Here is a 144179-nt window from a genome sequence, read left to right as displayed (position 1 = left end):
GATAATACACAGTAGCAGCAGCATATGTGGTGTGTGTGTATGTGTGTGTGAGTTGCGTCAATATACATGTTATGTGTTTGTGGGCGTACGTAGGGAGTGTGTGTGTGTGTGTGTGTGTATGTTTTGGTTACAGTAATATGTTTCAGCCATGGAATCATTGTACCATCACTAAGTACGTTTGCCATGAACATCCACATGGAAATGACATGGGTTATTTTTCTGTTCAAATGTAACGAAATGTTCATGCTGTCCGAGTATGTGTGTGTATTTGAACCATTCATTTTCATGAACACTGGAGGGTCATTAAGGGAGCGAAATCAAAATAGAACTGTCTCTTAAAGTTGATATTAAAACAACTCCGTAGAAGTGTATTTCAGGATGTTATAATATTCCTACAGTCCAAATGTGATAAAATACCGATGTTTTTGGTCAGCCTTGCTTTTTTTTTCTGCATGTTTCTTTGTTTTTGAAAAGTGCATCCTAATTGGAGCCGTTTGTATTCTTTTCTTGCAGTTTTACTTCTTCTCTCTGTACTATCTTTGGAGCTCGTTCATTTCCTACCCTTATTTTTGTATTTTATTTGTAATTTTTATTTAGGTCAATCTTCAGACTTTTGGATTTTCTACATCAATATCATTTTTTTGTAGGCAGCAATATGAGATGTCATCGAACGGAGTATGTGCAATGTTGAATAAAGAAAAATATAATATATGAAATAAAAACTACTTGCGAGAGTGACTTGTTAGGGGATTGCAACAACATGATCTATGAATGGTGTTCATATGTCACCTCGTAATTTACTGGTTATGCCCTTATGCAAGAAGCACCTGTTGGACATGTTTTGCAGGGTTCAAGATGTAGAATTTTACAGTAATAGGACCCATGTTGGCACCAAATGTTCTACATTGACAGCAACATTGAGGAGCACTTCATCATCGAGAGCATTGCTTGACCAGTACAACAATATTACAAATCCCAAAGACGCATATGGCAGTTACAATAAATAAGGACTTTATGAATTCAATTTGGAATAAGATGTTCCCATAAAAAAATGTTTATTGTTGCCGTAGGCATTCTGTGACTCATCACAGTTTTTCCAAATTTGGAAACGGAGCGTCACCCAGGGTCTTTTAGAATGTTCCAAGCTTTCTTACATCTGTCACCCAGTTGCCTCGAAGGCTTCCCAATAACCAGACATATTCTGTATAAACTTCTCTTGACAATTTTCTTTTACTCTGAACTCATCATTTGAAAGACCTTGTACACCCATTGCTAAAATGTGTTAGTCCACAACAATGTCCTCCAAAAAAATCTAAAGAGCTGCATGGATTTCTCGAGACTATAACCAGTGTAGCCTCGTTGCGAAACAGGCTTCCCGAAAACAGTAAACCTGGGGAAGTTCCATGGCAGCAATGAGCTAAAGAGGGGTGAAACTATGCCAAACCAATCAAATGCCTTGCTTGGGCTGAGCTCCGAAGGTGCACACCAGAATAGTCCAGTGAGGACTAAAGATGTCTACTAAACAAGCAATGGTGTCAAAACACTTTACAATGTTTGCAGCACGCTGGTTTTCACAGCATTTCTCTTCTATTTTGAGATGAGCCAAAGCTGCAGCAAGAAGGGAGAAATGATCTACAATGCTGACCATATCAATATATATATCAATTATGTTTCTGGAGTGATATTTGGCTGTGTAGGCTAGCATGAGGGATAGGAAGTAGCTAGCCACAATGAAGTTCATTTTGGGAAAAGTCAGCTAACCTTGTAAGCTACCTAGGTATAACTAGCTACCGTTAGCTACTAGCTAGTTCAATTTCTCTCACGTGTAGAAAACCATTACATTTTTTTTAAACAGCATGTTACTGACCTAAAATGTTATCTGTGAACCCAGTATCTAGCTTATCCAGGGTCTGTGATAGGACTACATAGAGCAACCGTGTACTGTCTATCTCCCTCAAAACTCAACTCTGCAACCTGGAAGCCAGTTCCACTGCTTTTTCCTTTGTTCCCCTGCAATCAGGGACTGATTTAGACCTGGGACACCAGGTGGGTGCAATTAATTATCAAGTGGAACAGAAAACCAGCAGACTCTGGACCTTGTAGGGTACGAGTTGAATGCCCCTGGCCTATCTACTATGGGAACAACGGCAACCCTTTTGCAACCAAAATTGTTAACATTTATAAAATTAAATGAAACCTCATATGTTACCTGTAATGACAATCTCCTGTAGCCAAATTGTAATCTCTTTATTTTCATACTGTACCTAAATTACAAGGGTTGGATTTGTACAAAAAAATTGTATATGTCAGCACTTACAAGGCATGTGCAAAATCTGGTATATGGTTTGCCTCATATACAGTGTCTGCTGGTGTCATTTTAAATTGAGAACATATAGCTCAACATGTAAAGTTTAGCTATTCTCTGTTTCAGATGACAGGTCCCCATGAGGCCAGTAACGCCACCATACTGTAGGCCTATGGCTGCATTGGCGATGCATGCCATATGATAAGCTGCTAAATGGAATCAAATCAAAATCAAATCAAATTGTATTTGTCACATGCACCGAATACAACCTGACAGTGAAAGAAAAATAAGTGTTAAGTAAAAAATAGAAGAAAGATTAATAAAAGTAACAAATAATTACACAGCAGCAGTAAAACAACAATAGCGAGGCTATATACAGGGGGTACCGGTACAGAGTCAATGTGCGGGGGCAACAGTTAGTTGAGGTAATTGAGGTAATATGTCGATGTAGGTAGAGTTAAAGTGACTATGCATAGATAATAAACAGAGAGTAGCAGCAGTGTAAAAGAGGGGTCTGGGTAGCCCTTTGATTAGCTGTTCAGGAGTCTTATGGCTTGGGGGTAGAAGCTGTTAAGAAGCCTTTTGAACCTAGAATTGGCGCTCCGGTACCACTTGCCGTGCGGTAGCAGACAGAACAGTCTATGACTAGGGTGGCTGGAGTCTTTGACAATTTTTAGGGCCTTCCTCTGATACCGCCTGGTATAGAGATACTGGATGGCAGGAAGCTTGGCCCCAGTGATGTACTGTGATGTGATGCACGGCAAGCGGTACCGGAGCGCCAAGTCTAGGTCCAAGAGGCTTCTTAACAGCTTCTACCCCCAAGCCATAAGACTTCTGAACATCTAATCAAATGGCTACCCAGACTATTTGCATTGCCCCCCCCCCACACGCTGCTGCTACTCTCAAAATTCTCTCCACCAACAAGAGGGGTGTGAACAGTTTATGTCATGAACAGTGCTTGTGCCCATTAAAATAGACATGGCGTGGGATGTTCCCCAATGCTGGAAGAGGTGCCCCGAGAGAAAACGTTTTGGAACCCCTGGTATAAACAACAATAGATCATTGAGTAGTAACAAGTAGGCTATTATTGCTAAAGCATAATTTCAGGTGAACAAAAAAATGTGGCCAACCTTGCTCCACTGATCCCTGATCTACTGGGTGTTCTGACCCAGCAATAGCACACTTGATTATCAACTCATTAGGTTTGATAAGTTTAATCAGGTGTGTTATTGCTGGGCTGAAACATAATCTTACACACCAGCAGACCTTCAGCAGGATTGGCCTGCTCCAATTGTAATAGGTTTATACCTTGTGTGTGATGTTTAACTGTATTTTTGTATACAACATGCGCTTACATAGGTAGGCATACACACATATAACCCATGGCATATACACTCAGTGGCCAGTTTATTAGTTACACCCATCTAGTTTCGGGACCCATGCTGCTTACGCCAAATCCTGACTCTGCCATAGACATGACGCAACAGTAACCGGGATTTGTGATGTTCTCAATTGTTCAATGTTGGTCATCGTGTACCCACTGGAGCCGCTTCTTATTTTTAGCTGATTGGAGTGGAACCCGCTGTGGTCGTCTGCTGCAATAGTCCATCCGTGACAAGGACCGACGAGTTGTGCCTTCCGAGATGCTGTTCTGCACACCACTGTTGTGCTGCACCATTATTTTCCTGTTTGTGGCCCGCCTGTTAGCTTTCACGATTCTTGCCATTCTTCTTCGACCTCTCTCATCAACGAGCAGTTTTCGCCGTCAGGACTGCCACTGACGGGATGTTTCTTGTTTGTCACACTATTCTCGGTAAACCCTAGACACCGTCGTGCTTGAAAAGCCCAGGAGGCTGGCCATTTCTGAGATACTGCGACTGGTGCGCCTTGCACCGACGATCATAACACTCAAAGTCGCTTAGGTCACTCGCTTTGCCCATTATAACATTCAATCGAACAGTAACTGAATGCCTGTCTGCCTGCTCTATATAGCAAATAAACTGGCCTCTGAGTGTAGGTAGGCCTACCTATGTTAGCGAATGTTGTATACAGAAATATGGTGGTGTGCACAGTTTCTTTGTGAGAAGGTGTTAAAGTTCACAGTTAGCCATTGTTATGTACTTAATTCCCTTAGCTAAACATTGTGTAAAGTTAGTTAGCTAGCTAGCAGCTCAGTTGTGTTAGCCTTCAAAGTGGCCTACTACCAGCACTGTAATAGATCATTTTTTTCAAAGTTTTCAAAATGTTTTTACTTACTTGAATAGAGTTTCCCACCGACTCTGTTTATTTGGATCCTAACAAAAACAAAATTATAATCTTCAAGATTTTTCAAGTGACCATGTGGACAAATGGAATTGTCACCAGAGCGGTTTAGAACGTGTTGTGACGTTTGACTTTACCAGCATGATCCACTTTCAGTTTTAAGCCACAATTAATATTTAAGAAATATAAATTGCAGACTGTCGGCCATACTTGATAACTTGAAAACGAGCACTTGAAACTAGCAACTCTCTACAAAGTGTGTCCTACCCGGATGGAAAACAGTGATACACATAACACACAGCACCGCTTCTATTGGGCATGTGAGTGGAGGGTTCTTGAAATGCAACATCCAATCAAAATCTTGTCGATGGGAGCCAGCGGACAATTCAAATCGTTTTTGTGATACAAAATTCTCCAGACCTCCAAGGGAGGCGTGACAAGGATGTGCTTTTGGAAGTACGGCAACGCGAGACTATAACCAGTGTCATCTCTGAAACTCACATCTAAATATGAATCGTGTTGTTCAAAATCGTCAACCACTTCAGCAAGTAAGCTATCAACTGTTGCTGGTTGGAATGAATGTGAACTGTCCCTTTTGGTTACATCATGATTCATTTATTATAAAAGCAGAATGTTAATGTCATGGAACATTTGACGCCAACATGGAGGCAGTGGTTCGCTGGCTCTGAGTCTCTCCCTCAGTTACTGTTCAGTTAGATAAAATGATCCAGCATGTTTTTTAATGACTGGCACCTTTTGTCTCTCACTCAGCACTAGAGACTGAGGATCACGATAGCGTTTTCTTCCAAAAGGGTCTTTAGGTTGTTGTTTTTGAAACCTGATGCTCGAGTCGTTCATGTTTGGCGCTGTTTAAATATTTTAAATGGGTCCGTCGTGCTGCAATTACTTGACTCTTGGACAAGCGCCAGCCGCTTCAGTCAAGCCCTCGACAAAGGCATTGCGCTGTACCTGCTCTCTGTGCTTGTCACAATTAGCTCCACAGGGACACGTCCACAGCAGCAGCCACTGTTCGCAGCAGCCAAACCACGAGCTTGACCACAGGGACATTTTACCCAGCTGTTTTTAGACAAATACCACTGAAGCCGTAAATCGTACAAATAGCTAAAGTATTTGAAAATGTTGAAGGAAACATGAAATAAGTGATACGTACATATTGCTTCGTAATGTTTTTTAAAGGGGACACAACATTTGAAATGCACCAAAAGCAAGGGTAACAAAACAATTATTTTGTTACCCTTGCTTCAGGTGTATTTGAAATGTCCTCTCCCCTTTAAGAAAAGGAATGAGGTAATAATGCACTTGTCTTTGTGTGGGACAGTGTTCTCTCTCAAAGGTCAATGTGTGACACTGGGGCCAGACCACGGGGGCGTAAATTAGACCTGTGTGGAGTTATATATAGCCGGGCGCCCATCACAGCTGTCCTCTGAAACTGGGTGAACCTGTAGAGGGGGATACAAAAGGTTCTGGTTATATACACTTGCTGCGCACACAAACACATGTCGACGCACGCACGCACACGCACACACACACACCAAGACCGCATATAGAGTAATGTTTGACGTCGGTTCCATAGCTTTTGTTCGCGCCTGCCACCGTCTTCCAGGAATAGGCTCCATCACTCAAAGGCGTAACACAAGACTTGACAGGGAACAATATCCCTGCACATGGTAGGCCCAGCTCTACGTTCCCATGCCAGCAAATGTGGTGTTCCTCTTTTCTGCCGCCTTCCACTCGGAGCACTGGAAACATAATGCCTCTGTATAGTACCGGCCCCTGAAATGGGACACCCCAAATCCCCAATGGTACCTGTCTAACTACTAAACACACCACTGTTCCTTCCTATCCCTCCCTCTTACGAGCTATCTTACCATTTGCAATAGTGGTGTTTACAATAGGACTGCAGGTTGTCAAATATATGGAGATGACTTACGCATATGTCCTACCAAATCACCACTCATGTCAACAGGTGACAAAGAACATGTCATGTTGATGGATAAGATGTTCTTATACTTTTTGAAAACGATAATAGTCAAAGACAACTGTGATATGACTCAAGCACCAACCTTCCTCAAGGGTGTGTTTACAAAGAATTGCAGACAGTGTGACTGGCCCTGACCTTGGATGTCGAGCAATAACATTTTTCTTGCTCTGTCAACTCATCAAATATTGCTCGCGTAAGTAAATATAAAACTGTTAAGGTGAGCACATTGAAGGCCTTCATCGGAATAATGTAAACAATAGGTTTTGAGATGCAGTAGTGTTTGCTGAGGTGTTTTTTCTGAAAAGACTAAATGTTCGTGCACTATCTTTGTTGACACGACTGTTAACCCTGCACGTGTCTAATTCTGAGAACGGGAAGCATTTCCCCGTGTTTACATACTCTACTGTGAATACTGAAATGCAAACTTGAGTGTGATAAAAAAAAGTGTCACAAAATGTAATAGAAGACTTGAATCTGAGTGGGGGGGATCGATAAAAATACAAATAGGCTCTTTCAGTGCCTACACTCATTGTTCAGTTGTCAACTGGCCGTCATCTGACAAAACAAATAAAATCTTAATGTACGCAGAAATTGCTATATGCTGGGACTGCCTAACTTGGAAAAGGTGGCACCCTAGATGACAGAAAATAATGTGCTCCCACCTTGAGACACTAAAATCATGCATTTGCAGGGTAGTCAAATAAACAAGTATGTTATAATTACATTGTACAGTAAGTATACATTGTTAACTGCTTACAAATTGTGATCCTTCATATAAAGTTGGAACAATCTGGTACTATGTGATGAACAGGCAGACAGATTAAGCCCATTCGTGTACAATATATCATCATCTGTGGTTGAACCCCTGACACTGAACTCATAACATCTGCAATCAACTCACAACAGTACATTCATCATGGCACCTCGGTGTGGTTGGGATTAGGTGGTAACAGGTCAACTGCCAAAGGAAGGTCAAGGTCCAGTGAGGAGGTTTTGGACTATTGCGTTGATATGCCAGCCAGAGCTTTGGAGCATGTTATTATGTCTTTACTGTTCCGTAATCCCAACAGATCCAAGATAACCACAAGGTTTGGGAGAATTCTATTCTTGAATGGATTAAAAACATGTTTTGTTAGGTCATGTGAGGAGTGCTTATGATGAGGTGGCTTTCCTCCTTTATTAACTCCCTGTCTACCGTTGCAAAAGAAAAGAGAGGGAGAGAAACAAGGATGTGGGACGAAATCATTTTCTTCAAAAATTGCTGCTTGAATAAACTTCGCTTGACTATATACCAGTCTTTAAAAAAAAAAGCAAATCATTAAAGATCTATGTTAAAGACAATAATATTCAATACACACATCATGATACATTACACTGCAATGGCAATTCAACTAGGTCATCTGTGGTCACCTTGTCATTCTAACGTGCTGAGCTAGAAATATGTTTAGCAGTTACCTACAGAATGAGTCTGTGTATGATCTGGTGCAGTCGATCCAAATGTTTAGCCATTCATGTGTGCACTTTGAGATGACTATGTAATATTCTGGGCTCATCACAGCCTATCAATGAAATGGCTGCAAATAAGACATCAGTTTGATAGTAGGCGTTATGTAACACGTGATGTTTTGCTCCAATTGTCTGCAGGAGCTCTGTCTGAGCTCATTCCCTTGTCTCTAGAGGACGCTGCCAAGAGTGAAACGGTTTGTGCGTAGAGAGAGTGCGCTGTGTTGCTCTGGCAGCGAAAATGCATTTGGGTGACGTGTGAAGGGAAAATTGTGTTTGTTGTCATGGTAACTGCCAGTATGGTTTGTCTGGAGCAAAAAAACATACCCTGGCAAGGGGCTAGTCTGATTCCAGGACTGATTCAGAGGAGAGCTCTCCTCCATTTTGAAAGAGACGTTTATCTTGTTGAAAAGGCTAAACGTTCTGTTGTGCACAGAATTTGAAGAACCAAAGGCTAAGACCCGGTTCAATCAAAACCTGCCACTGGATTTCCAGGTAAAGTGCATACCCAGCAAACAGGGGATGTCCTGAGGACATGCGGTGACGTTCCCATTAGGTCCCTTAAAGGTTTCGGGGGACCTTAGTCTAGTACCCTGTAAGTTCCCAGGACGTCAATAAGGACCATGTCAAGACATTTTTAGTTAATTTTTAATTGTCCTTTAATCGTCCTTAGGACATTGCGTGATGCTCCTAAGGGAATGTTCTCTGGGGGACCTTGTCTAGTTCATTGTAAGATCCGACATCCTAAGGACTAGCAAAATGAACGTCCTGAGAATGTCCTGATTCCAGCACTCTGGGGGATGTTCTCTGGGGGACCTTTGTTTAGTTCCCTGTAAGTTCCCTGGATATCACTGAGGACATTGTCAGGCCCTTTTTAGGACGTTCGTTTTACTAGTCCTTAGGACGTCGCATGATGGTCCCAAGGGAACGTTTTCTGGGGGACCTCTCTCGAGTTCCATTCCTGGGGACGTCGCTGAGGACCATGTCAGGACCTTTTTAGAATGTTCTCAGGGGGTTAATTTGACTAGTCCTTAAGGCGTTGTGTGATGGTCACAAAGGAACGTTCTCTGGGGGACCTTTTTCTTGTTCCCGGTTTGTTCTCGGGACGTTCCCCGGGACAAACCGGGAACGAGACAAAACCTCCAGGGGACGATGACACAATGTCCCTAGAACGCCCTAAAAACATCCTCATAATGTCCTTGAGACAAACCGGGCACAAGACAAAACCTCAAGGGGACCAGGACACAACGTCCCAAGAATGTCCTAAAAACATCCTCGGGGACGTCCTGGGGACCAACCGGGAACTAGCCAAAACATCCACGGGTTCATGACACAATAATGACTTTTGGTGACCATTTCAGGACTTCCTAACTACTCATTACTGTTAGCAGGGCAAGAATAAAAATCATTCTGTGTAGCAAGTTGTCACTGTCTATGGCAGGGTTCCCCAACTGACGGCCCACATGTGATTTTGTTTGGCCCCCCAAGTTTTCTGACATAAAAGACTGTAAAAAAACACCAGCAAATCAGCTCCAAGTGATTTTAATTTTAGAAATTTGTTCCAAAGAATTTCCATGTGTAATAGAGAGATTCTATATATGTGATTGTATACAAATGTAACCAAGGTTTGAAAGGATTAGGTTTTAGTCAAATGTTATATTTGTTTGGGCTTCTTGCGATCAATTTGTAGTCTACAAATTATTTGTAATTATGTTCTGGCCCCCTTGACCATCCGCTCAAGAAAAAAAAATCAGCCCGCGGCTGAATGTAGTTGATGATCCCTGGTCTATGGTGACAAATTACGCTTTTAAACTGCCGTAAATGGTAAAGAACTACATGTTTTGAATGATGGGAATACAGTATGTGCCCTTGAATTTACGTCAGAGCATATCAACTCACCATTCTAGTGGTATGCTCTTTGGTTTGCACAATGTACTAAGCCTTTTGAAGGTGTCTCTCAGTCCATGGCATGAGCCCGACAAAAGAGAAGTATCTTGATATTGATCACCTGCTTAATACCCTTTACAGGGGAACAGGACAGTAAAAAAAAAATCACCAGGTAAGTCATTCTAAATAGATACAGTATCTGTGGAAAATGAACACGGAAAAGCAACATATGGTACAACATTATTCACAAACATATAGCAATAAATATATGTCCTTACTGTAGATAACTTGGGAATTGTAATTGGCAATCTGTCAAAAAGAGAGAGTTGAATGGCCGTTTGAGTGGCACACTGACTGAACACCTGAAAGAATGATAACGGTCTCTTCGCTAGTCTTGGCTAAGCTGAGGTAGTTGTGTGCTGTCACTGCTTGTTTGAGATACATGACCTTAACACATTTCAGTCTGACATCTCCCAGACTTCACTGGCGAGGAGAGGAGGAAAGAAAGAGAGGAGAGGGCTTCCTGTAGAAATAGAGCACTTCTCCAGTCACACAAACTAGAGAAATATAAATGCATACGACAATGACCCCGTGCACACACACACGCACACACAGAGTCATGCAGCATGTGCAGATGTAACGTTCACCTCATTCACTCATAGTCGACTGTAAACTGCTGCACAGCTGTAACATGATTGAAGTCTGCTTTGATTGTTTGCACGAGTGTGAACCGAAAGCCATAAATATTCCTCCTCCAAGAACCTGCACTAAAATTAGCATGACCTTTTTAAATCTTGTTTTTCTCACAGACCAAAATAGAAACTAAATGGCTCGAAGGGAAACAAAAGGCATCCTCCGGTTCTGAGCAAAAATCACACATACAGGCTGCGCCGGGAGCTCAGGCTTTACATAAAATGAGAGTTGATACATTTAGTTTGGGCTTACGTAACCACGCACAGATTGAAACATACTCAGGAAGCAGAAAAAACACTTGAAACGTATTTAATTTCTCAGAGTTGCTCGGCTAATGAATTTGCAGTAAAGCTGCAGACATAACATACGGCGATGACAGCGAGGCGCTTGACAGGGATCTGGCATTTGGGAGCAGCTAAGCTGATAGACTCATGCAGTTATGGTAATGTTGCCTTCGACGTTGTTGGCCTCGTCAGCGTCTGTTCTGAAAGCTCCCAAATCCGGGGAGAAGGTGCCTAACTAAACCGGTACGTACGCACATGTGATAGGCCCAGGTGCGCAGACGCAGATCCTAACTTTTACCATAGTAAGTTACTGGACAAAAATCTGATGAAGCGCCAGTTTCAGAGGACAGATTTTTTTTCTTGATCTTTACATCCAGAGGCTAAATAGGCTCCAAATCACTGATGCATGATGGGAAAAAGACGTGCATTCAAGACAACATTAACACGGGGGTCCCAGAAACTGTCTTCAGCAACTCAGTCAGTTGTTCATCCCAAAAACGATATCCAAACTTCGTCTTAACCTTTAACAGATGATTTATACAGACATAGACATTCTATTTGTGTAGACCCCTCTTTCAGGGCAGGTAGGGCAGAGCCACCTGTTTAAAAAAAAATAAAAGTTGGCCTGCTTTGCATGTAATTCTGACATTAATTTGTGTCACATTTTTGCAAACAATGTATTGAAAGAAATCCTTGAGTTAATGAAGCAGCATACAAACTTGGTCTCTTTAGCCCCCCGCACGACTCTGATTCAGAGGGGTTGGGTTAAATGCGGAAGACACATTTCAGTTGAATGTATTAAGTTATGCAATTGACTAGTTATGACCTTTTCGTTTCCCTTTCTTTCTTGAGTAAGGCAGCTCCAAAATGCAGCTGTTTCAAACTATCTCAGTGCTTTCTATGGTGGAGGGGCAGCCAGCGAAAGCCCAGAGGGTAGGCGTTGTTAATCATCTCTGGTTGCGCTGTGACTGGCTTATGGTTCTGTCGCTCATGGGGACACTACTGTACATCACCGCAGGATCTAAGGGAGAGCTAGGCACTTCAAGACCCCCTATGGTGCTGCCATAGATTTACAGTAGAAGTGCCCGTCCAAGAAAGCTCAAGATCATTGGCCACAGATAAAATGACGTCCAATCACGTTATATCTCCTAGTAGCTTTGATTGGACTGATCATGTCAACATCATACTTCTAAATTTTAGCTAGCACACTAGCTAGCTAGATAAGCAGTCATCGTGAATTATGTCAACAATCTACTAGGAAATCCTTTTCAATCCCTGTAATATGAAGAGAAAATAAAGATAAAATGTCTCGGTGCACATCGACCATTGGACATAAACATTACATAACAAGTTGTAAATTTCAAATTCAACAATGAGTGGTTTGGAAGGAACAAAGCAATTACAATTTTGCTTCCACTGCCTGCTATTCGGTGGAGAGGGTGGGTGGTCCAAGTGGGTTTAAGGATTTAAAACGTGTCAGAAAGGGTCTCAAAACATGAGAATTGTGCATCACATGTAGACAACGCAGTTAAACTGGGATTACTGGGGAAATCAAACGTTGTAGCTCAGCTATACATATAGACGAGCCATGACTTTCACAACCAACGAATGGATGAGAACAGGTACGTGTTTGCCAGAATTATAGTATGCATTAAATTGTGTGCCAATTGTGAGACAGCACTGCGGGGCAATGACGAGTCAGCAGACCCCTGCCCAGGCATTTGCTGGTGTACCATGCGTGAAGGTGATTACAGGCTACAAAGGCATTATGATGACCTACCCATTTTTAAGGGTACATCAAACATGATCCAAAACGAACACCCTTAAAATGATAAAAACCTTCACACGCAACACAATAGGCCAGAAAAACACAGACACAGTAACTGAGAAGTTTGCCCACGAGAAAGACTGCCGCGCCACCTTCCTGTTCGAGTGGGCACAGCACGACAACGGTGAGTCCAGAAGTATGTCTTGTATGCTGCTGCAGTAGTGATGTAATATGCCAGGGAGACACATATGTATAGTGTAGCTAAGAAAGTAACACTAAGTGTACAGTAAATTCAGAAAGTATTCAGACCGCTTGACTTTTTCCATATTTTGTTACGTTACAGCCTTACTTTGAAATGGATAAAATAGTTTTTTCCCCTCATAAATCTACACACAATACCCCACAATGACAAAGCAAAAGCAGTTTTTATGTTGTTGTTGCAAATTAATTTAAAAAACACTGAAATATCACATGTACATAAGTATTCCAATCCTTTACACGGTACTTTGTTGAAGCACCTTTGGCAGCGATTACAACCTCTGTAATCATTGGAACACAGGAGTGATGGTTGCTGATAATGGGCCTCTGTACGCCTACGTAGATATTCCATTAAAAAAATCTGCCGTTTCCAGCTACAATAGTCATTTTCAACATTAACAATGTCTACACTGTATTTCTGATCAATTTGATGGTATTTTAATGGACCAAAAATGAGCTTTAATTTAAAAAACAAGGACAGTTCTAAGTGACCCCAAACTTTTGAACAGTGGTGTAAATGTTAAATATATAAGAACAAACATTATGAATTTACTGAACATAAATGTAATAATGTTTGTGTAAGGTTCAAAACAAGTAAAAACGTGTTATTATTGAAGGGGAATGCGGTTCTTATCGTCTTACACAAATCCACAAGGAGTCAGTACAAACCATATTTAAGCAAGTCAGCCATTTCAGCTATGATTTTTAAAAAGGCAGTAGATCAGGCTAAAAGAACCGTTTCACTGCCCCACGAGTCTCCGCTGATTGCCAGGTGGAGTTTGTTACGGTTTTCTTCGAGTGAAGTAGAGTCGGACCAAAATACAGCGTGGTATTTTTGATACATGTTTAATGAAGACGAAAAACGAACGATACAAAACAACACACAAACGTAACGTGACAACCTATACAGCCTATCTGTGACAACAAACACAGAGACAGGAACAATCACCCACGAAACACTCAAAGAATATGGCTGCCTAAATATGGTTCCCAATCAGAGACAACGAGAATCACCTGCCTCTGATTGAGAACCGCCTCAGGCAACCATAGACTTTGCTAGAACACCCCACTAAGCCACAATCCCAAAACCTACGAAAAACACCCATTCATAAACACAACACAAAATAAACCCATGTCACACCCTGGCCTGACCAAATAAATATAGAAAACACAAAATACTAAGACCAGGGCGTGACAGAGTTGTGGTAAGGATTCACTCCACGGTGCTGAAAGGAAAGCACCGCTGTCGGGACAGCTTTATGTAGGCCCTAACAGTTTGTGGACACCGTTTGTCACCGTTATAGTGCATGTAATGTATTGTTAGTGTTGTGTTGTGTAGTGGCTTCGCTGGCATGCATCTACAAAACAATTGGTTGAGTTTGCCCCTCCACTACATACAGTGGGGCAAAAAAGTATTTAGTCAGCCACCAATTGTGCAAGTTCTTCCACTTAAAAAGATGTTTTGCAAATTATGGTGGAAAATAAGTATTTGGTCAATAACAAAAGTTTATCTCAATACTTTGTTATACACCCTTTGTTGGCAATGACAGAGGTCAAATGTTTTCTGTAAGTCTTCACAAGGTTTTCCCACACTGTTGCTGGTATTTTGGCCCGTTCCTCCATGCAGATCTTCTCTAGAGCAGTGATGTTTTGGGGCTGTTGCTGGGCAACACGGACTTTCAACTCCCTCCAAAGATTTTCTATGGGGTTGAGATCTGGAGACTGGCTAGGCCACTCCAGGACCTTGAAATGCTTCTTACGAAACCACTCCTTCGTTGCTCGGGCGGTGTGTTTGGGATCATTATCATGCTGAAAGACCCAGCCAAGTTTCATCTTCAATGCCCTTGCTGATGGAAGGAGGTTTTCACTCAAAATCTCACGATACATGGCCCCATTCATTCTTTCCTTTACACGGATCAGTCGTCCTGGTCCCTTTGCAGAAAAAATGATGTTTCCACCCCCATGCTTCACAGTAGGTATGGTGTTCTTTGGATGCATCTCAGCATTCTTTGTCCTCCAAACACGACGAGTTGAGTTTTTACAAAAAAGTTATATTTTGGTTTCATCTGATCATATGACATTCTCCCAATCTTCTTCTGGATCATCCAAATGCTTTCTAGCAAACTTCAGACGGGCCTGGACATGTACTGGCTTAAGCAGGGGGACACGTCTGGCACTGCAGGATTTGAGTCCCTGGCGGCGTAGTGTGTTACTGATGGTAGGCTTTGTTACTTTGGTCCCAGCTCTCTGAAGGTCATTCACTAGGTCCCCCCGTGTGGTTCTGGGATTTTTGCTCACCGTTCTTGTGATCATTTTGACCCCACGGGGATAGATCTTGCGTGGAGCCCCAGATCGAGGGAGATCATCAGTGGTCTTGTATGTCTTCCATTTCCTAATAATTGCTCCCACAGTTGATTTCTTCAAACCAAGCTGCTTACCTATTGCAGATTCAGTCTTCCCAGCCTGGTGCAGGTCTACAATGTTGTTTCTGGTGTCCTTTGACAGCTCTTTGGTCTTGGCCATAGTGGAGTTGAGTGTGACTGTTTGAGGTTGTGGACAGGTGTATTTTATTCTGATAACAAGTTCAAACCGGTGCCATTAATACAGGTAACGAGTGGAGGACAGAGGAGCCTCTTAAAGAAGAAGTTACAGGTCTGTGAGAGCCAGAAATCTTGCTTGTTTGTAGGTGACCAAATACTTATTTTCCACCATATTTTGCAAATAAATTCATTTAAAATCCTACAATGTGATTTTCTATTTTTTTTTCTCTCATTTTGTCTGTCATAGTTGAAGTGTACCTATGATGAAAATTACAGGCCTCTCTCATCTTTTTAAGTGGGAGAACTTGCACAATTGGTGGCTGACTAAATACTTTTTTGCCCCACTGTACATGCTAAAATCTCCACCGCATATTTTATCAAAGGAAGAATGAAGACAATGTCAATGGAAGAGAGGACAGTTGCTTTGTGTATGGGCTTGCTGGAAAAAGACCCAAAGGGGAAAAACAGAATGGCCACAAAGTAAATGTCAGCCTTCCTCATTATCACCCAGGATCCAATAAACATATTCAAATGACCGCTGGCTCGCATGTCACCTTGCTGTTCTACTGATCCTCCCTACCATCACCAACTTGAGTAAGAAACATGCTGTAGGTTCTTCCAATGTTCCCCTGGCAAAATGACCACCCATCCAAATCTGGACCGGGGAAGGGGGAGGAGGAAGGCATACAGCCAGCAGAAGTCAAATGAGTTGTGGATTATACAGAGCTACTCGTGAGGCCAGAATTTAACAGAAATAGAAACAAAGATTGCTTGCTTTTGTATGAGTCTCTTGATAGATATTTCTGTTACAAATGGAAAGTGATCTGAGTGTGTGTGTGTTTGTGCTAACCCACTATATTGAGTACTGAGCGGTGATACCGAGAGGCTGTGGCTTGAAGTCTTGGCAAGACTTAACGAGACTCATGTGAGGTTTGGCGTTATGCAGCAGATGGCGAGTCGTCTCATACCCAGTGGCCCAGCCCCGGGCCTCTGCCAGGAAACGGAGGAGCAGAGGCTTCCTTAACGATTCTCTCAGAGATGCCAACTGCTCCACTGTGGCCGCAGCAACTTGGGATTCATCAGACACTTAAAGCTACGAACCAATGTCTGACCAGTCAGCCAGCGTTAAAGAATGGGAGTTGTAACTGGGGCAATGCATAGGCATTTGAACATATGGACTTCCATAGCCAAGGGCCTTATCATCGCCTATGGTTCAGCAATTCTATAGCCCTGTAGGAAAATATTAGAGAATGGAGATAAGATACAAGCGAGAGTGAATCAACCAAACATGATGTCTTATTTTGCAGTCACTTGTACGCGGTTCAACATATGCCATATGTTATCATACCTTCCTGCACATTTGACTTACTTAATTTCTTAGAATTTCCCCAAGTTTGAAGCTTGTAGAATGCTACTGTGAGTCATTAAAGCGCATCTAAAACACTTCTCTTTGCACGTAATATCTCAAAACAAAAACAGCTTGAACTGGTATTCCAGGCTTTCCCACATGCAAGAACATGCTACAATGTTGGGTTAAATTGAGCAAAAAGAAAGATATAAACCGAAAAATTCAAAAGATTCCACTGAACATTCACGTTCCTGTCATTAAATTTACTTCCATCCTGTTGGCCAAGACAATTTTAATAGTAGGAGGATGGAGGATGAAATAAAACCTTTTGGCAACAACAAAGTCAAAATGGTGTCAAAAAACAATGTCACTTTAGAATGTCCACTGCTTCTATGAATGTCCGCCAAATCAAATGACACTCAGACCAAAATGATGACACCCCCTATGTCCTAACTCACCTTTAAGTTTTTCCAACATGGTCCACTCGACTCAAATATTAGTACAGCACAGCACTGCAGCCTGTGTCTTTGCCACTCCAAGTGGTATGATGCCTTTTCAAGGACACAGTATGTCAAATTCATTCAGACAGATGGAAAAGTTTTCCCAAAAGTCACACTTTCATAATGAGTTTCTAATGACATGTGATGGGGAAATGTCTTTCCTTGGGGAAATGTCTTTCCTTTCTGTTTTTCACAACGTTTGGGTACATAAGCCTCATCACCTCTGGCTTCAGCAGATGCTGCTTCCAACTGCCATTAAATGGGCCTGTCGCATACTGTTTGTGATTCATGTTGAAATAGTCAAATGCAAGGTAACACTTTATATTAACTGCCATGTGTGTAATGCAATATTAATTCGCAACTACTGTCCCGATATAGTAAACTTGCTACCTATTTCAGTTTATGTTGAACACATTTCTACCTGGAAATGAATACATGTATTTGTGACAAATGTGTTAAATTATAGCCATGGTATAAAAGGGACAATCAACAAGGGGCTATGCATTCTATGAAAAATAATGAACGACGTGGAAGGTGTGTTCCACTAGGCGCTAGCGGAGTGGAACCCTACCTTCCACGAAGTTGTATTATTTTCCAGAGAACGCATAGAGCCCCAAATTGATTGTCCCTTTTATACCATGGCTATAATTTAACACATTTGTCACAAATACATGTATTCATTTCCAGGTAGAAATGTGTTCAACATAAAACTGAAATAGGTAGCAAGTTTACTATATCGCGACAGTAGTTGCCTTGGTAACCAAACAAACAGACTCGCTAGTTTAGCTAACCAAACCATCAGTCCTAGCTTGCTATTAAAAAAAAGATGAAATTCAACAATTCGTTTCGACTTTCAAAAGCAGCTGAAGTAAGAATGAACTATATTATTGAATTCCACCGTGCTGATATACTTTGAGTTATAGGGAATTATGCAACGGGTGGGTTTAATCCTGGATGCTGATGGGTTAAAACCTCCTTCCAGCCAGTGTCTATTCTACAAGTTACCACCAGCTAAAGCTCTGACGTTGAAATACCTACACTGCTCAAAAAAATATAGGGAACACTAAAATAACACATCCTAGATCTGAATTAATGAAGTATTCTTATTAAATACTTTTTTCTTTACATAGTTGAATGTGCTGACAACAAAATCACAAAAATTATCAATGGAAATCAATTATCAACCATTGGAGGTCTGGATATGGAGTCACACTCAAAATTAAAGTGGAAAACCACACTACAGGCTGATCCAACTTTGATGTAATGTCCTTAAAACAAGTCAAAATGAGGCTCAGTAGTGTGTGTGGCCTCCGCGTGCCTGTATGACCTCCCTACAACGCCTGGGCATGCTCCTGATGAGGTGGTGGATGGTCTCCTGAGGGATCTCCTCCCAGACCTGGACTAAAGCATCCTCACTGCAGCCCGGATGCAGCCAGAATAACAGCAAAGTAGCTGCATTTGCATTTGTTTAAGCTGTTTTGGATACATACATAACAATGAGCTAACGAGGAACGATTTCGCCTGGCATAGGAAATGTGCTCACTCGGAGGAGCTAGCCAACAACACAGCTAGCACAATTATTTCAAATTGAAGCTGGAAAGACTGCAAACTAGCTGCACTTCGTTTCACAATTGACATTTCTTTGTATATACCATAAAAATGATACCAGCTGAGAAACGCTACCTGTCCGTCTCGTCCCAACTCCCGACACGTTCATTACTACGGCACAGCTGGAGATCGGATTTGAATATTGAAATAATGTTGCAAATGTCAGAGACAGACAGCAAGGTTTATACAAATCCCTGCTGTTGAAAACTAAATGGTAGTCTAAAAGAAATGTGAGATAATGTCTACATTATTTTTATAGTGGAGATTAAGTTTATAAATTGCTTGGCTGTGCTGATGAGACAGTGGATTGCGCAATCAGATGGAACAGAGTAAATAGGCATTTTAACCTCATAGATTTAGCCGGTGGTAACTTGTGGAATAGACACTGACTGGAGTGTGGTTTTAACCAATCAGCATACAGGATTAGACCCACCCGTAGTAAAAGCACAGATAGAACAATGAGACAGATAATACACCGGATGTATAATGTGAAGCAGCCGCTTGGCGTTTCTACTCACCACTTAATATGGTGGTGAGAGGAAGTCCAGTGGCTGGAAGTGGAAGAAGATGGAACGAGATGATTTTGGCCAACATTCTGCAAATGTTCTCATCGATGAAACGTTTGATCTCAATAAAGTTTTCTGTTCCCCAAACTAGAATCTGTTACAAACATAGTTTTCTAAGTTTTGAATAATTTACCCTTGCCAAAGTTTCCAAAAATTGCACTGTTTAGAAGGAGTACAGGGGCAAAGTGGGTTACTGCACACTCGCACTTCAGAGTAGGTGTTCCCTAATGGAAAAATGCAAATACATGCTAGAATGCGCCAATAGGATCTTACTAGCTTGTGCTTGGCTCTGCCCCTAGCCTTTCTTGTTCTGCCCATTATGACTAATTTGTTCCTATTGGAAACGACAGGGTGTGGTCTATATTGGGTTAGTTAGAAACATATTTGGTACAAGTAAAGGATAAACAACATTCTTTGGAAAATAATGAACAACGTGGAAGCTGTGTGTTCTTTTGTATGGAAGTGTTAGGCCTATGCAAAAACAAAGCAAGGAGAAGCTTTTAGTGCTCTCATTTCATTTTTATGTGAAGTCACTCATACTCTTTATTGTCAAGATATTGAAAGCCAAAGCCATTTGTGCTTTTATGCACCCCTACAGTTCTTCCATATTTCTTTCAACATATGCTACTTTCCCTCGATGCAAATGCATGCAAATATTCATGAAGACATACAGGCAATGAGGAAGCCGAAGTTCTGAGAGTTTCATGTTTATAAATGATCTGCGGCAAACTGAATAACTCATTCAAAAGGAATAGAAGAGACTTGGTAGACAATGTGAAGTGGAGAATACTATAAGCCTAAGGATGAACATAACACTCATCAAATGACAAGTAAAAGTAGTACCTAAAAACCTGGCCTCAATAGCCAGTCGGTCACACATATAAAACACACTTGAAACGTCAATGGGGATTAAACAATTTGATCTGTGAGACTTCTGATGAAGTCAGAATGGGGGTTTCTTAGGGGGGTCCAAGAAAGTAATCTGGTCATTCCCCCTAGTGGTCCATAAAAAAACATATGCTGAGTTCAGTTCAGGTAAGGGATCTGGGTACTCTGTTCCCTCAACAAATAACTGCTATTGGACACTGTAACCTACTACATTAACTTCTGTGTTGATTCTATCACCAAAACGAAGGATGTTAGAATTTTACACAACGACAAAACATGGGTTAACAAAAAACCTAAAACACTGTCCTAATATCAAGAGAATAACCTTTGCCCAGGGAGGCACAGGGAAAGTGAAATAAATTAACGAGGACATCAGATGCAATGTGATTCACAAGTGGGACATGTTTTACACAATTGTTCCAAATCAAATCAAAGTTTATTTGTCACGTGCACCAAATACAACAGGTGTAGTAGACCTTACAGTGAAATGCTTACTTACTTACTAACCATTGGTGCGAGAAAAAAAAGGTGTGTGTGTGTGTATGTGTAGGTAAGTAAAGAAATAAAACAACAGTAAAAAGACATTTGAAAAGAGAGTAGCAAGGCTATATACAGACACCTGTTAGTCAGGCTTATTGAGGTAGTACGTACATGTAGATATCGTTAAAGTGACTATGCATATATGATGAACAGAGAGTAGCAGAAGCGTAAAAAGAGGGGTTGGCGGGTGGTGGGACACAATGCAGATATCCCGGTTAGCCAATGTGTGGGAACACTGGTTGGTCGGGCCAATATAGGTAGTATGTACATGAATGTATACTTAAAGTGACTATGCATATAGGATTAACAGAGATTAGCAGCAGCGTTATAGAGGGGTTTGGGGGGGCACACAATGCAAATAGTCCGGGTAACCATTTGGTTACCTGTTCAGGAGTCTTATGGCTTAGGGGTAAAAACTGTTGAGAAGCCTTTTTGTTCTAGACATGGAACTCCGGTACCGCTTGCCATGCAGTAGTAGAGAGAACAGTCTATGACTGGGGTGGCTGGGGCCTTTGACAATTTTTAGGGCCTTCCTCTGACACCGCCTGGTGTAGAGGTCCTGGATGGCAGGCAGCTGTGCCCCAGTGATGTACTGGGCCGTACGCACTACCCTCTGAAGTGCCTTGCGGTCGGAGGCCGAGCAATTGCCGTACCAGGCAGTGATGCAACCGTTCAGGATGCTCTTGATGTTGCAGGATCCTTAGCTTGGTGATGAGCTTTGAGGGTACTATGGTGTTGAACGCTGAGCTGTAGTCAATGAACAGTATTCTCACATAGGTGTTCCTTTTGTCCAGGTGGGAAAGGGCAGTGTGGAGTGCAATAGAGATTGCATCATCTGTGGATCTGTTTGGGCGGTATGCAAATTGGAGTGGGTCTAGGGTTTCTGGGATAATGGTGTTGATGTGAGCCATTGCAAGCCTTTCAAAGAACTTCATGGCTACGGACGTGAGTGCTATGGGTCTGTAGTCATTTAGGCAGGTTGCCTTTGTGTTCTTGGGCACAGGGACTATGGTGGTCTGCTTGAAGCATGTTGGTATTACAGACTCAATCAGGGACATGTTGAAAATGTCAGTGAAGACACCTCCCAGTTGGTCAGCACATGCCCGGAGCACACGTCCTGGTAATCCGTCTGGCCCCGCAGCCTTGTGTATGTTGACTTGTTTAAAGGTTTTACTCACATCGGCTATGGAGAGCGTGATCACACAGTCGTCCGGAACAGCTAATGCTCTCTTGCATGCCTTAGTGTTGCTGCCTCGAAGAGAGCATAGAAGTGCTTTAGCTCGTCTGGTAGGCTCGTGTCACTGGGCAGCTCGCGGCTGTGCTTCCCTTTGGAGTCTGTAATAGTTTGCAAGCCCTGCCACATCCGACAAGCGTCAGAGCTGGTGTAGTATGATTCAATCTTAGCCCTGTATTGACGCTTTGCCTGTTTGATGGTTCATCGCAGGGCATAGCAGTATTTCTTGTAAGCTTCCGGGTTAGAGTCCCGCACCTTGAAAGCGGCAGCTCTACCCTTTAGCTCAGTGCGAATGTTGCCTGTAATCCATGGCTTCTGGTTGGGGTATGTACGTAGTCACTGTGGGGACAACGTCCTAAATGCACTTATTGATAAAGCCAGTGACTGATGTGGGGTATTCCTCAATGTCATCGGAAGAATCCCGGAACATGCTCCAGCCTGTGATAGCAAAGCAGTCCTGTAGTTTAGCATCTGTTTCATCTGACCATTTTTTTATAGACCAAGTCACTGGTGCTTCCTGCTCTAATTTTGGCTTGTAAACAGGAATTAGGAGGATAGAGTTGTGGTCAGATTTACCAAATGGAGTGCGAGGGAGAGCTTTGTATGCGTCTCTGTGTGTGGAGTACAGGTGATTTTTTTCAGAATTTTTTCCCCTCTGGTTGCACATTTAACATGTTGATAGAGATTTGGTTTGGAACTGATTGAAGTTTCCCTATATTAAAGTCTCCTGCCACTAAGAGCGCCGCCTCTGGGTGAGTGGTTTCCTGTTTGCTTATTTCCTTATACAGCTGACTGAGTGCGGTCTTCGTGCCAGCATCTGTCTGTGGTGGTAAATAAAGAGCCACGAAAAGTATAGCTGAGAACTCTCTAGGCAAGTAGTGTGGCCTGCAGTTTATCACAATATACTCTACTTCAGGCAAGCAAAATCTAGAGGCTTCCTTTGATTTCGTGCACCAGCTGTTGTTTACAAATATGCACAGACCGTCCCCCCTCGTCTTACCGGAGTGTGCTGTTCTATCCTATATCCATGTCGTCATTCAGCCACGATTCTGTGAAACATATATTATTATTACAGTTTTTGATGTCCCGTTGGTAGGATATTCGTGATCTTACCTCGTTTAGTTTATTGTCCAATGATTGCACGTTGGCGAGTAATATTGACGGTAACGGCAGCTTTCCTAGTTGTCTTCTGCGGGTCCGGACGAGGCATCCGGCTCTTCGTCCTCTGCGTCGCTTCCTTTTTCAAATAATTGGGATGTCTGCCCTGTGGGATGTTTGGAGAATATCGTTTGAGACCTGCTTGTTGTTGTTGTTGTTGTTGAAGAAATATTTGTCTAATCCGAGGTGAGTGATCTCTGTCCTGATATCCAGAAGCTCTTTTCTTCCGTAAGATACGGTTGCAGAAACATTACATACAAAATAATTTACAAATATCGCAAAAAAAACCACATAATAGCATAATTGGTTAGGAGTGTAACGGCTGTTGGAAGGAGAGGACCAAGATGCAGCGTGGTAAGTGTCCATGTTAGATTTATTCGATAACTGAACACTGAAACACAAAGTAAACAAAAGAACAACTGAAACAGTCCTGTCTGGTAGAGACACAGAGACAGAAAACAACTACCCACAACTCAAGTGGGAAAAACAGGCTGCCTAAGTATGGTTCTCAATCAGAGACGATTGCCAGCTGCCGAATCAGCTGGGAATCATACCAGGCCAAACACATAGAAATGGAAAACATAGAACACAAAACATAGAATGCCCACCCCAACTCACGCCCTGACCAAACTAAAACACAGACATAAAAAAGGAACTAAGGTCAGGACGTGACAAGGAGACCGTAAAAATGCGGCCATTCCAGATTCAACCACAAAGACCAAGGAGGTTTTCCAATGCCTCAAAAATAAGGGCACCTATTGGTAGTGGGTAAAAAAAAAAGTAGACATTGAATATCCCTTCGAGCATGGTGAAGTTATTCATTAATACACCCAGTCATTACAAAGATACAGGCGTCCTTCCTAACTCTGTTGCCGGAGAGGAAGGAAACCGCACAGGGATTTCACCATGGGGCGAATGGTGACATTTAAACAGTTACAAAATCCTTAAGGAAACCTGGTTCAGTCTGCTTTCCAATAGACACTGGTAGACAAATTCACCTTTCAGCAGGACAATAGTATAAAACACAAGGTCAAATTTACAATGGAGTTGCTTACCAAGACGACATAGAATGTTCCTGAGTGGCCTAGTTACAGTTTTGACTTAAATCGGCTTGAAAATCTAGGGCAAGACATGAAAATGGCTGTCCTGTGATGATCAACAACCAACTTGACAGAGCTTGAAGAATAAATAAAATAATTATGCAAATATTGTACAATCCAGGTATGCAACGCTTTTAGAGATGTAACCAGAAAGACTCACAGCTGTAATCGCTGACAAAGGTGATTTTAATATGTATAGACTCAGGGGTGTAAATGAGATATTTCTGTATTTTTCTATAAATTTGCACAAAAAATGCCATCAATTTTGAATTCAGGCTGTGACACAACAAAATGTGGAGTAAGTCAAAGGATACGAATACTTTAAATGTCAACTCGGGCCTGGTGCTGTGGATCTGGGAGCTCCTGTTGGAGCAACCCCAGAAATTCAATGTTAAAGGCACCCTATCTGACCACCTTGTCCTAAACACAGGATATACTGTATACAGAAATGAAATTGCATACAACGACAGTGACCTCACCCTCATCAAATATGCGAACAACATGGCTCTGGTAGCTTGTCTGGTGGAAAATCCAGCTTAAGCTTGTCCCAATTCATTGACAGCCTCATAACATGGTTTGACAATAGCTTCCTTGACCTCAATGTTACTAAAACTAAAGAACTATGCCTTATTGGTAAGCTGGGGAATAACGGAAGGAAGTCTCAGTCTCTCTCTCTCTCTCTCTCTCTCTCTACACGTAACAATGTGCATACTGCCAAAGCTTACATTGGATATTTACAATATGAAAATAATAAGAATCAAAATTGTCAACGGGACAACAGTAACAACAATAACCAAGGGTCAAAATAACCATACATTGAACAATAACAATAGGCATTCAGTAGAGGACTTGTTCAGGTTGATTGGTCTGTCAGAGACAGTCCTCAATTTATGGCAGGCAGCAATCTAGCACGCTGCCAACCCACAGCTCTCTGCATCCTCCCCCAACAGGACGGGTAGCCTACTCTCATGAGAGAGGTCTTTGAAACCTTGAATAAGGGTTTCAAATTTGGGGAAAATACACTCTCTAATTGTTTTATATTTTTTACATTTTGTCAGGAAATGCAGCTCCGTCTCAGGTTCTGCTGTTGTGCAGTGGCTGCACAGCCTTTCCTCTACAGGGAGCCAGGTTTTCCTGTGTCTACCCTTCTCAATGGCAAGGCTGCGCTCACTGAGCCTGTACTTTGTCAAGGTTTTTCTAAGGTTTTGATCAGTAACCATTGTCAAATAGTTAGCCACGGTGTACTGTCGATTTAGGGCCAGATAGCACTGCATTTTGCTTTGTGCTTGTGTTTCCCAATAAACAATGTATTTTTGTTTTGACTGTGTTGTAATTTGGTTTATTCTGATTGATTGGATGTTCTGGTCCTGAGGCTTCAGTGTGTTAGTAGAACAAGTTTGTGAACTCAGCCCCAGGATCAGCTGGATGAGGGGACTCTTTTCTTTGCTCAGCTCTTGGCATTGCAGGGATTGGTAACTGTATTTTAGATGTTAGCAAAACTGAATTGCTCTTTTTGGAGTTTTATTATTAGTGGATATTGGCCTAATTCTGCCTTGCATGCATTGTTTGTAGTTTTTCTCTGGACATGTAGGCGAATCTTACAGAACTCTACATGCAGGGTTTCAATGTTTTTTTTTGTCCCTTTTGATTAAATCTTGTTTTGCAAGTGTACCCCACACCTCGCTGCCATAAAGTGCAATTGGTTCAATGACACATTCAATTAGTTTTAGCCAAATTTTAATGGATATTTCAATTTGAATTAGAATGCCCTGCGTGCTTTCTCTCTCAGTGCATTCACTGCCTCATTGAGGTGTCCAGTTGAGCTTATTTTATAACCTAAGTAATTGTAGTGTGTGCAGTACTCTATATATTTTGTACCAATTGAGAACTTTGGTCTAATTCCCTGAGATCTGGATCTTCTCTGAAAAATCATCTCTCTCTCTCTCTCTCATATGAAAGGACAATTTTAGACCACAAGCCTAACTTCTAGGAAAACACTGACCTCCTCTTCAAGAAAGCTTCAAAGTTTAAATGCAAGCAAACACACACTGACCATGGTGTACAGATCCCTAATCGAGAGTGTTCTCACTTTTAACATCTCCTCCTGGTATGGGAACCTCTCGATCAGGAACAGGAGTAAACTGGCACAAGTTGTCAATCAGGCAATTAGTGTGTTTTTATGTCTGTTTGCGCCAGAGAGCAAAATAAAATGTTCCATTCTGTGTATAAAGTGATCCAGTTCAATTTCAATTTCAAGACCTAAAATTAAGTTACTTATGGGAATTTTCCAAATAATTCCAAACCAATAGGTGGTCAATTGGAATTGGAAAATCCCCAAATCTGAACACAACATTTAACAACAGAACTCTCTCTCTCTTGGAACATACTGTTGCAGAGTTTGGATCGATTCCACTTGAAACAAAGTCCGTTTAGAAAATTAATTAAAATTAAATTGACAAATTGGAAAGCTGTCCATTTTCAGCCCTGCTGCCAATAAAGGGGAATGTATTCACATAGGGCGACAAGTGTTAGTTCATAGTGACAATTTCACGTCACATCCTTTTAATAAATCAACTCTTCAAAGCTGGGCCATCCTGCAGTTGGATTTGTGTCTCTTCCCACAAAGTGGCTATCGAACGAGAACACAAAACAAAGCTAAAAGCCAAAACAAATAAGAAAAAAAACTGTGTGTTGTCTTTTGTTGCTCAGCCCTGCAATCCGAGTATAAATGTAGCTTGTTTTCATTGCTGATGAATAGTGTTAAAGCAAGGGCCAAGCAGATAAGCCAACAATAAAAAAAAAAATACCCAACGAAATGAGTTGGCACCCTATCAAAGTGGGTGAGTGCACGCATCTTGCCATATGCTCACAGCTATTTATTACAGGGCAGGACAGGTTACTGGCAGCAGCGCCTCGCCGTGTCCAAGTCCAGCTCAATTCCCTCCTGGCTGGTCTTGCATGAGGATTAATAAGCCTGCTGCTTATGTGCTTAGCCTGGTTAAACCAGACTGAATGCTGTGCTCACAGTGGTACGTTTAGTCTAGTCTAACCGGGATGAATATGCATAGCCCATCTAACAAAATCTGCTCACATGTTCTTCTTCAGGTTTATTATGCTTTCTTGACTGTGTTCTCACAAGGGGCACTTTCCGTGGTAATAATTTCTGTGAAATCAAGCCATCGGTGTAATCATGTATTATGAATGCATTAATAGCATCTTCTGACACACCGCCATGCATTATTAGGCTTGCTATAAGCAGCCGTAATTGCTTGTGGCTGTTTAAACTGCATTTATAAACACATGGCAATATATGCACTCAGTGCCTGGCCCCTAGGTGGTGAAGGCCATTATAAGCCTTGCTATAAGCATTCATAACTGTGCTGATAATGCAACAATGTTGTGTTGATCATGTGATTAAGAGTGACTGTTACTTGAACTACATTTGTATTTTATTGAATGTATTTATTTATGTTTAACTAGGAACAAATGCTCATTTCCTAGATGTAACGTGGAAGAAAATCTTCATTATCCAACATTGTCGGAAGAAAGAGAGAGGGCTGCATGGATGGACGTTTGCTAGGCGCCGTTAGCCGCAAATGTGTCCTCCTACGAAGCACTCTCATCCAGCACTCTCCACTCCTACTCCTTGGACCCTGGCAGTACTTGAGCAGGCTGGTAAAGCAGGGGAGAGGTAAACACCACTTGTCAATGACTACTGTGTGTGGAGGAGACTAGAGACAAAGTCAGGTACTGACTCTCAAATGAATGTCAATGGTGCGAACTACCTACAGTATGTGATGCGCTAAACACTAAACATTACTAGGGAAAACAAGCATATTCCTTTGAATAGATCAAACAGAATAGGTGTAATGTGAGAGATGCTAGACTAGATCGATGGGTTGGTGCTTTGGCCTAAAGACATTTAAAGTCCTGCAAAGTCACGGTGGGAGGAGGAGAGGAAGTAGATTTACCTGCTGAGGGAGTCCTTTCTAGACCATAGCTTTGATCCATGACAAACTTTGCCCATTGTAAAATGTACTGCAACTTAGAACAATACGAAATATGTTAGGATAATGGTTTTAAGTCCACATGCAAAGGTAATGAGTGATGTCAAATAGGAGGGGTGGAGGTGAGCTATTGTCTGCTGGGCTGTAAAATTCCTGCCTAAATCCACCCATATGTTCTTAGGGTTTTCACATAACAAATGTTTTTTAACCGTCTGTCAGGAAACAGGTTTAGTGAATCCTCAAGCATCCATTAATAAAACACCACATGCCACAGACTGACGTGCATTATATCTCAAATAAATGTTTGTTTACAGCTGTTGGGTTTGGGATTAATAGAACACATATTGTTTGTTGATTTCAAAAGGGGTGTTGGCTCAAGGGCGAACAGACCAGCATGATGTTCTCCCTGGTTGCATCTACTTAGTCTAAGCCTTAGACCTTACCTGTCCTCGAGTGTTATTTCTACAAGTACACACATACATTCAAGTGGCATGAATCAGAATCGGTCTAACAAGAAAATCTGTGTTTTCTCCACAGTGTACTTTGTCCGTTATTTGAGGGGATATTTGTGTCTTTGTTTTCGTCAATAGTTTTGGAAGGAGTCAGTAGTCGTGCTGTTGAAATGAGGGATAATCTGTGGGCTTTGTTTTGTGTCTTTATGTGCTCAGTGTCTTGTTACCCGAAACACAAAAGACGTACTAGTTTCATTTCACAAAAGCCTCACTTGGCAATGGGGAAAACGTCACAAACTTACTAATAGGCTTTTAAACACGGGGGTTTGGCTTGTTCTGCAGCTGCTTGGCTTTCCCACAATTCCCAGGTGTGTTTACCATCATTTAATAGGACAGGCCTGAAACATTCAAATGAAACTTTACAGTGAGGTTAATGTTCAAATGTTTCTATTTCATTTCATTATGGCCTCAATTAACACGTCCAACTACATTCCCTATCGACTCTCCATTGAGGCACACTCCCAAAATCTGCCTTCTGTCAAGGGATGCAGTGCATGAGCTAACCCAATGTACACAATGTGATACTTGGAAGTTACAGATAGGCAAGCTGTAACGTCGACACAGGGAGTCAGGACACAGGTGCAGTTAGGGAGTTTAATAATAATGAACGTAGCACGACACAAAACAAGATAAACGTCTGACAAGGAAACATAATCAATACTGCCTGAAGAGTGATGGCAGGGAGTGCTAGATAAAGGGGGAGTAACCAGGGAAGTGATGGAGTCCAGGTGTGCCTCATGATGGGGTGCAGGTGTGCGTAATGAGGGTTGTCAGGTCTGCGTAACAATGGGTTGCCAGGACCGACACCGGAGAGGGGGAGCGGGAGTAGACGTGACAGTACCCAACCCCCCCTCCCAACCCAGGAGACAGATGATCACGGGGCCGTCCCTCTGCTCTCGTGGATTCCGGGTCGGGACGTACCGGACAATGTTGAAGCTGGTGCCCCTCCTGGCCACAATAGGGACAGAGCCCCAACTGACTCCGACGGCGTCGCTCAGCCGCGGGGAGGCGTGTGGCCCCTACCTCCATGGGTTCAGGCTCTGACTCGGAACGATCAATGATCTTCTGAATAAGGTGCAGAGTGCCGGCTCATTCCATCCGCTGGATGCTGCCTCACACTAGGCAGGGTAAGGGTTAGAGCTCAGGTTATGGTTACGGCTGTATGTGAAAATTACTGTAGTTGTTACACAGTACTTACGAGAGTAATTACACAGTAATAAAAACACTGAATTGTTACCCTAAATGTGTTATTGTAATTAAGTGTGGCCACGGTGTACATTATGACAGTACGACCAATAAGAACGTTTTTTATCATACAAGAACAGGTAAAGAATACAAAATCCAAAGCTTCATTAATTGCAGCACCACAAATGTCATATACTGTAAATTCTCAAATGCTTCTCTGGGGGGCTGCTTAGGGGGGGTGCTGTTTCCTGAAGTCCACGATCATCTCTTTTGTTTTGTTGATATTGAGGTTATTTTCCTGACACCACAATCCGAGGGCCCTCACCTCCTCCCTGTAGGCCGTCTCGTCGTTGTTGGTAATCAAGCCTACCACTGTAGTGTCGTATGCGAACTTGATGATTGAGTTGGAGGCGTGCATGGCCACACAGTCGTGGGTGAACAGGGAGTACAGGAGAGGGCTCAGAACGCACCCTTGTGGGGACCCAGTGTTGAGGATCAGCGGGGTGGAGATGATGTTACCTACCCTCACCACCTGGTGGGCGGCCCGTCAGGAAGTCCAGGACCCAGTTGCACAGGGCGGGGTCGAGACCCAGGGTCTCGAGCTTAATGACAAGTTTGGAGGGTACTATGGTGTTAAATGCTGAGCTGTAATCGATGAAAAGCATTCTTACATAGGTATTCCTCTTGTCCAGATGGGTTAGGGCAGTGTGCAGTGTGATGGCGATTGCGTCGTCTGTGGAGCTATTGGGGCGTTAAGCAAGTTGGAGTGGTCTAGGGTGTCAGGTAGGGTGGAGGTGATATGGTCTTTGACTAGTCTCTCAAAGCACTTCATGATGACGGAAGTGAGTGCTACATGGCGGTAGTCATTTAGCTCAGTTACCTTAGCTTTCTTGGGAACAGGAACAATGGTGGCCCTCTTGAAGCATGTGGGGACAGCAGACTGGGATAAGGATTGATTGAATATGTCTGTAAACACACCAGCCAGCTGGTCTGCGCATGCTCTGAGGAAGCGGATGGGGATGCCGTCTGGGCCTGCAGCCTTGCGAGGGTTAACACCTTTAAATGTTTTACTCACGTTGGCTGCAGTGAAGGAGAGCCCGCAGGTTTTGGTAGCGGGCCGTGTCAGTGGCACTGTATTGTCCTCAAAGCGAGCAAAAAAATTGACAGGTGTTTTTTAATAACACAAGATGTATTTTAAGGTATACAATATGTTGACTGTAGCATGTACTGGCAGATAAGGACTGTGCAGGCTTTTTCGATGTGACAGATTTTTACAGCTGCCATTAGGCTCAGTGGTCTCTCTCACAAAGTATAGAGTATAAACTAAATAAAACATTTCTTCAGATGACTTTTCGAAGCATGTTCAGAGACATTTATACAGTAAGCCAGTTATAAAGTAAGCTCATCAACTTTGACCGCCTTCTCATCCTCATCATCCCTTAAGTCTCCGGGCTGCTTGTTGGATGAGATCAGTTTGATTCTCTGTAAGCAGCTTTGTACGGTGTGACCAAAATCCGTTTGTGTCATCCACAGCACCACCATAACAGCATTAGGAGACGACTTAGTGTTGTGTTTCGTGAGGCCAAAGGACACAGAGACACACACGCACACACGACAATGTTGCTATTTGGTTACAGTGGGATGATCCCGGGATCACCTGGAGGGGAGCAAGGCTTGTGTAACAGTTTTCGGCTCGGGGGCCCTCACGGTGGAGGACATGACAGGGCCAAACCCTTAAAATAACAAATGTCACAAAGCATGTCCTTCAAACATCCCAGTACACAAAGGGACAGGGGTCATTCTGGAAAGGAGAGCGATAGGGGTTAGAGTAGCGCAGGTCAGCTCAGTGTCGGAGGGGATGCTTAAACTGGACCAGGTTAAGTGTCTGCAACCGTGCGTTCGGCGTGCAGTGCCTGCATGTGAGTGAGAAAGAGAAAAGTAAGTAAAGCCCCCCGACTCATTTACTTTAAAAAACGAGGCCCTTTTCACCTAGATTTACAAAATTCAAAATAGGTTCTATTAGCACTGAATGATTCGCATCCATTCCAAATAACCCTATTTTACTTGATATGCCCTAGAACGACTGACAAATATACCACATGCCCTAGAATCAACATGACAAGCTATTAATCACAGCCCGTCATTGTTCTGGGATACTTCACCTTAGTTTCAGGGAAAAATGTGCACTCCCACAACACATTCAAAGTAAAAAAATATACTAACCTCTACCTCCCACAACACATTCAAAGTAAAAAATATACTAACCTCTACCTCTGGCTGTCTATTCCCTAAAAGCAAATGTACAAACATCAGGTTATCCACAAAGCAAAGGCGTTCAGAGTCATCCCTTGTACTTTGCATGACGATGGTGTCATTTCTGTATTTTGGGAACTCAACAATGCCTACAAGCCAAATGTATTTTACTGACCCTGACAGGGGTGCTCATGGAATAGTCTGCTGCCTTGCTCAAAAGTTAAGCTGCCAACAGGGCAAGGGTCCCTAAAAACAGAAATAACGCATAAAAAAACCGCAGCCAATTCAATGTTTTCAGTGAGAGGAATGCATTGGTTGAACCACACCCCCTTGAAAAACTCTGCGTACAACCATGCATGAGCACATGGGATACATGTGGTTTCCGGGGGCCAATAAATAAAAAAACATACCGAGCTAATTGGGCTAACAGAGTATTGTGACAAACAGGAGACCCAGGTTCGAATCCCGATCAGTCACACATGAACAACAACATTGCAGTATTGCACCGGCATAGCACAATGCTAAGGCATCTAAATATCTCCCACTGAAATAGCCATAAAACCGTAATGACGTGAGTCATGTGTCCGGCTAGGCAGTTATACTGTCAGTGCAGATAGGATGCACAGCACTAAAGCGATGGATGGAGATAGAGTTCACTGAGCTGGGGACGGACGAAAGGAGGGCAGTCAGGCTGCTCCATCAGAGTCAGCCCTCACATGTCGGGCGTTTCCATATTGTCGGCCAGAGAGATTTTGTTTTGCAAGGCTGACTCCTGTATGAAATCAGCCTGACCTACATTTGAAAGCCCAGGCTAGGAAAAAAAAAATAACAGCTGAATAGATATCATTAGTGCCTGCTCTCTTCCAATTCTTCAAAATTACAGCCATCTAATTTGGCTTCTCCAGGGAGACGCCAGGGGCTGATTCCATGAGACTGTTCTGGAACAAACCAACACAGCAGGCCAACAGATCCTTCATCACCAGGGTAGTATTCATTGTAAAAGTGCATGCAATGGAAAAGTGCGTTGACACGTAATCCCACCCTGTTTCAGTCCGTTCACTTCCGTTTGGTACCAAATGAATATTACCGATGCTAGTTAAAAATCCCATTTATTGTCTGAATATGAAGAAGAAGAAGAAAAAAAAATACAAAGACTAATCAACTCAAAATGTAAGATAGCCCGTGAGAAGACTTTGATATCAATAGAGGCAGTCTCAACAATATCACTGGGGGTCAAAATCTAACTTGAGATCAGCCCATTCACTCCCAACTTGAATATGGTAATACATCAAATGTCAATTGGTGCATATTTCAAGTAAGAATGTGATTCCTCTATGAAATAATGTACCTTAAATGCCCAAGAGTAGAAAAAAAAAAAAGAATAAGATCATTCCCCTTCTGCATACGCACAGCAATTGACACAATATAACAAGTAGTTTCATTTAATTGATTAATTACATAACTCAAATTAACAGAGAGGGTGTGCCCCTCAGGACCCTGAAGGGCACACTCAAAGAATGCCTGATGAATTATCATAATGAGCTAGATGTGTGGATCGATGTATGCCAAGGACAAACATGTTGCATGCTGCCCCCAATGTGTTTCATTGTTGACTGATTGACATCACAGTATGCTCACTCTACTAGAGTAATTGTCATAGTCAACAATAAAAATAGGCATTCACAACAGGCATTCCCTCACTCCCCCCCATTCTGAAATAGGTCTCCAAAACGACAGAAGGGTATGACTGTTTTGGAAACAGAGCGGTTGTTTAAAAGAGTGAGGGAGGCCACATGACCGTGTGAAATGAAATCTGGGGGAACTGTGGTCGTGTTTCCATAGTGCATCTGGTCCAAAAATCACATTACAAAGTGGAACACTAAACTAACTCAGACCCCCTCATACACTATACACACATTGGATAATAAAGTTGCATTATATTATATTCTCACACACATGCACGCCCACCCGCCCGGGCGCACACACACTCCTCCTCCTCTCCATCTACGTTGATAGCAGTCAGAGCAGTGGCAGCTTCCAGCCCCCCAGCTAGGAAAGCGACAGAGGGAGCAAACAACAACACATCTGCACAAGTCAACATGGGCCTTGCATTCACTGCAGACAGACTCCCTACCACAGCAACCAAGCTGGGGACATAAGCACGCGATAAATGGTTTGTGGTCTATCTAACATATCTCGTCATCACTTTTGAGTTGAAGTTATCCAATGAATATCATGTACAGTGCCTTGAAAAAGTATTCACCACCTTGGCATTTTTCCTATTTTGTTGCATTACAACATGTAATTTAAATGGATTTCATGTAATGGACATACACAAAATAGTCCAAATTGGTGAAGTGAAATGAAAAAAATAAATGAAAAGTGGTGCGTGCATATGAATTCACCCCCTTTGCTATGAAGCTACTAAATAAGATCTGGTGCAACCAAATACCTTCAGAAGTCACATAATTAGTTAAATAAAGTCCACCTGTGTGCAATCTAAGTGTCACATGATCTCAGTATATATACACACCTGTTCTGAAAGGCTCCAGAGTCTGCAACACCACTAAACAAGGGCCACTAAGCAAGTGGAAGCAACAAAGAGACCAACGATAACCCTGAAGGAGCTGCAAAGCTCCACAGCAGAGATAGGAGTATCTGTCCATAGGACCACTTTAAGCCGTACACTCCACAGAGCTGGGCTTTATGGAAGAGTGGCCAGAAAAAAGCCATAGCTTAAAGAAAAAAATAAGCAAACACGTTTGGTGTTCGCAAAAAGGCATGTGGGAGACTCCCCAAACATATGGAAGCAGGTACTCTGGTCAGAAGAGACTAAAATGTTGCTTTTTGGCCATCAAGGAAAACGCTATGTCTGACGCAGACCCACACCTCCCATCACCCCGAGAATACCATCCTGGTGGTGGTAGCATCATGCTGTGGGGATGTTTTTCCATCGGCAGGGACTGGGAAACTGGTCAGAATTGAAGGAATGATGGATGGTGCTAAATATAGGGAAATTATTGAGGGAAACCTGTTTCAGTCTTCCAGAGATTTGAAACTAAGACGGAGGTTCACCTTCCAGCAGGACAATGACCCTAAGCATACTGCTAAAGCAATACTCGAGTGGTTTAAGAGGAAACATTTAAATGTCTTGGAATGGCCTAGTTAAAGCCCAGACCTCAATCCAATTGAGAATCTCTGGTATGACTTGCTGTACACCAGCGGAACCCATCCAACTTGAAGGAGCTGGAGCAGTTTTGCCTTGAAAAACGGGCAAAAATCCCAGTGGCTAGATGTGCCAAGCTTATAGAGACATACCCCAAGAGACTTGCAGCTGGAATTGCTGCAAAAGGTGGCTCTACAAAGTATTGACTTTGGGGGGGGGTGAATAGTTATGCACGCTCAAGTTTGTTTCACAATAAAAAAAATATTCAAAGTGGTAGGCATGTTGTGTCAATCAAATGATACAAACCCCCCCCCCCCCAACAAAAAAAAAATGCAATTTTAATTTCAGGTTGTAAGGCAACAAAATAGGAACAATTCCAAGGGGGGTGAACACTTTCACAAGCCACTGTATTTATATGAAATTGACACTAACCGTACTGCTCCGTTGTCTAATCTGTTGTTTGGAATATGCTAGATGCACACAACAATACCAGCATTTCTCTAACTTGCCATTCCTTCCAGTTAAAATAGGATGAAATCAGACCATGGAACAGTTTAGGGGTTTGATTGTAGTGAATTTCCTTTCAAATCTAATGAGTTTCCAATGGGGTTTTTTTTTACAGAAAATTGCTCTCTTTCATCTTTCTAATGCAGTCTGCGTCTGCTCCACTGAAATGATGGCCTGTTTACATTTAATAATATCACACATTTAATATATACACTACTATCTTGAAAAAAATCTAACTTAAAAAAATGACTTCTTGAGTGCAACAGTGACATTATCCACACTAATATCCCATTTAAGTTGCTTCCTGCCTCCTCCAAGCTTGTTCTTTGAAACCCTCCAATGGGCATGCAAATATCGGGCGTAACCATAAACTGAGAGAAATCAAGCTAGTTTATAGGCCTACCCTACGCCTCCTACACACAGCCCGGTCGCCCTCTATCTCCCACTGCCTCAATTATATAACCTTAATGCAAGAGACAGCTTGACTAAGACATCACAGGCCCATCTTGTGATTGCAGTTTAATTCAGCATGCTTTGGAATTCATTCATTACAATGTTGAGGGAGCCAATGACCTGTGTGTTGGAGAGTGACTCATGTGGAAGGGGAGGAACTGGCCCAAGGGGGAGGGAGGAAGGCAGGCAGGAGGGCTCCCCCTCCCTCCCTCCCGCCAGCCGGCCATCCCTCCTTTGCCAGCCTGCCCTGCTTGACTAATTAACCTCCAACCCCCTCCTCCCTCCTTTCCTCATTTACTCTCACCACGCTCTTTGTGCACATGTACCATGCCCATGTGGATTGTGGGCATATATGTGTAAAAAGGGGAGGGGGTTAGGGTTGGGGGTTCATGGTGCCGACTGCTGAGCCTTACCCTCCCAAGGTGGCGAGTGTGCAACAGGCGGCCCGACCCGTGTTCTGTGTAGCTGATGCACAATGGTGGAGGTGCGGGTTCCCAGAAGCCCTTGGTATAGCGTCCGTTCGAGCAGAGCAGCGGGCAAACGCAAGGCATCTGTGACAGCCGGCTATGGGTGTCGGCGGTGACAAATAGAAGCGGATGTGTTCTGCCCCAACAGCTTTCCCACTCTCCCCTCCGCTTTCTCCCTCAATGACACAGGGAAGGGAGGCACTGTCGCCAGCTCTCAGCTACCCAGGGCAAAGAAAAACACATCTGAAATATTACACAGAAACAGATGAAGTTCTCAAAATAAATGGTCTGTAAAATCGAATAAAGTGAGTCGCATCTTTAAGTACATCTTATGAAGGCGTCATTAAAAATACTATACAGAACTAGTATTGCCTCTGAGGGTGCTCTTGCAAAACTCTGAAATGGACACAAATATTGTCCAGAAATGACCTCAATGGACAGAAAGGACCACACCACACTCATGAGCAAAATATAAAATCATAAAATTTGACAATATAATTAAATATCATATACATAGGTGACATAAGGGTTATGCCACATTCGGCAAGGGCACAGCAGACAGAAATACCTCTCATGTCACCCTATCCTCTTTGTAGCAGTTTTTTGGCATTAATCTGCAGGGAGCTTGAGGGCTGCCATCATGGCTCAAACTCTCCAATTGGTGACATGTAAATGAGTTACATAATCAGCGGAAAAATGTGAAGTCGGCACTTCACAGCACCCTTAATAAGTGTAAAAATATAGTGCCAAAATATAATACGCAGGCCTAATGTTGAGGCAGTCAATTGAAGTTGGGCCAAACGGAGTGGAAGGAAACTGATAATTGATGTATCTTCTTTCAGGGATAATGAAGCTTATCCTATCCTCGGTCTCATGTTCATCATCCACTTGGTGCAGTGGACCCCTTACTGGCATTGTTTTAGTGTTTATGTTGAGTTCGTTTACAAATGTGTGTGAATGCATTTGGTATGTTTTTAAGTATAGGACATTGAGAGTATGTGAGTGTGTGTTCTGAATAACATGTATGGACATTTCTACTTTTTTATGATGATAGTGTGTCTCTGTATAATAAACACATTTGTATGTAGGCCTGGGTGTGTTTATTAATAGCAATGGCAACGTCTCTTTGGGTGAATGTACGTGTACAATGCTAATGTAGTTTATGAGGCTAGACAGGCTGAGCCTTGCAGATATGTAGATTTATTTCAAGACTAAGGTTGAAATGGATTTTCTTCACGCTAGATATTTCAATTAATTTCAATTTCAAGTATGTAGCTCTTGACAGCCAAAACAAAATCATCCTTTCCTCCCCATAGAAGGCTGCCATCTACAGGGCATAAGATTACCATATACAAGTACTCACTGAATTATGCAAACATACTGTATCTTAAACAGTAGGCTTTAACTCCATGAATCCTAAATAAATTAACACATGGCCAGATTTTTCATAATGGTCTTTTCGTGAAAATATATATTTAAAAAAAAAATACAAAAATACAATGCTTTCGGAAATTTGGAATAAGATGGAAGAACCAGAACCCAAGAACCCCCACCACCTTCCTGTTGAGTGATCCTGAGGGGGATCTGTTACCAACCCCTGACAACAACCCCAGGACAAATTATACGAGCATATTATCGACCGCTGTTTGTTTCACCGCCTTTCGCCACAGAAACACCTTCCTCAAAAGGTGAGGAGTATAGAAAGGGAAGCCCAATTTCCAAGCACATTGGACCTATAGGTCAAGATACACTGTATGGCATGGTGGGTGCAAATGACTGGACAACTGCTCAGTGAGGTAACTGTGTAGAGGAAATATTAGCAAATTGTCATGCATGGCGTTGCTAGCATGCGGATGGTGCCTGATTTAGGGTTTCAAAGTATTGGACAAGTAACCAGCATTCTACTGGCAATGAGAATTAGTAGGTCTAAGCCAGAGGAAGGGAAATATTTTATTAGCATGGCTTTCATCCAGAGAAACTGCAGTATGGCAATATAATCATAGATAGAATCGAATGGACAATTGTCTTCTTCTTCCCCCAAACAGACAAGACAGACAACCAGAGCCACAGTTTGAGAGCCACAGGATCAGTCGCAGTGCAGCTCCCCTGGATGGAGAGCCTTTGGGGTTTAAGTGCCTTGCTCATAGGCATAACAGCAGTGGTTCGTACCTGGGATCAGGGTCCAGCACCCCTCCAGATGCCAGTTTAGTTTCCATACTGTAGAATTGTGTTTGTCACCAATTTCTGTGTTTAGTCATAATGTCTAAACCAAACATTGTGCTATCAGGCAAGAGGAGGAAAGAAAGCAGGTGACTCACAGTTCTACCAACCTGGTCTCAGAGCAAATCGTATGATTTGGTATATTAATCTGTTCCCTCCATTATTTTCTTAACTCTTCCTGAACGGCACTGTTGGTTAAGGGCTTGTAAGTAAGCATTTCATGGTAAAGTCTACACTTGTTGTATTTGGCGCATGTAACAAATAGTTTGATTTGAAGTACAGTGTAATGCAAACTCTTTTAGCAGGGACCAAATTTCTTCCACCAGAATTTCTGGGGACCCCATTTTTTCCTCAAGAATTACTTGCGACCTCACCCCAAATATAATGACACAACCTTAAAATGTGTAAATTTCGATTTTTATATCAACATATAACCAAATTTGAATCTCTTTGAATCTCTTATCAAAATTTAAATAAACCAATAAATACATTTACTCAATACATTGTTTTCTTCAAATGATCTTTCTTAATAAAAATGTTTGATCTTGTCCCATACAGTAATCTGTACTGTTCATTTTTTGCTCCAAAAACAATTTACAGATTTTTTTTATTTTGTGTGTGGGGTGGGGTGGGGGGGTGACCCCACTGCAGTTCCACCCTAACCCAACTAGGGGTCGCAACACCGCCTCTCCCCTTTTCTATTCTGCTGCTACTCTGTTATTATCTATGCATAGTCACTTTAATAACTCTACCTATATGTACATAATTACCTCAACACCGGTTCCCCCACACATTGACTCTGTACCAGCACCCCCTGTATATAGCCCCACTATTGTTATTTACCACTACTCTTTAATTATTTGTCATTCTTATCTCTTACTTTTTTATTTGAGGTATTTTCTTAAATCTGCATTGTTGGTTATGGGCTTGTAAGTAAGCATTTCACTGTTGTATTCGGCGCATGTGACAAAATACAATTTGATAGGTCACACTATGAATTGATGAGGGGTCTTACAATATTATATGTATTAGAGGAGGTATAGTATCATATATCTTAGCTGGTTGTGAATTGGTGACGTATAGTATTATTTATGTAGCAGGTTAGGTGAATTGGGTTAAGGTTAGAATAAGGCTCAGGGGAAGGGTTAGCTAAAATGTTACAGTCGTGCCCAATGCGACTCGGAAACACACCTTTGGATTGTTAGTCGTTTGCTGTAATGGATGGATGTTGTTCTTTTTCTGGACATTAGCGCAGGAGATATAATTTGACCTTTAATGTTGTGTCATATTATGCAGGGGGCACGTACAGGATTCTTATTTAAGATTTAGAGGCCTCTTTCCAGTTGTTTTCATCAGATTTTGTCTCACAAGGGACAAAGCAAGAGAATACAACTGTGCATACCAGGATAATTATCTTGCAAGTGCCGCCTCCTGGTGTTTGGAAAGAGTGATTGCTTTTTGGGCTGCTGCTGAGTTCATTACAGACACCCACAGGCTGTGTTAAAAAGTCAACAACTTGTAATACAGCCGTCATCTCAACATACGTTTTCATGTCAGTTCTCCTCTTGTCAGAGGAGACAAGAGGGACATGGCCTAAATGCCAAATAATACACAAACACAATGCAGTTACAGTACATGAGCTTATTGATATTAGGGCAAGTGGTTCAACTAAAAAAAGGCTGCTATGCCTAGGGGGGGGTCTGGGGGTATGCTCCCCCCCAATATTGTTTTTATAAAAATAGACTAATAAATATATTTTCTGTCAACTTATCATTCTAACATCGCATACTAGGCTAGGTAGTATACCGTATACAGGGGTATTTGGAAATCGCCACAGGATGGTTATTCAATACCGTCAAAACATTTTTTTTAACAAAAAAATTATACATGTAATATTTGTAGCTACTTTTTAAGTAAATACATGCAGTCAATTTGTGTAATATGTTAGAAGATAAAGCAGATTGCGTCCTTCAATTCACTGGTCACATTATGAAGTTTACCATAGTTCCCCGGAACAGTTGAGTCAGTCACGACTGTTCGTAAGTATCACAACTGGAGAAAGCGGGAGCAGGTGAGTCCAGCTGTGTATTGACTGCGGTCCTGTTTTATATTCTAGTGTTTTTAACAGTCGTGTTGCACGTCTCTGATCACTTCAATAGAGTGATCAGAGACGTGCAACTATAGTTTTCCTTCACAGAAAATACATAAGTGCAGCACATTTGTCAGAAATTTGCTTAATATTCATCAGATTACAACAGAAGTGCAACGCTATTTGGCTGGCAGCCACACAAGTAGGCTACATGAGCTTACAATAAAAAAAATCAAGGTATTTTTTGCATATTTTCGTTTATCATATAAATAATGTAGCCAGCTATTTCCAAAGTTAATCTTGCATTTTACCAGAGAAAGGTAGGCTGGCTAGACTGAGAGCGCAGTCAAAGCGCTGTCTGCTGATAGAATGCCCCTTCGTCAATTCTCATCCAAGTGTAGAACTGCAAGTGAAGCACAAAATTAGTCTGATGCTGAGCAGAAATTACAATGAGCATTTTAGATCTGCATTTACAAAACGAAGCAAGATAATTCTTACGAGTTGTATCTTTTTTTTCTGCATAAAAATGAAATGAAGAATGAAGAATTCTGCCACTTAGATAACGTGACCCCTAAGTTTAACTGAATTAATAAGGTGATGGGGCATCATAGTGTTGGCTTTCTGCTGTGTTTGAGAAGTCAAAGCCCTTTGAATGGGTTATCTGTACAGCTGCCATTGCTCCAGAGTCAGTACTGTTTATTTGCACAATGTCTCTCATTCACATTGACAAGCCAATGTCCAAACTCCCCATAAATGACATTTGGTAGCTCCTTCCTACCTACCTACCTACCTACCTATATACATATATATACACACATATATATATACACATATATATACACACATATATATATACATATATATACATATATATATATATATATATATATATATATATATATATATATATATATATATATATATATATATATATATATATATATATATATACTGCTCAAAAAAATAAAGGGAACACTAAAATAACACATCCTAGATCTGAATGAATGAAATATTCTTATTAAATACTTTTTTCTTTACATAGTTGAATGTGCTGACAACAAAATCACACAAAAATGCTCCCTCAGTAAGAGCATTGAAGGTAGGTCGTGGCTGGGTCTTCAAGCATGACAACGACCCAAAACACACACCCAAGGCAACTAAGGAGTGGCTCCGTAAGAAGCATCTCCAGACCTGAACCCAATAGAAAATCTTTGGAGGGAGCTGAAAGTCTGTATTGCCTGGCGACAGCCCTGAAACCTGAAGGATCTGGAGAAGGTCTGTATGGAGGAGTGGGCCAAAATCCCTGCTGCAGTGTGTGCAAACCTGGTCAAGAATTACAGGAAACATATGATCTCTGTAATTGCAAACACAGGTTTCTGTACCAAATATTAAGTTCTGCTTTATCAAATACTTATGTCATGCAATAAAATGCAAATTAATTACTTAAAAATCATACACAATGTGATTTTCTGGATTTTTGTTGAAGTGTACCTATGATTAAAAAAATTACAGACCTCTACATGCTTTGTAAGTAGGAAAACCTGCACAATCGGCAGTGTATCAAAAACTTGTTCTCCCCACTGTATGTACAGTGCCTTGCGAAAGTATTCGGCCCCCTTGAACTTTGCGACCTTTTGCCACATTTCAGGCTTCAAACATAAAGATATAAAACTGTATTTTTTTGTGAAGAATCAACAACAAGTGGAACGACATTTATTGGATATTTCAAACTTTTTTAACAAATCAAAAACTGAAAAATTGGGCGTGCAAAATTATTCAGCCCCTTAAGTTAATACTTTGTAGCGCCACCTTTTGCTGCGATTACAGCTGTAAGTCGCTTGGGGTATGTCTCTATCAGTTTTGCACATCGAGAGACTGAAATGTTTTCCCATTCCTCCTTGCAAAACAGCTCGAGCTCAGTGAGGTTGGATGGAGAGCATTTGTGAACAGCAGTTTTCAGTTCTTTCCACAGATTCTCGATTGGATTCAGGTCTGGACTTTGACTTGGCCATTCTAACACCTGGATTTGTTTATTTTTGAACCATTCCACTGTAGATTTTGCTTTATGTTTTGGATCATTGTCTTGTTGGAAGACAAATCTCCGTCCCAGGCTCAGGTCTTTTGCAGACTCCATCAGGTTTTCTTCCAGAATGGTCCTGTATTTGGCTCCATCCATCTTCCCATCAATTTTAACCATCTTCCCTGTCCCTGCTGAAGAAAAGCAGGCCCAAACCATGATGCTGCCACCACCATGTTTGACAGTGGGGATGGTGTGTTCAGCTGTGTTGCTTTTACGCCAAACATAACGTTTTGCATTGTTGCCAAAAAGTTCAATTTTGGTTTCATCTGACCAGAGCACCTTCTTCCACATGTTTGGTGTGTCTCCCATGTGGCTTGTGGCAAACTTTAAAATACACTTTTTATGGATATCTTTAAGAAATGGCTTTCTTCTTGCCACTCTTCCATAAAGGCCAGATTTGTGCAATATACGACTGATTGTTGTCCTATGGACAGAGTCTCCCACCTCAGCTGTAGATCTCTGTAGTTCATCCAGAGTGATCGTGGGCCTCTTGGCTGCATCTCTGATCAGTCTTCTCCTTGTATGAGCTGAAAGTTTAGAGGGACGGCCAGGTCTTGGTAGATTTGCAGTGGTCTGATACTCCTTCCATTTCAATATTATCGCTTGCACAGTGCTCCTTGGGATGTTTAAAGCTTGGGAAATCTTTTTGTATCCAAATCCGGCTTTAAACTTCTTCACAACAGTATCTCGGACCTGCCTGGTGTGTTCCTTGTTCTTCATGATGCTCTCTGCGCTTTTAACGGACCTCTGAGACTATCACAGTGCAGGTGCATTTATACGGAGACTTGATTACACACAGGTGGATTGTATTTATCATCATTAGTCATTTAGGTCAACATTGGATCATTCAGAGATCCTCACTGAACTTCTGGAGAGAGTTTGCTGCACTGAAAGTAAAGGGGCTGAATAATTTTGCACGCCCAATTAATTAAAAAGTTTGAAATATCCAATACATGTCGTTCCACTTCATGATTGTGTCCCACTTGTTGTTGATTCTTCACAAAAAAATACAGTTTTATATCTTTATGTTTGAAGCCTGAAATGTGGCAAAAGGTCGCAAAGTTCAAGGGGGCCGAATACTTTCGCAAGGCACTGTATATACACATATATATATATATATATAAATAACTTTGACTTTTTGACTTTTTTACCAGAGCTACCTACACCTTGTGAATTTACCAGAAAACATAGTAAAACAGGTTAAATTGTGTTTATTTCAGCTAAATACCTCCATGTATAGTAGAACACTGATACAGCAATACAGCAGTTTGATTAGTTTTTTTGTGTCTTTGGGGCACATTTTACATATAATCAAGTCATCCTACTGGTCTGTTAAATACACAATAAAATAACATTTATGGTTTGAATAAAAGCAAAACGTCATTTTAAAAAAAATCTACAAAAAGGCACACAATCAGAATATATATTAAACAAAAATATAAACGCAACATGTAATGTGTTGGTCCCATGTTTCATGAGCTGAAATAAAAGATCCCAGAAAATTTCCATATGCACAAAAAGTGTCTTTCTCTCAAATCTTGTGCACAAATTTGTTTACATCCCAGTTTGTGAGCATTTCTCCTTTGCCAAGATAATACATCCACCTGACAGGTGTGGCATATTAAGAAGCTGATTAAACAGCATGATCATTACACAGGTGCACCTTGTGCTGGGGACAATAGAAGGCTAAAGTGTGCCGTTTTGTCACACAACACAATGTCACAGTTGTCTCAAGTTTTGAGGGAGCGTACAATTGGCATGCTGACTGCAGGAATGTCCACAAGAGCTGTTGCCAGATAATTTAATGTTAATTTCTCTACCATAAGCCTCCGCCAACATTGTTTTAGAAAATATGGCAGTACGTCCTACAGGCCTCACAACCAGACCATGTGTAACCACGTCAGCCGAGGCCCTCCGCATCTGGCTTCTTCACCTGTGGGATCGTCTGAGGGGGGAGGGGTGTTGGAGTATTTCTGTCTGTAATGTCGTTTGTGGGGAAAAACTCATTCTGATTGGCTGGGTCTGGCTCCCCAGTGAGTGGGCCTGGCTCACAAGTGGGTGGGCCTATGCCTTCCCAGGGCCACCCATGGCTGCACACCTGCCCAGTTATGTGAAATCGATAACTGTAACTCAGAAAAATCTTTGAAATTATTGCATTTATATTTTTGTTCAGTATACATGAAAAAGGCTTGCAGGAGTAGTCCGTTTGATACGATTTTACAGAAAGTCAGTGTTGACGACAACTTTGGCATAAGTGGAGAAATCCCTTGTATTAAAAGATAAATACATTTTTTTTTTAAATAAACCAACAATTAAAAAGTTGAGAAACCGAGTAAAAGACGTGTGTAAATGTATAATCAGCTACTTGATGTATAAAGAAAATGTGTTGCCGTGGTAATCGGCCCCAGAGGTCAGATCTTGCTCATTAAGCCACAGTCATGATTATTGCAATGTTAAGACAAGCTGTTCTGATGACCAAAATGGCCTGTGCCACTGATCTTTACATCACACTAGTATATACCAACTGCTCTGTTGTTGCAGACTACCAAAATATAGAGCATTGTAGATCAGATAGCATGTAATGTCTTGAAAATAATCTGATTATCCATTCCAAGTTGGGACCCCCTAGGAATTCTAGCCCAATACAACCCCTGTTGAATCAGGGGAGTTAGTGCTAGGCTAGAACCAAAATGGTCCCCCCATGGAATGGATTGAGAAACACTATCATAAGTGTATCCTAGACCTTTACACATATCGTCCTCTTCTGTTTGCATGGCACAGTGGTAGACCCCATGACTAAATGGGGTCGCTGGGATATGATGACACTGGGTGGCAGAGACTAGACCCCTCCCCATTCCTTCTCTTCGTGTTCTACTCTCAGTACGGCTCTGCCTTCAAACTCCGATATAGACAGCAAGTAAACACCATCCCCACAATCTGAGAGAGGGAGAGAGAAAGAGACTTCTACCATTACACTTCTACCAGGGCAAGCATGTTTATGGTGGCCACCTTGGGTTATCTTTGTGCTGTAAACAGTGAAATGGCTTCTTTTTGCTCACCTGTACACAGGCGATGCCCACGCCCACCGCTCCAATGATCTTCAGGTGGTCCAAAATGAAGTTCTCCAGTTTAGTGATACAACCCCCCTGGAGAGAGAGGAAAGATAGGACCACATTGTGTGTGAGTGAGAGAGAGACTTTCAAGATGACTTTCAATTTTGATCATAGCCGTGTGAAGTAGGGGAGCTGAGGAGGATGCAGCACCAACCTGAAAAATCTGAATGAATTTTTTAAAATTAATAATACAAATATATATATATATATTTGTATTATTAATATATATGTTTTATATATATTATTTTTTACTAAAGTAGTGCACTGGGCCTTTATTAGTATTAGTGGACCGATATAGACGTCTGAAGCGTGGGCAAAAACCGATTTTCAGCATCTCCGCTTTGTCAAAAAAAGGTAGTTGTATAATTAAGAACAGTATCTTGCAGGATTCAATAGTTGGAATTGTAATAATTGTTGCCCTGTCCCTTTCCCTGCAATTTTCATTCTAATGGAATCCAGAAAGAACAAAACGATGTCCTCAAACATCTACATCAAAAGGAGCAAAGTTATGGCCAAAGACATCAAACATCCACATCAAATAAAATATTTGTCTTTCTTTTTTTTCAAATAACATGGAAAACAACCACGTTTTGTGCAGCATTAATTTACCATCCTTACAAACCACTTAATGTAAATATACATTGCTGTATTGTACATAGGCTGGTCATCTAGGTTTGTACCTGTAGACTTTCCATAAAGGTAAAATAAAAATCACCATGAAGAAGAACAATGCACAATATAGTAAATGAGCACATTGAGACATCAAGGGGTTTGTGATGATGTGGCTCAGTTGGTAGAGCATGGCGATTGCAACACTAGGATTGTGGGTTCTGGATGAGAGCATCTACTAAAATGTAAAATGAATGAATAACCCATTTCAGTTTACAAATAGAAATAAGTTGCATTTGCAAAGTATTTTAAGAAACTGGAAAACATATCATGGTCCAATTCACGCACTTATCAAGGTAACATCCCTGGTCATCTGTGACCATACTGCCTCTGATCTGGCGGACTCACTAAACACAAATGCTTTGTTAGTAAATTATTGTCTAAGTGTTGAAGTGTGCCCGTGTCGATCCGTAAATAAATAAAAACTAGGAAATTGTGCCGTCTGGTTTGCTTAATATAACGAATAAGAAATGATTTATACTTTGACTTTTGACAAAAACAATTGCAGCACACCCACCCCCAAACTACTTCCCACAGCTATGATCTGGATACACAAACCTGAACTCAAGCAGAATTTGCACTAAGCATTGCATGCACACTAACACTCAACAACACTGGCTGCTCTCTGTATCTGACACTCACCTCCACCTTGTAGATGTTTGATGGGTGGTCCCTGCGGCCGCAGTTTAGAGTCTGGGTTTTACAGCAGCTATCCGGCACCAGCCTGCCATCTGCCTCACTGGTGCGGATCCACACGCTCTCGCCCCAGTCCGATGAGCTGTTGCTGCCACAGCACTTAAACTGGCGGAAAAGAGAGAGGAGGAGAGGCCATTTCACAACAGGTTGAAACAGAGTGAAATGCCTTGCAGTTGTTTCAGAAGACGAGCTGAATGATATTCAGTTCATGAACCAAATCCGTGTACAAAACAATGGCCCATCGTTCAAATAAGTTGCATAATGACGAGTTACATGTAAGGCTATAACATACTGTAACCATGCATAATGAAAACACATAACTGTGCCAGTGTAAATAACAGTAGATACAATGAACGTAAACATAAACAAGTTGATTATTAATTCACATGGGAGAAAATTGACAAATTCCCACATTAATATTTCCAAAAACCCCTAATCAAACTCCTCAAGTCTGCTTAGGTTGTCTTGTCTTACCTCGTGCTGCAGCTTGTCCACTGCTTTGGTGATGTGCTCCTGCTCTGGCTGCCTGTACTTCTGCACCATGGTCTCCCGCAGGTTCTGTTTCAGCTCCTCATTGAGCTGCAGAGGAAAACACGACACAGAGGATTTGAGAGAACAGACACCGTAAACATGACGTTGGTCAGATTACAACACAGTTCCCAGCAGACTATAGAAACAGAAGACTGAATCTTCTGTCAGTAGAATAACACTTGAAGGAATGTAATGTATCTCATTATTGATTTAATAGAATGATCCACTGTATCAAAAAGGTCTAGAATAGCTAAAACTGTAATTAAGAAAAAAAAAAAAAAGAACTCCTCTTGAGGAAAGAAGAAATGATATACATAAAGGTAAGAGGAAGTACATTTTCATTCATTTTTAACCGTAGCGCAATACTTAGGTACTCTTGTAAGAGCATAGGCCTACATCTAGCTGGTTCGCAGTTTCTATGACAACCACAGAATGTAGAGCCAAGTCAGAATGTTAAGGAGAGATAAAGGGAATAAATGAACAGGGGAGGGAGGGGGGAGAGAAATAGAAAAGGTTTTTATTTGACCTGTTGACAGCGTGGGAAACACTGCAGCAGTGAGATGAAAACAGGGTGAAAGGCCAAAGGAACATGAGGAGACAATTACACAGAGAGAGTTCAAATGACACACACCAAGCTGGTAAGATAACATTCCTGCAGGTCGAACATCTACACAGCAGGGAAATATAGTAGTAAAAAGGATAGTAGTGGGAACCACATCTTAGTGATATCATCGCACTCCAGAAATGCTACAACAAGAGGTGGCAGGCATGGGAAAGCAGAGCGGGAGAGAGAGAGAGAAAAGCAACAGATGGAGAAAGAGAGAGACTGGGACATTATCCATGAACCTTCCCTTGTTGTGGTTTCAGTTTTTTTTTACAAACATACACTCTTCTGTCTCTGGTCAGGCTCTGGGTATAGATAGTGTTACTGGCGATGGAATCAGGTGGTGAATCAAGTCATTCATTACCTGCTGGTAATAGATGTAGGCCAGGACACCGGCGAGGATCTCCAGCAGGAAGATACACAGCAGCAAGACAAAGTACTGTGGGGAGACAATGAAAGGTAGGGGATTAGGTTGAAATGGATATCCCCTGGCCCTCGGTCTATGGACTTCACAGTTAAAACAGGCAAATCCAATTTAGATGAGCTGGAGTTAAATGTATCAGAGCAGTCGATTGATTGGTGGTTGTGGGGTCATTGTTGTTGTTTTGTTATTTTGAGAAAAATAGACTAAGAATGTTTGCCAATCATAGTTTTAATTTGTACCGTATTGATTATGTGGTGAGATGTCAATGGAGCTGTACAAACAGTATGCTGCCCTTAAAGGGATCCTTCAGGATTTTGGCAATGAAGAGCCAAAGCCAGATGAACTCGTGGATACAATTATATCTCTGTGTGCAGTTTGAAGTTACTAACTAGCATTAGTGTAACTGCTAACTAGCCTTAGCACAATGACTGGATGTCAATGCTAACATTTATAGCGCAATGACTGGAAATCAATGGATGGTAACAGCTTAGACTTCCAGTCATTGCCTTAACGCTAGTTAGCATTGGCTCCCAAAACTAATTAGCTTCCTTCATACTGGATGCAGAGACATACTGTAAAAATTGTATGCACGAGTTCATCTTCATTGCCAAAATCCCAAATTATCCCTTTACCAACTGGCCCAGAAACAGTTTCCTCTTTGATGATAAGGGTTAGCTAAGTTTAAGAAGTTGGTAAGGAGAATATCCTAAATCAGATATGAAAAGGCATAAAGTTATCACAACCCCTCTGGGTCCAAGCTATGGTTAGAATCATGGGAAACATTGTTATTGGGTTGGAAGTGCACTACGTAAAGGAGTGTGTGAGAACAGCCTGCATGGACGTGTATTTGTTCCCAAGACATGCCCCTTAAAAAAAAGGTACAATATTTAAGTATTGTTCATTCAAATAGCTCTAAAATGGCCATAATAAAGTGGCAAGGATTAGGGAATAAAATGCTTTCAAGTTTACATGATATCTTTAGACCCAGGCCAACAAGCATGGATGCCATTAGCTACGGAGAGGATGGAAAAAAAGTTTAACCAAGGACAAAAGATTTAAGTGCCTTTGAACGGGGTATGGTAGTAGGTGCCAGGTGCACCAGTTTGTGTCAAGCACTGCAACACTGCTGAGTTTTTCACAATGAACAATTTCCTGTGTGTATCAAAAGTCCCATTCAACAGTTAAATGTAGCTAGCCTACTTTGCTAGACTACTTTTCCCACATTAATTCGATATGCAGTCTGTGGAGTAATTATGTTGACAAATTATATCTTCATATGCCAATTACGGCCCATGCAATGTAACGTAAACTCACCCACTTTTGTACATCGCCTTGGTCCGTACAATTGACCTTATTTTAGCGCCCCAAAAACATAATACTTCCAGATCAACTGTAATTTCAATACCATTGTAAGGCATAATTTCTCCACTTTCCAACAGAATTCACGCCGAGACCTTCACACTGCCCGTTTCTGCATGATTCAAGAAGGCAATGAGCTCCTTCGGATCTTTTTAAAAATGGCGGGTGGGGAAGCGAAACTAATGCCTGATAGTGAGAAGGAGAGGAGATGTATGGGAAAACTACTTTTTTTCACTCGATCTGTCCAACTTATCACCTTATCGCCTCTAAAATGTAAATAAAACACTATAAAGAGTTTATATAATGTGTCATTACATACCTATTTGAAGGTTTGTGTCGAACTTGGGTTTTTAGGGCGGCGCTAAAGTGATCTTCAGAAGTAAACACTGTCTTTTGATAGTCTCGATCGTTTACAGTGATGACGCAAAACATGACTAGGTATCCCCCCCTTACCCCGTAACTGTCCATTTCTTGTTTTTAAACAATGAGAGAAGTGCTACACCTGGTGGAGAGAGATTGTAAGACAGAAATAGTTGCTTTATGCGTGCTGTACATTACGACATGACACGTCATAATGTAACGGAGGGTCCGTTTTTTCAACTTTTCTCCAATACTATAGAGCCATTACCATGTCGATCAACGCTTGAATAGAAACCTAGTTCACACCCCAGATTTTGAAGTCAACACAGTCGCTACAGTCCCATTCGTTTCCTTTGTAGCCTCGTTTGAATGTCGCGGTTGGCCTGAAAATATGATGACATTGCTAAAGTAGGTAAATAATTAATAGGAAACAACTTTGTTCTTTAGAGAGATGGCAAAGTTTGTCAAAAATAGCTAGCAATGGTAACGTTAGCTAGTTAAAGTTATACTAATTAAAGTCCCCAGGACATTCACAGTATTAGGCAAGACTGCCTTCTCTTCTTGTGCACCAGACGCATGGAATAAATCTACAATCTACAATAAATCTACTAGCTTCATCTAGATATGTTATGAATGAATTTCAAATATTGATGGGCGACTGTTACAGACGAGTGTAAATGCTTTTTTTAAAGGCTGAATCATGTTGTTGTATGTTTTAATTTTGTAATGTATTGATTGTTGCTGCCTTCTTGGCCAGGTCTCCCTTGAAAAAGAGACAGGGTTTCAACGGGCTTTTCCTGATTAAATAAAAGTTAAATAAAACTTTAAAAACTGCATCTACAGACAATCTGGTGACATCACAATGATGACAAAGGGTTCTCATACGAAATTATTTTCCTCTTTTTTTAAAATATCTGCATTGAATAGAACGTTCAGTCAGACATGAATTTTTAACAGAACGTTTATTCAGACGAACATGCAACCCATGAATGGCAAGTGTTGATGTGTATAGAGGTGATCTCTGTAGTACTGTAGAGGGGATTCAATGTTGAATCTGTTTTTTTTTATTATTCCAGAATCACATTTCCATGTTGGCTATGCAACTGCTAAATGTTTGGCCTTCTATCCTCATTGCTGTTGAATTATAACCACAACAGATCAGTCACGCAGAACTCAAAATGTCTCCCCAACCTGGAGTTCTGAATGGAGTTCTGAATGCAATCAGAACTCTAAACAACAAAATAATTTCTCACTCAAGGCAAAATAACAATGGAAACTTATCGTAAGGAAGTTATTGAGGTTCCTTGATTCAATGAATATTTCACCAAATATGTTTTTCTTTTCAGTCCAGAAGTCAAAGGGCATATGCATTTAAGACAAAATCACTACATCTACACCACAGACCTCCAAAGATCCAGCTAACATCAGACCAGTGGATGCCAAGAAGAAGCCTAGGGCTGATAACCGAACCTATGCCAAGGACAGGAGAATGACTGCCACATTGCACAACATAAATAGGACGGGAAGACTAATGTTACTGCTAGCACAGAACATTTCCTAGTCAGAAATACTAGGATGTTGAGTTGTGGCTGGTGGAGGTTTGATGATCTATTGTTGTGCATCTGTATACTTTGAATAAAAACTAAAATCATGGATTTGGTCATCTTCTTTGTACAATGTTTATGCAATACAGGCCGATACAGCTAATAATGAATTTGCCACTTGTAATTTGCAAAAAAACATTATCATTGCTAATGTATGAACATTTTTGGTATTAGCTTGAGGTCATAGAGGTCTTCACGGGTCCAACAGACACATAATTCCATGATTCGACCCAGGAGCCAACCGGGCCCGGGTCCTAAATTTTGACTTTTGTTTCAGACCTGGGTCGGGTCTGATATAATTGCAACGTCTCTCAGGTATGTGCAATTCAAATGTATTGACCGACTGGACCCGGTTGGACACGTCCTCTGTTCATTTAATGTGTGAGGTGATGAGAACTGTGCGAGCTTGTTATGTCAGCCAACTGTAACTCAATAAAACGTATAGCTTATGTCCAGCTGAAACTGGTTCCAGCTGCTCACCTCACGTGCGCCTGCTGCTGAGTAGAGAGAGAGCACAAGTGAAAGCAGCCTTGGCCTAGGCTACTATTGATTGTGAAGATGGATGCCTTTTTCACTGAAGTAAAACGAAAGATAGATGAGAAAGAGTTCAGTGAAAAGAAGCCGACAAGTGGAGTGTCCCCCCCCCCCCCCCCCCCGCCCCTGTAAGGGCCAAGTTTTAATGTTGTAGTGGAAAAAGATGAGAAGAACGCGCGGCCAAATAAACTGTGTGCAACTCGCTATTAATCTTATATGCAATTTTATAACTTTTATTTATTTTCGTATTTATTGACATTTGTTTTGTCATTATTATTCGATATCATTATTATTATTACTATTATCATTGTAGGCCTATTCAAGAATCTAAAGCAGTTCTTTAAATATGCAAAACGTGATTTGTTTTATTTTTGTCGAGACATTTCCGATGGCTAAATTAAGTTTGAACTGTCTTTTTAATTTTGTGCTCTGTATTTAGAAAAAGATACATTAAAAGTAGGCCTGTTGTAAAACAAATATAATTAGCCTATTGTTGTTATTTGTGGGGTAGGCCTGAAGGCACTCCCCTTTGTTTTATTGCTGCAATATAGGCCAGATCTTTAAATATGCAACAATTATTTTATTTAATTCTTGAGCCATTTCCTTAGGCCAAATCAAGTTGAGGTCGACCAATTATGATTTTTCAACGCTGATACCGATTATTGGAGGACCTAAAAAAGCCGATACAGATTCAAATCGGACGATTTATATATATATATATATGGTGGTGGTGGAGGAGGAGGAGGCATGGATGTTCCCGTGCCCCGCCACTCTGTGGGAGTTGTGATTGGTCGAAGTGGAGAGATGATCAAGAATATATATTATTATATATATATATATATATGTATTTGTAATAATGACAATTACAAGAATACTGAATGAACACTTATTTTAACTTAATATAATACATCAATAAAATCAATTTAGTCTCAAATAAATAATGAAACATGTTAAATTTGGTTAAAATAATGCACAAAAAAAGTGTTGGAGAAGAAAGTAAAAGTGCAATACTTGCCATGTAAAAAAGCTAACGTTTAAGTTCCTTGCTCAGAACATGAGAACATATGAAAGCTGGTGGATCCTTTGAACACGAGTCTTCAATATTCCCAGGTAAGAAGTTTTAGGGTGTAGTTATTATAGGAATTATAGGACTATTTCTCTCTATACCATTTGTATTTCATAGACCTTTGACTATTGGATGTTCTTATAGGCCAGCCTAATCTCGGGAGTTGATAGGCTTGAAGTCATAAACAGCGGAATGCTTGAAGCACAGTGAAAAGCTGCAGGCAAATGCAGAAAAGTGCTTTTTGAATGAATGCTTACGAGCCTGCTGCTGCCTACCACCGCCCAGTCAGACTGCTCTATCAAATATCAACTTATAGACTCAACTCATAGACTTATAGTATAATAACACCCAGAAATATGAGCCTTAGGTCACTAACATGGTCAAATCTGGAAACTATCATATCGAATACAAAACTTTTATTCTTTCAGTGAAATATGGAACCATTACGTATTTTATCTAACGGGTGGCATCCCTAATTCAAAAAATTGCTGTTACATTGCACAACCTTCAATGTTATGTCATAATTCTGGCAAATTAATTACGGTCTTTGTGAGGAAGAAAGGGTCTTCACACAGTTCGCAACGAGCCAGGCAGCCCAAACTGCTGCATATACCCCGACTCTGCTTGTACAGAAGGCAAGAGAAGTGACACAATTTCCCTAGTTAAAATACATTCATGTTAGCAGGCAATATTAACTAAATATACAGGTTTAAAAATATATACTTGTATATTGATTTTAAAGAAAGGCATTGCTATTTATGGTTAGGTACACATTGGTGCAGCAACAGTGCTTTTTTTCACGAATGCGCTTGTTAAATCATCACCCGTTTGGCGAAGTAGGCTGTGATTCGATGATAAATTAACAGGCACCGCATTGATTATATGCAACGCAGGACAAGCAAGATAAACTAGTAATATCATTAACCATGTGTAGTTAACTAGTGATTATGTTAAGATTGACTGTTTTTTTTATAAGATAAGTTTAATGCTAGCTAGCAACTTACCTTGGCTCCTTGCTGCACTCACGTAACAGGTAGTCAGCCTGCCACGCAGTCTCCTCGTGGAGTGCAATGTAATCGGCCATAATCAGTGTCCAAATATGCCGATTACCAATAGTTATGAAAACTTGAAAATCGTCCCTAATTAATTCGGCCATTCTGATTAATCGGTCGACCTCTAAGTTCCCACTGTAATGAAAAGGAAAAACCAAAGATGGCGAAATTAAAGACGATTTAATGCTGAAATATAATAACCTGTTCTTATTTTCCCTATAAACAACAATTTGCCTTAATTAGGGTAATATCAAAAGTAAGAAACTTTTGTGGTTTGGTGTGGTAAGGCTATTATTACTGCAGGCCTATGAAGGCAGTGTGAACCAGCAATCCAACTGACTCCAACAGTTGAACTTGAGAAATAATGTTTTATGCCTACCAGAGTTACTCCTTTAATCTAACAATATAACGCTCATCTTAATAAAATATTTTCATAGAAAATTGAAGAAATAGCCTCCTTCTGTATGCATATACAGTGCATTCGAAAAGTATTCAGACCCGTTTTTTCCACATTTTGTTATGTTACACTGACAGAGATCCAGAGTTCTCTCAGAATCTCAACCATCTCTGCAGCACTCCACCGATCAGGCCTTTATGGTAGTGGCCAAACGGAAGCCACTCCTCAGTAAAAGAGGCACATGACAGCCCACTTGGAGTTTGCCAAAAGGCACCTAAAGGACCCTCAGACCATGAGAAACAAGATCTGATGAAACCAAGATTGAAATCTTTGGCCTGAATGCCAAGCGTCACGTCTGGAGGGAACATTCCACCATCCCTACAGTGAAGCATTGTGGTGGCAGCATGGGAGGTTTTTCAGCGGCAGGGACCGGGAGACAGTCAGGATCGACTAGTCAAGATAAAGGGAAAGATGAACGGAGCAAAGTAGAGAGATCCTTCATGAAAACCTGCTCCATAGCGCTCAGGACCTCAGACTGGGGCAAAGATTCACCTTCCAACAGGACAATGACCCTAAGCACACGGTCAAAACAACGCAGGAGTGGCTTCGGTACAAGTCTCTGAATGTCCTTGAGTGGCACAGCCAGAGCCTGGACTTGAACCCGATCTAACATCCCTGGAGAGACCTGAAAAAACCTGTGCAGCGACGCTCCCCATCTAACCTGACAGAGCTTGAGAGGATCTGCAGAGAAGAATGTGAGAAACTCCCCAAATACAGGTGTGCCAAGCTTGTAGCGTCATACCCAAGAAGATTCAAGGCTCTAATCTAAGACAAAAGGTGCTTCAACAAAGCACTGAGTAAAGTGTCTGAATATTTATGTAAATGTGAGCTTATTTTATTACATTTGCACAAAAAAATTACGATTTTGCTTTGTCATTATGAGGTATTCTGTGTAGAAAAAAAACAAAACGTTTTAATCTATTTTAGAATAAGTCTGTAACGTACAAAAAAACTTTCCGAATGCACTGTATATCTGTATAGCAGAAGTCGCTTATTTGACAAGGATAAAGAAATCCATGTCGTTGTCAGGAACATGCCTCCAGCATATATCCACCTTTCTCTCAGTCTCTAAGCCTAAACTTCTCTTCCTTTATATTTATTTTTGTAATATTAATATCATACAGTGGATGCCTAGGCATATAATCTAACAATATAATGCTCATCTTTATAAAATTATTCTGACCGACAATTCACGAATTAGCCTCCTTCTGTATGCATATACACTGAGTATACCAAACATTAGGAAACCCTCCCCCCTCAGAACAGCTTCAATTCGTTGGTACATGAACTCTACAAGCTGTCAAAAGCTGGCCCATGTTGACTCTAATGCTTCCTACAGACATCAAGTTGGCTGAACGTCCTTTGGGTGGTGAACCATTCTTGATACGCACAAGGAACTGTTGAGCGTGATAAACCCAGCAGCTTTGCAGTTCTTGACACCAACTGGGAAATCTGGCACCTACTACCATTCCCCATCCAAAGGCGCTTCAATTTTTAATTTTGCCCATTCACCCTCATACACAATCCATGTCTCAATTGTCTTAAGGCTTAAAAATCGTTCTTTAACCTGTCTCCTCCCCTTTGTCATGACGTGGCCCTCTTTAGATATAGCAAGCACCAACTCTCTCTCTCTCACCACCTCTCGCTTCCCCCTACACCCAGGCTCTTATCTCAGGTTGTAAATTCCTGGAGGAGACTCTCTCCCTCATGCAGTATAGAGATAGAGGGTTCACAGTAGAACAAAGGAACTTACTCTACATCACAGAACTTGAAAACTGAACAATGTCCATGTTTTGGAGAAGGCGTAAAGGGTCGGTGGAGAATCCAGCTACGACCGGTCCATTTTGTTTTATGATTGTGACCTCAGGAAAGACAATACAGCCACATTAAATTAATTATGTTTATACAGGAGCCTCCGTTCTGAGGCTTGCATCTAATTATTGTATAAAATGAATGAGTAAAGATTAAACTATTTGTGAAATTGTGTAATGTGATTTTAAACCGTTAATGTGACAGTAAAACTTTAAACAGAAATACAATTCTTTGGTCCGCCCCCATGAGCACAGACATCGATCTGGCGTCATGGGACAGCCTTTTCTGCTGTTCCGAATAAAACCCTCACATAGAGAAGCCCACTTGAGACCATGCGTACCTTAAGGTTTGAGTAGAGACCATGCGTACCTTCAGTATAAGCTAAGGTTGTAATGGTTGTTAAACTCTGAGACTATCGATACCGACAGAATAAGAGAAAATCTTCGATACTGATTACTCGTCTGCAGCTAGAATTTATGTCGACTGAATGCGAAGACCGACAACCGCCAAAACACCTAATCTATAAGAACATTTCTGAATGTTACTCTGAAGTATCCATTCTAACCAAAAACTCCAGGGACGCAGAGGAAAACTATAACTTTGTAATCTGAAGATTTTCCTTGGTGCCCCGACTTCCTAGTTAATTACATTTACATGATTAGTTAAATCACGTAATAATAACTACAGAGAATTGATTTGATAAAATAACAGTCTTCACTTTAATAATACCAAAGACACGACACCTTCATCTACACTCATTGAATTGAATTTAAACAGTGACATCAATAAGGGATCATAGCTCTCATCTGGATTCACCTGGTCAGTCCATGACATAGAAAAAGCATGTGTCCTTAATGTTTTGTACACTCACGTGTAACGGCAGGATAAAGAAATCCATGTCGTTGTCAGGAACATGCCGCAGGCATATCTCTATCTTTCTCTCGGCCCCTAGGGCTATAGGCCTAAGCTTCTCTTCCTTTATATTTACTTTTCTAATATAAATATCATACAGTGGACGACTAGGCCAGTGGACACTGTGCATACAATGCCCTGATGCATTCAGTGCTCAAATCTTAGCTGAACTGTGAGGTGGATAATTATTGTTTTAGGAAAGTAAAAAAACAATAAATCAGGCTATGAGGTTTTGAATATGCTACATATCAAAACACAACATATAGTTTTTGGTGAATTTGTTACAGGCAGTTTTTAAGGACACGTAACTGTGGATAATTTGCCCAATACCGTTTCTTGATTCTGCTGGCAGCGCCCAGTTGGAGGTTTCTTTCTTGCTCTCTTTCTACTTTTGGATCTGAACGGGTCTCTCAAATCCAAACCAGTACGGGCCTGTTCGGGTTTGTTTGTCCACAGGCTTTTCTCGGGAACTGGTCTGAGTGACCGTTTAACTGTCCTCGGGACTCCGCCTTCTTCACCACACTGTCTGTGTGGGTGGACCATTTCAGTTTGTCTGTGATGTGTACACCTCCACGATCATCTCCTTTGTTTTGTTGACATTGGTGTCAGGAAAACAACCTCTCACTCACACTCCGAGTGCCCTCACCTCCTCCCTGTAGGTTGTCTAGTCACTGTTGGTAATCAAGCCCACTACCGTTGTGTCATCTGCAAACTTGATGATTGAGTTGGAGGCGTGCATGCCCACGCAGTCATGGGTAAACAGGGAGTACAGGAGGCCAGAGTTAGATTAGAGTTTTATCTCCTATCTGATTTGAGCAGACACATCAGAGGTAGGGCATGGGCAGGTCTGCATTCACCGCCAAGTTCCTTTAGCATTAGACAGACAGGGAGATAAAAATCAGGGAAACCTTGACCCAATTCTCCTGGCTCACCGTTGATCTTTGGTGTTAAGTGGAGTTGGTCTTTGTATTTTCTCAAAGTGGCTCTGATCTTGAATGCTGAGTAAGTACACTGATCAATGCTTGTTGATGTGGCCACAATGGTGTTGAAGAAACACACAGACACTATGGTTGAGCAATATTACGATAGCATAGGCTAATGAATAGGCTGTCAATCATCGTCAATGGTGACGACATCGTGATATGACAGACGATGGTTTGACCTATTTGAATCTGACTGACGCCCTGCAGTAAATAACGGAGTATTGTAGTGCACAGCAGGGCAGCACACAAGTGTCATTCTGAGTAATTTGCCTATTCCTACTTGATATAGCCTATTTCAAGAAATATGTGATACAAAATGCAAGAGAGGAATGTAGGCCAGACAGAGCGGGGAATATATTATTTCTCTCTCCTTCTGTTGGCTGCATGGATTTTAGGCTATAGCCTAAACCTATTCATTTTTATTATTTTTATTATAACAGACACTCCTTAACTATCTTGCATTTAGTCGTAAAAACCCCCACATAGCCTATATTCCCTTCTCTCTAACATTCGATAGGCTTTATGAATATGACCGAAGGCTATGCTTCATCGGTTTATGCATGGCTTTCTCCCCAAAATGTTTGCCAAAAAACGTAAAAGGAAGCCAGGGGACTAATAATGAAAGAGAACAAACAACATCAATAGGTTATAGAAAAATCAAATTACAAGTTTAATTAAGTTGCAGGCCAGGAAAATCCCTCCAAGCAAGCATGAAAACCAAATGGCCAATAACCTATCCTAATTTATCCTACTGACCTATCATAAAAGCTTTAATACAAGTTAAAGTTATGAACGTGTTGGCTTGGGCAGTATACCGTATGTACTGTATACAGGGGTATTTGAAAAAAGCCACGGGATAGTTTGTTAAAACGATTTATTGGAAATTTTTCAATACATTTTAATATTTGTAGCTACTTTAATGTTAATACCTGAAGTCAATTTGTGCAATACATTAGGAGATAAAGCAGATTGCGTTCTTCATTTGACCGGTCACATTATTTGATATTATGAAGCTTACCATAGTTCTCCAGAACAGTTGAGCCAGTCACGTGTTTGTTTGTAAATAGCACAAAGGGAGACTGCGGAGTATGTTGTGCGGCACCCATGAGCTAGATGAGTTATCTGCACAAGCTGCCATTCTTTCCCTGTGCTTCCTACTAGCATTTTATTCCTCCTCCATTATTCTCTCCTCTGCTCTGAGTGCACATGCTGCTGTTCCTTCAGAAAAGCGTTATCATTTGCAGTTCACTTTATCATCTTTCAATTTAATTTGTACATTTTCCCACTCACCACAAATGACATTTGGGAGCTACTAGCTATGCTTGCATGACTTTATGAGTTGGATTTGCCTGTCTTTATGTTTGTTTATACTTGTTGGCATTTAGCTAATAGCGTCTATGTGATTTCGCTATTAGTTAGTGCAAATTTTGTTCGCATTCTGGTAATAGAGCCACAATTGGCTATTCTTGCATTTTCTGCCCCCTTGTGTGCAATGCTGGTAATACCATAAATCACAGGATGAGAGAAGGATGGTATGACGATATGAAAATCTGGGCACCGCCCAAGCCTAATGAGCAGTAGCTTATTTCGCAAATAGTCTAACCTACGAAGGTATTGCCCTAAAGTTGTGACTTAAAAAAAGAACAACAATGGAAGTCTATAGCCCAAGCCTAGGCATAGACTATTCTCAATCAAAGCTTTATGACAGAACTAACACAATTATTTGTAGAAAAAAGGAAAGTGCTGTTGGGGTACACAATAATAGGTCTTTGTAGATATTTGGTAAAAGGGGTAAATTCGTCATCAAAAAGAAAGGAGAATCAAGGGACTCTTCATATAATGAATTAAAATGTATTTGTTTATATGGCATGTTCAATGAAGCAACGACTTAAAAACTCAGCACATTTCAGCTGCATGGCCAAAGATACGATGAAACGTTGTTTCTTTTGAACAACATATTTTCCAATCACCCCTGATTGAGGAGGGAGTGGTCACAGAACAGCCAAAATTCATTAGACAACACCTAGTAAACACTAGGCATTCAAAAAGTGAAATAGATCTGTACACATCTAAATGCACATCAAGGTCAGAAGCATTAGAAACACTAGAAAAAAAATAGGTAGTTCTAGCCTTGAACGAGAGTGGGCAAAATACTGAGAATAGGAGTGCCATACATTTTATACACTGAAATGAAAAAAAATCTATTAACGCAACGTAAAGTGTTGGTCCCATGTTTCATGAGCAGAAATAAAAGATCCCAGAAATGTGGTTCTCTTTCCTTTTTGAAAACAATATTATTATTATTTTTTATTATACTGAGGCAAATAAAGAAATTATTTTCCAGTTCTGAAGACGGTAGAGCAGTCACATATACAGTTGAAGTCGGACGTTTACATACACTTAGGTTGTAGTCATTAACTCGTTTTTCAACCACTCCACAAATGTCTGGTTAATAAACTATTGTTTTGGCAAGTCGGTTAGGACATTTACTTTGTACATGACAAGTAATTTTTCAAACAATTGTTTACAGACAGATTATTTCACTTATAATTCACTATATCACAATTCCAGTGGGTCAGAAGTTTACATACCCTAACTTGACTGTGCCTTTAAACAGCTTGGAAAAATCCAGAAAATGATGTCATGGCTTTAGAAGATTCTGATAAATGATGTCAATTAGCCTGAATCAAAGGCCTACCTTCAAACTCATTGCTTGACGACATGGGAAAATCAAAAGAAATCAGCCAAGACCTCAGAATTTTTTTGTAGACAAATCTGTTTCATCATTGGGAGTAATTTCCAAACGCCTGAAGGTACCACGTTCAACTGTACAAACAATAGTACAAAAGTATAAACACCATGGGACCATGCAGCCGTCATACCGCTCAGGAAGAAGACGCATTCTGTCTCCTAGATATGAACGTACTTTGGTGAGAAAAGTGCAAATCAATCCCAGAACAACAGCAAAGGACCTTGTGAAGATGCTGGAGGAAACAGGTACAAAAGTATCTATATCCACAGTAAAATTAGTCTTATATCGACATAACCTGAAAGGCCGCTCAGCAAGGAAGAAGCCACTGCTCCAAAACCGCCATAAAAAAATATAAGACTATGGTTTGCAACTGCACATGGGAACAAAGATCGTACTTTTTGGAGAAATGTCATCTGGTCTGATGAAACAAAAATAGAACTGTTATGTTTGGAGGAAAAAGGGGGAGGCTTGCAAGCCGAACACCACCATCCCAACTGTGAAGCACGGCTGTGGCAGCATCATGTTGTCGGGGTGCTTTGCTGCAGGAGGGACTGGTGCACTTCACAGAATAGATGGCATCATGAGGTAGGAAAATTATGTGGATATATTGAATCAACATCGCAAGACATCAGTCAGGAAGTTCAAGCTTGGTCGCAAATGGGTCTTCCAAATGGACAATGACCCCAAGCATACTTCCAAAGTTGTGGCAAAATGGCTTAAGGACAACAAAGTCAAGGTATTGGAGTGGCCATCACAAAAAAACTGAAATAAATCATTCTCTCTATTATTATTCGGACATTTCACATTCTTAAAATAAAGTGGTGATCCTAACTGACCTAAAACAGGGAGTGTTTACTAGGATTAAATGTCAGGAATTATGAAAAACTGAGTTTAAATGTACTTGGCTAAGGTGTATGTAAACTTCCGACTTCAACTGTATACTGTAGATATGGCTCTGTGGTAGATTGATTCTATCCAGCCCACATAACTACGGTAAGATTGCCCTATTCCTCATCAGACAGTCAATACTCCATCACAGCACGCCACACAAACCTCCACCAGAAAGCAATATTAGAAAAGATATGCTTGCAATTAGCCTATGCCCAGGCTTTCAACAACATATTTCGATTTCCTCACTGTAGCCCAACTGACATTTTTGCAGTTTAGAGAGAGAGAGAGAGAGAGAGAGAGAGAGAGAGAGAGAGAGAGAGAGAGAGAGAGAGAGAGAGACCTCTGTGACAGCTGTTGAGAGGCAAGGAGGTCGTTCACACAGATTTGACAGCAGTCGTCTCGCCCTTACGGACAGGGTTAAGTTACTCGCACGCACGCACACACACACACAGACACACGCACAGACTCACACCCCTCTTCTCTCTTTTCCTTCCTAACCATCTCTCCCCTCCCTCCCTCCTGACAAGTTCATTCCTTCAGCATGATTCATCGGCCTAATCTTAACTCCTTGGGATGCACTCTGCATTCCAACACTCAAACACACAAAAGCCACAGCATATGCTTGGGATCAAACGTAGACATTTAGTAGAGGCCCATTTAGAACAGGAGCTGATAACAAAATAGTTTGAGAAACCTTACCCAATGTGAATGAATAATACTGAATTAGGCCGTTTCAACTACTCTTCCCTTGTACCTTCACTAAGGAATATAACGCTCAAAAGGTCAGGGTAAGGACTGGATAGAGATCCTATTATTACTAAATAACAAAAGTCATTGAAGTGTTAGTATTGGTTTCCTCAAAATTCCATGTTCAATTTGATATGGAAAACAATTGTCCTATGTGAATACCTATATATCACTTGAATTCAAATGTTGCCATGCAGGTCATTGCATGCCAAAACCAGACGCGCCACACAGGCTCTGATGACCTAGTTCTGTTCCTCACCGACCTAAAATTATTTGGCAACATGTTGTCAGCAGGCATTGGTCTAGACATAATTTGCAACATGTCTAAAAGAGAAAAAAAAGTCTACAGGGTATTCTTGTCATTCTGAGACAAGGGCACCTTACCACATATTGCTTTAGAGTAATCAATGTGAATGTTTTCTATGGCCACCACAGTATAGTAATGAAAGTGTTATTGTAAATGACAGTCATTCATAACCCATTCACATTGAATTACTTCTAAGGTGGGGAAAACAACAAATTCTCATTTGGGTGCACTACCCCTTTAAGTTTGCCTCTGCTTCCAGCACAGTTCTGCTCTGTCTATGACAGCCTTGTAGGGCTCTGGCCAGTCAGAGTATGAGGTCAGTTTCTCCGTTCATTGCCTCTGGGGTTTTCTGACTCAGCCAGTGGTATAAATGTTGTCTGTTTGGAAGGAAAACAGTTTCCCTCCACTCTCTGTGCCACCTCCCTGTCAATTCTGCCCAGAAGAATGGACTGTGTTCATACCAGACCCCTCCGTATGTGAGCGCTCTCTCTCCTTCTGTGCTCACCTTCTGTGAGCCCACTCTCCCCTTCTGTGCTCACCTTCTGTGAGCACACTCTCCCCTTCTGTGCTCACCTTCTGTGAGCTCTTTCTCTCCGTTCTATGCTCTCCTTATGTGAGCTCTCTCTCCACTTCTGTGCTCTCCTTTTGTGAGCCCGCTCTCTCCCCTTTGATGAGCTCTCTCCTTCTATGTGCTCTCCTTCTATGAGCTCTCTCTCTCTCCTTCTGTACTCTCCTTCTGTGAGCGCTCTCTCTCTCCTTCTGTGCTCTCCTATGAGCTCTCTCCTTCTGTGCTCTCCTTATGCGAGCTTGCTTTCCTTCTGTGGCACACATCACCTCCATCATCCCAGACAACCCACTCCAATTTGCATACCGCTTGTCTACAGAAGATGTAGTCTCAATTACACTCCACACTGCCCTCTCCCACCTGGACAAAAGGAATACCTATGTGAGAATGCTGTTCATCGACTACAGCTCAATCAATGTTCAACACCATAGTGCCCTCCAAGCCCGTCACCAAGTTCGGGACCCTGGGACTGAACACCTCCCTCCGCAACTGGATGCTGGACTTCCTGATGGTGATGAGAGTAGGTAACAACACCTCTGCCATTATGACCCTCAACATGGGGCTGCCCTGGGCTGTGTGCTTAGCCCCCTCCTGTACTCCCTGTTTACCCATGAATGTGTGGCCACACACAACTCCAACTCCATCATCAAGTTGGCTGACAACATGATGGTGGTAGGCCTGATCACCATCGGCGATGAGACAGCCTACAAGGAGGAGATCAGATACCTCTCTATACACGTCAGCAAGACCAAGGGGCTGATCATGGAATACAGAAAACCGTGGGGGTGTACACCCCCCCAGCTTCTATCCCCTGGCCACAAGACTTAAAATGGCTAACAGCTTACTGCTCTCCCTCTCCCACAGCCTATCCACACTGACTATGCCCATCCACAGGTCTCTACCCACTCAGTCACACACACACCTTCACTGTCACTCTTACTCACATGCAAATACTCAAAACACCCATTACTGACGCCACACAATTATTATTGATTAGATGTATTACTACCATTACACAGCTGTTCATAGATTATTGATTTCCATTACCATTTGTATTCACTGTATCTTGCTACTGGTCACTATTACTCCAGTTTACATGTATATATTACCATAAGTATTTATATATTCTGGTTACCAGTCACGTTTCAGACCTGTTTCCATATATATCCTACTACCAGCCACGTTGATGTATAAGCCTACCTCAACCACCCCAGTATCCCTGCATATTGAATACAGGTACTGGCTCTGACACTTGCATTCTTGTGTTTCTTCAACTTATATCTTACTTGTCTTTTTTAAAATTATATTTTAGATTATTTCAATCTCACACAAATTATCAAGGAACCCACCACGTACAACCTTAAATCCATAAACATGGGCACCCTCATAGACATTATCCTGACCAACTTGCCCTCCAATTACACCTCTGCTGTTTTCAATCAGGATCTCAGCCTCAGTGCCTGCATGTGCTATGGATCCGCAGTCAAACTTTCCCCCTCATCACTGTCACACGCTCCCTAAAACACTTCTGCGAGCAGGCCTTTCTAATCGATCTGGCCCAGGTATCCTGGAAGGATATTGACCTCATCCCATCGGTAGAGGATGCCTGGTCGTTCTTTAAAAGTAATTTCCTCGCCATCTTAAATAAGCATGCCCCTTTCAAAAAATGTAGAACTAAAAACAGATATAACCATTGGTTCACTCCATACCTGACTGCCCTTGATCAGCACAAAAACATCCTGTGCCGGACTGCACTAGCATCGAATAGTCCCCGAGATATGCAACTTTTCAGGGAAGTCAGGAACCAATACATGCAGTCAGTCAGGAAAGCAAAGGCTAGCTTTTTCAAACAGAAATTTGCATCCTGTAGCTCTAACTCCAAAAAGTTTTGGGACCCTGTAAACTCCATGGAGAATAAGAGCACCTCCTCCCAGCTGCCCACTGCACTGAGGCTAGGAAACACTGTCACCACCGATAAAACCACGATAATCGAGAATTTCAAGAAGCATTTCTCTACGGCTGGCCATGCTTTCCTCCTGGCTACCCCAACAACTGCAACCCCTGAGATCCCTAAAGATTGGAAAGCTGCCGCGGTCATCCCCCTCTTCAAAGGGAGTGACACTCTAGACCCAAACTGTTACAGACCTATATCCATCCTGCCCTGCCTTTCTAGAGTCTTCGAAAGCCAAGTTAATAAACAGATCACTGACCATTTCGAATCCCGCTGTACCTTCTCCGCTGCGCAATCCGGTTTCCGAGCTGGTCAAGGGTGCACCTCAGCCACGCTCAAGGTATTAAATGATATCATAACCACCATCGATAAAAGACAGTACTGTGCAGCAGTCTTCATCCACCTGGCCAAGACTTTTGACTCGGTCAATCACCGTATGCTTATTGGCAGACTCAACAGCCTTGGTTTCTCAAATGACTGCCTCGCCTGGTTCACCGACTACTTCTCAGAGTTCAGTGTGTCAAATCAGAGGGCCTGTTGTCCGGACCTCTGGCAGTCTCTATGGGGGTACCACAGGGTTACATTCTCGGGTCGACTCTTTTCTCTGTATATATCAACGATGTCGCTGCGGGTGATTCCCTGATCCACCTCTACGCAGACGACACCCTTCTGTATACATCTGGCCCTTCTTTGGTCACTGTGTTAACAAACCTCCAAACGAGCTTCAATGCCATACAACTCTCCTTCCGTGGCCTCCAACTGCTCTTAACCTTTTTGGGATAGGGGGCAGCATTTTCACTTTTGGATGAATAGCGTGCCCAGAGTGAACTGCCTCCTACTCTGTCCCAGATGCTAATATATGCATATTATTATTGGTATTGGATAGAAAACAATCTGAAGTTTCTAAAACTGTTTTAATGATGTCTGTGAGTATAACAGAACTTATATGGCAGGTGAAAACCTGAAAAAAAATCCAACCAGGAAGTGGGATATCTGAGGTTTGTAGTTTTTCAAAGCTTGGCCTACCGAATACACAGTGTCTATGGAGTCAAGTTGCACTTCCTACATTTCCACTAGATGTCAACCGTCATTAGAAACTGGTTTGAGGATTCTACTATAAAGGAGGGGCTCATGAGACCTGTTTGAGTCAGTGGTCTGGCAGAGTGTCTCAGGCTCGTGACGCACGCTCCCAACAGAGTAAGCTCTTATTCCAGTGCTTTTCTTCAGACATAGGAATTCTCCGGCTGGAAGCTTATTGATGTTCTATGTTAAAAACATCCTAAAGAATGATTCCATACATCGTTTGACTTGTTTCTACGACCTGTAACGGAACTTTTCGAGTTGTCTGGACGAAGTGCTCGCGCCTCATGAAGATGGATTACTGGGCTGAAGTCGCTAACAACGAGTGGCTATTTGGACATAAATTATGGACTTTATGGAACAAATCAGTCATTTATTGTCGAACTGGGATTCCTGGGAGTGCCTTCTGATGAAGATCATCAAAGGTAAGTGAATATTTATAGTGTTACTTCTAACTTCTGTTGACTCAAATGGCAGATATTTCTCTGGCTGGATTGGGCTCTGAGTGCCGTTCTCAGATTATGCATTTTCCGTAAAGTTTTTTTGATATCTGACACAGCGGTTGCATTAAGGAGAAGTCTATCTTTAATTCTGTGATTAACAGTTGTATCTTTTATCAATGTTTATTATGAGTATTTCTGCAAAATCACCGGATGTTTTGGAATCAAAACATTACTGCACGAGATTTTTGGATATAAATATGCACATTATCCAACAAAACATACATGTTACACAATACATGATGTTCTACGAGTGTCATCTCATGAAGATCATCAAAGGTTAGTGATTAATTTGAACTATATTTCTGCTTTTTGTGACTCCTATCTTTGGCTGGAAAAATGGCTATGTGTTTTTTTGACTTGGCTATGACCTATCATGTTGTGCTTTCGCTGTAAAGCATTTATGAAATCGGACACGATGGGTAGATTAACAAGATGTTTATCTTTCATTTGCTGTATTGGACTTGTTAATGTGTGAAAGTTACATATTTCAAAAAATATATTTTTGAATTTCGCGCGCTGCCTTTTCAGCGGAATGTTGTCGAGGGGTTCTGCTAGCGGAACGCCTGCGCTAGAAAGGTTAAATGCTAATCAAACTAAATGCATGCTTTTCAACCGATCACTGCCCGCACCCACCCGCCCGACTAGCATCACTACTCTGAATGGTTCTGGCTTAGAATATGTGGACAACTACAAATACCTAAGTGTCTGGCTAGACCGTAAACTCTCCTTCCAGACTCATATTAAACATCTCCAATACAAAATTAAATCTAGAATCTATTTCGCAACAAAGCCTCTTTCACTCACGTCGCCAAAGATACCCTCGTAGAACTGACTATCCTACCAATCCTCGACTTCGGCGATGTCATTCACAAAATAGCCTCCAACACTCTACTCAGCAAACTGGATGCAGTCTATCACAGTGCCATCCGTTTTGTTACCAAAGCCCCATACACCACCCACCACTGCAACCTGTATGCTCACGTCGGCTGGCCCTCGCTAGATATTCGTCGCCAGACCCACTGGCTCCAGGTCATCTATAAGTCTTTGCTAAGTAAAGCTCTGCCTTATCTCAGCTCACTGGTCACGATAACAACACACACCCGTAGCACGCGCTCCGGCAGGTATATCTCACTGGTCATCCCCAAAGCCAACACCTCTTTTGGCCGCCTTTCCTTCCAGTTCTCTGCTGCCAATGACTGGAACGAATTGCAAAAATCGCTGAAGTTGGAGACTTATCTCCCTCACGAATTTTAAACATCAGCTATATGAGCAGCTAACCAAATCGCTGCAGCTGTAAATAGCCCATCTAATCTACCTACCTCATCCCCATATTTTTCTTATTTACTATTTGCACACCAGTATTTCTACTTGCACAGCTATCACTCCAGTGTTACATTGCTAAATTGTAATTACTTCGCAACTATGGCCTATTTATTGCCTTACCTCCTCACACCGTTTGCGCACACTGTATATGGACTTTTTTCCCCCTATTGTGTTATTGACTGTACATTTGTTTATTCCATGTGTAACTCTGTGCTGTTGTTTGTGCCGCACTGCTTTGCTGTATCTTGGTCAGGTCGCAGCTGTAAATGAGAACTTGTTCTCAACTGGCCTACCTGGTTAAATAAAGGTGAAATCAAAAAAATATCTATATTATTAATCACTACATTGTTGGGAAAGAGCTCTCAATGTAAGAATTGATTTTATATTTATATAGCCCTTCTTACATCAGCTGATATCTCAAAGTGCTGTACAGAATCCCAGCCTAAAACCCCAAACAGCAAGCAATTCAGGTGTAGAAGCATGGTTGCTAGGAAAAACTCCCTAGAAAGGCCAAAACCTAGGAAGAAACCTAGAGAGGAACCAGGCTATGAGGGGAGGCCAGTCCTCTTCTGGCTGTGCCAGGTGGAGATTATAACAGAACATGGCCAAGATGTTCAAATGTTCATAAATGACCAGCATGGTCAAATAATAATAATCACAGTAGTTGTTGAGGGTGCAGCAAGTCAGCACCTCAGGAGTAAATGTAGGTTGGCTTTTCATAGCCGATCATTAAGAGTATCTCTACTGCTCCTGCTGTCTCTAGAGAGTTGAAAACAGCAGGTCTGGGACAGGTAGCACGTCCAGTGAACAGGTCAGGGTTCCATAGCTGCAGGCAGAATAGTTTCATGTTGTGTTACAGTGTGGAGGATTGGGAGTTTGCGTCCTGGTTGGGACAGAGTTTCCACTTGTGTCACCCATGTGTGTGTGTGAGTGAATGCGTGAACGCGTGTTCATGTAAACGTCTGTGCAAAATTGAGGGTCAACACTTACCACTCTCAGCAGCCTCCTCTGCTCCTTGAAGGTGGCGCAGCAGCCCAGCACTCCAGTCACCATGACGATGGCCCCGGCAAGGATTAGGATATAGGCGGAGGCGGCGTAGGTCGCGGAGGAGAGCAGGCTGATGTAGTCGCTCTTCTCCACCAGCGTCCAGATACCCACTGCCATCACCACGCCCCCTGCTAGCTGGGAGGACAAAGTACAGAGGAAGAATTAGACACACAGGCTAGTAGGTAGTGGGCTGACACCGAAAACAGTGAAGTTGATCAACCTACGTCGAGGGAGGAGCTGAGTTTTTGTATTTGTTATTTGTATTTTTTTACCAGGTAAGTTGACTGAGAACACGTTCTCATTTACAGCAACGACCTGGGGAATAGTTCAATACGAGAGGGATGAATGAGCCAATTGTAAACTGGGGATTATTAGGTGACCGTGATGGTTTGACGGTTGGATTGGGAATTTAGCCAGGACACCGGGGTTAACACCGCTACTCTTACAATAAGTGCCATGGGATTTTTAATGACCTCAGAGAGTCAGGACACCTGTTTAACGTCCCACCCGAAAGACAGCACCCTACACAGGGCAGTCACCAATCGCCCTGGGGCATTGGGATATTTTTTAGACCAGAGGAAAGAGTGCCTCCTACTGGCCCTCCAACACCACTTCCAGCAGCATCTGTTCTCCCATCCAGGGACTGACCAGGACCAACCCTGCTTAGCTTCAGAAGCAAGCCAGCAGTGGTATGCAGGGTGGTATGCTGCTGGCTACAACAATGAAATATTCTTATGATTACTGTAAAATTTGTTGTCACCTTCAATTCTTGCAAAAAGGTACATTTAAGAAAGTATATCTCAAAAGTCTTCAGGTTATTTTGCAAACTGCTGAACTTGGAACCAATTAGAACTCCTGCACATACACCTCTTGATGAAGGCAGCCAAGATGTTAACACAGCCTCTGATGTGCTTTCAGTGTGTTAAGAGGATCTAACGTTAGCTCCCAAAGACTGAAATTAGATAAATATCGGTTTTCGAGTGCACTTGAAATATGCAGCATGCAATATGAACGGTCTTGATCATATGGAGTGTTAACAATTGAAAGCTCGCCAATGTTACAGTTGACTACACTAGCCTAGCCAGCTAATACTGTAAATGTCAATGTGCCTGCTCAGGAAGCTAGTGTTTCATTAGCTATCTCTGTAAGTGAATTCAATAAAGAATCATGCTTTGGCAAGGTTGTCTGATTTCAAGGAACTAGCTGCAGCCTTAAATAAACATCCAATCAAATAATTAGCATAGAAACCCAGATATACAGAGCATTCAGAAATTATTCAGAACACTTTACTTTTTCCACATTTTGTTACGTTACAGTCTTATTCTGAAATGGATCAAAATACATGTTTTCCTCAATCTACACACTATAACCCATAATGACAAAGCGAAAACAGGTTTTTCAAAATGTACCTTATTTACATAAGTATTCAGACCCTTTGATATTAGACTCAAAATTGAGCTCAGGTGCATCCTGTTTCCATTGATCATCCTTGAGATGATTTTACAACTTGATTGGAGTCCACCTGGGGTAAATTATATTGACTGGACATGACGTGATGATTGGCATATATAATACACTGCTCAAAAAAATAAAAAGGGAACACTTAAACAACTCCAAGTCAATCACACTTCTGTGAAATCAAACTGTCCACTTAGGAAGCAACACTGATTGACAGCTCATCATCCAGGATGGCACATCAATGCGAGCTGTGGCAAGAAGGTTTGCTGTGTCTGTCAGCATAGTGTCCAGAGCATGGAGGCGCTACCAGGAGACAGGCCAATACATCAGGCGACGTGGAGGAGGCCGTAGGCGGGCAACAACCCAGCAGCAGGACCGCTACCTCCGCCTTTGTGCAAGGAGGAGCAGGAGGAGCACTGCCAGAGCCCTGCAAAATGACCTCCAGCAGGCCACAAATGTGCATGTGTCTGCTCAAACGATCAGAAACAGACTCCATGAGGGTGGTATGAGGGCCCGACATCCACAGGTGGGGGTTGTGCTTACAGCCCAACACCGTGCAGGACGTTTGGCATTTTCCAGAGAACACCAAGATTGACAAATTCGCCACTGGCGCCCTGTGCTCTTCACAGATGAAAGCAGGTTCACACTGAGCACATGTGACAGACGTGACAGAGTCTGGAGATGCCGTGGAGAACGTTCTGCTGCCTGCAACATCCTCCAGCATGACCGGTTTGGCGGTGGGTCAGTCATGGTGTGGGGTGGCATTTCTTTGGGGGGCCGCACAGCCCTCCATGTGCTCGCCAGAGGTAGCCTGACTGCCATTAGGTACCGAGATGAGATCCTCAGACCCCTTGTGAGACCATATGCTAGTGCGGTTGGCCCTGGGTTCCTCCTAATGCAAGACAATGCTAGACCTCATGTGGCTGGAATGTGTCAGCAGTTCTTGCAAGAGGAAGGCATTGATGCTATGGACTGGCCCGCCCGTTCCCCAGACCTGAATCCAATTGAGCACATCTGGGACATCATGTCTCGCTCCATCCACCAACAGACTGTCCAGGACCACAGACTGTCCACAGACTGTCCAGACTGTCCAGGAGTTGGCGGATGCTTTAGTCCAGGTCTGGGAGGAGATCCCTCAGGAGACCATCCGCCACCTCATCAGGAGCATGCCCAGGCGTTCTAGGGAGGTCATACAGGCACGTGGAGGCCACACACACTACTGAGCCTCATTTTGACTTGTTTTAAGGACATTACATCAAAGTTGGATCAGCCTGTAGTGAGGTTTTCCACTTTAATTTTGAGTGTGACTCCAAATCCAGACTTCCATGGGTTGATAAATTTGATTTCCATTGATAATTTGTGTGTGATTTTGTTGTCAGCACATTCAACTATGTAAAGAAAAAAGTATTGAATAAGAATATTTCATTCATTCAGGTCTAGGATGTGTTATTTTAGTGTTTCCTTTATTTTTTTAGCAGTATATATATATATATATATATATATATATATATATATATATATATATATATATATATAGGTCCCACAGTTGACAGCGCATATCAGAGCAAAAACCAAGCTATTAAGTCAAAGGAATTGTCCGTAGAGCTCAGAGACAGGATTGTGTCGAGGCACAGAACTGGGGAAGGGTACCAAAACATTTCTGCAGCATTGAAGGTCCCTAAGAACACAGTGGCCTCCATCATTGTTAAATGGAAGAAGTTTGGAACCACCAAGAACCGTCCCAGAGCTGGCCGTCCAGCCAAACTGAGCAATTGGGGGAGAAGGGCCTTGGTCAAGGAGATGGGAGAACCATCTCTGCAGCACTCCACCAATCAGACCTTTATAGAGTGACCAGACGGAAGCCCCTCCTCAGTAAGAAGCATATGAGATCAGATCATGAGAAACAAGATTCTCTGGTCTGATGAAACCAAGATTGAACTCTTTGGCCTGAATGCCAAGCATCACATCTGGAGAAAACCTGGCACCATCCCTATGTTGAAGCATGGTGGTGGCAGCATCATGCTGTGGGGATGTTTTTCAGCGGCATGGACTGGGAGGCAGTCAGGATCAAGGGAAAGATGAACGGAGCAAAGTAGAGAGATCCAGAGTGCTCAGGACCTCAGACTGGGACGAAGGATTTCCTTTCAAACAGGACAATGACCCTAAGCACACAGCCAAGACAACACAAGAGTGGACAAGTTTCTGAATGTCCTTGAGTGGCCCAGCCTGAGGCCAGACTTGAACACGATCGAACATCTCTGGAGACCTGAAAATAGCTGTGCAGCGACGCTCCCCATCCAACCTGACAGAGCTTGAGAGGATCTGCAGAGAAGAATGTGAGAAACTCCCCAAATACAGGTGTGCTAAGCTTGTAGCGTCATACCCAAGGCGGCTGTAATCGCTGCCAAAGGTGCTTCAACAAAGTACTGAGTAAAGGGTCTGAATACTTACGTAAATGTGATCAGTTTTTTATTTTTTTTATACATTTGCAAAAATATCTAAAAAACTATTTTTGCTGGGGTATTGTATGTAGATTGATGGGCAAAATGTTATTTAGTCCATTTTAGAATAAGGCTGTAATGTAACAAAATGTGGAAAAAGTGAAGGGGCACTGCATGTTAGAATCAGTGGTGGAAAAAGTACTCAATTGTTATACTTAAGAAAAAGTAAAGATACCTTAACAGAAAATCACTTAAGTATGACTTGAGTAAAAATCTAACAGTGTTTGGTTTTATGTATACTTAAGTATCTAAAGTAAAAAGTATAAATCATTTCAAATTCCTTATATTAAGTAAACCAGACAGCCCATCTTCTTGTTTTTATTATTTACGGATAGCCAGGGGCACACTCCAACACTCAGACATCATTTACAAACTAATGTGTGTTAAGGGAGTCCACCAGATCAGAGGCAGTAGGGATGTTTTCTTGATAAGTGCATGGATTTTACTATTGTTCTGGCTGCTAAGCATTCAAAATGTAATGAGTACTTTTCAATCTCAGAGAAAATGCATGGAGTAAAAAGCACATAATTTTCTTTAGGAATGTAGTGAAGTAAAAGTTGTCAAAAATATAAAGAGTAAAGTACAGATACCCCCAAAAATGACTTAGTACTTCAAAGTATCTTTACACCACTGGTTAGAATGGAGGTTTAAAAAAATGACAACTGCATAAGCATATTAGCCAATACATATAGCATACCATGCAATAAAATATTTTCTAAAAATTGTTGTACAATGGGCTCTGCAATAACCCGAGTTTGATTTCTAAACCAGATGAGTCCTCAAATAGCAGCTACCCAATACCATGGTGGGCATGCATAATGCTGGATGCATTGGAATATAAGGAATAGAGAATGATAAAGACCCTGTAGGATTATAAGAAAAAGCAGCTAGAAAACTACTGTTTAAGTATCAAATACTAAATGTTCATTGAATGAGTACGTTTACATGCACACAAATAATTTGATACTAAACGGATTATGGCAGTAGGCTGGTTATGGCGTTAGTCATGTAAACACCGCACTCTGCTTATCTTAAAATCGGCATACGGTCATATTCGAAGTAAGCATGTGCTGATTAAAAAGTGTTTTTCTGAGCAATCTTTCGAATTATTAAGACATGTAGATGCCTTAATCAGAGTTATAGCGGTGTATTTGATCTGTGTATGTTTGAGCACAAGCACTGTGAGCTTCAAAAAAAGTACAGAAAAACTGAAAGTATGCATCTTAGAAATAGTTTTCACATACAAACTTTATACAGGTCTGAACTCAAGAATCAGATATTCTTCACAAAAATAACATGGTCGTATTGGTAGAACGTTTCTGATTTCAGACGTGTCCATGTAAACAGGATTATTAGGGAAATCATTCTGCTGGCAAAGCATGTAAATGTTTAAATCGAAATTATAATAATCTGACTATTCGCACTATTATTGTGTTCATGTAACCATACTCAATGTGAGTATATTTAGGTGTTTTAAATGAATAACTTTCCGACTAACATTCTAAAAGTTGACGCTGCCAAAATCTTGCCAACCCATTCCTTATTCTACTAACTATGACTGTGAGACATGTTTTCCATAACATACAGTACCAGTCAAAAGTTTGGACACACCTACTCATTCCAGGGTTTTCCTTTTGGTCTACAATGTATGGTCTACATTGTAGAATAATAGTGAAGACATCAAAACTATGAAATAACACATATGGAATCATGTAGTAACCAAAAAAAGTGTTACATTTTTTACATTTGAGATTCTTCAAAGTAACCACCCTTTCCTTACCACCCTTAATGAATACAATAAACCATGACAGCAAAGGAATGTAGTTTGAGTTAGAAAATGAACATCCTGAAATCATCCTACTCCAACTATTGACAGGGATAATGTGTTTTTTTCTTATTTGTCAGTATGAATGAAATTAGACGGTCCTGCCTTGATGAATGACTGTATTAGCTTTACACTACTTGTCCTGCAGATTTCTTTAGTCTTAAATTATTACTTGGAATAGACTGATATCTGAAATGGTCCTTGTCCCTGAATGACATGCTAGCTAGTGATAAAGCCCCAGTACCTTCAGAAAGTATTCATACCCCTTTATTTGTTCCACATTTTGTGTTACAGCCTGAATTCAAAATGGATTAAATAATGAAAGTGAAAACATGATTTTAGAAATCTTAGCAAATTTATTGAAAATTAAATATGGAAATCTCATTTAGATAAGTATTCACATCCCTGAATCAAGACATGTTAGAATCACCTTTGTCGTTTACAGCTGTGAGTCTTTCTGGGTATGTCTCAAAGAGCTTTGTACACCTGGATTGTGCAATATTTGCCCATTATTCTTTTGAAAGTTCTTCAAGATCTGTCAAATTGTTTGTTGATCATTGCTAGACAACCATTTTTAAGTCTAGCCATAGATTTTCAATCTGATTTTAGTCAAAACTGCAACTCAGCCACTCAGGAACATTCACCATCTTCTTGATTTTTTATACTGAAATATTTCCCAGTCCTTAATTAACCTCTTGAACCTATAGGGGCGCTGTGTCATTATTGGATAAAAAGACGTGCCCGTTTTAAGCGCAATATTTTGTCACGAAAAGATGCTCGACTATGCATGGAATTGACAACCTTGGAAAGACACAACTCTGACGTCTCCAAAACTGCAAAGATATCTGTGCGTGCCCCAGAACTAATGCAACAGGCGAAACCAAGATGATGTTTCATACAGGAAATGCCCTGGATTCTGAAGGCGCTGTGTTCCAATGTCTCCTTATATGGCTGTGAATGCGCCAGGAATGAGCCTGCGCTTTCTGTATATTCCCCGAGGTGTCTGCAGCATTGTGACGTGTTTGTAGGCATATCATTGGAAGATTGACCATAAGAGACTACATTTACCTGGTGTCCCGCCCGGTGTCCTGTGTGCGTAATCAGTAAGTCCATGCGCGTTCCATTTCTTCAGAATTGAAAGTAAACTGCCACGATGGATTTTATCGTCGATAGATATGTGAAAAACACCTTGAGGATTGATTCTAAACATCGTTTGCCATGTTTCTGTCGATATTATGGAGTTAATTTGGAAAAAAGTTCGCGTTTTAATGATTTTTTTTATTTTTCTTACCCAAACGTGATGAACAAAACGGAGTGATTAGTCGACACAAATAATATTTTTTGTAAAAACGGAACATTTGCTATCTAACAGAGTCTCCTCATTGAAAACATCTGAAGTTCTTCAAAGGTAAATTATTTTATTTGAATGCTTTTATGTTTTTTTGTGGAAAATGTTGCATGCTGAATGCTAGGCTTAATGCAATGCTAGGCTATCAATACTCTTACACAAATGCTTGTTTAGCTATGGTTCAAAAGCATATTTTGAAAATCTGAGATGACAGTGTTGTTAACAAAAGGCTAAGCTTGAGAGCAAATAGATTAATTTCATTTCATTAGCCATTTTCATGAATAGTTAACGTTGTGTTATGCTAATGAGCTTGCTGATAGATTTACACAATCCTGGATACAGGGTTTTTTTCGTAGCTAAACGTGACGCAGAAAACGGAGCGATTTGTCCTAAACAAATAATCTTTCAGGAAAAACTGAACATTTGCTATCTGAGAGTCTCCTCATTGAAAACATCTGAAGTTCTTCAAAGGTAAATGATTTTATTTGAATGCTTTTCTGTTTTTTTGTGTAAATGTTGCCTGCTGAATGCTAACGCTAAATACTACGCTAAATGCTACGTTAGCCATCAATACTGTTACACAAATGCTTGTTTTGCAATGGTTGAGAAGCATATTTTGAAAATCTGAGATGACAGTGTTGTTAACAAAAGGCTAAGCTTGAGAGCTAGCATATTTATTTCATTTCATTTGCAATTTTCATGAATAGTTAACGTTGCGTTATGGTAATGAGCTTGAGTCTGTATTCACGATCCCGGATCCGGGATGGGGAGATCAGAAAGGTTAATGTTTACAACCATACCTATAACATGATGCAGCCACCAATACACTTGAAGATATGGAAAGTGGTACTCTGTAATGTGTTGTATTCTATTTGCCCCAAACATTACTCTTTGTATTCAGGACAAACAATTAATTGCTTTGCCACATTTTTTGCAGTATTACGTTAGTGCCTTGTAACAAACAAGATGCATGTTTTAGAATATTTTTATTCTGTAGAGGCTTCCTTCTTTCCACTCTGTCAGTTAGGTTAGTATTGTGGAGTAACTATAATTTTGTTAATCCATTGTCAGTTCTCCTATCACAGCCATTAAAACTCTGTAACTGTTTTAAAGTCACCATTGGCCTGGTGAAATCCCTGAGTGGTTTCCTTCCTCACCGGCAACTGAGTTAGGAAAGTTATCTTTCTAGTGACTGGGTGTATTGACACAATTTCCAAAGTGTAATTAATAACTTGAACATGCTAGTTGTTGTAGTTGTTGGGTGGCTTCACTGCAAGTATATTGTATGTTTTGGATTCAATAAAATAAAAACAACTTTCCCATACTCAAAGGGATATTCAATGTCTGATTTTTTGAACCCATCAAATAAAAAATACTTTACCTGAGAAGTCGGCGGGAGATAACTCTTGAGCATGGATAACGTGATTGGCAGATGTTTTAAGCAGAGATAGTACCATGGATAGTACACAATGCAATGCTTGATTGGTTTACAGTTTAGTACTCGGCTGCCAATCGACTAGACAACATTTTTAAACGTGTATTTTTCCATATATTGACACCTCCTATGTGTTTTAATCAAATCAACTATATTCACTGAGCTTGTCTGATGCTTTAAGCACACTCTTTAACTAAATAATTAAGACACACAAATGACTAGAGGGAGTCCAACCAGCAATTGATTTGATTGCTTTTAAGCTATGGATGAGAAAGTTTACTTAATTTCCAAAAGTTTAAGGTCAGTTGTATGCTGCTTAACGATCTATTAATAATAGCAAGGGTTGCATTAAATAGGCTCAATATTTTTTACTGATACATTTGCTAATATTCAATTCATACGCACATAAAACAAACAAAAGTATTCACAATTGAGAATTGATAGGCTACATATAGGCCATTCATATATAGCTTATGCACAGCATAGTTCAATTTATCGAATCAGTTGTTTTCTTGCGCAAACCGTGAGCAACACCTGTCAAACGCAGATATTTCTCTGAAAACACAGGGATGTTGATTCGTCCGGGGCTAGAATAACTGCAGGTAATAGCTTGTCATTCATTGCATAATGCTTGGTGCTCACGGAATCAGTAGGCTATTAACCAAACACTCAAACAGGCAACAGAAGCAGGATGTCTTATTTATGTAGATATATTGATGATTTATAAAGACCAGCCACATTAAACAGTTAGGCTATTGATTATAGACCTAATAAAGTTGGAATTTCCTCTCTCTTCACTTTTCTTAGACAATAAGGCAAGGGTTGTTTTCTCATGTCCTCCAATAGCTTGACTTTTTTGTCCTTAAGCCATTTTGCCACAACTTTGGAAGTATGCTTGAGGTCATTGTCCATTTGGAAGACCCATTTGCGACCAAGCTTGAACTTCCTGACTGACGTCTTGAGATGTTGCTTCAATATATCCACATTATCGTCCTACCTCATGATGCCATCTATTTTGTGAAGTGCCCCAGTCCCTCCTGCAGCAAAGGACCCCCACAACATGATGCTGCCACAGCAGTGCTTCACAGTTGGGACAGTGTTCTTCGGCTTGCAAGCCTCCCCCTTTTTCCTCCAAATATAACGATGGTCATTATGGCCAAACAGTTCTATTTTTGTTTCATCAGACCAGAGGACATTTCTCCAAAAAGTACGATCTTTGTCCCCATATGCAGTTGCAAACCGTAGTCTGGCTTTTTTATGGCAGTTTTGGAGCAGTGGCTTCTTCCTTGCTGAGAGGCCTTTCAGGTTATATCAATATGGGACTTGTTTTACTGTGGATATAAATACTTTTGTACCTGTTTCCTCCAGCATCTTCACAAGGTCCTTTGATGTTGTTCTGGGATTGATTTGCACTTTTCGCACCTATCATCTCTAGGAGACAGAACGCTTCTCCTTAATGAGCGGTATGACAGTTGCGTGGTTCCATGGTGTTTATGCTTGCGTACTATTGTTTGTACAGATGAACGTGGTACCTTCAGGCATTTTGAAATTGCTCCCAAGGATGAACCGGACTTGTGGAGGTCTACAGTTGTTTTTCTTAGGTCTTGGCTGAGTTCTTTTGATTTTCCCACGATGTCAAGCAAAGAGGCACAGAGTTTGAAGGTAGGTCTTGAAATACATCCACAGGAACACCTCCAATTGACTTAAATTATGTAAATTAGCCTATCAGAAGCTTCTAAAGCCATGACATCATTTTCTGTAATTTTCCAAGCTGTTTAAAGACAGTCAATTTAGTGTATGCAAACTTTTGACCCACTGGAATTGTGACACAGTGAATTATAAGTCAAATAATCTGTCTGTAAACAAATGTTGGAAAACTTACTTGTGTCATGCACAAAGTAAAATGTCCTAACCGACTTGCCAAAACTATAGATTGTTAACAAGAAATTAGTGGCGTGGTTGAAAAACAAATTTTAATGACTCCAACCTAAGTGTATGTAAACCTCCGACTTGAACTGTACAATTTCAGTAGCACGTCTCAGACAGATGGACTATGCCATCCCCATGGCCTCCACAATGGATCAGTCCACTACTGCCCGACTAAAGAAATCTTGGTCGACCAACAGCCTATTGACCAAACAATTGACCAGCCGACTAAATGGGGTGAGCCCTACAAATAAGTAAAAACCACTTCCTCCCTTGACATAGATCAATCATCTCAAAACTAAAGCAGATAGCTTGCTACATACAGCCCACCACCTACAGTGGGAAACAAATGAACCACTGCTACCTTCAATTCTTATAGGCAATCATCCTTATGCAATATTAAACACTGTGGAACTGTTCCCATGATGTTAATGAAGATGGCAGTACTTGGTGTGTATTCTTCTTTAAACACAACATTACAGGCCTATATCAACTTAGAAAATACATCACCATCCACAGTTTGAATATGATGAAAAGCGGTTAAATCGACCGTATACTACATTTACACTTGTACATCAGTATATGTTGCAGCACTGCACCAAAAAAATGTGTCCCCGTGCCAACTCAATCACTTACACAGCTACTGATCTCCTTGTAATGCAAGGTCATTCATTCACTAAGAAGGGAGCAGAGGAGATGGGCAGCTATACACTCAATGTGAATGACATTCAGTCTGTGAAATATACACAAACAGTCAGTCATGCTGATGTTTATATACTGTAAGGCTGTTCCCGACCTTTCTCCTCCCACTGCTCTTCAAAGATTCCGCCATTAAGCTCCTAAAGTTGTCGGTAACAGGTTACACCAGCGGTCGGCAACCTTTTCCATTTGGAGTGCCAAGTTATCGTACAATTTCTACTTATCTGCGTGCAAGTTATGATTTTCATATGCACATTTTAGTAGAACACTTTCATTTATTTTATAATAAAGTCTTCATATCTCAAAATCATTGACGTGTTAATCAAAATCCTATCAATGACGTGATAATCAAAATCTTAAATGAAAACGATTCAAATCTTAAAAGTAATTTCTATTGCCATTTCCAATATGTAAAAATAGCCTACATAAAGCCAACAAATAAAAACATTGCAGCCCGCAGGTAGAAAATATCCTGATAAAAATAAATATCCTATAAATCACATTGGCTACGCATGGCCGGTCTTCAAGGAACTTGCAACATTGTAAAAAAATATTCTGGGCTATCAGAGAGTTTCCTGCACCAGTGAGGTCTGGACAGCGAGACACAGCTGTAGAATATTTGCACAAGGGATAAGAATAAGTAATGTTACAAGTTTAGGGGAAAACATGTATTTGAGCATATGTAGCAGCCTAGGAGGGCTAGATTATTAGGTTTGCATTAGCAGACACATCTTTTCTGAGATCTGTATTAGGACAGCTGCCATCTCCCACAGTGTGGCAGACTAGCCGTTCAGTCTAGCGGTCTGGGAAGCACAGTTGTGTGATAGGGAATGTGGGATGGAATGCCTGGTGGTGTTGTGTTGGTCTGTGGACACCAGAAAGATACAAAAACCCATATATCTCAGAGGAGTTGTCCTCCCAGCATGAAAGTCACATGCAGGCAGACAGACTCACCCAGAAGAGGAAGTTGAATGTGAATAGGAGATACTTCAGACAGACGGTTCCGCATGTTTCCTTCTTCTCGTCGTACGCTGTCGCTGGTGCCCCCATGCTGCAGGAGAAAGACAGAGGTGGGTTTGAAAGGTTCAAATAGTTAACCTTATATATGTTGTTGTTTGTTTTAGGGCCAGTTTCCCAGACACAGAATAAGCCTATTTTTGCTATCACAGATTGTTCTGGCAATTCTCAAATAAAAACTTAATTGGAGGAAGGATGTTTAACATGCTTTTTACTAGTGGTGCAACGGATCATAAAACTCACGGTTCGGATCTTATCACGGTTTTGAGTCACAAATCGGCTAATTTTTCAGATCAGCAAAATAAAAGAGACAAATATAACTTTGCTTTCCATTTATTACAGCGAGGAACTTTTCAATGTTTAAAAAAAATCTTAAAACAGTCCATACTCAACTGTTAAATTAAAGTGCAATGAGGCATGATACCTTCTTCCTTTGAACAATAGTGAATTAAAAATAATCTGTGTCCACATCAAAAAAAAGAAAGCAAAGCAGACTTGAGCTTATAACCTCTAATTATTTTTCATAGAACTATAATTGTGGCAATAACATTTAACAAAAAACATTATTATTCCAAATCTAGATGATTCTAATAGCAATAGCATAGACTAAGATTAGACTGCAGTATATTTATTATTTAAGTAATTCACTCTCATTTTTTAACCTCTTCAGTGGCCACAATCTCAGTGGTAAGAACGATCACTGTATGTCCTCTGGTGTAGGGCAGGGTCTAGGTGAGACAGGGACTTTAACCTTGGATCCAGTGCAGTAGATCTATGAAGGTAGTCCTGTACATTAGGGGGGTACCTGGGGTTCAGGTCCTCTCTATAATGGCAGCCTTGACATCTTTAGTGATGGTGCCGTCGTCCTCACTTGGGGCCATGGATTGTAGAATCCTTGTTTTCAGAGGTAGGACCATGGACACAGACGGTGCAGTTGCAGTGCTCAATAGAGTTGTAATCGTTTTGAGGGGTTTGAGCACCTGGATGACCTCCTCTGCCACTTTCACGTCATCGTCAGACAAGGTGACGATGTCTTTACTTTTTTTTTCAGGGTCCTGTCTGTCAGTGCAGAGTATACAGCTGCCTGCTGCTCAAGATAGAGCTCCAAAATGTCATAAGTGGAGTTCCATCTTGTTGTGAAATCGTGTATGAGCTTGTGGGTCGGTAGCTGTAGAATTTCTTGCTTGGTCTTAAGCACACGAGCGGCTGTTATGGGTCGGTGGAAAAAGGAAACCACCTTCCTGATCCTCCCAAGGAGGCGGTCCATCTGGTTCACTGAGATTCCCCCTTGGGATGCTAAATTGATCACATGTGCAAAGCAACCTATCTGTGGTCCCAGTACAGCTTCAATCACTGCATTTACTTGGTTTTTGGCATTATCTGTGGTGATTGGAATATTGCTATTGGGCCTCTCTAGCTTCCACTCTGCTACTGCTCCGAGCAGTACCTGTGACAGATTTGTGCCTGACTCTCGTGCCTGTAGCACCGGACTTCACATCTCCCATTCCTCTGTGGTGTAGTGAGCAGTCACACTGACATAGCTTTCCGTTGCCCTGGAGGTCCACCCGTCTGTGGTGAGAGCAACAGAGGATGCCTTGGATAATTTTTCGACAATTTATCTTTTCCTGTTCATAAAGATCTGGCATGATCTTCATACTGAAGTGGGTGCGTGAGGGGCATTTCCTAGCATGGCTCAAGCACTTTCACCATATTTTTAAACCTTTCATTTTCCACAACAGATTATGGCCTCATGTCTGCAGCGATAAACATCAATAGATTTGGTGATGGCTTTAGCCCAGTCTGATTCTGCAGCAAAGGACTGCTTAAAAGCCGCGGGGAGAAGTTGTTAGGTCTTGGCTGAGTTGTCTCCTGTCACTGACACACTAGGGTGATGATGCTTTAAATGTGTGGCCATGCTCGATGTATTTCCATGATCATACACCTTTCTTGTGGCACAACGCCTACACACCGTAGTGGTGTTGTCCACCACCCTTCTTCCGTCATCATATTTGACAGTGAAGCCAAAATGCTCCCATACATGACTTAAATGAAGAGGGAGGCTTTTCCAGTACTTCAGCTCCTCCGCTAGCCATGGCTGTCACTGTTCTTTTTTATTCTTTGCTTTTTGCAACGCAACTGCTTAAAAAACATTTTGAATCAAACTTCAGGCTTTAGAGCAAAACACAACACGCATCTCTTATCTTTAACTTTTCACTGCAACTCTGCATCGAGATGTAGGGAATTATTACTTTAAAAAGTAACAGAGGCAGTAAAACTGTATTTCACACGATGATGGTTAAACTTTGCAATTGATTTGCGGTTCACGTGCGTGCCGAACCGTGGGGGTGATCCGTACGGATCACGGACCAACTACAGTCCATACACCACCACTTTTTACAGTGCCTTGCAAAATAATTCATCCCCATTGGTGTTTTCCCTATTTTCGCCAACAGCCAATGAAATTGCAGGGCGCCAAATACAAATCAACAGAAATCTCATAAATAAAATTTCTCAAACATATAAGTATTAGGCACCATTTTAAAGTTAAAATTCTCGTTAATCCATCCAGTGTCTGATTTCAAAAATGCTTTACAGTGAAAGCTCCATAAACGATTATGTTAGGTCACCACCAAGCCACAGAAAAACCCAGCCATTTTTTCAGCCAAAGAGAGGAGTCACAAAAAGCACAAATAGAGATAAAATTAATCACTAACCTTTGATGATCTTCATCAGATGACACTCATAGGACTTCATGTTACACAATACATGTATGCTTTGTTTGATAAAGTGCATATTTATATAAATATTCTCATTTTACATTGGTGCATTACATTCAGTAGTTCTAAAACATGCGGTGATTGTGCAGAGAGGCACATGAATTCCCAGAAATACTCATTATAAATGTTGATGAAAATTCAAGTGTTATGCATGGAACTTTAGATACACTTCTCCTTAATGCAAATCCAAATCCTTAACGCTGTGTCAGATTTCAAAAACACTTTACGGAAAAAACATAATCTGAGTACGGTGCTCAGAGCCCAAACCAGCCAAAATAAATATCTGCCATGTAGCATTCTAAATATTCACTTACCTTTGATGATCTTCATCAGAATGCACTCCCGGGAATCGCAGTTCCACAATAAATGTTTGTTTTGTTCGATAATGTCCATCATTTATGTCCAAATAGCTTCTTTTGTTAGGGCGTTTGGTAAACAAATCCAAACGCGCGTTCAGGTCCAGTCGGACGAAAAGTTCAAAAAGTTATATTACAGGTCGAAGAAACTTGTCAAACTAAGTATAGAATAAATCTTTAGGATGTTTTTATCATAAATGTTCAATAATGTTCCAACCGGAGAATTCCATTGTTTGTAGAAAAGCAATGTAACGAGAGATACCTCATGTGAACGCGCGTGACTGAGAACGAGGCTGCTGCCAGACCTCTTAGTCAAACAGCTCTCATTCGCTCCCACTTCACAGTAGAAGCCTGAAACAACGTTCTAAAGACGGTTGACATCTAGTGGAAGCCTTAGGAAGTGCAACATAACCCATATCCCATTGTGTATTCGATAGGGGCTGAGTTCAAAAACCACAAACCTCAGATTGTGTTCTTCCAAACAGGAAGTGGGCAAAGAACATAACACACACAACTTTCAGTTAATTTCAGTTAGTTTGTGTTTATATCAACTTAAATCTTAACAAAAAACATTTATGCTCGTGTTCTTAAATATTACTGATATCAACACACTATCCCGATGTTTCAATGCAAATTGGGGTTAAAGGGTAAATTGACCCAAAAACACTTCTGGGCCCTTTATAACACTTTTATAACACTTGTTTAGACTTATGGATGCCACCCGTTAGATAAAATACCAAACGGTTCCGTATTTTATCTAACGGGTGGCATCCATAAGTCTAAACATTCCTGTTACATTGCACAACCTTCAATGTTATGTCATAATTGTGTAAAGTTCTGGCAAATTAGTTCGCAATGAGCCAGGCGGCCCAAACTGTTGCATATAAATCAAAAAAAAAAATCAAATCAAATCAAATTTTATTTGTCACATACACATGGTTAGCAGATGTTAATGCGAGTGTAGCGAAATGCTTGTGCTTCTAGTTCCGACAATGCAGTAATAACAAGTAATCTAACTAACAATTCCAAAACTACTGTCTTGTACACAGTGTAAGGGGATAAAGAATATGTACATAAGGATATATGAATGAGTGATGGTACAGAGCAGCATAGGCAAGATACAGTAGATGGTATCGGGTACAGTATGTACAAATGAGATGAGTATGTAAACAAAGTGGCATAGTATAGTATAAAGTGGCTAGTGATACATGTATTACATAAGGATACCGTCGATGATATAGAGTACAGTATATACGTATGCATATGAGATGAATAATGTAGGGTAAGTAACATTTATATAAGGTAGCATTGTTTAAAGTGGCTAGTGATATATTTACATCATTTCCCATCAATTCCCATTATTAAAGTGGCTGGAGTTGAGTCAGTGTCAGTGTGTTGGCAGCAGCCACTCAGTGTTAGTGGTGGCTGTTTAACAGTCTGATGGCCTTGAGATAGAAGCTGTTTTTCAGTCTCTCGGTCCCAGCTTTGATGCACCTGTACTGACCTCGCCTTCTGGATGATAGCGGGGTGAACAGGCAGTGGCTCGGGTGGTTGATGTCCTTGATGATCTTTATGGCCTTCCTGTGACATCGGGTGGTGTAGGTGTCCTGGAGGGCAGGTAGTTTGCCCCCGGTGATGCGTTGTGCAGACCTCACTACCCTCTGGAGAGCCTTACGGTTGAGGGCGGTGCAGTTGCCATACCAGGCGGTGATACAGCCCGCCAGGATGCTCTCGATTGTGCATCTGTAGACGTTTGTGAGTGCTTTTGGTGACAAGCCGAATTTCTTCAGCCTCCTGAGGTTGAAGAGGCGCTGCTGCGCCTTCTTCACGATGCTGTCTGTGTGAGTGGACCAATTCAGTTTGTCTGTGATGTGTATGCCGAGGAACTTAAAACTTGCTACCCTCTCCACTACTGTTCCATCGATGTGGATACCCTGACTCTGCATGCAATGAACGCAAGAGAAGTGACAATTTCACCTGGTTAATATTGCCTGCTAACCTGGATTTCTTTTAGCTAAATATGCAGGTTTAAAAATATGTACTTGTGTATTGATTTTTTTTTAAAGGCATTGATGTTTATGGTTAGGTACACGTTGGAGCAACAACAGTCCTTTTTCGTGAATGCGCACTGCATCGATTATATGCAACACAGGACACGCTAGATAAACTAGTAATATCATCAACTATGTGTAGTTAACTAGTGATTAATGATTGATTGATTGATTGTTTTTTTTATAAGATATGTTTAATGCTAGCTAGCAACTTACCTTGACTTTTTACTGCATTCGCATAACAGGCAGGTTCCTCGTGAAGTGCAATGTAAAGCAGGTGGTTAGAGCGCTGGACTAGTTAACCGTGAGGTTGCAAGATTGAATCCCCGAGCTGACAAGGTAAAAATCTGTTGTTCTGCCCCTGAACAAGGCAGTTAACCCACCATTCCTAGGCCACCATTGAAAATAAGAATGTGTTCTTAACTGACTTGCCTAGTTAAATAAAGATGTAAAAAAAAAAATCGTACCCCCCCAAAAAACGGCCAAATCTGTGTCCAAAAATACCGATTTCCGATTATGAAAACTTGAAATCAGCCCTAATTAAATCGGCCATTCCGATTAATCGGTCGACCTCTAGTCAAGTCCAGACCTGCCCTTTCCTCCTCCTTCTGCCAGCCTTCTCTCTCTCCCACACACAGGCCGTAACAGAGTGTACTAGTCTAAGCTTTCTGTAACACTAATATAAGAGCCTTCTCTACTGTAAGTTCACTGCCTTCTCTACACCGCTCATGCACACGCACACACACACAACTGCATTAATACAAAATGCAAGACAGCCTTCTCTAGCCTACTGTAACACTGCAAGTCAACTTGGCCGGCCAGCCTGTGGTAGACGTTACATAGCAAGCAAAAGCTGTGGAAAGAAGACGTATTTGCAAAGTGCTGTACTGAACAGTTTGAATGGGCTTATATTCACCATAACAGTGATCACAGCAGCATCATGCGTTCTCATGCTGCATGATCTGACCATTACCGTCTTATACTGTGAGAGTGCATATTTGATTCCTGCGGCAAATAATATATTTAGAATCATGTTATAAAAGGTCATATCTATAACATTATCTTATTATGTTAAACGTACAGTAGCCAAAGCTATTTCTTGTGGAATAACTTTTCTGGCATCTCATATAGAGAAGTCCATATGCAGCAACTCATTAAGTTCACCATGCTTACATTTGGCATTAGGAGACAATGTAGGTTACTTCATCAAGAATTCATGGTTTTACAGTGTGTGTGTAGGCCTATATTTGTGTGGGGGTCTGTCGACTGAACCTGCCCGGTGACTGTTCACCATCTGTTAGGGTGGGCCCCATTAGTGTGTCCCTGTCAATTAAATTCAAACAATCCTTTGACAGGAACTCATCATTGTATTATGTACATAAACGGAGTCGCTGAGTAAAGAAAACAACGTGCACAGGAGGAGGACAACACACTAAAGAGGTCAAACTTAAATCCCAAATCTGAGATACAAAATCATAAAGGCTCTTTCAATATACAGGGTTCAACACATTGAAAACATACAGTACAGGTCAAAAGTTTGGACACACCTACTCATTTAAGGGTTTATCTTTATTTGTTCTATTTTCTACATTGTAGAATAATAGTGAAGACATCAAAACTATAAAATAACACATATGGAATCATGTTGTAACCAAAAGAAGAGTTAAACTAATCACAATATATTTTTTATTTGAGATTCTTCAAAGTAGCCCCCCTTTTCCTTGATCACAGCTTTGCAAATGTTCACATTTTGAACACTGAAATCACCTTTTTCCTTAAACCTTAATGGAATCGCCTAGCGCTCAATACAAGACCACTGACAACCAGACATGCTCCAGACACACCACACCTGTCTGAAATTGTTTATGAGCCTATGAGTAGTCACTGACTTGTCTCCTGTGCATGACAGATCATTAAAGTATTTAAATGCTTTGAACCCTTTCAGTTCAGGGCATGTTTTGGACTTGAATGAATATGGTTTATTTCGTCATTTGTATTCTTTTATATTGGCTATAGGCCTGTGTTTAGTCAAACTATTATTAATTAGATTAATGGTAAATAAAAACAATAATTAATGCATGGGTTTTGGGGTATTTTGCAAATAACTGGCACCGTATTTATTGTAGTGTACAATAGTTTGTCAACGATTCATAACAAATTTATTTTGATGGGGATGCAGAAAATTCAATTGAAATACCTATTTGAAACTCCATTAATTATAATTATAGCCTTTGAACGACATGCAAACTGTCATACAAAATAGGCTACATAACATAAAGAACTAACAAAAATAAGTTGGAATATAAACAATGTTCTAAAGCAGGGTTCCTCAACTGGCGGACCGGCAGGTGATTTTAATTGGCCCCCCAAGTTCTCATACAGCAAAAAAGTTCCAATGGATTTTAATTTTGGAAATCTGTTCCAAAGTATTACCACGCATAATAGAGATATATTGTGCCTTGCAAAAGTATTCATTTTTATTGAACTAGGCAAGTCAATTAGGAACAAATTCTTATTGACAATGACGGCCTACCCCGGCGAAACCCTATCCCAGATGACACCGGGCCAATTGTGCGCCCCGCCCTATGGGACTCCCAATCACGGCAAGTTGTGATACAGCCTGGAATCTAACCAAGGTCTGTCGTGACGCCTCTAGCACTGAGATGCAGTGCCTTAGACCGCTACGCCACTCGGGAGCCCCAAATATTCAGACACTGGATTTCTTCACATTTCATTGTGTTACAAAGTGGGATTAAAATGCATTTAATTGTAATTTTTGATCAATAGAAATGAAAAAACTAAAATATAGTGGTTGCATAAGTATTCAGCGCCCTGAATCACTACATGTTAGAAACACCTTTGGCATTGAATAGAGTTGTGAGTCTTCTTGGGTAAGTCTAGAAAAGCTTTGCACACCTGGATTGTGCAATATTTGCCCATTTCAAAATTCTTCAATCTCTGTCAAGATGTTAGGGATCATGGCTAGACAGCAATATTTTTAAGTCTTGCTATATTTTACTGTTCGGTTTATATGTTACCCCTTGGCAGCAGAAAGCACGGCATTGATTTTCACTGCTACACAGACGATACACAACTTTACATTTCTGGGTCAACAGAGGATTTTAGCTCCACAGATAAATTAGACTATATTAGTGATTTAAATACATAGATGGCTCACAACTTCCTTCAGCTAAAACAAGACCAACGTGCTTAATATGGGAGCCAAAGCACAGAGAGAGAATCTGGCCGCATTTTAATTCACAGGCAATAAAGATAAAACACCAGGTAAAAAACTCATTTTAGATTCTGAACTCAATTTTGAATCACACATTAGGAATGTAACGAAAATAGCTTTTTACCACATGAGGAACATTGCCATGGTGTGTCCGTTTCTATCTCAGGCTGATACAGAGAAACTCATCGTTGCTTTTATTACAAGCACTGTAATGATCTCACGTCTGTTCTAACCAAGAAATACATTGGTCAACTGAAAAACACACAGAAGGCTGCAGCATGGGTACTGAGCATGACCAGACTGAGAGCACACATTACACAGGTTTTAAAGTCTCTGCACTGGCTTCCTGTGAGTTTTAGAATACATTTAATGATTCTTCTATTGGTTTTTAAATCAATCCACGATTGTGCACCCCATTACATATCAGACATGCTTTGTACTCAGTAGGTCCCTCAGGTCCTCTGGCACTGGCCTTTTAACTATCCCAAAGCCTAGGCACAAGAAGCATGGTAGCCTTTAGATACTATGCCCCCTGCCTCTGAAATAGTCTGCCAGAGAACCTGATGGGGGGCAAAACTGTGGACATTTTTAAAAGAGATCTTAAAACATATTTTTAGCTTCAATGTTTTTTTAGTGTTTCAATTTAGATTGTTATTCTTTTCTTTTTTATTCTCTGTTATTTCTGTTTGTATTTTCATAGTTTATTCCTGTGAAGTCGAAATTGCATTGTAATCATGTCTGAAATGTGCTATATACATAAAGCTTGATATGATTGATTTTCAAGCAGATTTAAGTCAAAACTAACTTGACCACTCAGGAACATTCTCTGTCTTCTTGGTAAGCAACTCCGGTGTAGATTTGGCCTTGTGTTGTAGGCTATTGTCCTGCTGAAAAGTGAATTCCTCTCCCCCAGTACTTGCCAATGATGCAGCCACCACCATGCTTGAAAATAAGGAGGCAGTTACTCAGTGATGTGTTGGATTTGCCCGAAACATAAGGCTTTTTTTTGCAGTATTTTTATTTTACCTTTATTTAACTAGGCAAGTCAGTTAAGAACAAATTCTTATTTTCAATGAGGGCCTAGGAACAGTGGGTTAACAAAAGGCTTTTTTTGCAGTATTTTTATTTTACCTTTATTTAACTAGGCAAGTCAGTTAAGAACAAATTCTTATTTTCAATGAGGGCCTAGGAACAGTGGGTTAACAAAAGGCTTTTTTTGCAGTATTTTTATTTTACCTTTATTTAACTAGGCAAGTCAGTTAAGAACAAATTCTTATTTTCAATGAGGGCCTAGGAACAGTGGGTTAACTGCCTGTTCAGGGGCAGAACAACAGATTTGTACCTTGTCAGCTCGGGGGTTTGAACTTGCAACCTTCCGGTTACTAGTCCAAAGCTCTAACCACTAGGCTACAGGTTTTGGAATATTGGTATTCTTCTTTTCACTCTGTTATTAGGTCAGGGTAACATACATCGCTGGGCAGTTTCATTCCTGATTGCAGCTCAGTTCAGAAGGAGGACTGTATCTTTGATGTGTCTGGGTGGTTTAATATATAATATTATATTTGTTTAGGCTTCTTGCGGTCAATTTGCAGTCTAAGAATTATTTGTAATTATGTTCCGGCCCCTGACCATCTCCTCAATAAAAACAATCGTCCCGCGGCTGAATCTAGTTCAGTATCCCTATCCGAAAGAATATTTGGCATACCTAAATCTCAGCAGCTGACTACATATCTCCGATTCAAAAAGAAAATAGAATTGCTGTGTTCCTGTGAGCTAACATAGCCTACATGCTAACTAGACAACAATAATTTCCCCGCAGTATAACGTTCAAATTGACATGTTAACCCTGCTTTGTATCACTAAAACAATAAATAATGAAATATGTTGCCTTAGAATCCAAACAGTTTCTGTGAATTGTAACGTTCGCTGTCGAACACGCTAATGTGTTAGCTACAAAGTAACAAGCTACCTACCTGCGGCTGTGTTGTTACAAGTAGCAAGGCGTTGATGTGTCCAAAATAATAGATATAGATGTGTAAAACTAGTTTTTGGTCGTTTTCATTCCGAATTCTATTTTTCAGGGATTCCTTCGATAGTCCAAACCAGAGAGGGGGAAGCGCAAAATGCTAAACTAATGAGTAGTTGGTCCACTGGAGTCTATGACTGTACAGTAAGTAGGTCGTGTCGACTCCACCCAATCACTTTGATTTTTTTCTACCCTGTGGCGCAATAGAACAGCCCTGTTCCTGGTTGCTGCTGGGCAATTCCATGGACTCGGATTTGCGCTGAGAATCAGATTTTTAACTTGAAGGTATGTCAAACAAAAACTATTTGCTTCAAAGTTTAACAAACCATAGGCTACAACTCTATGCACAAGGACTACTTTTAATAATTTACACTGGAATTGTTTCAAAACACATTTACTGAAATAACTGTGTAGATGCAAGGTTTGTTAACAGACTTCAAATAAAATCCCCCTGCATTCTGTGTCCACGTTTTCTGAAAATGTTGTTAAATATCTGCTCTGAATTAAGATTCAAGGATGTCTGCAGAAATAATGGGGTGTCAGCTGGCCATGACATGACACATGGACTCTATTTTGATTATTTAACTACAGTTAGTGAAGTGGATTTACACCAGGTAACAGAATTGCAGAAAGTCAATTTCATCATGGTTCCCTGATTTGTACCCAGAAATGCATCATTATGAATACCATTCTCTTCATGGAGAGGTATCTTAAATAGCTACACAAAAGTATAAATATGCAATATCCTGCTTTGCATACTTCGGTATTATTCTACACACTGGATATTATTTTAATGAGCTCCGCCCCCAAATATATCCACATTTTGGTTAGTCTGGTTCGGACAAGACTGTTTTGCTGATACAGACTGGGGTATGTTCTGGGATTCCTCCGATAGAATTGAGGAGTTTACCACATCCATATCCACGCTGAGTTAATCGCTAGAGCTACTGTTTACAAGAAACGGGACACAGACATTGACACATACAAGAAGACCCACTACGACCGCCAACATCAAACATGCAAAAGGACAATATAGGATGAAGGTGGAATCCTACTACACCGGCTCCGACGGTCGTCGTATGTAGCAGAGCTTGCAAACGATAACGGATTACAAAGGGAAACCTGGCCGTGAGATGACTAGTGATTTTTATTTTTATTTTTTTGAACCTTTATTTAACCTTTATTTAACTAGGCAAGTCAATTAAGAACAAATTCTTATTTTCAATGACGGCCTAGGAACAGTGGGTTAACTGCCTGTTCAGGGGCAGAACGACAGATTTGAACTTGCAACCTTTCGGTTACTAGTCCAACGCTCTAACCACTAGGCTATGCAAATCAAATCAAATGTTATGTCACATGCACTGAATACAGGTGTAGACCTTACAGTGAAATGCTTACTTACAAGCCCTTAACCAACGATGCAGTTTTAAGAAAATACCTAAGAGATAAGAAAACATATATAAAGAGCAGCAGTAAATAACAATAGCGGGGCTATATATAGGGGGTACCGGTACAGAGTCAATGTGCGGGGACACTGGTGTCGAGGTATTTTAGATAATTACGTACATGCAGGTAGGGTTGTCAAAGTGGCTATCCATAGATAATAACAGAGAGTAGCAGCAGTGTAGTTGGAGGTTACAAGGGGGTGCAAATAGTCTGGGTAGCCATTTGATTAGCTGTTCAGGAGTCTAATGGCTTGGGGGTAGAAGCTGTTTAGAAGCCTCTTGGACCTAAACTTGGCGCTCCGGTACCGCTTGCTTTGCGGTAGCAGAGAGAACAATCTATGACTAGGGTGGATGGAGTCTTTGACCATTTTAGTGCCTCTGACACCACCTGGTATAGAGGTCCTGAATGGCAGGAAGCTTGGTCCCGGTGATGTACTCGGCCATATGCGCTACCCTCTGTAGTGCCTTGCGATCGGAGGCCGAGCAGTTGCCATACCAGGCAGTGATGCAACCAGTCAGGATCCTCTCGATGGTGCAACTGTAGAACGTTTTGAGGATCTGAGGACCCAAGCTAATTTTTTTCAGTCTCCTGAGGGGGAATAGGTTTTGTCATGCCCTCTTCACGACTGTCTTGGTGTGTTTGGACCATGATAGTTTGTTGGTGATGTGGACGCCAAGGAACTGGAAGCTCTCAACCTGCTCCACAACAGCCCCATTGATGAGAATGGGGGCGTGCTCGGTCCTCTTTTTCCTGTAGTCCACAATCATCTTCTTTGTCTTGATCACATTGATGGATAGGTTGTCCTTGCACCGCATGGTCAGGTCTCTGACCTCCCTATAGGCTGTCTCATCGTTGTCGGTGATCAGGCCTACCACTGTTGTGTCATCAGCAAACTAATGAAAGTGTTGGAGTCGTGCCTGGCCGTGCAGTTATGAGTGAACAGGGAGTACAGGAGGGGACTGGGCATGCACCCCTGAGGAGCCCCTGTGTTGAGGATCAGCGTGGCAGATGTGTTGTTACCTACCCTTACCTCCTGGGGGGCGGCCCGTCAGGAAGTCTAGGATCCAGTTGCAGAGGGAGCTGTTTAGAACTGTGCAGAAATCTGAAACAAGCGAAATGCCTTTTATGCTCGATACAAGGAATACAACACTGAGTGTTGTGTGAAAGCCCCTGAGTTCAGGATGACTGTGTGATTTCGCTCACCGTGGCCAAAGTGAGCAAAACTTTTCAACCGGTTAACACTCGCATGGCTGCCGGGGAAGAGGAAATTCCAGTGTGTGTTTTCAAAGCATGTGCAAACCAGTTGGCGAATGTTTCACAGAATTGTATAATCTCTCCTTCATCCCAGACACCCTGGACCCTCACCAATTCACATACCGTCCCAACAGATCCCCAGATTACACAATCTTAATTGCACTTTACACTGTCCTCTCCCACCTTGACAAGAGGGGAAATAACTATGTGATAATGCTGTTCAGTGACTACCGCTCAGTGTTTAACACCATAGTCCCTCCAAGCTCATCACCAACCTAGGGACCCTGGGACTGACTATCTCCCTCTGTAACTGGATCCTGGACTTCCTGACTGGACGGACCAGGTGGTGAATATAGGCAACAGCTCACCCTCAATATGGGAGCCCCTCAAGGGTGTGTGCTCAGTCCCCTCCTGTACTCCTTATTCAACCACGACTGTGTGGCCATGCATGAGTCCAACACCATCATCAAGTTTTCTGACGACACAACAGTGGTAGGCCTGAGCACCGACGGTGATGAGAGCCTACAGGGAGGATGTCAGAGACTTGGCAGTGTGGTTCCATGACAACAGTTTCTCCCTCAACGTCAGTAAAACCAAGTGGTTGATCGTGGATTACAGTAGAAAGAGGGGAGAGCATGCCCACATCCACAGGGCTGTAGTCGAGCGGGTCGAGAGCTTCAAGATTTTGGCGTCCTCATCACTAAGGACTTAACATTGTCCAGTCGTGAAGAGGGCTAATCAACTCCTCTTCGCCGTCAGGAGGCTGAAAAGATTTGGCATGGGCCCTCGGAATATCAAAAAGTTTGACAGCTACACCATCAAGAGCAGGTTGACTGGCTGCATCACAGCTTGGTATTGCAAATGCACCACCCTCGGCCGTAAAGTGCTACAGAGGGTGATGCAGACATCCAGTACATCACTGGCCGAGCTCCCTGTCATCCAGGACCTCTATATCAGCCGGTGTTAGAGGAAAGCCCGAACGATTGCCAAATACGCTAGCAACTCAAGTCATAGACTGTTTACTCTGCTACCGTCCGGTCAACAGTACCAGGGCATCGGCACTCGGACCAACATGCTCCGAGACAGCTTCTGTCCCCAATCCATAAGACTGCTACATAGCCATAAGATTGCTAAATACAGTGCATTAAGACCCGTTGACTTTTTTCACATTTTGTTACGTTACAGCCTTATTTTAAAATGTATTAAATGTTTTATTCTCTGAATCTACAGACAATACCCCATAATGACAAAGCAAAAACAGTTTTTTTGCAAATGTATATAAAAAATTTTTATGTAAATCACATTTACATAAGCATTTAGATCCTTTACTCAGTACTTTGTTGAAGCACGTTTGGCAGTGATTACAGCCTTGAATCTTCTTGGGTTTTCATACTACAAGCTTGGAACGCCTGTATTTGGGGAGCATCTTCCATTCTTCTCTGCAGATCCTCTCAAGCTTTGTCAGATTGGATGGTGAGAGTCGCAGCACAGCTATTTTCAGGTCTCTCCAGAGATGTTTCATTGGGTTCAAGTCTGGGCTCTGGCTGGGCCACTCAAGGGAATTCAGAGACTTGCCACGAAGCCCCTCCTGCGTTGTTTTGGCTGTGTGTTTAGGGTCGTTGTCCTGTTGGAAGGTGAACCTTCGCCCCAGTCTGAGGTCCTGAGCACTCTGGAGCAGGTTTTCATCACAGATCTTTCGGTACTTTGCTCTGTTCATCTTTCCCTCGATCCTGACTAGTCTCTCAGTCCTTGCCGCTGAAAAACATCCCCACAGCATGATGCTGACACCACCTGGCTTCACCGAAGGGATGATGCCAGGTTTCCTCCAGGCGTGACGCTTGGCATTCAGGCCAAAGAGTTCAATCTTGGTTTCATCAGACCAGAGAATCTTGTTTCTCATGATCTGATATCATATGCCTTTTACTGAGGAGTGGCTTCCGTCTGGCCACTTTAACATAAAGGCCTGATTGGTGGAGTTCTGAAAAGATGGTTGTCCTTCTGGAAGGTTCTCCCATCTCCACAGAGGAATTCTGGAACTCTGTCAGAGTGACCATTGGGTTCTTGGTCACCTCCCTAACCAAAGCCCTTCTCCCCCGATTGCGCAGTTTGGCCGGGCGGCCAGCTCTAGTAAGAGTCTTGGTGGTTCCAAACTTCTATTTAAGAATGATTGAAGCCACTGTGTTCTTGGTGACTTTCAATGCTGTAGACATTTTTTGGTACCCTTCCCAGATCTGTGCCTTGACACAATCCTGTCTCGGACCTCTACGGACAATCCTTTTGACCTCAAGGCTTGGTCTTTGCTCTGACATGCACTGTCAACTGCGGGACCTTTTTAATAGACAGGTGTGTGCCTTTCCAAATCATGTCCAGTCAATTGAATTTAACACAGGTGAACTGCAATCAAGTTGTAGAAACAGCTCAAGGATGATCAACGGAAACAGGATCAACCTGAGCTAGTTTAATGGCTGTGATAGGAGAAAACTGAGGATGGATCAACATGGTAGTTACTCCACAATACTAACATAAATGAAAGCTTGAAAAGAAGGATGCATATACAGAATACAAATATTCCAAAACATGCATCATGTTTGCAAAAAGGCACTAAATTAATACTGCAAAAAATGTGGCAAAGCAATTCACTTTTGTCCTGAATGCAAAGCGGGGCAAATCCAGTACAACACCACTCTCTATATTTTCAAGCATACTGGTAGCTGCATTATGTTATGGGTATGCTTGCAATTGTTAAGGACTAGGGAGTTTTTCAGGATATAAAATAAACGTAATGGAGCTAATCACAGGCAAAATCTGATTCATTCGGCTTTCCATCAGACACTGGGAGATGAATTCACCTTTCAGCAGAACAATAACCTTAAACACAAGGTCAAATCTACACGAGTTGCTTACCAAGAGCATAGTGAATGTTCCTGAATCACCTAGTTACAGCTTTGAACTTTTATTATCCTCCTTCATCATGAGGGAGAGAAATTAAAACATATCCTAAAGACATGGGTTTTTGGTAACGGAATTCCAAGGCACAAGACAATGTTTCTAAAACTAATAGTAGGCATAAAAATGTATCCAACACTAAATATAAGTGTTGATATTAGTTGGCAGGGGTCTTTACTTGTTGGATGTGTACACTTTTTCTGGTACATGTTTTCTAAGACATGTTTTCCATCTGTTTGACCAGAAATCAAAGCCTTAGCTAATTCCACATTTTTTAGGATGGAAAATGGTTGAAAAATGTATATTCTTTAATTTATTAATAATATAGACTCTTAGCTTTCATTTGACACCCAAATTTGACATGCTCCTATGAACTTCACAGGTTGGGGCTCATGGGTCATTTTACATGGAAATTAATTGCTACTGATTCATGATCTTTCAAAGAAAAGTTAATAGAATATGGTATACTAAAAGTAAGCAGGCAAACACAAAATACATTTGTCAATCATAAAAGCATATGAATCTAACCATACGAAGAAAAGGATACAAGGGGGTAACGGTAGCCAACATTTGAGTATCATCGTATCTTCATAATTATTGGGATTGACCTTTTGCATCATTTTTTTCATTAGGCTGACATCCCATATCATACTATTATGCTTTATGTTCATTTAATTTCAAAAGATATATTGACTGTTGTATTGTAAAATTAGACTGACTTGAAATGGGATAACATATTGCCTATGTGCATCAACGTTTTTTAAGCACAATTGAGTACCCTTAAATGCTAAATGTACTGAGCAAAGCCTATTCATAGTCAAGTCTAAACGTTGTGTTGCCACTAGATGGCAATGGTTCCCGTTTGGGTTGGTTTCATGTCATACATTACCGTAATCTTGTATATAACCGGCCAAAGGCAAAGTTACTATCAGCATCATTTGAGATGTAAGGATATGAAGTTTTAGATATTTGCAAACAGACCTAAAAACACCAAATCACATTTGAAACCCCCATGAAGATACCCTTTTGTTTGTCTTACTTTAATTTTGATCTATTAAATGATAATAGCCAAGAAAAGGCTGCGGGGTTTGTTCCATTGTACAAAATCACGCCCTTCTATTAGGGATGTAGCGCGGAAAAAAACTGTCACCATGGGAGACGCGCAGGCAGGTTGGGTATGTGCCAATGGTCTGTGTTACTGCTGTGTTGTGGATGGTCAAGAGAGTGTGCATAATTTTGAGAGAATTACGCGCGGGTAGACGCCAGATAGAACAATCTTCATCTCAAAAAGGGACATTTCAGGTACTAGCTATATTTTATCATGTGTTTTTAATTTCAATATTGTGGTTTTCAGGATATCCTTAATTTTACTTGACGCTACTGCTCACCACTTTGTAGACAACAAGCTGTCAGGTTGTTTCTTAAAGAGATTATCGCCCTAACAATCTAAGGCTTTGAAAACACGGGAGTAGTGGGTACAATGTCAATATAAGGTTGTAAACCTAACTAAAATATACTACACTGAACAAAAATATAAACGCAACATGTAAAGTGTTGGTCCCATGAGCTAAAAAAAAAAAAAATCCCAGACATGTTCAATATGCACAATAAGTTTTATTTCTCAAAAATGTTGTGCACAAATTTGATTACATCCGTTAGTGAGAATTTCTCCTTTGCCAAGATAATCCATCCACCTGACAGGTGTGGAATATCAAGAACCTGATTAAACAGCAATGTCATTACACAGGTGCACCTTGTGCTGGGGACAATAAAAGGACACTTTAAAATGTACTGTTTTGTCACACAACACAATGCCCCAAATGTCTCAAGTTTTGAGGGAGTGTGCAATTGACATGCTGACTGCAGGAATGTCCATCAGAGCTGTTGGGTGTATTTCTGTCTGTAATAAAGCCCTTTTGTGGGGAAAAACAATTTCTGATTGGCTGGGCCTGGTTCCCCAGTCGGTGGGCCTATGCCCACCCATGGCTGCACCCCTACCGAGTCATGTGAAATCCATAGATTAGGGCCTAATACATTTTTCTGGTGACTTATTTCCTTATATGAACTGTAACTCATTAAATCTTTGAAATGGTTGCATTTATATTTTTGTTCAGTATACATATACATAATTTAACAGCACAATGACAATAGTAAACCTTACATGGCTTGTTTTTGGGTTTGTAACCAGCAGCTGTTGGCTACCTGCTTACAGTCAAGTGTTTGAATGAGAGTTGCTATATGACATTCTAATAATTAATTTTCCAATCAGCCGGGATAATACATTTAAAACAATACATAGAACATTTAATTGCAATCTTTGTCTTACACAGAACATTTGTCATATCAAATCATAATGATGATACAAAGTGCAGCCTATTATTGTTATTATTGGGCACCGTTTATTGTTATTTAGGCTATGTCACTGTTCAAGTGCTTCTGTGAGTAAGTTTCTAGGTTACAACTATAGCATCAGTTTGTGCATCGGCCCAGCAAGGCTTGGCCTAGAGTCTTAAGTGTGTGAAACTAGTCCTAATCCACCTTACACCTGCCGCAGTGTGAGGCTATAAATATGTCACTTGCTTCTCCGGTCATTAGAGTCCATGTGGAGTCACTAGGAAGCTTGTTGGGACAGTGAGCCAGTCTCACAAAATGCCATCACAGCAAGTGTAAGGACTACAGTAGTCTACCTGGCTTTGTCACAAGCTGCAATAGCTACAACACTCCATAATTGGTTTATTGTATCAGTCAATGAGACGGAGACAGTGGACACTGTGCCTGTCTACTCAACAAACAGACATCTCTGTGTTTATACAAGCAGCCCAATTCTGATATTTTATTCACTAATTGGTCAGTTGATCATACAGTTGATCAGGCTGTTGATTGTGGCCTGTGGAATGTTGCCCCACGACATCTGAGAGAAATCATCTTTTTGTGCGTATGGAAAATGTCTATGATCTTTAATTTCAGCTCATGAAACATGGGACCAACACTTCACATGTTGTATTTGTATTTTTGTTAAGTATGGTTTGTGAATATGCTGGTACCTTTTCGCTCCAAAAATCCACCGCACAACTTGATCCCACATCTGCCACCAACATAGCAATTTAAAATCACAACTCATGCCAAGCTGTCAATCTGTGATGGATATGACTCAGACCAGATAGCCCGGTTTGGTCATTATTTTTACACTTGGAGGCCACAACACTTGAAGCCTTGATTCCCAGGCAGAGTGAATGTAATTCTACAGCATACATCCTAGTTAAATAGCAGTACTGTAGGTATCATTGTACTGAATGTCACGACTATGTAAAGTAAGAGGTAATAAGTCAACATCAACATCATTGTTGATGTTAAAGGGTAAACACATGCGTTAATGGGGTCATGGTTATGTATAGGCTTCTCTGCTCTTGCAGCTGAGGTGGCCTGGGCTACAGTAGGTCAATTGTCTTAATTCAGTAGGCCATGCTATAGTATAAAGCAGAACATCTCTGAGTCCCATTGATCTTCAGCACTTGATACTTTCGTTAATGGATCTGAAAGGAAACTAGTGTAAGAAATATAGTGGGGAAAACCAATCTAGCTACAAGAATCCAATTATTTTAAATGTGTGGGGAAAAGTGCAGGAGTGCACACTTCAGGAGAAAGGTATAAGAATTGCCTCATCATTTATTTTAAAGAAAGATCCCACTTCTGAACTACTTCTCCCCTTCATTGGGGCATCCAATGTAGGCATTAAACACTCTCTAAGTCAAAGTCGACACTCAAGGCCATAACTCCAGTTCCTATGGTGGAAATACGCTAGACTGCATGGCAATGACTGGCTATGGCCATGACTGGTTACAGAAATGACCGGTTACAGCATGACTGAGCGAGTGAATAGTTTAATCCCTCAAATGTCCCTATTGGACAGGGCCTTACTTCTGTGAGCATGGCATGGGGCAGCATAACACACAGGCTCATCCAGTCACAATCCTGTCCCGTTTGTGAAACACTCCCAGCAGGTGACAGTGGCGGTGAGGTTACCATTGTGCCACTCAGACCAGACAAGTGACTTTTACAAGGTGCAAAAGGTCAGGTCTTGTTAATTGTGTCGAGGTGGGACAGTTTACTTTAAACTAACTAAATTACAGTATACAGTGCCTAAACCAGCCCTGTTAAGAAGTGATCTTAATTTGGACACAGACAGTGCCAGTCAGACCTGGGTCAATTATTATTATTTTTTTTTCAGTTACTTTAGTTGCGCTTGGTTTAGCTCCCCTGGTGTCGGCTGGGCAGGGTTTGCGCTTTTCGAACTATCCCATGGGCACTATTGTGCCGGGCACGCCAAATCAGGCACACCTAAAGTATTATACACACCTACGAAAAGACAACATAATTTAGACCCAAATATGATGCCAGTTCTTGTTATTTGTATCTTGTCAGCCATGGAATATTTAGAGTGTAGGGCCAAACTATTTGTAGAATGCATACTGGCATTTGAATATAGGAATCCAGACACACTGTGGACACGGTAGACACATTTTAAATGTAGGTGTAGATGCGTAATTCCGAACGGTCACGCATCTACACCTACATTTAAAATGTGTCTACCATGCGTGACCGTTCGGAATTACACGATCAGAAGGCTGTGATCAGAATACTAAGGCTGCATGAATTGTCAAGTCTAGACACAGCCTTATAGCTCTACATCCACACATGTCATGTCACATTTAGACAAGTTTAGGGTATTCATATTTTGGGAAATTCAAAAACAGACTCATTAAGATGCGTAAGATTGGACCACTCCGTGATACTGTACTGGATGTTCATGCAACAGAGTCATATCAAGCATTTTGAGTAACCCTTTGTGTGCGTGCGTGTGTACAGTACATGTATTTATGTTTGGGAAACAGTTATTACAGATGTATTTTTACCACTGTATATTGTTTACTCTCTGCTTACTCTGTTTTTCTCTACTACAGAGTCTCTGTTGAATATAGCTGTGGAATGGATTTAGAGCCAGTAGAAAGGTGATGCGGGTAGAACACCCTATTGGAAAGCGACTGTCACCTTTGCCTGTAGGTGTTCAAAGCTAACACCACGCCATAAGGAACTGTGTGCTACAACGGTTTTACTGTGGGCTGGAACTATTCTTTTGGGCTGGAAAGAGGACCCTCTCCACTTTCAACATGCTAATAGCTAACAAAAGCATTTTCAGAGAGCTCTTCCAATATCTCTGGCCGATAGCAAACCACAGAGCTCCTCAGTCAGTGGAATAGTCCTTAATTAGGAACAACAAACGCACTGCACCTGCATCTGCTCTATGTAAACACATATATATTGGACACAGCAAGCTGCCGTGCAGAAGCTCAAGACGGCAGCTGGCACCTCTGCATGTGTGCACCTGTGTCTGTATAGTTAGTGTGTATGTTTCCCTGTCTGCGTGTGTGTGAGTGTGCGCCACCTTGGATCCTCCTTGGAGCCGCACACAGCCCGGGCGTCCAGCCTTCGGCCCGGAGATGCTGCAGACCAACAACTACTCCCTGGTGCTGTTGATCCAGCTGAGCCTGTTGACCTTTGACCTGTTTGTCAACTCCTTCAGTGAGCTGCTGAGGGCAGCGCCCGTTGTCCAGCTGGTGCTCTTCATGTAAGACGCGGGGAAGGATGGGAGAGCCAGGGGGTAGACTGATGTAAATGAATTATTTAAGGGTGGGAGAAAAAGGGGATTGACACAATGTAAAAAGCAGTGTTTCTCAACTCTGGTCCCTGAGCACAGTGTGTGTGTGTGTCCAATTGTGTGTCTTCATTCATTTAACGTAACTGTAACTAAATGGAAGCTTCTCTCTCTCTCTCTCTCAGTATCCAGGACATAGCCATCCTGTTTAACCTGATCATCATTCTGCTGATGCTGTTCAACACCTACGTGTTCCAGGTGGGCCTGGTGTCCTTGCTGCTGGAGCGCTTCAGGGCCCTGCTGCTGCTCTCTGCCCTCTACCTGACCCTCAGCATCTCCCTACACTCCTGGATCATGGTACGATGTGTGTGTATGTATGTGTGTCAATTAAAATCTAAGTTTATTCATCACATGCATAGTTTACAACAGGTATGAAAGGTGCAGCGAAATGCTTATGTGCTAGCTGTAATCAAGCCATCAATGTTTTGTGATTATTGGTGTCGTAAAAATGTTAACTAACGGGTTAGCAATTAGCATGTTAGACATTTCAGTGGAAATACTACTACCATCAGCTTTTTGATAAGCGGTTTAGCAAAAATAATATGTCCCGTATTATCAGCATATGGTCCCCAGTTATTGGCCACCTTACTATGTTGTTCAATTACAAGATATAACCATTTTAATTTTGTTCAAAAAGAGACACCAACCTCCTACCCGAGGTGTTTACTAGATAGTTGGCTAGCCTTCCAGTAAAAAACTAAACGACTTGCCTGTCAACTTATCATTGCGTAGCCCGGTGTGCCCTCCTGTAGACTCTTTAAAAATGGTCCTTCATCAAAATCTTCTTCAGTGTTGTAACTAAATAATGTCTCATTATTTATTTTACAGATAAATCTTATGTTTAATACTAACATATGAATGAGTATGAATAATTTTGGTAAAAATTTGATTAAATTAAATTGTGTGGTCTGTTGTGCAGTAGAATTTTACAAAATACAGCGTGTCCCACAAACTGTGTGTGTGTATGTATGTATATAAATGTGTGTGTGTGTGTATATATACATATATACATATATAGGTGTGTGTGTGTATCTCTACATACATATACATATATAGATGTGTGTGTGTGTGTGTGTGTGTATATATACATATATATAGATAGATATGTGTGTGTTTTATATATATATATATATATATATATATATATATATATATATATATATATATATATATATATATATATATATATATATATATATATATATATATATATATATATATATATATATATATATATATATATAAATAAATAGATGTGTGTGTGTGTGTGTGTATGTATGTCTACATACATAAATATACACCTATCTATACATACATACATATACACACACATACATACAGTGCCTTGCGAAAGTATTCGGCCCCCTTGAACTTTGCGACCTTTTGACACATTTCAGGCTTCAAACATAAAGATATAAAACTGTATTTTTTTGTGAAGAATCAACAACAAGTGGGACACAATCATGAAGTGGAACGACATTTATTGGATATTTCAAACTTTTTTAACAAATCAAAAACAGAAAAATTGGGCGTGCAAAATTATTCAGCCCCCTTAAGTTAATACTTTGTAGCGCCACCTTTTGCTGCGATTACAGCTGTAAGTCGCTTGGGGTATGTCTCTATCAGTTTTGCACATCGAGAGACTGACATTTTTTCCCATTCCTCCTTGCAAAACAGCTCGAGCTCAGTGAGGTTGGATGGAGAGCATTTGTGAACAGCAGTTTTCAGTTCTTTCCACAGATTCTCGATTGGATTCAGGTCTGGACTTTGACTTGGCCATTCTAACACCTGGATATGTTTATTTTTGAACTATTCCATTGTAGATTTTGCTTTATGTTTTGAATCATTGTCTTGTTGGAAGACAAATCTCCGTCCCAGCCTCAGGTCTTTTGTAGACTCCATCAGGTTTTCTTCCAGAATGGTCCTGTATTTGGCTCCATCCATCTTCCCATCAATTTTAACCATCTTCCCTGTCCCTGCTGAAGAAAAGCAGGCCCAAACCATGATGCTGCCACCACCATGTTTGACAGTGGGGATGGTGTGTTCAGCTGTGTTGCTTTTACGCCAAACATAACGTTTTGCATTGTTGCCAAAAAGTTCAATTTTGGTTTCATCTGACCAGAGCACCTTCTTCCACATGTTTGGTGTGTCTCCCAGGTGGCTTGTGGCAAACTTTAAACGACACTTTTTATGGATATCTTTAAGAAATGGCTTTCTTCTTGCCACTCTTCCATAAAGGCCAGATTTGTGCAATATACGACTGATTGTTGTCCTATGGACAGAGTCTCCCACCTCAGCTGTAGATCTCTGCAGTTCATCCAGAGTGATCATGGGCCTCTTGGCTGCATCTCTGATCAGTCTTCTCCTTGTATGAGCTGAAAGTTTAGAGGGACTGCCAGGTCTTGGCAGATTTGCAGTGGTCTGATACTCCTTCCATTTCAATATTATCGCTTGCACAGTGCTCCTTGGGATGTTTAAAGCTTGGGAAATCTTTTTGTATCCAAATCCGGCTTTAAACTTCTTCAGTTGAGTTTTTACCAAAAAGTTATATTTTGGTTTCATCTTACCATATGACATTCTCCCAATCTTCTTCTGGATCATCCAACTGCTCTCTGGCAAACTTCAGATGGGCCTGGACATGTACTGGCTTATGCAGGGGGACATGTCTGGCACTGCAGGATTTGAGTCCCTGGCGGCGTAGTGTGTTACTGATGATAGGCTTTGTTACTTTGGTCCCAGCTCTCTGCAGGTCATTCACTAGATCCCCCCGTGTGGTTCTGAGATTTTTGCTCACCGTTCTTGTGATCATTATGACCCCACGGGGTGAGATCTTGCGTGGAGCCCCAGATCGAGGGAGATTATCAGTGGTCTTGTATGTCTTCCATTTCCTAATAATTGCTCCCACAGTTGATTTTTTCAAAACAAGCTGCTTACCTATTGCAGATTCAGTCTTCCCAGCCTGGTGCAGGTCTACAATTTTGACAGCTCTTTGGTCTTGGCCATAGTGGAGTTTGGAGTGTGACTGTTTGAGGTTGTGGACAGGTGTCTTTTATACTGATAAGTTCAAACAGGTGCCATTAATACAGGTAACGAGTGGAGGACAGAGGAGGCTCTTAAAGAAGTTGTTACAGGTCTGTGAGAGCCAGAAATCTTGCTTGTTTGTAGGTGACCAAATACTTATTTTCCACCATAATTTGCAAATAAATTCATTAAAAATCCTACCATGTGATTTTCTGGATTTTTTTTTCTCATTTTGTCTGTCATAGTTGAAGTATACCAATAATGAAAATTACAGGCCTCTCTCATCTTTTTAAGTGGAGAACTTGCACAGTTGGTGACTGACTAAATACTTTTTTGCCCCACTGTGTATGTGCGTGTATATGTGTGTGTGTGTGTGTGTGTGTGTGTGTGTGTGTGTGTGTGTACAGATAGATATGTATGTACAGTTGAAGTCAGAAGTTTACATACCCTTAGGTTGCAGTCATTAAAACTCATTTTTCAACCACTACACAAATTTCTTGTTAACAAACTATAGTTTTGGCATGTCAGTTGTGTCATGCACAAAGTAGATGTCCTAAGTAATTTTTCCAACAATTGTTTACAGACAGATTATTTCACTTATAACTCACTGTATCACAATTCCATTGGGTCAGAAGTTTACATACACTAATTGACTGTGCCTTTAAACAGCTTGGACAATTCCAGAAAATTATGTCATGGCTTTAGAAGCTTCTGATAGGCGAATTGACATAATTTGAGTCAATTGGAGGTGTACCTGTGGATGTATTTCAAGGCCTACCTTCAAACCCAGAGCCTCTTTGCTTGACATCATGGGAAAATCAAAAAAGATATCAGCCAAGACCTAAGAAAAAAATTGTAGACCTCCGCAAGTCTGGTTCATCCTTGGGAGCAATTTCCAAATGCCCGAAGGTACCGCACTCATCTGTACAAACATTAGTGTGCAAGTATAAACACCATGGGACCACTCAGCCGTTATACTGCTCAGGAAGGAGACGCGTTCTGTCTCCTAGAGATGAACGTACTTTGGTGCGAAAAGTGCAAATCAATCCCAGAACAACAGCAAAGGACCTTGTGAAGATGCTGGAGGAAACAGGTACAAATGTATCTGTAACCACGGTAAAACAAGTCCTATATCGACATAACCTGAAAGGCCGCTCAGCAAGGAAGAAGCCACTGCTCCAAAACCGCCATAAAAAAGCCAGACTACGGTTTGCAACCGCACATGGGGACAAAGATCGTACTTTTTGGAGAAATGTCCTCTGTTCTGATGAAACAAAAATAGAACTGTTTGGCCATAATGACCATCATTATGTTTGAAGGAAAAAGGGGGAGGCTTGCAAGCTGAAGAACACTATCCCAACCGTGAAGCACGGGGGTGGCAGCATCATGTTGTGGGGGTGCTTTGCTGCAGGTGGGACTGGAGCACTTCACAAAATAGATGGCATCATGAGGTAGGAAAAAGATGTGGATATATTGAAGCAACATCTCAAGACATCAGTCAGGAAGTTCAAGCTTGGTTGCAAATGGGTCTTCCAAATGGACAATGACCCCAAGCATACTTCCAAAGTTGTGGCAAAATGGCTTAAGGACAACAAAGTCAAGGTATTGGAGTGGCCATCACAAAGCCCTGACCTCAATCCCATAGAACATTTGTGGGCAGAACTGAAAAAGAGTGCGAGCAAGGAGGCCTACAAACCTGACTCAGTTACATCAGCTCTGTCAGGAGGAATGGGCCAAAATTAATCTAACTTATTGTGGGAAGCTTGTGGAAGGCTACCTGAAATGTTTGACCCAAGTTAAACAATTTAAAGGCAATGCTACTAAATACTAATTGAGTGTATGTAATCTTCTGACCCACTGGGAATGTGATGAAAGAAATAAAAGCTGAAATAAATAATTCTCTCTACTATTATTCTGACATTTCACATTCTTAAAATAAAGTGGTGATCCTAACTGACCTAAAACATGACATTTTTACTTGGATTAAATGTCAACAATTGTGAAAAACAGAGTTTAAAAGTACTTGGCTAAGGTGTATGTAAACTTCCAAATTCAACTGTATGTGTAAAGCCTGCATGTGTGAGTGTGTGTCTTGTGTATTTTCATGGGGATAGTTGTAATTTCTAGCTATTATAGAAATGTGCACGTGTGAAGGTATGGGATCTGTTCATAGACTGGTGATCAACATTCAGTGAATTTGAGGTTTGAGAGAAGTACTGTAGAGGAACGGATCTTTCTAACAGGCAATTTAGCCTGAGCTGTGATGTTCAGGAAGCTCCCTGGCAACCAACTATGACTGAGCTTTTGTCATAAGTGGATTCACACCTAGCCACAAATAAGATGAGAGTATACTTTATTAATCCACAGGGGGAAATTATATTTGCCACTAACCTGATATGTGAGATTTATTTTACTTTGTGGATATGGAATTTCAAGTTTTCTGTAGGCCTCAGAATTGTTTATTACATATGTATTATCATTTACTATCAATTTATGGTTTATTATATGTCTTAGTGAAAGAATGCTATCCCTCAAACTGAATGATGCATTGGGTTGTGTCTATCTCTGCAGAATCTACGCTGGCTAAAATCAAACCGCTATGTGTGGACGGATGGTCTCCAAGTGCTTTTTGTCTTCCAAAGAATAGGTGAGGCTGTCTTTGGTCACACACTTACTGAAACACATTTTAGGAAACCTTTTAGGCCTGAAACGCAATAGTTGTTGTCTTTTCTGTTTCAAAACCAAATGACTTCAGTCTTTCATTGGTGATGTGTGTTTGTGTGCAGCGTCCGTGTTGTACTACTACTTCTACAAGCGCACCACAGAGTACCTGGGTGACCCTCGGCTCTATGAAGACTCGCCTTGGCTCAGAGACGCCTTTGCCAATGCCAGGGCCCGCCAGTGAGCAAAGAGCAGTGTGTGGAGATTAAACTGGAAAGGACAGATCCTAAATTGACCCCTCCATTTCCCCCCGGACACAGAGAGACACTGCTACGTGCAGAACTGAAATAGACGCTACAGTGCACAGGCATGGGCTTATACGGAGGGAAGACATGGGTAAACTTAAACAAGAAGGGTGAAAAATGAGATTCTGCTTGGATACAGCAAGCCACTTTGCAGGGCAAGCCAGATGTACTGTAAGAGGCAAACTGGTTTAGGGCCTTGATTAATGGACAGAATGGTATACCAAGATGACTGTGATGCTGAAATTTGAGAACTCATAGTTTGATGTGACATTGACACAACAAATTGTATCTTTTTTTCACACTTTGTAACCTTGTGACTGCGTTTGTCTGTGTTATTTAGCTATCAATGTAATTATTATCTTTGTTGTTTTGTAGGATGATTTCAGAGTTTGTGTGCCAGATTTTGTGTGTGAAGATGACTGGAAAGAAAAACTAATGTTTTATGTGTTTAAAATGCTTACTTTCCCCCCCTGCTTTTTGTACAAATGTATTAAACAAAACCCAGACAGTGCATACACTGATACACCCTGTATGTGCTCAGTATTCCTTTCAGTAAATACTTCCAATGTTAATCCTATATCACATGCACTCAGCATAAGCACACATTTATGTGACACATCAATTGACGTCACAAGCTCTAAGCATTGTGAATGAGGTTACCTTTTTGTTATGACCCTATGAGGTCATTGCATTGGCCTAAACACACTGGATTTACAAATGGAAAAAGACAAACCGTTAGACAGTCGCATGCAAAATCTCCCAAAACAATTTGGGTGAACAGAATGTACGCTGTGCAGATACAGTATGTCTCAGAATAGGGGACTAAAGACCTACGGCAGAGTCAATATATTACTGAAGGCAAAACTGGATGTGTCAGTCAATTTATCACCACATCTCTCCTAACCCACCCCATAAATAGTGCTCGACAGTAAATATACACTCCAATACACCATATGCATGCTTGCTTTCATGGAGCCACAGACAGGGATCTATTCTTATACCTGGGATTAATCAGGGATTGAGTCTTTAGCCTACAGCCCACAGGCCAGTGTTTTTGACAGCAGTGATGTCACTGCAAGCCCTGTGTTTATGAAGGTGTCAGCAAGGATGGTGAATAGACCAAGATGTCTTACTCAGGCAGTTTACCATTGGAAAAAATAGTCAGGGTTCCTGTCTGTAAGTGGGCGTTCCCTCTCTCGCGTCAGCATGCTTTCCTGCGTGAGGCCAATGGCGCTGGTCTACTTATTGTCCCCTCCCTGTTCTCCCCATACGCCCTTACTAGAAATAGATTGTTTCTGTGGCACCCCAACCGCGGGGAAGGGGCAATAAGTAGACCAGAGTGGCCCCGTCCTGAAACAAATGAAGGAGGGAGGTGTCTCGCTTTCTCTACCGTCTCTGGTGTCAGTCCAATGCTAACCTAACGCATGCATATGCGCACACACACACACACAGTAATACAAGCCGAAGAACACCTGCCATTTTGACCATTATCGATTTTGATTGATACAGTAAGTAGATTAAGTGTTTCTTATAAGGGCATTTTGCTTGATCAACCGTGAGCAACAATGCCATGGCTCTGAAAGATCTCTAGTCCTCTTCATCAGTCACTTGGCTCTCTGCTGCGGAGGTTGACAATTTAAAACACTGATGAGCAAAGCATCGCAACACACAGTATATGTGAAAAAACGTCCTATTACAGAGGGGTAAAGCCAAATAATATAACTTATGACACTCTCCTCTTCTGTCCAATGCAAATGGACAATGCACCATATTATAAAAATACATGCACCAACAACGACAAATCGAATTCCGAGCCACATGGGGCGCTGTGAAAGTAAATATATCTCGTGTTTTTAGCAATACACTTCCGCTTGTTTTTTTAAATTATTTATATCCATGGTTTCAACACTTGTGAAGAACTGATACGATTTTGCTGGTGTTCTTATTCTGTCTTTGAACGCCATGTCTTATAATTACGTGGTAACAGCGCAGAAACCGACGGCAGTCAATGCCTGCATCACCGGTAATTATGTTATTCTTGTTAGCTCGCGCACCAACATTTCGTATCGACCTCATCCACTAGCACGCTAAGCTCCCGCGCGAGAAGCCAAGCTACAGGCACCTGCAGGCCCCTTGATATTGTTTCGCCAGCAAGTTGATCAAGTCCATTGATAAAGGCTTTGTTCAAAGTTGTTTTATTAACCATGCACTGCATTGGACATGTGGTTTCACTCGACTGATATCATATAGCTAGCAATCGATTGTCAATCAAGTGAACACAAAATGTCACGAGCCAGTGTGTGCTCCTGCGCAGCCAGGATGTTTTGAAGCTAATGCTAGCTATCTTCAGCTGTCCGATGTCAATTTGTTTGGATTACTATTACCTTCTTGTTTATCAGTTGGCCAAGAATCTCAGACAGGTTTGGAGCTTCAGTGTTGCAAAATTACACAGGTAGCAGGCAGGCCACTGCAGTGCCAGTTAATATGTCCACCTAAATAATAAATTGGCAAATGTATAACGTTATAGTCATGGACAGCCTGCGTAGTTACGAATGTAAGGACATGTACTTAGCCTTTAACTGCCTGCATTTCTTTGATTGCAAATATGTTGGCGATAGCTGGCAAACGATTCAATGTATTACTTTTTAGGTTAAAATCACGTGTGATTAAAAATCACTTAATTTAAGGCATTCTGACCCTGACTAACAAATCCCATATTGTTAATTTTAAAATCACACTGTCTAGGCAGTGTTGTCACCTTAGTGTATATTTTGAGTAAAAATGATCTGCTTTGCTAGAAAAGTAGGCCAGTTGTATTGCTAGTACATAGAAAAACAAATACTTGAACTCAATAAATTTGCATTTTCAATATACAGGAAGGAGATTGGGGGGGACAATTTATTGCGTAGACTTCAAATCAAAATCAAATCAGATGTATTTATATAGCCCTTCGTACATCAGCTGATATCTCAAAGTGCTGTACAGAAACCCAGCCTAAAACCCCAAACAGCAAGCAATGCAGGTGTAGAAGCACGTGTCTAGGAAAAACTCCCTAGAAAGGCCAAAACCTAGGAAGAAACCTAGAGAGGAACCAGGCTATGAGGGGTGGCCAGTCCTCTTCTGGCTGTGCTGGGTGGAGATTATAACAGAACATGGCCAAGATGTTCAAATGTTCATAAATGACCGGCATGGTCAAATAATAATAATAATAATCACAGTAGTTGTCGAGGGTGCAGCAAGTCAGCACCTCAGGAGTACGTGTCAGCTGGCTCTTCATAGCCGATCACACACTAGCCGACTTGCCTAGTTAAATAAAAAAATGTATATCTGCTAGTCATACAGAAAGCTGGAAGGCACTCCAATAACTACTAATTTAGCTCTTAGAAAAAGTTAGTCCGACTGACTAGACCACCCTCTCTTCCCCAGGCCACTTTACTTCTGCAGAGGACCTGAATCTGCTCATAGCCAAAAACACACGCCTGGAGATCTATGTGGTCACAGCGGAAGGGCTCCGGCCCGTCAAAGAGGTGGGCATGTACGGCAAGATTGCTGTCATGGAGCTCTTCAGGCCGAAGGTGAGTCTACTACTACCTGTATGTTTGTGTGTGCATGTTAGTCATTTCAAAGCTGGGTCACATTCAGTCGAGAGAAAAAATTTTGAAACAAGGAGGTACTGCATGAACTTTTATTCATTTATTTTATTTAACTAGGCAAGTCAGTTAAGAACAAATTCTTATTTACAATGACGGCCTACACCGGTCAAACCCAGATGACGCTGGGCCAATTGTGCGCCGCCCTATGGGACTCCCATTCACGGCCGGTAGTGATACAGCCTGGATTTTAACCATAGTGTCTGTAGTGACGCCTCAAGCACTGAGATGCAGTGTCTTAGACCGCTGTGCCACTCGTGATCCCAATAAGAACACAGAATTATGTTTAATGTTGCAAAAAGGTTCCACTACGGTGTGCCCCTCTTAAGAAGACCCAGGTTTCTTTCTGTAACTGCCATACAAGTTGTAAACTAATGCCGAAATTGAACGTCAGACATATGTTTTTACTGGCTTCAATGGAGAGGAACTTTTTGTCTGTTTTGACTGCAGGGCGAAAGCAAGGATCTGCTGTTCATTCTCACGGCCAAATACAACGCTTGCATCCTGGAGTACAAACAGAACGGGGAGAGCATTGACATCATCACCCGTGCCCATGGCAACGTGCAGGTAGGATAAAAATAAATATGAGCGTAGCTAGTGTCTTTGAGCTGTTGATGGAGATCAAGGTATATGTTCTGCGAAACTACAACGGGAATACTCTGCAGACTGAAACAATAGGATGCGGTGAAACTCCTCTTACTTGACCAACTTATTTATTTTTGCATAGGACCGCATCGGGCGTCCCTCGGAGACGGGCATCATTGGCATTGTAGACCCTGAGTGCCGCATGATCGGCCTGCGGCTGTACGACGGCCTATTCAAGGTGATTCCGTTGGACCGGGAGAACCGAGAACTCAAGGCCTTCAACATCCGCCTGGAGGAGCTGCAAGTCATCGACGTCCACTTCCTGTACGGCTGTCAGGCGCCCACAGTCTGCTTCATCTATCAGGTAGGGAGGGGTGGAGGTAAAATAGGGTGGGGGGAGGGACGGGTAGGAAGTGGTGGATGAAAGGGGTACAATGTTGGAGTGGTTGTGTTTTGAGGGGGTGGTTGGGGAGGAGTTGAGAAAATGCAAGATTAGGAATACGATGCTGTTTGAAAGAATATTGGGGAGTCAGAGAGGATGTGTATATGAGACAGTAGTGCATGTCCGGTGAAAGGGGGGATGTGTGCTTTAGTTAACAGAAATGTTGCGTGAATATCTGCGAGTGTGTCAGTCTGATTTGTTTCTGTGTTTGTGTGCTGTAGGACCCTCAGGGACGGCATGTGAAGACCTATGAGGTGTCGCTGAGGGAGAAGGAGTTCAACAAGGGGCCGTGGAAACAGGAGAACGTGGAGGCTGAGGCTTCTATGGTCATCCCAGGTGAGGAGAGAGAGAATCCAGGCAGGGTTAGACAATGATCGTTGGGCCCTGGTCCAATGAGATTTACTTCCTTCTGATGTTCAAAACTCTTAGATTAGTGTTTAAAGATAATTTCCACTGGAACTGCAGCGCCCAAGGGTCCTCCTCTGCTTTTTCTACTTCTTCTTATAGTGTATTTGAATGTGATTCCCTTGGTTGATTTACGTGGTGGTTTATGTATTTGTCTATTTCAGTCCCAGAACCATTTGGAGGCGCTATAATCATTGGACAAGAATCCATCACCTACCACAACGGGGATAAATACTTGGCCATTGCGCCTCCTACCATCAAGGTAAGATCAACGTAAATCAACACAATGCAGAGGCTTTCAACTCTTTTCCAGCATCATGCAGTTTGATAGCAATGATGAATTGGATATAGTGCTGCACTTCTCCAGATGCTCAAAGCACTTTACATAGAACAGAGGGACACTCCCCTCATACACCACCTCTGTCCCGCCTCCAACAGCAAAGCACCATCGTATGTCACAACCGCGTGGACCCCAACGGCTCGCGCTACCTGCTGGGGGACATGGAGGGCCGCCTGTTTATGCTGCTGCTGGAGAAGGAGGAGCTGATGGACGGGGCCGTGGTGCTCAAGGACCTCCGTGTCGAGCTGCTCGGAGAGGTATGTGTTGTAGGCCTGCTGTCTCCCTCTCTCTGTTTCTGGTTGTTTTCTCTTTTGTGTGGTCTCTCATTTCATCTCAACTTCTGTCTTTTTTGTTCTTCTCTCCGTAGAAAGCCTTCTCTCTTGCTCTCTCTGATGTCTCTCTTGCTTTTTCTGTCTCCCTCTGATCTCTTTTTTTTTTATCTGGCTCAGTCGTTTCGTATCTTGCTTTCAGTGATGTCCCTTTTGAACTCTTTCCCTTTTCTCTGCTTCTTTCCTCTTTGATATTCACATTACACAACTGAGTCTCAATGGCAGAATTATCCTTCAGTGTGTATTGTAAAAAAATATGTGAGTGTACACCAGGCCCTTTTTGTAAGTTCATAATATGAGATGGGCTGAAGAGTAGGGTTACACATGGGGAATATTCAGAGGTGGTAACTTTCTGTGGGAATATATATGGGAATTAATGGAAATATATACAAATGAATATTAATACTATTTAAGTGTAGATGTTTTTGCTTTGGATATATTTACCATATCGTATGGAGGCAGAAACATACACCTTTTACCTTATCATAAGAAGACATAATTGCAAATTATTAAATCCTTCCAATATTAACAAAACCATTTAGTTACGAATGTAACTTTTTAATTAAATTAGTTGACTTTTCACATGGGATGATTTTATTGAACAACAAAAGAAAGGGGATGATCCCCAATGATCCATCGCATCTCCCAAAAACGTTTTCAACATACATCTGTAAAATTATAGTCTAAAAACTAAAGCTTTGGTTGTCTTCCTCTCAGGCTTCCATGTTTTCTCCCTGGACCGCCTCAATGTCCTCCTCTTGAACATCAGACTCTGAGGCCTCAGGATGGCTCGTTGTCAGGCTCAAAAAGCCTCAAATTTGCCCGGATGGCCACCAATGTTTTAATACTTGTATTGGTCAGCATGTTGCGTGCTTTGGTGTGTGTGTTCCCAAACAAGGACAGTTGCGCTCTAAGGCGGCTGATGTTGGTGGGATTTAGAGGCGGATGCAGGCAATGGGAAAGAGCCTCAGATCTACAAAGTCCCTTCCACCAGGTGGTTGATGAGATATGTTGGCACGACTGCCATATTGCATCTTCATTCCAAAGCCCTTGCTTGGAAGTGTACTTTGCCAGACTGCCAAGAACCTTGCCCTCATCCAGGCCAAGGTGGTGAGATGTGGTAGTGATGACACCATAGGCCTTGTTGATCTCTGCACCAGACAGGATGTTCTTGCCAGCAACGCATGTATGGGCTTCAGACAGTAGTCTTCACGCTTTTTGATGTATTTCACAACTGCAGTTTCCTCTTCTTGGAGCAACAGTGCAGTGGGCAGGGCAGTACAGATTCCTTCTCTTACATCTGCAAGAAGAGTCTGAACATCAGACAGGATGGCATTGTCTCCCTCAATCCGTGCAATGGCTACTGCTCTAGGTTTCAGGCTGCTTACCACTCTCTCCCAAAATACATCATCCAGGAGCATCCTCTTGATGGGGCTGTCCATATCGGCAGACTGTGATACAGTCTGCCTTCTCTGATTTGCTTGACCTTCACTTTAACTCTGTTGAACTCTGCATCCAGAAAATTAGTAGATAAAGCATGTCTGGTTGGAGGGGTGTATGCTGGTCAAAGAACATTCAGAAATCTCTTCCAATACACATTTCCTGTGAGCATCCAAGGTGAACCAGTTGCGTACACGGCTCGAGCAAGACATTCATCAGCATTTCTCTGACTATGTTCCTCCATTGAATCAAAAAAAACTTCTGATTCCAGGAGGACCGTGAGCTGTTGCTATCAATAAGGTGTCAGGTTCATCATTTTTAACTTAAATAGAAATGGAAGTACTTTTGTCAGAGGTTGCTTGTTGTGAGCACTGAGGGAACTTTATGCACTTGGCCAGATGATTCTGCATTTTTTTGCGTTCTTCACATTTGATTTGGCACAGTATTTGCAAATGTACACAGCTTTTCCTTCTACACTAGCTGTGGTGAAATGTCTCCACACATCAGATAGTGCCCGTGGCATTTTCCTGTAAAGATTTGAAAGAAAATTAGTTTAAAAAAGCAACAAATACAATTCCATGCAAAAAAGAAACAACCCCTTTTCAGGACCCTGTCTTTCGAAGATAATTCGTAAAAATCCAAATAACTTCAGAGCTTCATTGTAAAGGGTTTAAACACTGTTTCCCATGCTTGTTCAATGAACCATAAACAATTAATGGACATGCACCAGTGGAACAGTCATTGAGACAGTAACAGACAGTAGGCAATTAAGGTCAGTTATGAAAACTTAGGACACTAAAGAGGCCTTCCTGCTGACTTTGAAAAACACCAAAAGAAAGATGCCCCTGCTCATCTGTGTTAACGTGCCTTAGGCATGCTGCAATGAGGCATGAGGACTGCAGATGTGGCCAGGGAAATAAATTGCAATGTCCGTACTGTGAGACGCCTAAGACAGCGCGACAGGGAGAAGGGACGGACAGCTGATCGTCCTCGCAGTGGCAGACCACGTGTAACAACACCTGCTGCACAGGATCGGTACATCCGAACATCACACCTGCGGTACAGGATGGCAACAACAACTGCCCGAGTTACACCAGGAACGCACAATCCCTCCATCAGTACTCAGACTGTCCGCAATAGGCTGAGAGGCTGGACTGAGGGCTTGTAGGCCTGTTAAGTTTGCTGAAAGTAAACGCAGTTGACAGTGAGAGGACATTTCTTTTTTTGCTGAGTTAAGCAGTTAGATTAAACAACTCCTTTGTAAGAAATGTTTTAAATGAAACGTGTAGATAGAGGTGAATTAACACTCCTTAGTTAGCAGGCTCAAGCAGGCTAAAACCCACATGGTAGCAAAAACTAACTAGCAGAAATTGTTAACAAGTTAGAAATGATTTAAACATACTTTGCTGTAGGCTACTATTTACTAATTAACAAAACATCCCTTTACAACACTACTGAAGAGTAATGTCTGTGTGCGACCCTCCCCCCCTCCCTTGCAGACGTCCATTGCAGAGTGCTTGACCTACCTAGACAACGGTGTGGTGTTTGTTGGTTCCAGACTGGGCGACTCCCAGTTGGTCAAGGTAAGTTTGGACCGGTCACATAGAAAATACCTCGATGAATGTAACACTGGAAAAGTGTTGATTTTAACAAAGACAAATGAGAAAAAAAAACCAGAAAACTGGTTTTACAAGGTGCTTTTTGAGCATGGTAGAGTTTTATAGCACTTGTAGGCAACCAAGGGGAAGATTGCCATCACTCAGTAATGAAAGGTACAAACCAGCTTTGAAATTGAAGAGTTTAAGAACGGATAAGCATGCCTCACAATTTTTTCTGTGCTGGGCGGTGGACATCAATAGTCCACTTGTTGTTTATCTAGAGTTGTCACCCCCCTTTCCAGCTCAATGTGGACAGTAACGACTCAGGGTCGTACGTGGCGGTGATGGAGACCTTCACCAACCTGGGGCCCATCGTGGACATGTGTGTAGTGGACCTGGAGAGACAGGGACAGGGCCAGCTGGTCACCTGTTCTGGAGCGTTTAAGGAGGGCTCCCTCAGGATCATCCGGAATGGCATTGGGATCCACGAACACGCCAGCATCGACCTGCCAGGGATCAAAGGTCAGTAGGAGGGCTTCTGGGCCCTTGGAAAAAAGGAGGATGCTGCTTTCTCTGGACCAATACCCAAATCGACCCCTAGCCCGTATCCCCCTAGACAGATCTGAAGGAGTTGGATTAGTATACGCAATATATGGTAGTTTCTCTACCTCTGATACACTGGGTGGAGGGAAACCCAGGCCAGCGCAGCCCAGTTTCACAACTGGTGCCGGCTCAATTAGAATCCAGGATGTTGACACCATTACTTTACAACCGCCAAGCTGATCACTGCTGGATGCTGACACAACATTTAGCTAGCTTGTATGGGCTAGTTTGCCCATGGACAAGCAGTACTGCAGTAGTCAGACATGACACGAGTTACCACAATACCTGGATCCTTCATACATTTTTGTACTACAAAAACTTTTATAAGAACACTCAGCCATAGAATGCTAGCTAGCTAAAGCATTTGCTTGCAAATCAGTTGAAACTAACTAGCTAACATCAGCTAGCAGGAATTTTTGCTAACCAGGTCGTATTGAATGCTCTCTGGTTTGCTTGGTTAGCTAGCTAATAGCCAATGCAAGCAAGGTAGGAATTAAGCTAGCTTCTTAAGTGTAACGTCCCCATATTATATTTTTTTTATTCAATTCAGTCTGGTATGAGAACAGTAGCCCCTATCTGCAAAGGCTGCAGCTGTATCTTTTTGTTTTTTTACCCCCTTTTTCTCCCCAATTTCGTGGTATCCAATTGTTTCTTTAGTAGCCACTATCTTGTCTCATAGCTACAACTCCCGTACGGGCTCGGGAGTTAAATAAAAGATGAAAATGTAAAAAATAATTGGAAATCGGCACCCCAAAATACCGATTTCCTATTGTTTTGAAAACGGTCCTAATTAATCGGGCATTCCGATTAATCGGTCCACCTCTACTTTGGATATCCCCTGTATGTCCCCCCCCCCAACACCACCACAATGTTTGAGAAAGATTGGTGTTATAGACATTTCGTTTTTATAGGGAACAATAACTTTCAGGCACATCCGGTGTGCAAAAACAGTGCAATTACCACATTCAGACACTTTGGAGGAGTTGAAAGGACACTTGAATGTACCCTGGATACCCCATAACACCAGCACAATGTTTGAGTGAGATTGATATGGTAAAAAAAAAAAAATTATACTGAACAAATACCAATTTTAGGAATCGAATATGTAATAGCATTGGAATTACCTAATTTACAGATATATGCCACTTTGGAGAGGTTTAGGGACACATCAATAATTATCTTGTAGCTTGTCAATTAAATATTACTTTCAAACAGAAACATGTATTTTGTGTGTGCTTGTATCTTCTGATAATTTCCTCATACTATCCCAGGTGTCATCTGTCCAAATATATCATGTTTTGGCTTGTCAGAATCATGTAATTACACATGAATAGCAGTTACTTTTGGGTGTCTAATTAGGTAGACATCTACATTCTAAGAGGCTAGCCTGTTTAGCTACCTAGCTAACTTCAGCAAGCTAAATACTTGGCTCTGAGTCTGGCTGGCACTGGCGGGTGTATGGGATAATGTTAGTTACAACATGGTGAGGGTGAATTAAATTCTTCATCTTGCTAGCTAGCAATATTAGCGATGCCAGCTGCAGTCACATATTGGCTGCCTAGCAACATGTCGTCATTTCTGAAGGCAGTGGAAATGCAATTTGAGCTAACCCACCAAGGCCAGCCCAACCTGGGTTGACTTCAAAGTGCCAATGGAAATGGGGCTTCAGTGGGATTTTCTCTATATTGTTTGCATCTGTCTAATTATTGCTGTTTTCTAAAAAAAAATATTGTCGTTTAAAAAAAAACAATTATGGTCCCAGGCATCGGCCACATACTCATGAACACGCTGATGAGAAGCACATTGTTTACTTGGCCAATCAATAAGGCCCAGATAGAGAACGAAAACCTTGAGAAACTGCCCTGGCCCACCAGGACTGTGGGCATGGATCAATCAAGCTACAGCGTTGACTCCTTTCTAGTTCAGGGTCCTGTTCACTAGGCACCTAAATGGAAGACAACAGACTAAAACCGTGAGGGACTACCTGGACTCTTAATCCAATAGTTGTCCAAATCAGAAGCTCAGTTTTGTTTTCTGTAGCAAAACACTTTGAAACATTTTCCGTTTGTCCTAATGAAACACCACCTAGCTAATAATGCTGCTTGTTTTCTAGTTCTGTTGAACACTTGATGTTTATTTTCCTCCATATTTTTTGTTGTCCTCCCAGGTTTGTGGCCCCTTCGCTCAGAGGCTGGGAGAGAGACAGACGATATGCTGGTCCTGTCTTTCGTGGGCCAGACAAGGTGAGACAGCCAGTGGTGGCCTTATAGAAAGGTTCTGCACGTTTTGACCACAATACAATCGCTCCCTGTTCAGTCTGGTGAAGCCTTGCCTAATGCCTCACACAGTACCTTGTTTATATGACGAGTTATTGATTTGACACATATTATAACAAAAGGGAGAATAGACAGAAAAAACAAAATATTTATTTAATTTCAGAGTCCGACATTGTTGACATGGATAGATTTTTACACCCCCTTTGTAACGAGACAAGTTTACAAAGGTTGAAATGATCAAATGCATGAAAAAACTGTTGGTCACTAAATCCAGCGAAAACTAGGACCATGAATAAACAACCAGCTGGCTCTCCTCACCTGCTATTACACTTAAACTAATTCACTAAGATCTGCCCACTACAGTGCTGTCCGGTCAGAACATGATGTTGAGGCCCATACTCAACACTTGGTCACCACCACACGCAAACATGGGCATAGATGATTCCATTTTTAAAGTTATTTTATATTTTTTGTGTGGTTCTAAAAGGGGAAACAATACAATAATTTGAATTTACTAAGATAACTGTACATATGTAATATAATAATAAGCAGATGAGCAAACTGCTATAATATAAACATATGAATGAATCCCATAGTATAGCATCTCGACATCATTAAAGAATATACATGGCCAGAGAGATATATGTAGAAGGCCTAAGGCCGTGTAGCCTTATAGCTGGCCTGGCTGAGATCTTAATTTAGGGCTACTGCGCCTGTGCTAGTGCACAAAAAGAGCTGGAACATTCTGGGAACTTCTAGAATCTGTAGAATGGTACTAGCTACTACACAACACAAGGCTATACACATTGCAGATATAAACATATTGCAGCTTTAGCATGCATATAATATAAACAATGCTAATACAATATTGAGTATGCTAGACGCACTCAATAAACACACTTGTAGCAGTAATAGTAACGATACTACACTTATTGCAATGGACGCACACAACACTTAGTTAGGAAACAGCATGTGAACAGTTGCTCAGTACTTCCTTCTTGCAACAGCATGTAAACACTTAATAACTTGAGGTGTCGAGGGCAGTGCCCTGCATTGCGTCCAAACATCCTTATTGGTTGGAAAAGTCAATCTGATTGGCTTTCAGGCATGTCAATCATTTGGGAGGACCAGCCTTTTTTTAATAATGTACGTTGCCTATTTTCACTGAACAAAAATATAAATGCAACATGCAACAATTTCTAAGATTTTACTGCGTTACAGTAGAAATAAGTTAATCAGTCAATTGAGATCAATATTTTAGGCCTTGGATTTCACATGACTGGGAATACAGATATGCATCTGTTGGTCACAGATGCCTTAAAAAAAAAAGTAGCAACGTGGATCAGAAGATTAGTCAGTATCTGGTGTGATCACCATTTGCCTCATGCAGTGCAACACATCTCCTTTGCATAGAGTTGATCAGGCAGTTGATAATGGCCTGTGGAATGTTATCCTCTTCAATGGCTGTGCAAAGTTGCTGGATATTGGTGGGAACTGGAACATGCTGCCATGCACGCCAATTCAGATCATCCCGAACAAGCTCAATGGGTGACATGTCTGGTAAGTGTGCAGGCCATTTTCAGTTTCCTGGAATTGTGTACAGATCCTTGCGGCATGGGGGGCCGTACATTACCATGCTGAAACATGAAGTGATGGCGGTGGTTGAATGCAGGGCTCAACATAATTATCAAAATTGGAGTCTATGCTATTCTCATTCACAGATTTATTTTGAATTATGTATTTTAGGCCACAAGAAGTGACATTGAACAAACAATACCAAGATGGAGAAATAAAATTAGGACTCAAAGAACATAGGCTACAGCTGAGGAATGTTAATGAAAGAAATGGCTAGTTGGCCGATGCCCTCTTCCAACTTATTCTAGCAATGTGCAGCCTACTACAACACGTATAGTAGCTTAGGCCTAATAAGAGAGAAGGATAAGGGGGGAAAATGGGAATAAGTTTATAATTATCATGTTGAGGACAGCAGAGTTGCTCTGCAGCTCGTGATGATTTACAACTCGGCACAAAACCGCACAGCCAGCGATGCACTTTGACTTGCGCCATCTGTGAGCTTCGGGCACAGACCGGCCTAAGCTAATTACACGTCTCTTTCGTGCCACAGCTCCCCCAGAGTGGAATAAGCTTTTATTTTTTTTGATCGTTGTATAACGATCAATGTCATGATTTCTCCCGTCCCTCCTCCAGCCAAATGCGTAGCAGTCACTTTTGTTGTACTTTTGTTGTACTTTATTTTGTACGTTATTTTGGATGGCTGCTAGGGAAGGACAACATTGTCTATGGGCAAGCGCAGAAAGTTATTTCAGATCCCTCCAATGTACTTCACTTATTTTCAGTCACCCTTTTGACCGATGGTATTCTGGGCCTTTTTGTTGTTGTTGTTTGTGTAAGTGACTTCAGCTTTTCAACAAGTAAAAAATATGTCCTACTTGTCCAAAGGACAAGTGACAAAAAAAAAGTTAATGTCAAGCCCTGGAATGGCATGACAATGGGCCTCAGGATCTTGTCAAGGTATCTCTGTGCATTCAAATTGCCATCGATAAAATGTAATTGTGTTCCTTGTCCGTAGTTTATGCATGTCCATATCATAACCCCACCGCCACCATGGGGCACTCTGTTCATAAAGTTGACATCGGCAAACCGCTTTCCAACACGTTGCCAAACACGCTGTCTGCCATCTGCCCGGTACAGTTGAAACCAGGATTAATCTGTGAAGAGCTCACGTCTCCAGCAAGCCAGTGGCCATCGAAGGTGAGCATTGCCCACTGAAGTCTGTTACGACACCCAACTGCAGTCAGGTCAAGACCCTGGTGAGGACGACAAACACGCAGATCAGCTTCCCTAAGACGGCTTCTGACAGTTTGTGCAGAAATTGTTCGGTTGCGCAAACCCACAGTTTCATCAGCTGTCAGGGTTGCTCCTCTCAGACTATCCCGCAGGTGAAGAAGCCTGATGTGCAGGTCCTGGGCTGGCGTCGTTACACGTAGTCTGCAGTTGTGAGGCCTGTTGGACCTTCGCTAAAATTAAGGAGGCGGCTTGTGGTGGAGAAATTAACATAAAATTATCTGGCAGTAGCTCTGGTGAACGCTCCAAATTTGTGCACATTTGGGCGAAATAAGCTTATTGTGCATATTAAACATTTCGGGGATCTTTTATTTCACCTCATGAAACATGGTACCAACACTTTTTACATGTGGCGTTTATATTTTTAAGTATATAAGTCGTTCCGTGTTTCCTCAGGGTGCTGATGCTAAGCGGGGAGGAGGTGGAGGAGACTGAGTTGCCTGGCTTTGTGGACAACCTGCAGACCTTCTACTGTGGCAACGTTGCCCACCAGCAGCTCATCCAGGTATACACAAACGCGCACACACACTAGTGATGAGGGAAAAAATCTATAGTTGCATATTGGCATATTATTTTTCACGTTATGTGGTATAGTTTTGACTTGCAATATTTTTGCGCTAATTGGCTGTACCTGCACCAAAACTAATTTATTTCCATGACTGATTTAAAATGTTTCTCATGGCTCTCTTATCCCTCTGCGGCAGACATATGATGAGCAATATGTTTGGAACATCAAATCGCAATAAAATCAGTATTGAATCGCAATACATATACAGTGCCTTCAGAAAATATGTATACTTATTCCACATTTTGTTGTTAGAGCCTGAATTCAAAATGGATTGTTTTTCTCAACCAGCTACAGACAATACCCCATAATCACAGTGAAAACATATCTTACATTTTTGGGGCAAATTTATTGAAAATTCAATATGTAAATTAGATATTTCTGTAAGTATTCACCCTCATTACTTCATAGAAGCACCTTTGGCGGCAATTTAAAGCTTTAAGTCATCTTGGGTATGTCTTATCAGCTTTGCACATCTGGATTTGGGGATCCATGCTGGCTGTAAAAATCCCTCCATGCGAGTTTGAAAACCAAATGGCCAATAACCTATCCTCCTACTGGGCCTATCGTAATAGCTTTAAGATATGGTTAGTGATGAACAGGAGCTTATTTCCCAAATATTCAAGCCTACGAAGGTGTTGTCCTAAAGTTAGTGGCTTTCAAGAATGAGAATAGCTGAGGCTGTAGACTTTCAATCACAGCTTTATGAGAGAGGTGACAAAAAATAATTTGTATTCTATTTTGAGGCAAATAAAGCAATTGTTATCCTGTTCTGAAGACTGTAGACTGCTTCTATCCATCCTCATCAGACAGTCACTGCGCCATCATGTGCGTCTGCCACGCAGACACACACACCTGTGCCATACACATGCACACACACTTGCACTTTGTCAATGGAGAATATCTTTTCCTCTGCAAAACTGATGTTTAATGGTTGTTTTTATCCGGTGGGCACCTGGCACTTACAACAGGTGAGATAAATTGCACGTGAAGAAGAATCACTTGCCTTAAACTAAATGTATTTTTATGTGCAGTTGTGAATCGAACAAATACACATGTGAACACAAAGTGTTCAAACAGTGAATCATGCGACGGTGCCAATATATTTATGCACTGTGTGTGTGTGTGTGTGTGTGTGATTCAGATCACGTCAGGCGGTGTGCGTCTGGTAAGGCAGGACAGCAAGGCCCTGGTGTCTGAGTGGAAGGAGCCGCTGGGCCGGAACATCAGCGTGGCTGCATGTAACTCCTCCCAGGTGGTGCTGGCCGTGGGCCGCGCCCTCTACTATCTCCAGATCCTCTCTGGGGAACTCAAACAGATCAGGTACACGCAACTCAAATCCAGTTCAACTTTATTTACAGTGTTGTTAAACACCACCTGAGACTTGAATTGAATTGTAGCTTTAAGTATGAATACAAGTTAAATCAACAGAAGAAATGACAAACACAGTTCCTTCAGAAAGTATTCATACCACTTGACTTATTCCACATTTTGTTGTTACAGCCGGAATTTAAAATGGATACAATTTATGGGATATTGTGTGTAAATTGACACACAATACCCCATAATGACAGTAAAAACTTTTTTTGTATAATTTATTGAAAATGAACTATAAGTAAGTAAAAGTAATTTACACCCCTGAGTCGATAGTTTGTAGAAGCACCTTTTGGCAATGATTATAGCTGTGAGTTTGTCTGGGTAAGTCTCTAAGAGCTTTGCATACCTGGATTGAGAAACATCTACCCGTTTTAATATTTTCTAAATTATTCAACCTCTGTCAGATTGGTTGTTAGACAAAAATGTTCAGGTCTTGCCATAAATTAAGTGAATTTAAGTCAACTAACTTGGCCACTCAGGAACATTCACACATGGCAGCATATGCTGTGGGTATTTTTTTCAGCGGCAGGGACTGGGAGGCTAGTCAGGATCGAGGGAAAGATCCTTGATTAAAACCGGCTCCAGAGTGCTCAGGACCTTAGGCTGGGGCGAATGTTCACCTTCCAACAGGACAACGATCCTAAGCACACAGCCAAGACAACACAGGAGTGGCTTCAGGACAAGTCTCAATGTCCTTGAGTGGCCTTGCCAGAGCCTAGACTTGAACCAGATCGAACATCTCTGGAGAGGCCTGAAAATAGCTGTGCAGCGACGCTCCCCACCCAACTTGACAGGGCTTGAGAGGATGTGCTGAGAAGAATGGGAGAAACTCCCCAAATACACGTGTGCCAAGCTTGTGGTGTCATACCCAAGAAGACTCGAGGCTGTAATCCCTGCCAAAGGTGCTTCAACAAAGTACTGCGTAAAGGGTCTGAATACTTATGTAAATGTGATATTTCAGTTTTTTTTAAATGATAAATTTGCCAACATTTCTAAAAACCTGTTTTTGCTTTGTCATTATAGGGTATTATTTGTAGATTGGTTGAGGGGAAACAAACCATTTGATCCATTTTAGAATAAGGTTGTAATGTAGCATGATGTGGGAAAAGTGAAGGGGTCTGAATACTTTCCGAATGCACACATACACACACCACTTTGAACCCAGTTGGAGTTAGCTCTACAGGCCATCACCATGCCTGAGCTTGTCTTACACTGCTCTTCAAGGAACGCTCTACTAATGTGGTCTGGTTCAGTAAACACTGTTTAAGTGACTGTTGATGCTCAGCTGTAGCAAAAGCTGTGCCTTTTTGAGAGTGGGCTGTACCAACGCACTGGGGCAAAACATATATCAATTAAGTAAATCTTGGCTACACAACATAAAGTGCTTTGAGTACCTTTTAAATGCACTTTATGAATCCAATTCCCATATTGGGGTGTAGTGACATACCCAATGGGTTTTTTTATTTTTTTTTTTTATTTTACCTTTATTTAACCAGGCAAGTCAGTTAAGAACAAATTCTTATTTTCAATGACGGCCTGGGAACAGTGGGTTAACTGCCTGTTCAGGGGCAGAACGACAGATTTGTACCTTGTCAGCTCGGGGGTTTGAACTCGCAACCTTCCGGTTACTAGTCCAACACTCTAACCACTAGGCTACCCTGCCGCCCGGAGGCGGAGGATTCTTCACTCATCTTGAAAAATACCTATACTAAACACGTGTAAATCAATCAGTCCGTCATCATTAACACAATGGAAGTATCCAATGATTTGTTATTGAAATGGCATGGGCGACCGAGGAAAAACAAATTGGGAGAATTTAAGGCGCTGTGGCAAACGATAATGCAGACACTAGGGATGGGGGTGTGAGCATGCCAGTCTGGGCAGTTGAGGTGTAGTCATTGTTTTTGTGCGTCTGTTAAGTTGTTCATATTAGGAGTAAAAACGCAATACATATGTATCAAATGTGTTCTATAGTTTTTAGTATTTAAAAAAAAAAAGTTATATATAATTTAATAAAACATTTATCCAATCTCATGCCGTTCTGTCTGTCCCCCCCCTCAGCACGGTGGAAATGGAGCATGAGGTGGCCTGCCTAGACATCACGCCCCTGGGGGAGGGTGGAGAGTCGCCCCTCTGCGCCGTGGGCCTGTGGACGGACATATCGGCACGGGTCCTCAAGCTGCCCTGCTTTACCGCCCTGCACAAGGAGATGCTCGGAGGAGGTGAGAGGGGGTGGAGAGTCAAGTGTACTAAAGGGATAGTCCAGGTGGGATGGATAGATGGAGCAACTGATTTGAACCTTTGTGTAGCCAGGTAAGTCTGTGTAACTTTGAGAAAAAGCTCATTTCCGCTGGGGATGGGCACGAGTACTCGGTTCAAGGTTTTGTATACGGTGACTAATTAATCGGCAACATTTTTATAAATGCAACTATTTAGCAGGTAAAATGTATATAAGCACTGACAAAGTGTTTTGTTTGGAGTCTGTCAGTGAAAATATTAGTTTAGTCTTTAGTTGAGTATCAGAACAAACTGTAATTGGAGGCTGCAGCCCAACGTGTTCTTTTAGTAAAGCTTCTGTAAAATCGAACATTGTTATTTTAAAAAATATGATTGGAAGCTGCAAAAAAAATCTGTATTGGACATTCTCTTTGTGTCCATCCTCCTGTTATCATTATTTTTGGATGTGTTTATAAACCCCTCCTATTCAAAGCCTGTGTAACTTGTCCATGAAAGTGGAGGGAATCCTAAGGGACAGAAGCACTCTTGCTGCTTCCACACATCCTAGATCCATTTGCAATGTTGCACAACCATGTGGAAGCTGTTATGTGACCTAGCTGTCAATACTTTTCTTAATTGCACCTCGGGGGATGAATAATAGAGTTGTTTTGACAGTGGAGTTCTGCTGCTATTCCAAAGCTTTTCACACATTTGACGCGTTTGTGTGTGTCTCTGTCTGTGTGTGTGTGTGTGTGTGTGTGTGTAGAAATTATCCCGCGCTCCATCCTGATGACGACGTTCGAGGGCGGCTACTACCTGCTGTGTGCCCTGGGAGACGGAGCGCTCTTCTACTTCGGCCTGGACCTGACTACAGGTCAGGCTGCTGGAGCAACACATACTGCTGTTGCCTTTTGATTGAGTCACATTTGAATAAACATTCCATATTGAGTTGCAGCCCCTTATGCCCTCAGAACAGCCTCAATTGGTTGGGACTACAAGGTGTAGAAAGCGTTCCATAGGGATGCTCGCCCAGGTTGACTCCAATGCTTCCCACAGTTGTCAAGTTGGCTGGATGTCCATTCTTGATACACACAGGAAACTGTTGAGTGTGAAAAACTCTGCAGTGTTTCTGTTCTTGACACACTCAAGCCGGTGTGCCTGGCACCTACTGCCATACCCCATTCAAAGGCACTGAAATATTTTGTCGGCCCCATTCACCATTTGAATGGCACAAATACACAATCCCCTTCATGTACGCTGATTTAACAGGTGATTCATCTGGTCAGTGTATGTCATGGTAAGAGCAGGTGTACCTAATGATATTGACACAGTGTATATTGAAAATGGAAAAGGTTTTGGATTGGAATTGCCGCGTATCTCCTGAATAGAATGAATTGAAGGGGCGCTTAATCCTGGCAGGTTGGCAAGCTTATTGTTAAACTGTTGGCATTGACCCTGTTGTGTTGCCAACAGGCGTGCTGAGCGAGCGTAAGAAGGTGACTTTGGGCACCCAGCCCACGGTGCTGAGGACCTTCCGCTCCCTGTCCACCTCCAACGTGTTTGCCTGCTCCGACCGGCCCACCGTCATCTACTCCTCCAACCACAAGCTGGTCTTCTCCAATGTCAACCTCAAGGAGGTCAACTACATGTGTCCGCTCAACTCCGAGGGCTACCCCGACAGGTTAGTCAGTCACGCGCGTCTCAATAGTCCAAAGTGGCATCCTTAGCACGTCTTCTCCATTTGGACTGATGTGAGACGATTTGAACAGGTTTAAACGGAACCCCCCCCCCCCGTCACCTGTCCTGTTTTTTCAGACCAGTGCAAGAGGAGACTAAGAAGTCCGTTGTGGTTATTTTTCCTCATTCAAGGACTCTGAAGAAAGGACATGAATGATTACAAAGCTCGAAATAATATGCAACTTATCTGTTGTTGGGGTGTGGTTGTAACCTGTGTTTCTGTGTCTTTGACAGTCTGGCTCTGGCCAACAACAGCACTCTCACCATCGGGACCATCGACGAGATCCAGAAGCTCCACATTCGCACGGTTCCCCTCTACGAGTCTCCCAGGTAAGAGGGAACAACACCAGTATAAATAGTTCAACAGAGTAGAAGTATATCTATCCAATGGATTTACCCTCCGGTAAAATCAAGAGCGACACATTTATTTATTTCCATTTATTTGTTTATTTTTACTCTTTCCTCTTTCTCACTCTCTCACTCCCCCCTTCAATCTCTCCACTTTATTCTCCCTTCTCGCTCCCTCCCTCTCTCAGGAGAATCTGTTACCAGGAAGTGTCTCAGTGTTTCGGGGTGCTGTCCAGCCGCGTGGAGATGCAGGACGCCAGTGGGACCACTGCAGCGGTGCGCCCCAGCGCGAGCACTCAGGTAGCTGCACACCATCTGGTATTTCACTGTACCACTGCCAGGATCTCCTATTCTGTGCCCGTATTCATAAGTATTCTCAGAATAGGAGTGCTGATCAAGACCTTTTGAATATGGGGCCCCGAGCCTTGTTTCCCATATTCAACGGTTTTCATGATGCATCGTGACTTAAGTGCAACTGCGTGTTTTGTCAGGAAATATCTGTAACCTTCGCTCTATATGAGCTAAAGCATCAGCATCTAGAGTTACTGTATTTTATTTAGCACATTTAGTGCAATTATGTTTTCTGGGGGGGGGGGGGGGGGGGGGTGGCTTGAATGCTAGTGATGCACATCGCTTTGCTGACAAGGTGTCCAGATGGCTTAGTTTAGTCTAGGTTTAATGCACATAATGACTAAAGATAAGAAAGGAGAAAATATTAATTTCCAAGAACACTTTTCCCCTAGCCTTGTGGTGGTTCATAGTCTGGGTTTCCATATCTCCCCCTCTCCCTACCTCTCCCCAGGCTCTGTCTAGCAGTGTGAGCTCCAGTAAGCTGTTCCCCAGCAGCACCTCCCCACACGAGACCTCCTTCGGGGAGGAGGTGGAGGTGCACAGCCTCCTGGTGGTCGACCAACACACCTTCGAAGGTAAGTTCCCCCTTAAAACCGTCTTGATTAAGGAGAATATTTGTCAATTTGAAGTGAATTAATGTGATCTGTTACTGGTGATTGGTAAGCTGATGGTTGTACTCTTGAGGAGTACACAAAAATCGTACCTTTATGTGGTGATTTGTCTTCAATGCCGTGATTTTTCACGTGTGTTCATCCTCAGTGCTCCACGCCCACCAGTTCCTCCAGAGTGAGTACGCCCTCAGCATGGTGTCCTGCCGCCTGGGCAGGGACCCCGCGGTCTACTTTATCGTTGGCACAGCGATGGTCTACCCAGAGGAGGCGGAGCCCAAGCAAGGCCGCATCATCGTCTTCCACTACACTGACGGTTAGGACAAACGTTTTCATTCTTCCATTCTCATTGTTCTCGCTCACTCTTTCCCTTCATTCTTCTCCTGGTTTTTTTTCACCCCCCTCTTTCATATCCTCCTGTTTTTTTGCTCGCACTCTTTCTCACACTTTCTTCTACCGTCTCTTTCTTCCCCTCATCTTTGTATCTCTCTTTCTCGCTCACCTTTCCATGCCTCTTCCTCCCTTGACAGTGCCTGATAGCACCTTCCTATCGATAATCATCTCAGTCGTGAAGATGAATGACTCCCGAGTGAACAGATGCTGTGAATATGTATCAGGGAGCTGTAACACTAGCCTGAAAACCAAACTGGTGTGCTGCAATTCACCATTTGTTTAAAAGTACTGCCTGGAATCCAAACCATTTAAGCTGGGTTTCACCATTCTTTCACAGTGAAACAAACGGTTAAATTAAACATATCAGTTTGGATTTCAGGCTACTGTAACACCAGCCCTGACCCAGACGGTGTTATTTCTCTTCTTCTGCGTAGGTAAGCTGCAGACGGTTGCAGAGAAGGAGGTGAAGGGAGCCGTCTACTCCATGGTGGAGTTCAATGGCAAACTACTGGCCAGCATCAACAGCACAGTGAGTACTTTTGGTTTAAAAAGTAGATTTTTTATTTTAATTTTTTTAAAGCCAGCTCCTATTTTTACAAGCTATAGTGGTAGATACTCACAAGGAGGGACATTTTTACATCCACTTAAATTAAAACTTTCACTTTTGTCTCTTCGTTGCCGTTAATGCATCACTAAGGGAATATTTGATTTAAGAGAGTTGGGTACTTTCGCCCCATGGTACTTGGCATAAAAAGGAAAAAAAAATGTAAGGAGACATTCCGCAGGCTAAGTTTTATTTCTCAATCCTGACTTTAAAATTTGTTTAAAAAAAAAAGAAAACCTTTGCCTTGTGTTGCTGCCTTGTCAAATTCAGTGCTTCCTCTACAATGGACCGTACTGGCCATAATGACTGCCACAGTGAAACTGTAGTTCTCGGACTCGCAACCATACGGAATGAGTGTTAGGGATAAACTTGAACTACAGAGAATTTAGTTGATTTTAACTTTATCCAGTAGTGTTCTTTCAAATGGAACGTTGGAATCGGAAGGAACATTGACGGGAGTATTTCTTGTAATTGCGTGATAAACATGTCTCCTACAAAAAAAACAACCTGGGCGCTTTCGAGTCCTTGTTACTCCAAAGCTCCTCAACAATTGTGTATGTCAATATCAACGCATCATCAATGTGCGCCCGCCCCAGGTGCGTCTGTACGAGTGGACCGCCGAGAAGGAGCTGAGGACAGAGTGTAACCACTACAACAACATCATGGCACTCTACCTAAAGACCAAAGGAGACTTCATCCTGGTGGGAGACCTGATGAGGTCTGTACTGCTGCTGGCCTATAAACCCATGGAGGGCAACTTTGAGGAGGTAAGGAATGATACTAAGAGAGGCCCTGCCAGTGTTCCAATTCTCCACCCTTTTCCCCTAAGACGATGGGGGATGTGCTCAGTGCCACACTTCAAGGACGAGGGTGTAGAATAGGAACGCAGACTGGGTACAGACTTTATAAGGTCTAAATGACGATTTGTTTTGGTTTTGCTCATATACAGGTTTTTTCATCATGGGTGGTTCCCCCTTGGAATACAGCATTCTCCAAAATGTAGATTTGAATGGTTTTATTTTGTCGCACTCATTTCTCATGGGCCATATCGAGGAGAATTCAACACCAAACACTTCCAATTAATAAAAACTTGAGTAATGAGTTGGAACCATTGTTTATCAATAATTGCACCTCTTGGCTTAATAAAGTTTATTGAATGGATTTGAGCCACTGGTGATACGCCTGCTTTTCCCCTGTCACTCTTCTCAGATCGCCCGTGACTTCAATCCCAACTGGATGAGTGCTGTGGAGATCCTGGACGATGACAACTTCCTGGGGGCGGAGAATGCCTTCAACCTCTTTGTTTGTCAAAAAGACAGGTGAGGTGGAATCTGACCTCTCTATAGAATCCTCTCACCTTGGAAGGAGGCAAATAAATAGTATGCATAGAATCGCTGAAGGACTAAATGAGATGAAGCCCGGCCTAGACATGTCCTCGCACTCTGACCGCCGTCCTCCATAAGCCGGCGACTTAATCATCCATGATCACTGAATTCCCGTTGACCTTTATCCTTCTCTCTGATGTTTGTTGATGCCACCGTTTCTCTCTTCTCGTCCTTCCTCCTGTGCTCTTTTGTCTTCAGTCATCAAATTTGCATTCTATCACTGTACCTTTCTTATTTCTCACTAACTCTTCCCTCACGAGCTTGTTTTTTCTTACTCATTACCTGTCATCTACATCTATTGCTTTTCCCAGTTATCTTTTTCTGCCTACCTCTGTGTCGTTCGCTTTATCCCTGCCACTTTCTCTCAATTATAATAAATGGGCACACATTTCCAAAGCAGAAATGTATAAATAAATAGGTACAATGATTAGAATCAAAAATAAACTTTTTGTGCCATCTCTGAAATGTAGCCTTTTTTAGAACTAAATAAATGGGTACACATTGCCAAAGCATTAAATAATTTGGACCAAAAATAGAAGTTGAGCTCTCTCCCTTCCTCTCTCCCTTGGCAGCGCGGCCACTACAGACGAGGAGCGACAACACCTACAGGAGGTGGGCGTGTTCCACCTGGGGGAGTTTGTCAACGTCTTCTCCCATGGGTCACTGGTGCTGCAGAACCTGGGCGAGAGCTCCACCCCCACGCAGGGCTCTGTCCTCTTTGGCACTGTCAACGGCATGATCGGTAATGGCCCCCACTGCCACACGCCAGGGGTGTATTCACTAGAAACCAAATGAGACGAAACCGGGAGGGCCTAACCTGAATTAGTCAAAATAAGAAACGCTTATTTTTTTTCCTGTTGCAAAATGTTTTTCTATGGTTTGTTTGCGGTAATGAATACACGCCAGGGTCGTAGAGCATGCAGTAGCACAAAACATTTTATGACCGCAAGAGAGAGAGCTGTGTTCTTGTTTCTGTAGCAGCACTTGGGTTTCAAAATGTTGTTTTTCTGGTGCCTACTGAACTAGTACTGATGCCGGTTTCAAGGTCCCGAATGCCCTCGTGTCTTTTTTTTTTAGGCTATGTACTGTTAGTGTAGCGGTCTGCTCTACAGATTTGCCTCAACTACATATGAGAGGTGAGAGGTGGGGAGCAGTGGAGAGGGGATGAAAGTCATTTCCAAGTGACCGTCCAAAATTAAAGTCACCTTCCTTTCTCCATTTCTTTCGTAACCGTGTTAATAAAGAAAGGGGAATGATGCTTTGAATGTTCAGTGAGTTCTGCCATTACTATTATTTCACTGAGGCATCTTCACAATTCTGCTGAAAGCTTTTCCTGGTAAGAGAACCCTTTCTCTGAGTAAGCACCTCTGGTCATTCCCGGCTTGACTGCTAATGAGCAATGAAGCAAAAATATATACAGGCTCTTTTTAAAGTAGTGAAAATGTATTAGTCCCCTTGCAAAAAGCTGCACAACACATTTGTGTTCGTGGACATCGTGTTCGGAAGGCACAAATTGGAGAGAGAAAATTGTTTCACCTTCCCTCAGACAACCCACACTCAAATTCCCTCTCAGCTTTCATCTTTTCTCCTTCACTAGGTATGAGTGGCGAGCATACTGCTCTGCATAACTCATCCATTTCGGTTCTCCTTTTTCTTTTCTCCCATAAATGACATGCCATCTGTCTTATGTCTCTAGGTCTTGTGACCTCTCTGTCCGAGGGCTGGTATAGCCTGCTGCTGGACCTGCAGAACCGACTCAACAAGGTCATCAAGAGCGTGGGCAAGATCGAGCACAGCTTATATCCTTTCCTTTTGGGGTGGGGTGGAGGGGGGGGGGGGTTCACGTGGACACAAACCTGCCCCTTGTGTATCACATTGAAAGTGCCTTTTCAGAACTGGTGAGCATCACTGTCACGGGTGGCAAAACTTGGTACTACCTTGACGTGGCTGTCAGAAGGGTAATGGTTGTCATAACATGCCTAGCCCATATATGAATGAACGACGCTGTGTTTTACCATGTCGTGTGAATGAAGCGACGACCTGAAGTTGACACGTAGTGCCTGTCTGCCTGTCACCCATATAAGATGGGACGGTGGTTGATTACAGGGGGAGTCACAGGGAAGAATCAATACGCTTGTGACTGTCATGGAATTTTGCATAACGGTAATTGGCCAGCCAAATGACCGCGGTCACTGTAATAACCTCCTCCACTCCTGACTGCATGTGCTGCCATAAAAATAGAATGACTAGAACGGGTGTCCCAATACAAGTCAATGATGGCATAATGGGTGGATTTGGGTCCATTGCGAGGCGCAAAGCAGGAAGTCTACCCATCAATATGTGCTGTGATTTGCTGATTCAACTGACATTAGAAAAAATACATTCCAATTGCATGAACCACATCGGTTAACATAAATTGAATCTACATTACCATGGAAATTATTGCGTCACAATACCAGGCAGTCCTGAGTGGCGCAGTGGTCAAAAGGTTCGATCCCAGGCTGTGTCACAGCCGGCCTTGACCGGGAGCCATTGGCTCAGAGATGTCCGCGGTAGGGGGGATTGGCAGGGGGGCTTTCCATGACTCGTCGCGCTGTAGTGACTCCTTGTGGCAGGGCCGGCACATGCAAGCAGACTTCGGTCATCCGTCGAACAGCGTTTCCTCCGACCCATTGGTGCAGCTGACTTACGGTTTAAGCGAGCAGTGTGATAGCCAGGCAGGTCATGTTTTGGAGGACGCATGACTCAACATTCATCTCTCCCGAGCCCATTTGGGAGTTGCAGCGATGAGCCAAAGATTGTAATTTGGAGAGAAAATGGGGTAAAAAAAATAAGCTTGTGGCCATTCCACCCTGAACTCATCTGATCTCGATAGCAGTGCATGTGCTCATATTTTAGTGAAAATTCTATGAGTAAATGCAGCTTCCAGTCCTCAAAAGGACAGAGTCCCCTGTAAGAGGAGTGACTTTGCTGTAGGGGTATGTGTGTAGGTGTGTGTTTGTCTTCCTTGACTTGGTGGCACCTGGAGGTCCTTCCATACAGAGCGTAAGACTGAGCAGGCCACGGGCTTCATCGACGGGGACCTCATCGAGAGCTTCCTGGACCTGGGCCGTGCCAAGATGCAGGAGGTGGTCAGCACGCTACAGGTACCAACACACATGCACGCTCTCTGAAGCACACACATACACGCTCTCACACCGCTACACACACTCATTCACTCGCTCTCACACACTAGCTTGCTCACACTTTTTGGACTGCAGTGACACTTAATAAAGGTACCACAGCTGTGCGGGCCAATCCAAACTGCTGGAACAGTGAGCTGACATAACACCCCCTTCTGCGTTTCAGATTGACGACGGCAGCGGCATGAAGCGCGAGGCCACCGTGGACGAGGTCATAAAGATTGTGGAGGAGCTGACAAGGATCCACTAGCCCCTCCTACCCAGAACCCGGCCATTACGGTGGGGTGGAGGGAGGGAACTGGGGGAGGGGTGGCTAGGGCTCTGTAAATACTTATAAATAAAAAGGTGTTTGCATGACTGTCCTTCAGACTTCAAATGAGTTTACAGTTTTTTTGTTTTTTAAAATCTGATCCCAGACGGGCCACCTCAATTCTTCACAGGTGCTTGAATAAACAAAATGGCCTGTCAACCATAACGAAGATGACGAGCAAAGGGACTGGTCAGAAAGGCATAAGTTATGGAAGAGAGGGAGGATGGGGGTGGCCAGATCATTTCAGTGCAAGGACGGGGAGAGATGACTTGTGGATTTGACAGGGATCCACTAAAGTAGGAATGGTTGAAGTCTGGAGAGAACATGAGTAAAAGAGAATGAAGGAATGGGTGGAAAATGATACATTAGCTGTTTTGTCTGCCGTTTCTCCAAATAAAGGTTGCTTTAGTACTGTATACCTCTGCGTTCGGGTCTTTGTATTTCATCAATGGTGCACAGAGGTCTCTTGTCTTTCCACTGAGTGATATTCATTAAATTCAGTTGGTTTTGGGGTTTCAAAGCATGTCAAGTCTTACACCACAGTATAATTTCAAAATAAATGTATATTTAAACAATTACTTTCTATTAAGAAATGTATGCACTCACTACTTCATGTAAGTCGCTCTGGATAAGAGCATCTGCTAAATGACAAATGTAAAAATTAATCCTTTTCAGTGACTCAACGTCACTGAGGGCAGTAATGGTCATTTGTGCTAAATTACCACTAAAATGTACTATATTAACTTCTGCATTGTCTCCTGGAGTCGAATTCTTCTCTTAACTCACTTTTGACTATGGGGACACGTTTGTTTCAAGGCATAATAAAGGGTTGAAGGATTTATTAGCAAAGTCCGAGAGTATTTGTAGTCAATGTGCATATTGTGATGGTGTGAGGAGACCTCAGGGTTCCAACGGAACCATAATAAGCTGTGTTCGGGCTATGAAAAGTACTTGGCTATAATTATTATTATGACTTATCTGCAGACAGATTTACTGGGCTACCAGGTGGGGGAACTGGTCAATCAATTATTAACTGTCAGGGAAAAGGCTGGAATTGAATAGCCCTGTACCCGTATTCATATAGCATCCTTTTACGAGGTAGAAAATAAAACTAACCCTAAATCGGCACTCCAACTCTGAGATGCTTGATGCATATGGTCCCTGATGTAGGCTAGAACCTTGCTGGAATGACATCTGCAAAGACGGTGGTGCCAAGCTGCCAACTGAACTTGCTTCAACCAACTGATGCCATAGAACAGAGAAGCACTACTGCCGACACGAGAGGAAACTGGACCACATGTCCACTGTAGCTGAACAGAGGCGCTTAAGTTTAAATGTCGTCACACAAGTTCTTAGGACACCCCAGAGAGGCATTATCTGCCGACATCAGCTGTACACCAGAATGCCCATAACATCCTCTGCCAGGACCGGACCTCTTTGTTAGATCAAACAGCTTTCCTCATTTATTGTCTCCCTTGGCAGGTTCTCCCTTGTCTGGCAGTGCTTTGTTTTTGATGACGAACATGTGAAGGAGCCAACAGCAGCTGGGGGGGGGGGGCCTTGTGTCAATGGCCTTGTCAATCATCTAAGGAAAGCAATGGGAACTGATCCATTTTGATTGAGGTATTGCAGCACTTTGGATTTAAATTATACACTGACTATGAGGTTAAAGTGTCATCTTTAATTTGAGGGTATTTTCATCCATATCTGGTGGCAGGTAGCCTAGAGGTTAAGAGCATTGGGCCAGTAACTGAAATGTTCGAATACCCCAACAGACTAGGTGACATCTGTCGACATGCCTTTGAGCAAGGCACTTAACCCTAATTGCTCCTGTAAATCGCTCCGGATAAGCATGTCTGCTAAATAAAAAAAAATTGAAATTACAGCACCTTTTGTACACTGCTCCGTAAAATAAGGGGGCTAAAAGTATTTGGACAAATTCATTTATATGTATTAATGTAGTATGAAGTTGGTTTGGTCCCATATCCCTAGCACGCAATGACTACTTTATGTACTCTGCTCCATCGTCTTGGAACACCTTACCAAATACTTTTAAACTGGAAGAACTTGTCCTGATTGGTGTTTTTAAATCACTGATGAAGGATTTTGAGGCTGATTCCCTGACCTGTCAATGTTTTTAATTTGCTGTTTTATACTCTTGTGAATTTAATGGTATTTACTAGATTACTTGTAGTTTTTCATGTCTGTCTGTAATGTTTTTGTAATGACTTGGTGCTGCCTATCTTGAAAAAGAGATTTTAATCTCAATGAGCCCTTCCTGGTTAAATAAAGGTTAAATAAACTACATCAAGCTTGAGTCTACAAGCTTGTTGGATGCATTTGCAGTTTGTTTAGTATGTTTCAGATTATTTTGTGCCCAATAGAAATTAATGGAAAATAAAGTATTGTGTCATTTTGTCATCACTTTAATTGCAAATAAGAATATAATATGTTTCTAAACACTTTTACATTAATGTAGATGCTACCATGATTATGGAAAATCATGAATTAATCATGAATAATGATAAGTGAGAAAGTTCGAGGCACTACATGTTGGAACATTGCTGCAGGTACTTGCTTCCATTTAGCCTCGAGCATTAGTGAGGTTCAGGCACTGATGTTTGGCGATTAAGCCTGGCTCGCAGTCAGCGTTCCAATTCCAATGGCTGCGAGCTTTACACCACTCCATCTTACGCTTGGCATTGCGCTTGGTGATCTTAGAATTGTGTGCGGCTGCTCAGCCATGGAAACCCATTTTATGAAGCTCCCGACTAACATTTTTTGTGTTGACATTGCTTCCAGAGGCAGTTTGGAACAGAGGACAGACAATTTTTACACGCTAATCGGCGATCCCGTTGTGTGAGCTTGAGCGGCCCACCACTTCGCGGTTGAGACGTTGTTTCTCCTAGGCGTTTCCACTTCACAATAACAGCACTTACAGTTGACCGGGCAGATCTAGCAGGGCAGACATTTGATAAACTGACTTGTTGGAAAGGTGGCATCTTATGATGGTGCCACGTTGAAAGTCAATGAACTCTTCAGTAAGGCCATTCTGCTGCCAATGTTTGTCTATGGATATTGCATGGCTGTGTGCTCAATTTGATACAGCAATGGGTGTGGCTGAAATGTATTGATCTAAACTTTACTAATGCTGCAGGAATTTGCTTTAAAGCAGTATCCAAATCCATCGGATGTAGTTATCACAATCTAGTCTCCATATCTAGGAAAACCAAAGTTCTGTGGTGTGTAATGAGGAGCAACCACATACTGCTCTTGACACATTTATGAAATTGCTTATTGCAGTCACTAATATGCATGCACCCATTAAGAAAATGACTGTAAAAACTCTTAAAGCGCAGTGGATTGATGAAGAATTGAAAAATGGTATGGTTGAGAGGGATGAAGCAAATTAAATGGCAAATAAGTCTGGCTGCACAACTGATTGGCAAACTTACTACAAATTGAGAAATCATGTGACTAAACTGAAAAAAACTAAACTAAAAAGAAGTAACTACACTATGAAACAAAGATGAATGATAGTAAAAAAGCTTTGGAGCACCTTAAATGAAATTTTGGGCAAAAAGGCAAACTCAGCTCTATCATTCATTGAATCAGATGGCTCATTAATCACAAAACCAACTGATTTTGCCAATTACTTTAATGATTTTTTCATTGACAAGATTAGCAAACTTAGGCATGACATGCAAGCAATAAACACTGACAGTACACATCCTAGTATAACTGATCAAATTATGAAAGACAAGCACTGTAATTTTGAATTCCGTAAAGTGAGTGTGGAAGAGGTGAAAATATTGTCTATCAACAATGACAAGCCACCGGGGTCTGACATCTTGGATGGAAAATTACTGAGCATAATAACGGACGATATTGCCTCTACTATTTGCCATATCTTCAATCTAAGCCTACTATAAAGTGTGTGCAGTCAGACCTGGAGGGAAGAAAAAGTAATGCCATCACCCAAGAATAGTAAAGCCCACTTTACTGGCTCAAATAACCGACCAATCAGCCTGTTACCAACACTTAGTATACTTTTGGGAAAAATGGTGTTTGACCAGATACAATTCTATTTCACTGTAAACAAATTGGCAACAGACTTTCAGCACGCTTGTAAAGGACATTCAACAAACACGGCACTTACACAAATGACTGATGATGGGCTGAGAGAAATTGATGATACAAAGATTGAGCTGTTTTTTTAGACTTCATTATCGATCATAGTCTGCACCTGGAAAAACATACGTGTTATGGCTTTACACCCCCTGCTATATTGTGGATAAAGAGTTACCTTTCTAACAGAACACAGAAGGTGTTCTTTAATGAAAGCTTCCAACATAATCCAGGTAGAATTAGGAATTCCACAGGGTAGCTGTCTAGGCCCCTTACTTTTCAATCTTTACTAATTATATGTCTATGCATGAAGATGACTCAACACTATACACGTCCACTACTACAGAAAGTGAAATCATTGCAACAATTAACAAAGAGCTGCAGTTAGTTTTAGAATGGGTGGCAAGGAATAAGTTAGTCCTAAATATTTCTAACTAAAAGCAATGTATTTGGAACAAATCATTCACTAAACTCTAACCTCAACTAAATCTTGTAATAAATGTGGAAATTGAGCAAGTTGAGGTGACTAAAATGCTTGGAGTAACCCTGGGTTGTAAACTGTCATGATCAAAACAGGTTGACACAACAGGAGCTCAGATAGGGAGAAGTCTGTCCATAATAAACCGTTGCTCTGACACTATCAACAAGGCAGGTCGTACAGTCCCTAGTTTTGGCGCACCTGGACTACTGTTCAGTCGTGTGGTCAGGTGCCACAAAGAGGGACCACGGAAAATTACAATTGGCTTAGAACAGGGAAGCACGGCTGGCCCTTAAATGTACACGGCGAGCTAACATGAATAATATGCATTTACATCTCTCATGGCTCAAAGTGGAGGAGATATTGACTTCATCACTACTTGTTTTTGTAAGAAGTGTTGACATGCTGAGGTGTCTGTTTAAACTACTAGTACACAGCTCGGACACCCATGTATACCCCACCAGAGGTCTCTTCACAATCCCCAAGTCAAGAACAGACTACATAGAGCCATGACTACATAAAGCCATGACTGCATAGAGCCATGACTACATCATCAGGTAACTGATGCAAGCAGTAGAATCAGATTTGTTTAAAATGTATAAAAATACACCTTATGGAACAGCGGGGACTGTGAAGAGACGCACACACACAAGAACAGACATACGCATACTCACACAAACGCTAGCACACACACTCTACACACACGTTCATTGTAATATTGTTGTATGGTGGTATTGTATTGTACTGTCGATATTTAGTGGCATAATAATGCAATATGATGTAGTGTTTTTATCTTTTGTTTTGAGTGCAATGTTTGGCAGCAGCTAATGCGGATCCTTAATAAATACAAAAATACAAATATTCATGATTCTTGTTTATTTGTAATCATGGGAGCAGACAATAATCTGAAACAAAACCAAAACAAACAGCAAATGCATCCAACAAGTTGGTAGAGTCACAAGCATGTTGTAGTCATTGCGTGTGAGGAATATGGGACCAAATACTAAACGTTTGACTACTTTAATACACTTGTTGGATGCTTTCCTTCCAGTTCTCTGCTGCCTGTGACTGGAACCAATTGCAAAAATCGCTGAAGTTGGAGACTTTTATCTCCCTCACCAACTTTAAACATCTGCTATCTGAGCAGCTAACCGATCGCTGCAGCTGTACATAGTCCATCGGTAAATAGCCCACCCAAATGACCTACCTCATCCCCATACTGTTTTTATTTATTTACT

At 41.7% G+C, this 144179-nt stretch overlaps 3 protein-coding genes and 1 non-coding gene across 5 annotated transcripts; 3 read left to right on the top strand and 1 right to left on the bottom strand.

Annotated features, from left to right (window-relative positions):
* Positions 1–44578: 44578 nt before the first annotated feature.
* On the bottom strand, positions 44579–93547 carry LOC110526177 (CD151 antigen). Its single transcript, XM_021606855.2, has 8 exons — positions 93327–93547; positions 82872–82968; positions 70669–70860; positions 49361–49435; positions 48336–48440; positions 47808–47966; positions 46443–46529; positions 44579–46320 (listed from the first exon to the last, which is right to left on the bottom strand). The coding sequence occupies exons 2-8, from the start codon at positions 82965–82967 to the stop codon at positions 46261–46263; spliced, it is 774 nt and encodes a 257-aa protein (XP_021462530.2). The 5' UTR covers position 82968; positions 93327–93547; the 3' UTR covers positions 44579–46260.
* A 13-nt stretch (positions 93548–93560) lies between these two features.
* Positions 93561–111272, top strand: LOC110526178 (transmembrane protein 138). 2 transcript variants are annotated; one of them, XM_021606857.2, is made up of 5 exons: positions 93561–93664; positions 103987–104651; positions 104864–105035; positions 110331–110406; positions 110546–111272. In XM_021606857.2, the coding sequence occupies exons 2-5, from the start codon at positions 104524–104526 to the stop codon at positions 110662–110664; spliced, it is 495 nt and encodes a 164-aa protein (XP_021462532.1). In that variant the 5' UTR covers positions 93561–93664; positions 103987–104523; the 3' UTR covers positions 110665–111272. The 2 variants fall into 2 exon arrangements, with proteins under 2 accessions (XP_021462532.1, XP_021462531.1); XM_021606856.2 differs by lacking the exon at positions 93561–93664 and adding an exon at positions 99722–100327.
* Positions 111273–112569: 1297 nt separating this feature from the next.
* On the top strand, positions 112570–138751 carry LOC110526176 (DNA damage-binding protein 1). Its single transcript, XM_036980466.1, has 26 exons — positions 112570–112748; positions 114152–114300; positions 114826–114942; positions 115103–115324; positions 115624–115738; positions 115972–116069; positions 116246–116404; positions 119416–119499; positions 119817–120036; positions 122285–122360; positions 125655–125763; positions 126968–127146; positions 129262–129422; positions 130184–130291; positions 130891–131098; positions 131389–131484; positions 131691–131802; positions 132305–132428; positions 132613–132777; positions 133289–133383; positions 134055–134225; positions 134668–134777; positions 135416–135585; positions 136540–136642; positions 137866–137989; positions 138192–138751. The coding sequence occupies exons 1-26, from the start codon at positions 112688–112690 to the stop codon at positions 138273–138275; spliced, it is 3420 nt and encodes a 1139-aa protein (XP_036836361.1). The 5' UTR covers positions 112570–112687; the 3' UTR covers positions 138276–138751.
* LOC118965118 lies at positions 133709–133844 on the top strand. Its single transcript, XR_005052449.1, has one exon. It is a non-coding gene; the product is annotated as a small nucleolar RNA SNORA5 (small nucleolar RNA).
* Positions 138752–144179: the final 5428 nt, after the last annotated feature.

Source organism: Oncorhynchus mykiss, chromosome 6 (assembly GCF_013265735.2).
Source record: "Oncorhynchus mykiss isolate Arlee chromosome 6, USDA_OmykA_1.1, whole genome shotgun sequence".
In the NCBI taxonomy this organism is placed as follows: Eukaryota; Metazoa; Chordata; class Actinopteri; order Salmoniformes; family Salmonidae; genus Oncorhynchus; species Oncorhynchus mykiss.
The sequence above is the reverse complement of the archived record's forward strand: the minus strand, read 5'-3'. Positions and strand labels throughout refer to the sequence as shown.

Excerpts from the sequence above, each read along its gene's own strand:
- LOC110526178 (XM_021606857.2), top strand. The coding sequence starts at position 104,524 with ATGCTGCAGACCAACAACTACTCCCTGGTGCTGTTGATCCAGCTGAGC. Across the intron at positions 105,036-110,330 it reads CCCTACACTCCTGGATCATG|AATCTACGCTGGCTAAAATC; the intron begins GTACGATGTGTG and ends CTATCTCTGCAG. Across the intron at positions 110,407-110,545 it reads TTTTGTCTTCCAAAGAATAG|CGTCCGTGTTGTACTACTAC; the intron begins GTGAGGCTGTCT and ends GTTTGTGTGCAG.
- LOC110526177 (XM_021606855.2), bottom strand. The coding sequence starts at position 82,967 with ATGGGGGCACCAGCGACAGCGTACGACGAGAAGAAGGAAACATGCGGA. Across the intron at positions 47,967-48,335 it reads TGGACAAGCTGCAGCACGAG|TTTAAGTGCTGTGGCAGCAA; the intron begins GTAAGACAAGAC and ends CTTTTCCGCCAG. Across the intron at positions 46,530-47,807 it reads CAAACATCTACAAGGTGGAG|GGGGGTTGTATCACTAAACT; the intron begins GTGAGTGTCAGA and ends CTCTCTCTCCAG.
- LOC110526176 (XM_036980466.1), top strand. The coding sequence starts at position 112,688 with ATGTCTTATAATTACGTGGTAACAGCGCAGAAACCGACGGCAGTCAAT. Across the intron at positions 114,301-114,825 it reads TGGAGCTCTTCAGGCCGAAG|GGCGAAAGCAAGGATCTGCT; the intron begins GTGAGTCTACTA and ends TTTTGACTGCAG. Across the intron at positions 132,429-132,612 it reads CGACCAACACACCTTCGAAG|TGCTCCACGCCCACCAGTTC; the intron begins GTAAGTTCCCCC and ends GTTCATCCTCAG.